Source organism: Syngnathus leptorhynchus, chromosome 7, assembly GCF_054491065.1.
Source record: "Syngnathus leptorhynchus isolate UIUO chromosome 7, UIUO_Slep, whole genome shotgun sequence".
In the NCBI taxonomy this organism is placed as follows: domain Eukaryota; kingdom Metazoa; phylum Chordata; class Actinopteri; order Syngnathiformes; family Syngnathidae; genus Syngnathus; species Syngnathus leptorhynchus.
In genome coordinates, this window is record NC_141201.1 from 1,505,110 (window position 1) to 1,623,151 (window position 118,042).

The 118,042-nt window shown below is 46.1% G+C and overlaps 8 protein-coding genes across 15 annotated transcripts; 5 read left to right on the forward strand and 3 right to left on the reverse strand.

The window, feature by feature from the left end:
- Positions 1-2,704: 2,704 nt before the first annotated feature.
- nars2 (asparaginyl-tRNA synthetase 2, mitochondrial) lies at positions 2,705-6,392 on the forward strand. The gene is made up of 14 exons (XM_085916418.1): positions 2,705-3,014; positions 3,167-3,276; positions 3,409-3,529; positions 3,898-4,038; positions 4,113-4,193; positions 4,501-4,595; positions 4,749-4,881; positions 5,131-5,229; positions 5,327-5,364; positions 5,498-5,564; positions 5,636-5,773; positions 5,835-5,932; positions 6,083-6,109; positions 6,204-6,392. The coding sequence occupies exons 1-14, from the start codon at positions 2,859-2,861 to the stop codon at positions 6,346-6,348; spliced, it is 1,449 nt and encodes a 482-aa protein (XP_085772544.1). The 5' UTR covers positions 2,705-2,858; the 3' UTR covers positions 6,349-6,392.
- A 370-nt stretch (positions 6,393-6,762) lies between these two features.
- Positions 6,763-27,399, forward strand: gab2 (GRB2-associated binding protein 2). 2 transcript variants are annotated; one of them, XM_085917062.1, is made up of 10 exons: positions 6,763-7,162; positions 16,304-16,607; positions 22,141-22,369; positions 23,529-24,103; positions 24,230-24,327; positions 24,409-24,688; positions 24,828-24,918; positions 24,997-25,099; positions 25,247-25,369; positions 25,444-27,399. In XM_085917062.1, the coding sequence occupies exons 1-10, from the start codon at positions 7,091-7,093 to the stop codon at positions 25,585-25,587; spliced, it is 2,019 nt and encodes a 672-aa protein (XP_085773188.1). In that variant the 5' UTR covers positions 6,763-7,090; the 3' UTR covers positions 25,588-27,399. The 2 variants fall into 2 exon arrangements, with proteins under 2 accessions (XP_085773188.1, XP_085773189.1); XM_085917063.1 differs by having other exon boundaries at positions 22,144-22,369.
- Positions 27,400-27,797: 398 nt separating this feature from the next.
- On the forward strand, positions 27,798-45,265 carry maml2 (mastermind like transcriptional coactivator 2). The gene is made up of 5 exons (XM_085916717.1): positions 27,798-28,650; positions 39,414-40,505; positions 43,450-43,587; positions 43,702-43,795; positions 44,046-45,265. The coding sequence occupies exons 1-5, from the start codon at positions 28,231-28,233 to the stop codon at positions 44,726-44,728; spliced, it is 2,427 nt and encodes an 808-aa protein (XP_085772843.1). The 5' UTR covers positions 27,798-28,230; the 3' UTR covers positions 44,729-45,265.
- Positions 45,266-49,392: 4,127 nt separating this feature from the next.
- Positions 49,393-68,141, reverse strand: yap1 (Yes1 associated transcriptional regulator). The gene is made up of 8 exons (XM_085915981.1): positions 67,371-68,141; positions 66,091-66,326; positions 58,816-58,940; positions 57,603-57,716; positions 53,480-53,640; positions 52,422-52,561; positions 51,811-51,923; positions 49,393-51,700 (listed from the first exon to the last, which is right to left on the reverse strand). The coding sequence occupies exons 1-8, from the start codon at positions 67,569-67,571 to the stop codon at positions 51,465-51,467; spliced, it is 1,326 nt and encodes a 441-aa protein (XP_085772107.1). The 5' UTR covers positions 67,572-68,141; the 3' UTR covers positions 49,393-51,464.
- Positions 68,142-70,476: 2,335 nt separating this feature from the next.
- On the reverse strand, positions 70,477-78,996 carry cep126 (centrosomal protein 126). Of its 3 annotated transcripts, none has more exons than XM_085916843.1 (9): positions 78,924-78,996; positions 78,749-78,852; positions 73,652-74,367; positions 73,296-73,532; positions 72,900-73,068; positions 71,325-72,459; positions 71,097-71,215; positions 70,951-71,023; positions 70,477-70,886 (listed from the first exon to the last, which is right to left on the reverse strand). In XM_085916843.1, the coding sequence occupies exons 3-9, from the start codon at positions 73,750-73,752 to the stop codon at positions 70,678-70,680; spliced, it is 2,043 nt and encodes a 680-aa protein (XP_085772969.1). In that variant the 5' UTR covers positions 73,753-74,367; positions 78,749-78,852; positions 78,924-78,996; the 3' UTR covers positions 70,477-70,677. The 3 variants fall into 3 exon arrangements, with proteins under 3 accessions (XP_085772969.1, XP_085772970.1, XP_085772971.1); XM_085916844.1 differs by having other exon boundaries at positions 73,652-73,761; positions 74,268-74,367; positions 78,749-78,957; XM_085916845.1 differs by having other exon boundaries at positions 70,951-71,008; positions 78,749-78,958.
- trpc6b (transient receptor potential cation channel, subfamily C, member 6b) lies at positions 75,498-79,958 on the forward strand. 2 transcript variants are annotated; one of them, XM_085916848.1, is made up of 11 exons: positions 75,498-76,229; positions 76,301-76,465; positions 76,556-76,720; positions 76,789-77,005; positions 77,069-77,296; positions 77,412-77,676; positions 77,760-77,955; positions 78,048-78,257; positions 78,333-78,389; positions 78,820-78,895; positions 78,966-79,958. In XM_085916848.1, exons 1-11 carry the CDS (start codon positions 75,498-75,500, stop codon positions 79,085-79,087), a joined length of 2,433 nt encoding a protein of 810 aa, XP_085772974.1. In that variant the 3' UTR covers positions 79,088-79,958. The 2 variants fall into 2 exon arrangements, with proteins under 2 accessions (XP_085772974.1, XP_085772973.1); XM_085916847.1 differs by having other exon boundaries at positions 78,820-79,958.
- Positions 79,959-80,182: 224 nt separating this feature from the next.
- Positions 80,183-84,775, forward strand: pgr (progesterone receptor). Its single transcript, XM_085916846.1, has 8 exons — positions 80,183-80,981; positions 81,395-81,504; positions 82,196-82,312; positions 82,391-82,696; positions 82,874-83,018; positions 83,242-83,372; positions 83,442-83,599; positions 83,670-84,775. Exons 1-8 carry the CDS (start codon positions 80,221-80,223, stop codon positions 83,823-83,825), a joined length of 1,884 nt encoding a protein of 627 aa, XP_085772972.1. The 5' UTR covers positions 80,183-80,220; the 3' UTR covers positions 83,826-84,775.
- Positions 84,100-112,838, reverse strand: arhgap42b (Rho GTPase activating protein 42b). Of its 4 annotated transcripts, none has more exons than XM_085916839.1 (25): positions 112,456-112,838; positions 106,799-106,894; positions 105,386-105,447; positions 99,498-99,569; positions 94,315-94,416; positions 94,070-94,180; positions 93,311-93,415; positions 92,735-92,864; positions 92,557-92,657; positions 92,100-92,209; positions 91,570-91,626; positions 90,784-90,862; positions 90,606-90,645; positions 90,308-90,370; positions 90,166-90,240; positions 89,972-90,056; positions 89,847-89,905; positions 89,596-89,701; positions 89,345-89,504; positions 89,127-89,277; positions 88,625-88,975; positions 88,371-88,533; positions 86,884-86,925; positions 86,707-86,786; positions 84,100-85,717 (listed from the first exon to the last, which is right to left on the reverse strand). In XM_085916839.1, exons 1-25 carry the CDS (start codon positions 112,607-112,609, stop codon positions 85,629-85,631), a joined length of 2,643 nt encoding a protein of 880 aa, XP_085772965.1. In that variant the 5' UTR covers positions 112,610-112,838; the 3' UTR covers positions 84,100-85,628. The 4 variants fall into 4 exon arrangements, with proteins under 4 accessions (XP_085772965.1, XP_085772964.1, XP_085772968.1 ...); XM_085916838.1 differs by having other exon boundaries at positions 88,625-88,985; positions 89,125-89,277; positions 112,456-112,837; XM_085916842.1 differs by lacking the exon at positions 91,570-91,626 and having other exon boundaries at positions 112,456-112,837.
- Between the last annotated feature and the right edge of the window lie 5,204 nt (positions 112,839-118,042).

The following is a 118,042-nucleotide window of genomic DNA, read 5'->3' on the forward strand; positions in this document are numbered from 1 at the left end:
TGAACGGCAACAGGTTGGCTATGCAATGTGTCACTTTATTGTGCTTTTCTATAAGATTTGCAGACAAGCCAAACATCTGATGCCCTTGACGCTGACAGTAAAAAAAATGTATTATTGCAGCAGTGTGACCTTTGTCATCACACCCGCCCGCACACGCTTAATGCACGTCGTCCAAATCCAAATGACAGCGTCTGAGCCGCACGTTGCCTCTAACAAGATGGGTTCTTTCTTGCGCTGGTTTTGTCTCGCTATCTGGAGGAGAGCACGTTTTCACTCACTTATCATTAGCGTCATCAGCGGGGGTAAATGAAACGTATCATTTGAGAGGAGGAGAAGCGGAGGGGGGGTTGTGGTAATGACAGCGGAGAAGAGCGGACTCACGGCTCATTTATTCTTGATGATTTGTTTTGTATTTTCTGCCGTGTGTCATGTACAGGCATATATGTATATATGATTCAGTGTGATTATGATTCAATTCTATATGGTGTGTGATTGAATGACTTACTTGTCATTTTCCATACATAAAGATGAACTCATCAGGACTGTCGATGCTTCAAATATATATGGCTCAGATCAAGAAAGATTTCAAGATTTGAATTAGGTTCAAATCAATATGCTTGGCTCTTTTGGAATCAAACCCAATTCTATGATTCCCATTTGTAAAGGAATAAAAAGTGAAATACAACTGAAGGGAACGAATGAAATGAATTTAGGCAGAATAACTGCTTGTAAGGGTTCCGGCCAACATTGTCGAGTCAGAGTCGAGGGGCCGCGCCATCCCCGGTGACTTTGAGGGAAGATGGCGGCGGTTAGTTCCGCTCGACTCGCGTCTGCTGGCCTGTCACATGAGCCGTTCCCTGAAATCATACCGCTATAACGGCCTAATCAGCACTTAACGAGCCGTGCCGCATAAAATCAATGGCCGGCCTCTGTTTGGGAATGCGCAATATTTGGAGGAGGAGGAGGAGGCCAGCTCCCGTCCTCCAAGATAAGTGCTTGGATGACAAACCTCCAGCTTTGGGATGTTTGATGGGCTTCACGTGTGTCGCTTATATGTGGGAGAAGAATCACGTGACGTTGCCCTGAAAATGAACTGGTGTGCCTACGGTAAACGAGAAAGCTCAATTCAAATAGAAATCTCGCCTGGTTCCTTGTTCAGACTTGTCACCGACACAGCAGATATTGAGTTTCATACTTGAATATTTTTCACGCTTTTGCCCACATTTACAAATGCAATGGCCTGTTATTAAGTGTGGACCTAATGAGTGTCCGTGTGACGTCACAGATGAAGCAGCCAATCAGAAAGTGGGGGTGAGGGCGGGTGTGGCACTTTTCACTTTCATTTAAGCGTCAACCATGATTTTTCCCGAATCAAGTGGCCTGTTATTAGGTACACCTCATGGACACTTCAATAGGTACACTACACGAGGTAAAAAAAAAAAGAAGAAATAAATAAGAAAGTGTCGTCATAAGGTCCAGGAGGGACGGCCGGTCTCAGTTGAACACAAAAAATAAATCTTAAATCTTAATCATAAATTTACAAGCGCAAGCAGAAGAAACTTTAATTTATCACGTTTTTTTGTCATTTGGAGCTACAGCGTCATCTTGTGGTACAGTCACAGTAGTAGTTCAACTGCACACATGAATTCTATTCTTTTATTTATCAAAAAAACATTTTGTTTTATTACAGTATTTTTTTTATTACGTTCAGTATTTCATCAATTCGATGTTTCTATTTACTGCAAATTAATTTGCTTGTAGTTTTGATTTTGTATACCCCAACAAACGTGCAGGATTGTTTTTATTTCTTTTTTTTAATTTTTCTTTTCAAGCTTCTATTCTGGTGCTAGAAAATAATGACATTTCTGACAAATGCCCTCAGTTAGCGTTCCACTCTCTTGTCAGTGAATCACCAAGGAGAATTAAATTGTTCCGCTTTCCCCATTAAGATGAGCGCGTGTGCATAATTGCTCCCATCTCCAAGATGAAGATTATTAATATCAGCCATGCATCACGGTAAGCTTTTAATGATGATGTGTCAGGTGGCAGACCGAGGTTGCACGCAGCCGGCCTGTCGCATCTCTCTCAGACCACCAGGCTCCGTCAGGCTGATGGCCAGGTGAATGAATAATTGTCCCTGGCATCTTATTCCAAAGCTGGCATCCTGATGTACGGCACCCATGGGCGGTCGGTCGGGCGGGCGGGCGGGAGCCCGGTGTCACGGCGGGCGGTGAATGAGCGGGCTTTTAGCGCAAATGGACCTGACGCTGACGATTCATTCATCACGCCAGATTAATTTCAAGAGCACTTTCCTGCAGATGGGAGACGGTTTCAATACTCTGCAGAATGGGGGGGGGGATGCAGTTCGTGTCCGACCTGAGTAGACTTGGATGTGGATGATTGTTTTCTCACCAACACGTTACAACAACTTGTAACGCATGTTACAATCGCAAAAAAAAAAAAAAAAACTTAAGCAAATAAAAATGTGTTTATTCTCATATGTTTAAGTGGATGATGAACATAAAAAGAAAGAAACGTGTTCTAGTCTTATTACATTTCACGAATGAACAAAAAGGTGCATTTTGAGAATTGAAAAGAAAACTACAACTCCCATGAGCACGTTAATAACCCGCTGTGACAGTCTTTAATCTGATTGGATACTTATTGTCATACGTCATTTCATAGGACCAATGGCAGAAGACACAACCAGGAAGCAAAACAGCGTAACTAAAGTGAATGTCATGTGAAAGCCAAGCAAGCCGGTTGATACTTCAATCACCGTCAAATTAATGGTTTTATGTCTTAAAAAATTAGCACCACGTATGCTTTAATGGTTTAGAAGTCGTGATGTTAGTAAGATGTTTCGGACTGCCGCACAAACGTGTTATGTTGCTTCTGTCTCTCGTAGAGTTTTGCTAAAAACTCTGAGACATTTCTGCAAAAAGGCGCCGAGGAAGCTTCGAGTCGCTGAAGCAATTTCAGGCACTGACTTGGAAGCAAACGTCCAAGTACAGGTAACGTTCAATATCGTCCTGTGTGCTTGTCTTTCTACATTTCTGGGAATGGGTGCATGATCACATCTTGTCCGGGTAGTTCACTTGAATGTTGCATTGAGTTGTGGATGTACAAATAACACCAAGCTTTTTTTTGTTGTTGTTGTTGTCAGGGTTGGGTTCGCTCCGTCAGATCGCAGAAGGCAAATTTATTCCTGGATGTCAACGACGGTAGCTGTCTGCAGTCGCTGCAGATCGTCGGCAGCCCTGAGCTGATCCATCCGTAAGGATTTCTGTGTTTGTTTGTTTTTCCAGTCTATTTTTCATAGTCTTTTGTTTCGACAAAATATATGGGTCTTACCTTAAAACTTTCCCGATCACGTGCTAATCTCTTTTTTTTTTTTTTCAATTTAAGGCTCCTCACATTCGGGAGCGCCGTTGAGGTCCGAGGGATTCTGAAGAGAAGTCTGCACCCCAAACAGCCCGTGGAGCTGCAAGCGGAGCACATCGACTTGGTTGGACAATGTAACCCTTTGGTGAGCACCCAAAAAGGAAAAGAAAAATATGAGAAACCAGTTGTGTGTTTTCCAAATGAGAAATTAGATATCTTTTGGATATTAAAACTTTTCAAGAATAGGTTCTTGCTTTTGCAAACTTCAATTGCTTTTCATCAAGATTGAAGTTGTGTTTTTAAGAGATTAAAAGTCCTTTTTTTCCATATCTTCAAGAATGAAATGACCTGGAATCTTTCAAACGCAAGACTTTCTATCACCAAAAAAATATCTGATGGTATTCTGACCTCAATCTGTGATTCTTTCTTGTTCTTGTGGCTCCAGTATTTCTTTGTTCCTTTTTTTTGTGTTGTCATGCTTCACAACTCGTCAACCCTTGTTCTTGTTCACAGGATTTCCCGTTTAAAATCAAAGAGCGCCACAAGCTGGAGTACATCCGCCAGTTCCCTCACCTCCGCGCCAGAACAAACGCCTTCGGCTCCCTGCTGAGGATACGCGGCGAGGCCACTTCGGCCGTTCACTCCTATTTCAAGGTGAGGTCAAGTCAGCGGAGAGTTTTGCCAAGTCAGACCCCGACCGACGCTTGCTTGGCTTTCCTGTTTTCCAGGAAAATGGCTTTGTGCACATTCACACGCCGATCATCACCTCCAACGACTGCGAGGGGGCCGGCGAGCTCTTTGGCGTTGAGGTGAGAGTGCGTTACGAGGCTTTCGCCGCATACTCTTGACATTTCATATTTGTTTCCCCACAATTGTTCAGATCTCTATTTTTTATGTCCTCCAATTTGGAACAAATGATGGACACGTTCATGAACTATAATTTACAGAGGACCACCACGAGGTGGCGCCATAACTTAATGGTGCGGTCATCCATGTATGGAGAAAATCCACAACATTGCGAGAACGTTGCACTATGGTTGTCTCCAAAGATTTTGTGTTGGATGTCAACAGAGCGCTGTACCTAATAAAGTGGCCGGCCAATGTGTTTCTCTGCAGCATTCCTGGCCGCAGAACAGCAAGGATGAGAATTTCTTCTCGGTTCCGGCCTACTTGACCGTGTCCGGGCAGCTCCATTTGGAGGTCATGGCAGGGTGAGATGTCATTTTATTCAGGTTTTTTTTTTTTTTTTAGAATCTTCGCCCGTGGAATTGCTTTGAAGTTTGTGCCTTGAGGCAAAAGATGAGCTTCTGCACACACACACAGTGCGCATCGTCAAGTGTATCTCTCCGTGGTTATGCCTGCAGGTCATTTTCCAGAGTCTACACATTCGGGCCGACATTTCGCGCCGAGAACTCCCAGAGCCGACGTCATCTGGCGGAGTTTTACATGGTGGAGGCGGAGTTGGCCTTTACGCGCTCCCTCGAGGACCTCATGGAGGTGCGCCCGTCCTCGTACGATGTTGAAAGATAATCATAATATTGTAAGAAAAATAAATTATAAATAAATAAATGTCATTTTCTTAAAATTTATTTAATGGGCACTCTGATTGGCCGCCAGCGGTCCAGTCTCAATATTGTGCAATAATTTGTAACTAAGCAAGGTGGGAGAAGAAAAAAAATGACGCTCCGCCACTGAAAGTTGGCCCATTTGACATGGTCTGACTTTTTATGCACCCCTCCTCCTCAGGTCATGGAGGACATGTTCAAACGGACCACCGAGCACGTGTTGGAGCGCTGCGCTCAAGACGTGGACTTGTTCCATAAGCATGTGACACCAGGACACAGGGTGAGTGAGCCGCTTCGCTTCTCCAACTCCTGTCCTGCCCGGTAACCGGTTGGCCAATCGTCTCACTCGGCTTTCTGTATCTCCGACGTGCGGAAAGGATGCGTTGGAGGCCATGCTGAAGGAGAAATTCCACGTGTAAGTCGTTTTTAAAGGCTCGATAAATACAGTTGAGTTCATTTGATGGGATTTTGCGCTCTTTGGCTCGGGTCTTTTTTTTTATTTTTTTTTTTATAAGCGCTAAATAAAAGTCCATCTACTGTACTTCCAGGATGACCTACAGTGAGGCAATAGAAATCCTTAAGCAAAGCTCGCAGACGTTCGCCTTCCCCACAAACGTGCGTATGATCTCCTAAATATCTCAGCCGCCCGAGCAGTAACCTTGACCTGCGCTGGTTTGGCTTCTCAGTGGGGCTCCGACCTTCACACGGAGCACGAGAAGTATCTGGTGAAACACTGCGGCACGCGTCCGCTCTTTGTCATTGATTATCCATACCGGCTCAAGCCGTTCTACACCAGAGACAACCTGGATCGTCCCCAGCACACGGTGGGTTCAAACCGGCCCAGGTTGAGCCAGCCGATTTGTAACGTGGCGCTGTGGTGCGCAGGCGGCCGCCGTGGACCTTCTGGTGCCTGGCGTCGGGGAGCTGTGCGGGGGCTCGCTGAGAGAGGAGAGGCTGGACCTACTGAGGGCTCGTCTGGAAGAGTAAGCTCACCTTCGCACCCCTTTCATTTGGGTGGTAGATCAGTTTTTCCCCTCAAGCTTTTTTTGAGCCAAGGAACACATCTCTAAATAATAATATATCTTAAAGTAAGTTCTCCATGAAGGGTTAAATTATTATTTTTTTCTTCTCAGGGTCGGATTAGAAGACACCTACGACTGGTAAAAAAATATATATATATTTATTGCTTCCGTTCATAAAGGACATTTTGATGTAAATGACCACATGATCCAATGGGAATAAATTGATTTTCAGGTATTTGGATTTGAGGCGATTTGGCTCCGTCCCTCACGGTGGCTTCGGAATGGGGTTCGAGCGATATCTGCAATGCATTCTGGGAGTAGACAACATCAAAGATGTCATTCCTTTCCCCAGATTTTCACATTCTTGTCTGCTGTAGTCTCATTTGAATGAATATTATTAAATGGATACATTTCTCCTCATTTATTCAACCTATGATGAGTTTTTACTGACTTTTACATGGAACTGTACTGTACTAATCGATGGAAGAGAAATCATTTTTCAGCGAAATGTGATGATTCCTACACCTTTTCCAGACTGCTGCAACTGTGGTAAGTCCATCCATCCATTTCTTCCGAGTTAAAGTTCTAATGCATGTAATTACTTCAAAACGCCTCAGGGTGGTGCTGTTTCTTCGTCCAATCCAACGGTGGGACGTTTGACTACGAGACTATTGAATGCGTGTTACTTATTTGTCAACTTCCGCCAAGTATTTTATCTTCGGGGTTTTGTTTTAAAACATGTAAAGAATTTATACTAGTTTTTAAAATAATATTGTAGCTTCCCGATGGCTGGCCATCCCTCTGCGAGCCGGCCGTGGGCGTGGTTGTCGAGTTACAAAACAAGCGTCCGCAACTGCCCCGTGACGCTGGTCCGCATCAGTCGAGTTTCTCCGCGGAGGAGCAGACCAGGTTCGTCCGATAACATCTACCCCACCAGGACCGCCAGACGCCCCCTCTCTGACTTTCTTCCCCCCCGGCTCTGGTTCTAATTATCCCGCCTTGGCTTGGATGGGGAAGAGTTGCACGCCGACCGGGGGCGTCCTGCGTGTGTAGCCAGCCGCCTGTTGGGAACGGACGGACGGACGACCGGACGGACGAACGGGGCTTGTTGTCGGCAAGATGAGCGGCGGGGAAGTCATCCTCCAAGGCTGGCTGAGGAAGTCGCCACCAGAGAGGAAACTGCGGAGATACGTGAGTGCTTCTTCCGAATAGTAGCCGGTACTCTATTAAAACGTGTCTTATACTATTTCATAAATTGACACCCTCGGGGAAACATTAAAAGGTGGTTGGAGGAGAGCAAATAGCACCGTAATCTGCTGGATTTATGTATATAGTACAAATAATGCTTAGCCTATGCTGCTGCATCGTTGGTTCTTAACCACCACTATGCCATGGCAGGTGTGTCACAGGAAATGATCAAATTTCACGTAATTGGTCCCCGAAAGATTGAACTATTGCAAATATTTAATCTTCATCTATCTACGCAAGCAACGTGACGGACAAAATGAGATGCTACTACTACTACTACTACTAGTAGTAGTAGTGGTGGTGTTTAGTAAGTCACAATCAATGTGTCACAGGAAATTACCCAGAAATGACCCAATATTGTATTTCTGCTAATATGGCTGTCACTGATGCATAGTGACAGACACAACAATGCAATGTTTTTCAGTTTTCTTTTAGATACAAGCCCTAATGAAGTACATCATTGACCCATTTATCCCCTTTTGTGATATTTTGATTTAGTGGTGTGTCATGAACATTTTCCAATCACAAAAGCTCGATCTTGTTTGGAAATGGTTGATATCATTCGATGTGATGCAGTCATTTAGTGTTTTGACCCCTCTGAGTGTATTTCGAGTGGTAGCAGGTGCATCCCCCAAAACATCTGGTCCACTTTACACGTCCCCGCAGGAATACCGAGACGCGCAATCAGTAGCTTTTTTTTGTTTTAGTGCTATAAACATGCAAATTTCACACAGACGGCCACCCAGATTGGAGTGGCGGGGGGAGGGAGCGCTCGGTCATATGACGTGTACGCGCCTGCAGCTGTCTACGTTCCCCACGAAATGCCTCTCGCACTCATCCAATCACCATGAGGTCACGTCTGATGCCAGTCGTTTCCATCTTGTCCGTGTCATCGCAACGGTCGGGGCTCTCTCCTTGAGTGGCCCGATAAAGCTCCCGTAAGCCCGGCCGGGAGTCGGGGCGGGGTCACCCGTGGAGCACGAGGCAGCCGCCACTCACATAATAGGATTTATCAAAGCATGAGCCAATCTATAAATACAGCTGTCGTTTGTTTACGCGAGGTGTTCGCTTCGGCTTTACTGTGATGTCATCCCCGCCGCGTGTATCATCATCTGGGAAAAGCATCGGAGAATGTCTTCTTCCACCATTGTCTTTGGCGTGTTTACACAGAGACCACCGCGGAGCAGCTGCTGCCGCGATTGTACTTAGGAAGAAGCTCTTCTGTCCAAACAAGAGCGAGGCGAGTGAGAATACAATCACATCTCCACTCCCATCCACATCTAATAAGACAGCGGTTCTCAACACGTGGCTCGGGCCCAAAAGTGGCTCGTGGAGCATTGCGGGTGGGTCTCAGGTCGTTAAGGTGTCCTCAGTTTAGGACAATGGTGACGTATCGAGGTTACCGATAGGACACGGGTAAATACTTTGGGTTTTGTGTACAAATACTCCATTACTGCCATATTTAATTTGTTCTATATTTCTGGCCTAGTATTTTCGCCACCTCGGCAGGGCGGGCGCACGGCATCCGTGTCATGAGATGTCCACAACAAGCAAACACGTGGACACAATCATCCAAGCGTTTGGAATTCCTTCCTCTTAAAGTCAAGAGCGGGGGAACAATCGGGACTATTTTACGCGCCGCGATTGCTGTCAGCTGACCGAGGTGACATTTGGGTCGTGGCGCACGGCCCCGTCGTTCTCTCCGCTAATCAATAAGCTATTTGGTCTGTCTGGAAATGTTTGCGCTCACTGGAAAGAATGCACCAAGTAAGTCCTTGTGATCTTTTATACGATAGGTTAGTGTACCAAAAACATTTTTGGTGGGTAACAATGAAGAGGAAAAAAACAGGGAGGTTTTCGAAAAAACACCCCGTCAAAAATCAAGCGGTCATTCATGAAATTGCGAGAGCTATCAGTAAACAATTGTCAGTTATGTCAGCGCTAACGGCAGTTTTTGTTCGATATGGACGCAGGATATCAAACAAATCATCTACCCTGATCTGAGTGGGACTTGTGGAATATTTTTCTCGTTTGTTTATGGAAAAAAACTAATTTGATATCACACATCATGAAAAGAGTTGACAAGCAATTGATTTGTTGCCGAAGCCTCGGCTTAAGCCAGTCTTTTTGCGCCACGCTGTCTCGGATAGCGCCGGAGGCCTTTCGTAGCATCGGAACGAGTGTTGTCTCATTTTCCCAACAATGGACAGGGTGTCCCAAGTTTAACCCCCCCCCCCCCCATCCAGCCGTCCATCCCACCCAACCGTGAAATCCTCCCTAATCCGGACACCGCCACAGTGTGTTAATCAGTTGCTTCTTGTTGAAATGTTGACTTTTGGGTTTTGTTTGGCGCCAGGGTTCCAAACTGAAGAGACAATATTTTCCTCAAGGACTAAGATCCTGAACACGTAAACCCTTGTAAACACGTGCGCTACACTTTTTAAGCACTGTCCTTATCTTGACATACAGTACAGAACGCAAAACGTTTAGCCTGACCTGCTAACTTAACGCGTAACAGCTAGCTAATGAAGCATAAACAAACAAGAGTCTGTTGTACACAGCAAATACTATTCCTCATTGTTGACTTGTTTGTGTTGTACCTGTCAGATTACAATGTGTGTGTGTAACTTCCCGGATCCTCAATTGGAGACCCGTTGGTTTTGAGGCTTTGTCTCGTGACAGGTGACGGAAGAGGTAAAAACAGGTCAGGCATGCAAATGGTATGCAAAGTCAACCGTTGCTTTGGGGGGGGGGCGGGGCCGAGGGAGGTCGACGTGTTTACGCGGGAGCGAGGCTCTCCGGGATGTTTCCTAATTGTTTACCAATGGGATTAACGCTCGGCGGCGGTGACTCACTCGTTCCACGGCGCACAAACGCTCCATGAGTCAGCAAACTATGCTGCCTCCCCCTTGCTTGAAATATCGTTGTCATCGGAGCAACTCAGGTTTGCTCATCAAGGTGCATAAATGTCATGTTGGGGAAACAAAAGTATATACACACCCCTGCAATCATTCAATTTGATATATTTTTTTGGGTCTGCGAATGTCTCACTACTTTTGTCCGAGCAGTTTCAACCGCATACCGAGAAAACGATAAGAACAGGCACAGCAAGCTTCTTCTATGTGGTGACCTCATGTTTTCGTCATCACGCGTTGCTAGGCAGAGCTCAGAGCATTCGTGTGCGAATGTATTTTTTTTTTTTGTGTGATGACCAACGTAAAAATTGCCATGCCTTAGGCATTCTATTTTCCTCTCTTTCATTTACCTGACGTAGTTAGTCAGTTAGTCAGCCGGGAGCTGCTGTGTACACTGTAAATATGAATCACGTCAGTCTGCGAATACCACATGAATCATTCGAGTGACATCGCGTAAACACTCCAAATCCTGTTCCCACGTCAAGATGAAAAAGAAAGGGGGGAAAAAAAAAAAAAAAAAAAACGCCTTCCCACCTGTCCGTTGCTCAAACGTGTCTGTTCACATACGCTGAAGAATTGCTACATTCCAGACTGATGCTATCGGGATAGCTCTCCTGCCCTCGTGCAAGGGAAGAAGGCGCAGAGCTGTTTGCCGCTCATGCCAGCGAGGATGCTGTTTTGCACGTGGGGGGGGGGCTGCTCTGGGAAGTCCTTGCCCTCAGAGGTCAGGCGGGAGCGCTTCGTCGTTTCCTGCTTTGACATTTGCCTTCTTCCATTTTTATTGGCAGGCAGTTGGATTCTGATGAGGGCTTTATATTTGGATTTTGAAATGTGTCTTACTTGGGATGTTAGTATTTATTTATTTATTTGATTAATTGTATTTCCTAAAACAAATCCAATAATCACTCCGTGTTGTGGCGGCTGTTTGCTAGCGCTAGCTTGTTTTGGGTGCATACAAAACAACGGCAGATGTTCCCTCAGACTGTGAAGGGATATTTTGCCATTTCTTTCTTCTCTCTGCCCTCTGGCGAAGAACACTCACAGGAGTCAATGTTTATCCAGGCAGCATCTCAACATGCGTTTCAATTCATAACAAGAAAAAAAAAAAAAATCACTATTTGAAATTCTTGTAAAGACCAGCCAGTTTAACTACGTCAGCGGGTCAATGGAATGACAGTCATATGATAACGGAAGCCAGTAGCACGACAGAACCGCTAGATGACGTCTATGTGGACTGGCTCAGACCAACAGAAGGCACGTTTGTACGCAAAAACTCAAGACCCACTTTTGTCTGCAGAGCCGCAGGCCGCGCTTGACTCGTTCAAAAGTGCAATTTCACTGCTAATAAGCAGCACACTTGAGCCTTTAAAAGTTGTTTTTAAGAGCTGCCGTGAAGATACCGTCCACACTTAGAGGAGCAAAACCACAGAGGAATTCTTGAAGGTAGCATCAAAGGAAGATGATGTTTTGGAAGGCTAGCAGAGCCAAAATGGCTAGTTTAGCTCATCCTAGCTAGGTTAGCTAAATGGATTGCGGTATTGATTTTGACGAATGAAGCCACTATAGATGAATGGCTGACGTGACTGTGATGGACATCCGACGTCCGTCCGCTCTTTGTTTTGTTTGAGATACCTGCTCGGACGGTACTGGAGAAGAACCAGAGACGCGAGGCATCCGTTGGCGCCGTCTGCTTAACGTCTCTCACGACACCAGCTTGTGTAAACTGTGCGACTTCCCCGCTCGTGTTTGGTTTGAGCTCGCTGGCTGTTGTGTAAACTGATGAGTAGGTTCAAGCAAAGGGAGCTCCATTAGGGACCAGCGGGACGGCACGGTCTATTTTACATTCTGCTACATATTTGAGCACACATCATGAAAGTTGACACATCATTTGATTTTATGTGCCACATAAAATGATGTGTGATTTATTTATTGATTTTTTTTCCCCGCCCTATGATGCCACAGATCATGTTGAAGTGTCATCTCGACTAAAACGTTAAGGAAGCTCTAAGTTTAGCTCGGGTCGTTAGTGGAAGATATCAAGGATCTTTGTTGGATGCGTACATTTTTGTCCTACTGAGTGGTTATTAAAAAGTCCAAGCTAATAAATGTTGGCTATTCTATTACTGCTTGACGTTGCTATTTTGACATCAAATCACATGACAGCCATTCAGTTTTTTAGATGTATTTGATATTTTTTGGGGGTCATAGTTGGTTTGAAACTTTTTTTTTTAATAGGTTTGTAAACATTGTAGTGCAAGGTGTTCCCTATTTGCAATAGTCCCCACTTCACATCAGCCAGGCCCACTGATGACATCAGAGGCGCTTGTGTCCGAAACAATTATGGCGGGGTGTGTCTGTTGTAGTAGCGTGCGTGCATGCGTGTGCAAATGTGTGCGTGTGTGTGTGTGCCACTAGTGTGGCAAACTGTTTCAACAAATGAGCTGATACGCGTCACTCATCGTGTTTTCAAACGTGCATGAGCAAACATCCAAACCAAACACGTTGTACAATAGGAGGACACGGGGGTTGGGGTTGGGGGGGGGACTCATAACCTGCAGCGAGCGCACACACACACTCACGCAACACACACACACACAGCTGCACAAACACCAGAACCCGTCGGTGCACTCCATCTCGTTTATTTCCAGCCCCGATGTATTACCACGTCAGGTTTTGGATTTGGGCCGAACGCTGGCTCGCAACCCCCCCCCCCCCGAGTCTTGTTTGACCGGAGTGCTAAAACTCCAAGATATTGCTAGCAGACTACAGCAATCTGGCAGCGTGCGTGGGCTGCATCATCACAGCTTCGCTCCTCTACAAGAACAACGCGTGTGACTTTTTGTTTCTCCGGCCTTCTGCTCTGTGCAAACCAACAAGCGCGTCGGCGCATTATTGTTTTTAAAAAAAAAAAATGACATAAAGGCTGCCTTGTTTGTTGGGCCGGGACGACGCAGATAGCAACAATCGCCGTCGTCATCAGCGGCGGTCACACGCAACGCAGCCCGCATTCCAAGGGCACAGAGAAGATTCTCTTAACTCTTGCCGGGTTCTTGTCTCCCTTAAGGAGGACCGAGGCAGTGACTGGCGCTACTTGAAGAGAACTTGCCATGCGTCACATCAATTATTGTGTGTTGAAACGGGGTCACGGCCCTCGTAAATCTTCTCAATCAGGCGCTGAAGCGCAGTCGGGCGCAGAAAAACGTCTTCGATATTAATCGTTCGATTGATTCGGACTCAAATGTCAGAACGTAATCATGCCGAGTCGTTCTCGGGCAAGGCTTTGCGCTGTGTCATTTTGTTTATGAAATGTTCTTGAAAAGTTAAAGAATGAGTTCAGCTGAAAACAAATTGTTTTGTTACATTTTTTTTAAGCAGATATAATCTACTGGATGCTGATGATTCTTTTTCCACTTGATGGGAGAAAAAAAAAATGGAGGAAGTGCAGCACAGCATTGAGTGCAGCTAGTTAGCCATTTAGCATCTGGGATTCATTTCTTCATGCCAGGGTAGAAATTCTATCGATTTCTGAGGGAATCTGAGCTCAGTGTGGAGTTAGTTGAAGTCAAAGTTGAAGTCGGATAAGGTCCAATTTCAATCTGCTCTCATTTTCATAGGTATCATTTCCAAGTTAAAAAAAAACCAACTCAACCCAACTCTGTTGTTTTTCACTTGGAAGCAATTATCTGTCAGTCCTTTGCATTACTTCTCGGTAAGAGGAGGAACGCTTGACTTTAAAAAACATCTGTGGCCTTTGCTGAGACACGTATTACTGTTTCCAATTTCAAGATTACTAATTCAAGACTTCCTCTTTAAGTATTTTTGCCACCTCTGGACGGATATGAGCTAAGGTGGCTATGAGAACTGAAGCTTAAGATGGAAAAAAAACTACCACCAAGCTAATACTCATAATAATCCAAATAATGTGCGCAATAATGATGATCAGGATGTGAAAGATTGATTTTCTTTTTTTTTCTTGGCAAGCCGCCGTCGTGTGTCTCCCGGAAACTTGCATGGTGCGTGTATTATTTCAGCAAAGTATTTGCGGCCATTGTTTATCTTCCCACAATACACGTCTGCTAAAAATAGACAAACACGCCCGCTTATCGACAAACGGACTTTGTTGCTATTTCGGACAGCCAGAGATGGGTGTTTTCGTTTATCAGCCTCACCGAGATGCAGCCCAGTTGGTAACCAGGCCAGCGTGTCTTCGCCGAGCCGTGTCGTCGCCTGAAGGCGGTGGGGAGGATCAGACGGGTTCCGGGCTGGGGGGGGGGGCTCGCGTGTGGGAGAGACGGGGGAGGTTAGCCTAGTTGTGAAGCTGCGGGCCTCACTTCCCACAGTTCCACTGATCAATGGGCTCAGACGGGCCCGGCCGGGTCGCTGGGTTGGCTTGGCTGAGCTCACTCTATTGTGTGTGCGGCATTCTTTCATGAGTGACTTTTTATTGGGGAATTGTTTTCCGACGGGAGAGCGCATGAGAAAGTAGGACAAATAATCCGGGATACGATGGAGCCCTGCACTTTGTCAGTGGTTTCTGTTTTGAACCGGTTTCCCGTGGTGATCTCACGATATTGACTTTGATAAGGCCGGAGATGTCTCCAAGTTAATACGCCGGAGGAACGGAGCCAGGGCGTGCCGACCTCTTTCTCGCAAGAAGGACACTGCTCCAGAACTTAATTCAAAGACGGAACATTTGAAAGGAGATCTAGCCCGAGCTGCAGTCATTTTGCTTCTACTGTACTTGTCAAAGTGAAAGACTGAAACGAATTTGTGGGCCTCTCAAAAAATTGGCAAGTTCACATTTCTTAGGAAATAAGTTTTTATCGGTAACCCACGTCCGCTTCTTTTTTGAGTTCTCATGAACATCTCCCCGTGTGGAGAAGCGCCGGAACGCGCGTCACGGTCACGCTGACGCTTATCTTTGTTCGTTCTTCTGCTTCCCGGTCCGAGCGACGGGTGCATTCAAGCGTGCGGCAACGATATTAAGGTTACCCCCTCGAGGTTTCAAAGTTGAGCGGGAAGTGAACTCAAACTAGCCAAAAAAGCCTCACTGGACATTATATTAGGTACACTTTACTTTTTGAGTGACGTGATGGAAGGGGGGGGGGGGGGGGGGGCTGGAGTCAGCAGGAAAGCCCTCATGAACTGTGGTCAACAGGAAGCTCAACATCTCCATGACAGTCAAGTGTCTTTATTTGGCCTGAAAGCAGGATAGTCTTTATTTCTCCCGAGGAACATCTGTGACAAGACTTGTCACTGGGTTCTGCATTGTGTCAGTTTGGGGGGTGGGGCTAAAAGTGGGGGCCCCTTGCAGGATCCTGTGTGTCAGCAGACACGGCCTGGTGGAAGTGCATTGCTGGCGGATGTCCAAAATCCTCCACAAGCCCCCCCCATCACTTTGCTCTTCCTGGTTTATCTTCTTCCTCTTGCAAGACGCTATTCTTTGTCACCAAGGGCATTATGTAGAATGAGTTCCTTGACTCTTCCAAGCATTAGACCAACATTTGTTTTATTATTTTATAGTTTATTTTATTTTCAATTTTTTTTTAACCCAATCGGCTGATAAATAAATGATCAATTAGCTTATCCTTCCAATTGACATCGGCCTAAAAAAGTTATTACTCCATATTCTTAAAAATGAGATACAATAATGTAGAGTGCTATTATTTGAATTCAAATAAAATGACAATTTTTTTTTACGAGTTGCTTGTAACAAATTGATAGCGTTTCCATTTATTTCACTGGTGAAAGATGATTCAAGATAGGAATATTTCGAGTCTCATTCTTTGGATTGCGGTGCCGTCACGGCATTCAAAGCAACACTTGACTGTAAATAAACGTGCGGCGTGTGTGTCGTGTGTCTGCTGTGGTCGCCGGGGAAGTGGGGGGGGGGCACAACTGTCACGGCGGTGGAGCCCTGCCTGCTGTTTTTGAGCTGTGGAAGGGATATCAGCACAGGAAATACGTTGGCCTTGTGGGCGTAAACACCTGCCACACACAAAAAACACCCTTTTTTTTTTTTTTTTTTGAATGGTGTTGACAGCAAAAGTGTTTGACAGCACAAACAAAGTCCAGCTGCTGACTGTCTTGTGCTCAATGTGTGGCCATTTTTGTCAATTCCACTAGTGGTGGTAGTGCTGCGTCACCAAATGTTATCTCCCCCCGCCAGGCATGGAAGAAGCGCTGGTTCATTCTGCGCAGCGGGCGCATGAGCGGTGACCCCGACGTGCTGGAGTACTACAAGAACGACCACTCCAAGAAGCCCATCCGGGTCATCGACCTGCACTGCTGCGAGCAGGTGGACGCCGGCCTGACTTTCAAGAGGAAGGAGTTCCAGGACAGCTTCGTCTTCGACATCAAGACCTCGGACCGCACCTTCTACCTGGTGGCCGAGACCGAGGAGGAGATGAACAAGTGGGTGCGCGCCATTTGCCAGCTGTGCGGCTTCAACCAGTCCGACGACAACAACCACGGTAACGGGCCTTTTGCTTCCGCTGCCTTTTAGCGCCTTTATTGATTGATTGATTCATTCCTTTATCTATTTATTTGGACATATATTATACATATATTTATTTATCCATTTATTTATTTATACATGTATTTCTTTCTTTATACATTTACATGACATTGAAATACTTGTGTCTGGTACTTTGCATTTTAACGCCCGACTGATCAGTCAAGCGCCACTCGCAACCGTTTGTCGCCTGGCTCGACGGTTGATTGTGGTTTTCTGAAAAGGGCGTCAAATCAACTCGCTTGCTTTTAACTTACTTTAGTTGTGCAAGGAAAATTCAATGTCCAAACAAGTAAACATAGCAATTTTGAAGCGAAAAATTGGCTGGTTATCAGAAAGAGCTTGGTGGATTTTAATTTTAGTTTACACTCCAGCGCTAATCAGAAATGTACCCCCTTAAGCAAAAAAAAAATCGGAACATTGCGTGTTTTTTTGTTGCTCTTGACGTCTTCTGAATGTTAATGATGTATTTTTGCTATTCATATTAATTAGGCAGTTTCTCTTTGACCAGTGGAAAAGCACGCAAAGCAAGCGAAATGTCATGGCAGGTTGCGTTGTTGTGTCATTTGGGAGAAACTGTTTTCTGTCATTGCACATGCTTCAGTGAGTTCACTTGCGGTGGGAGGGGGGGGGGGCTTTTATTAGTGTACAATTTGACTCTCAAAGGTTTAAAACACCAAAAGTCATTTAAGGTGGAATTTGATCATGCTAGTAATTGCTTTAATCATGTTTATTAACTCGTTTGCTTCCTAAACAGGACGAGCAAACAGATAGTTTTGGCAGATTTTTTTTTTTTCTTTTTTCCGCAGCTGCAGCCAAAACACCAAACAGACAGGGGAAGTCCCTCTGTGAGCAAAAACAAACTGTGGCACAGGACCACAAAAAAAAATAAGTCAAGTCAGTTCATTCAAGACGAGCAGATGTTGCTTCACTGCTGCTGCTGCTGCTGCTGCTGCTGCTGTTGTTGTTGTTGTTGTTGTTGTTGTTGTCGTCGTGCACGACGCAGGATGTATGTCACCGTGAGACGGCGGCCGACGTGATGTCACGTTGGCCGATGATGAAGGAGGAGGTCGGCCACGCTCGCCGGTCGGTGCTCTCTGTGTGGGATGGCGAGGAAGAGTTGACTCAGTGGGGGGGAGGCATGACAACAAGTCATTGTTACGTAACTGGCTTTGTTCCTTAAATGCTGGCACACACAGCAAGAATCATGATGAGCTTTCATTTCTTTTTTTCGACACGTGTATTTGGTTTGGAAGCACTTTTGAGGAAATGTTTGTTTTGACTGTCATTTGTTTTCCGTGAAATATGACGCCGCTTTCAAGAAGCGCTGCGGTTTGTGGTGGAATAAGCACCCACTTTTAATAAGAATAATAACAAGCAAGTTCCGTGGAAGCTGCGTAGTCGGATTCAGATCAGGAATGTCAGTCAAATGGATTTGGGATCGGGGTTCCTCGAGGAAATGCTTACTTTTGTGACACAAAAGCATGATTTTGTACAGCAACAGATGAAGCAAAAATGATCTCAGATGTGGTGTTGCTCAGGGAAATGTTCTAGGTCCACTCTAGTTTTCTCCTCTGGGAATTCTCCTCACACTTTGGTCCATATAAGTAGAAGCAGCTCACTGTTTATCAACGGATCCTCCCCCAAGTAGCAAATGTTGCCATTGATTATTTTTTTTTTGAGCCGCTGGGAGGTCTGATGTGGCCATTGAGTATAAATGAACATTGCTGCCACCCACCCACCGCTGCGCTGCGCTTTGAAATGAGGCTGCAGATGCCGCCGAGTGGCCGAGCATCACCCAATTCGACGAGGGGAACGTGTTGCCCCCGTGTTATCAGACAGCGAAGCGGCTGGCTGCAAAGTGTTTCTCGGGGGGAAAGCACCTCCAGCACGTCCCCACTCACTCATCTAATGAAAGGCGCATCGTCTCGTCAATTCCCGTCTTTGTTCTGAGCGCCCTTACTCGTCTGAACATTTGACCAATTTTTTATTTATTTATTTATTTTTTTTACAGAACAGGCCGTTCCTTTGTTTTACATCAACTCCTCTTGATTTCATCCTATCCGTGTACAAAAATAGACTTTTCGACTTCAGCTGTTTTACGATTTTTAGACGATGATAAATGGCTGGAAAGGAAGTTGAATTTAAAGGACCGTTCACCAAAGCGGCTATTATTTCCTTGACCCGTGCTTCACCCAAATATAAAGTATCATGGGAATGGCTAAAGTTGTTTTTGTGCAATCCCGCTCATAAACAAATGCCAGTGAGAACGTAACCTAATTTGGTATTAACTTGGCGGCCGCAGCCAGGAGGTCAAAAATAGCCGCAATTTATCAGTTCCGACTTGTGTCAAACGTGACACAAGGAGGATTGCGCAACACGCTTGGACATTTGGCCTTGCAGAGGAAGCTGCTGCTGCTGCTGCTGCTGTTGCACCTGTTGAAAAGGTTTTTTTTATTCTCCTTTAGTTAAAATGTGACTGCCGTTTGATTACATATGAACCTCCAAATAATTTAGTGTGCCCGTGTGTCGTCGTGTCAAGTCATGTGATAAAGTCGCCACGGCTGCTAAGCTTGGTCACGCGGTAGCAAAAACGCAACAAGGTCAAGGAATCACATCCAAGTTGCAAGCTTGACATGGCTCACATCAGCGCCCCCCCATGACCTCACACATTCCTCCTCCATGCCACTTGCGTGTGTGTAGGCGTGTGCTAACCTTGACGTCCCTCCTACAATTGGCTGCCACTCATTTGCCAAAGTGACAGCGGCCTTTTTTTCTTCCCTCCCTTCCGAGTGCAACCGGTTGTGAAAGCATAAAGGAAATTGCTCACCCACTCCTTTTTCTTTGAATTGCATACTGATCCTTATCTAGTAACCTTTTGTATAACATGCAATTATTATATATTTTGTTTTATGTATCAAGATGTCTTCCAGACTATTTCATGTTGGGGCATTTATTTTTGATGAATAATTGGTGCTAAAAATAAATCTGTCAGCGCATCTTTCTAGAAAGTTGGATGAATGAACTGATTACCAAGGTGTACTTGGATCATTATCTGCCTTTGACTGCCATCTCAAGCGTGATTGCAATTTGTGCAACATTGAGAAAATTCAAAGCCTCCCCAAATGCTTTCATTCACATCGCTGGAGTTAGCTTCTTTTTTTTTTTTTTTTCTCCTCCCTTCCTCTTCTATTTATACATCTCCTTTCAAATGAGATTATTTCACATCTTCCTCCAGTTCTGGAAGGAAATGAGCATCTCTGCGACAAAGACCTCGGTTGTCCTCGATGAACCAGCTGGCTTCTAATCGTGGCCTCCCGAGATCCAGCAACGACGCTCCATTAGATTACGTCCAAAGAGCAGATGAGCCAGTTAGCTGGTATACTGTATTACGGCGCATAATTGGGGAAAAATAGCTTGTGAACTTGGGCACTCGCTGACCCACCCATGTGTTGTTTCCCCCCACCCAGCTTTCAAAAGAAAAATCTCATGGCAATATAGGTACAGCATTAAATTTTTCATTTTATTTTTTTTTCATTACTCTTTACCCTTATGTACAACTCTACCAATTTGTAAAAATAGATGCTTATATTTTGTTGTAAAAGGTAAACGGTGTAAAATCTTGCCGCATGCATTGAATGGGGGAAAATAGCGCTACCTAGTGGTCAAACGTGAATATTTTCATCCTAAATCCCTGCGGGATCGTTTTCAGTTGTTTTTCATGTTTTGTTCAGCTGATTTGTGACACAAAGCCATCTAAGCAAAACGTTGAAGATTTTTGCATTTGATTTGGGTCTTCTACTTGTTGAGCTTTTTTTTTCTCAAAGGTAGTCGATGGAATGGCTTCCCAGCCTCGGCATCCATCACCAAACCCATTAGCCTCAAGCATGAAGCAAAAAAAACAGGAATTAGACCAGAGATGAATTTCATCTCTCTCTCACTCTCCTCCATGCACTGAATCAGGCAGCCAGGCAGGGCAGGGCGCCCATGAGCGAGGGAGGGAGGGAGGGAGGGAAGTAGGGGTGGGGACTCTGATCAATATATCTCCCCATGTTAGTGCGCCTCCGACTCACGACGTTGCATGAAAGCTTTTTACAAAAGCTTTTTGCGGGGAGAGGAGGAGAGTAGAATCACTCACAACAATGGCGTAATTGAGGATCACTGCGCTGGGAGGCGGGGGGGGGGGGTTCCCTGCATGCATGATGGCTGCTGTCCACTGGCCTCCTCCACATCCGCCCTCAGAGTATCACCTTTTGGTCTGACTGGAATAAACACACACACACAGCATGTACAGCATGTGCGTGTGTGTCATCGTGACTCATGTGGAAGGTTGTAAAGGAGTAGCTTGACCTCTGAGACAGACGTCTTTGGGAAGGGAGGCTACTGTACAAGAAAAGCAAAGCAGAGTAGCGCCTCTTTGATATGTCTGACTCATCCAGCATCTTTGTGCGTGCACTATGTGTTATTTTTGGAGATGACAAAGAAATACCGGGCCTGCTTTTTTCCAACCCAAGCAGAAATGAAGAAGTCAAACCTCGGGTGGATGGATCAGCTTGCCACCCGCCCCGCTTTCTCCTGCTCTTTGTCGTTCTCCGCTTGCTTGGCCAAAGAGTCTATTCGCAGCGCTCTGATGTAGCCATCTCGCTTGTCGCACGGCAGGGGAGAAACCAGCGACCTTGTTGCCTACGCAGGATCGAAGCGGGCCTCAGATCATGACCCCCCCCGCCCCCGCCCCACCCACCGCCACCCAAACAAAAAAAGAAAAAAAAAATCAGGATGTTGTTGTGTTGTTGCCTCCCTTGGGGCGCATCCCTCGTGGTTATTGATCAGACCAAGGGCACGCAAAGCCTCAAAAGCAGAGCCTCCAATAAAACATAACACACTCTAACATGACACATAAATGTCACGCATCAGGCCGTGCCTCTTGCTAGCTGCTTCTTCTTTCACTCCAGAATGATGGATGGATGGATGGATGGATGGATGGAAAGGCTAATTGTGCGACTGCTAGCATGTGCACTAGCGTAACTGATAACTTCACGCCCTTCTCTTTTCATTCTTCTTCTTGATTCCTTGTCTTATTCTTACGACTGTTGTACTGACTCCGTTTTGTACAGTATAAATGAATATATTGTAATGAGCAGTACAAAAAAATGAAATGAGTGTACTGGTAAATAAATCATCACGTTCATCTACCAGAAATCAAAACAAAAATAGATTTTTCAGTTGTTTCAGGGCTGTCACAAACAAATCGACTATCCTGTCGATTATTACTCAACGAATCAACTGTTTGTAACAACGGGTGCGGCCATTGCAAATATGGTTTTACAATGATCAATTATAGTTTGGAGGCAAAACAAAATTCCGCCGACCAATATTTGTGATATGTCCTAAACCATCCCATCGTTAAGCCAATAGGATGGATTGAAAATCCAAAGATTTTGCCCAGGCCACCTCCAATGTCCCAATCAATAACGTGTCCCGTGTCCTCTCAGCAGATGTCCGGCTGCAGCATATGCCGCGTTCCGTCGGGGCAGATGTCTCGGCGGCCCCCCTGAGCGCCGTCGCTGGCAAGTTGTCGGCGCCCGTCCACTCCAGCCAGCCCGTCCTGTTCACCTTTGACGTGCCCGTGCGCCACTCGCACCTCAGCTCCCTGTCCAACAGCGCGCCGCAGGACTACCTCCTCCTGCACCAGTGCATGAGCAGGAAGACGGAGAGCGCGCGGTAAGGGTCGCACTTCCTGTTTTCCGGGTCAACGTACAGGCTCGCCGCCCTTCCTCCTCTCTGCTGCTGGAAACATCCGAGGATACAGCTTGTTTACAACTCATTTTCATCAATTCGCTCAAATGATCAAGCGGGCCAGCATCAGCGCTAATGTTGCTTGTTTATTGATTTCATTTAATGCGAATTAAATTAACAGTAAATGTTTGTTTAAGTCCTATTTGTTTGTGCACAGTGGCAAACCGGCCTGGACACAACCGTGTTAGCATCATTGCTAATATTGTTCATTTCAAGTTGATTTATTAAAGACATGGCCATTAACATTTGACAAAAAAAAAAACCAACACCACCAAACCAGTTAAAGCAACTGTTCTTTACTCTGCTTTAACTAGACGCAAATGCACATTTTCCCCTCGTCTTTCCCATCAGCGTGCGCCTGCCTCAGCTTCCAGAAGTTGAAAGTGTTTGTTAATAGCAACAAGAACAACAACAAGCCGCTGAGCAGCGGATGATCAATGAGGGCTAGGCTGCAATCCATCACTTTGCTATACGTTTGCCTCCCTCCCTCCCTCCCTCCAACCACCACCAACGCCAAAGGCACAGCAACCCTCTCCTCGGCGTAAATCTGCTGAGTCGCTGGAAATATAAAAGCCTGGCCATCCATTTGATCAGCTTTGCGCACAAAAGAAACCTTTTCTCAGTGAGTCATATGTCCCCATCACTGGCTGGCTGGCTGTATGATTTCATCGGTATCAAATCCTCCTCCCCCTCCCCCTGCCTTCATCACGTCAGACTGCAAAGCGTTTCGTCGATGTTAATCGTCTTTCAATGACGGATGACCTACGTGAAAATCGTTAACGTCGTGATTGAAGGTGACCCCGAGTCGGAATTAGCCGCTGCTCAAGGGCAAACAGAGGTGGATGTGTATAGTGTATTTATTTATTCATTCATTTATTTTTTATTTTATTTATTTGTAAAGCATCTCAGCAAGAAGCTTGTAAAACAGCCATAAATAAGTCATCACATTTCTACTTCAGCTTTTTGTTTTTTATGGTGGCTTTGTGGCACACTCTGCTGGACGCCAGTGCCACTACAAGATTTGAAAGTGTTGACTTGACCTCATTTGCACGTCGTCATCGATGTTTCTGTTTTGCTGTCGCAGGAGCGCCAGCTTCTCGCAGGCCACCAGAGGCAACGTGTTCCTGGGCAGCGACTCGGCCGTCCAAAAACTGTCGCACGGCTTCTCGCACTGCCTGAACGGGATGGGCGCTCAGCTGCACGGCTTCTACAGCCTCCCCAAGCCCGGCAAGCAGCAGCAGCTGCCGGCCGCGCCCGACGACTCCCCTCAGGAGGCCTGCTACGTGCTTCCCCGGAGCTACGAGGCCCACGGCGGCCCGTCCGAGCTGGACCTGGAGAACGAGGAGGTGTACTCCTTCCAGACTCCCTGCAACACCTTGGCCACCGAACGGCCCACCGACAACTACGACCTCCCGACGCCGCCCGGATCCTTCTACCAAATACCGCGGACGTTTGATAAGAACCACAACTCGCTGACGCCCTCCAGCTCCGAGTCGTCGTGCGCCGCGCCCCCGCCCAGGCCGCCCAAGCCCGGCTCGGACGGGCAATGGGGGAGTCCGCACTCGCTCGGGAGCCAGAACGGCGACGCTTCGGCCGTCGTGTCGGTCATCCCCAGAAGGAATACGCTGCCCGCTGTGGAGAACATCAGATTGCACAGAGGTAGCTTCACCTTTCAACCTTACCATTCAGCCTGTGCTTTAGCACCATCTTGTGGCATCTTAGTGTATTTAAAAAGAAAAGAACCAATAGGGGGAGAGTCACTGCACTTTGTTGTTCTGTTCTCAGGCTCTTCGTTTGAAACGAGCAGCCATCAGCGTCCCATCCATTTCAACAACTCGGGCCAGTCGGTGGAGTCGGTTAACGACGGCTTTAGCTCCTACCTGGTAAAATTCTTCAAAAAAAAAAAAAGAAAAATCAGAGTATTTCCTGCAGCAGTCTCATATTCAACCTGTAACCGACTCCAGAGGACCAGAACCCCCCTGACCCGCTCAGACAGCGGCACCTCGGACGACAACTACGTGCCCATGAATCCCGGCTCGTCGCCGCTGAGCGCCGCCCGGGCCGACAGTCCCAAGAACGTGTACATCCCCATGAGCCCCGGGCCGCACCACTTTGACTTCCCGGGCTTCTCGGCCACGCTGCCCGCCCGCAAGGGCAGCGCCGCTTCGCTGTGCCAGCGGCCCGGCCGCCTCAGTGACGTCACGCCGCCGCCCATCAATCGCAACCTCAAGCCCAACAGGAAGTGTGAGTGGCCTCGACCAAGAGCTTTCGGTCTTGTCTGAATCGAGCAAATGATTTTCGAAAGCAATTTCCCAGCGACAATTTGAAATGGTTGAAATGGTGCGGGGCCAGCTGGAAATTGCGCGCCTTTTGTTTTCCGCAGCCAAGCCGACACCTCTGGACCTGAAGAACAACAGCTTCATTGACGAGCTGCCGTTTAAGAGCCCGGTCACCATGTCCTGGACACGGCCCATGTGAGTCGCATTTAAGTGTCGCAAACACACGCCAATGCGACACAAGCAAATATTGACACGGAATGGCTTTGACCACAGGCCCGCCATGAACTCCATGTCCTCGCAGCGTTGTCGCCCCATCTCCACGCAAAGCATCACCAGCACAGACTCTGCGGACAGCGAAGAGAACTACGTGGCTATGGTGAGTGCCCCCCCCAGGGGGCGGGATTAAACCAGGAAGTCGCATGACAGAACGATGACGTCGAATTTGCACATTGACAATTTTCAAACTTGTGACAAAAAATATATCATGTATGTTATGATGTAATGATTTCCCCCCCCCCAACAGCAAAACCCAGCATCTACCTCGCCGGCTGTGAGCTGCACCAGCAGTCCGGCCCTTCGCAAGAGCGGCAATGTGGACTATCTGGCGCTCGACTTCCAGCCCGGCTCGCCCTGCGCACACAGAAAGGTAAAGTCATCGTTGCCTTTGCTTGTGCTTCTGTGTGTATGTTTTATATGCCGTTATTTATTGTCGCTCGGCAGCCATCGACGTCGTCGGTGACGTCTGACGAGAAGGTGGACTACGTGCTGGTGGACAAGGAGAAGACTCAGGCGCTGCAGAACACTATGCAGGAGTGGACCGACGTGCGCCAGTCTGCTGAGCCCGCCAAGGGGGTCAAGTCTTGACACTGAGTACATGTGACCAGTAGAGAGCGCTCTTTGACTGTTAGGACCACAATGAAGCCATAATTTAGGGTATCCTATGACTGTCCTCTCACTACTTCAATGGACCAATGATCAGCCCACTCAGCGATTTTTTTCAGAGCTGCCCCTGCTAGAATCAACAGGTAATACGGATCATAGATAATAGGCAAGTTTACACTTTTCACACTCTTTATGAAATGAGCCCGTTTTGAGGGGGTTCTCCTGTCTCACGCTCATCCCGCCCGCCGTCCAAAAGTGGAGGATCTTGGCCACGGCCCCAGCCGCCAAGCCACGAGCAGAGAAACTTTGTGTTGTCACAAATGGGCAAAATTGACCAACTTGGTTGTTGGATTTCACACTTCATGTGTGGGAAGTTGTAGAGACGCCACTAGTTATGTACGCAAAATTCTAAAAAAAAAAAAAAAAACACTTTCCCATTATATGGCTCATTTAATTCCGACTTCCACGAGGAGGAATGATTCTTGAAGACTTTGAAAAGAAAATCCAACATCTCGGATTGTGACTTGGAGCCCGAACAGTGTCGCGTGACTGATTAAAAGACTCTAGTTCTGAGATCTTCAGGGTTCCTCTGTGAACGATTTTGTGGGTGACCTCAGTTTGCATTTGAAGCTCGGAGCGAATGGCATCTCAGTTGCTGCACGTAAACTGACCTTACCAAGATGGCCGCTGCCCCGCCATACAATTTAGCCATACTGACAAAGGAAGAAAATGGTCGGCCACTCTACGAGTCATGGCGTCCGTCTGTTGGTTTGACTTGCCTTATTCGTATAGTATTTGATTTGCCTTTGATTGGTCTTTTTGCCGCCTTCAGGGACAAGTCCAAGTGTTTGATTCTCACTGGAGGCCACTTTGCGAGCGCTTCACTTGCCTTTTCATGATTTTTCTACCATTTTTACTATTTTTTACATTTTTTTAATATGTTGTGTTTCTTTTGAAATCTCCCAAGCAAGCATATTGTATGAAGTAGTTTTAATGACACGATGTGATTGAAGTCATCATTTTATGAAAATTAGGTGATATTTTTATTTCCAAGAGAATTAATTTTTCCCATTCCATTTGATTGTTTCTTGTTTTTAACGATGAAAAAGCAGGCAAGAGAGCAATTTGCATGAGCAGAGCGAGCATAAGTGAAAAAAAACAACAGACTGAAGGAAAACGAAATGGCCGCTAATGATATTTTAGAATCCAGCAGAGAAGGCGTGCGTGCGTGCGTGTGTCGTGTTAGACTGTGATCGTGCTAGTGTGTGACATTATGATGATGGCGGGGTGGACCACGTACGTACTGTATTTGTAGACATGATGTTGAACCACTGGTATTGCTACTACTGTAAAAGCATTTGCTAGCCGTACGCGCGCGCGCGCGCGTGTGTGTATGTGCGTTTATGTGTGTGTTAATTTATTAATTTATTGTATGCCTACCCAAAGTCGAAAGGCATCTCCTTCTGCAACTGCCGGTCGCATTATTAGGTACACCTCTCCCATCGAAAAATACTTCTGATGCAAAACGTGGCGGTCAATTTATTGCAGTTCCACCGGCAAATAATAATAATAATAAAAAATAAAAAAAGAATTGCTAGGTGATTAAAACTGAGATGATGGATCTTTTAGAGTCTCACTCCTAACCGGTGCAGGTGTGCCTAATGAAGTGTCCAGCGAGTGCGCATGTCCCGATGGTGTGAAGCAATACGAGAGAAGAAGCCAGTGTGGTGCAGCTCATGGAAACTTTTCTTATTCCTGATGTATTATGGTCAACTGTGGATGTAGAATAAATTGACGAGTCAACAATTTGGTGCAAGATTTTTCTTTTCAACGTTCACCCACAGATGCACAAAGCACAACTCACTGTATTGACGTGTCCGTTAAAGTTACAGATGAGAACATTCCTAAAATTAATCATGCTCGTTTAGTCATCATAATTATCGCACACTGCTCACATATGATTGATAATATTCAAATTTGTGATCAATTCTTTGAATGAGCATAAAATGCACTTAAGCCTCGACACATGAACTTATTTGAACCTTGAATGCGCATGTGCAGTTATTTTTGCATTACTTGCAGTTCTCGAATATTGAAAATGGACACGTTCCCTTATGTGTGCGGCAGGTGGCGCCAGAGCGCTTTCGTACTACTTCCGAGTGCATGCGCACAATGAAACTCTGTTGCCTCATGCGCGCGCACGCACGAACGAACGCACGCGCATCCACGGCTGCTGTCAATGGACTGTTTGAGAAGACGCTCAATCTCCGGACACGCCGAGCGAGCGAGGAAAGAACAAGAACTTCCAGTGGATTTGGTGTCCTTTTCGACGTTTTCTTCCACTCCCCTACCCCAAAGCAATTTTTTTTTATGGGTGACCCCGTGGGGAACAAACATGTGACGGTGCGTGGAAAAGCTGTCAATGACGAATTAATTGAATCCCGAGAGTGGATTAAATGCTTTTAAGGAGACTTTTTCATCTCGCGGCACGCCGTATCATCGTGTGACTGTTTAAGCGTGTCTTTATCGCACTTTGGAGTCAACTTGAGTCCTTATTTGCTGCATTTTGTTCACATGGGAAGTTAGCGGAGTGCTTTCCTTCCAAGCTAACCCCCCGCGCCCCGGATGGGAGAGGCGACACCGGCTCAGTCCGCCACCGGCACCTTCGCCCCCATGCTGTCGGTGGGTATGGGCTCCATGGCCGCCGCCGCGCACGGTGCCCCTTCGGCGGGCGTCCGAGGTACGGCGGTACCGCAGCTGCACAGCGCCATCGTGGAACGGCTCCGTGCCCGGATTGAGTTATGCAGGCGGCACCATTCCACTTGCGAGGACCGCTACCGCCGCGGCCAAACCGAGAGTTCGGACCGGGAGCACGAGAGCACGCTGCAGCTGCTCAACGTCGTACAGCAGGGACCCGGCACGCGCAAGAGCAAGGGTGGCCGCGGGGCTGCCGGCCAGCCGCCGCCGCCGGACTACGGCGCCAGGGGAGCCAACGGCGAGCTGAGGGGCGCCGAAGGGGACCACAAGATGTCCACGCGCATCGCGGTGAGTCCAGCATGTTTAAACTCTATTTCGAATGTCGGAGAGAAGAGAAACACAGTTTAGTAATTGTGTGGCCCATTGTGTGATGTCATTTTCAACGTACAATAGCGGGGCTTACGTTCCAGACCCCCAATTAAGAATCCGTGATGTGGAAATAATACCACGTTGAACGTTTTCTTGCACTTATGTAGGAGCGTAAAGCAGGATTGAATCAAGTTATTTTTGATTTTTCCACAAACTTGCTGGGGTTAAAACTAGCTCCTGTTTTGAAATGCACAAACTTAATTGTGTACTGCCATCTAATGGTCAATATAGGAATTACAGCAAAAAGTCGAGGAAAAATCGATCAAATTGTGAGAGCTGCAATGTGGAAAGCATTTGCTTTACAGTCTTTGACAACCGATGCTGTCATTGATCCGACTCCTAACCTTGACTTATGAGTTTAATGTGTTAGGCAATCACACTGGATCGTAATTCAAATTGCCTTTTTCATAAGCGTGTCTGTCGACAGCATTATTTTTGTTCCAGTGCCCTAAAAACATCAACTGCCCAAAAATTGTTTTCAATGGAAAAAAAGCACTGCATACAATGGAGTGAAAAGGTTTTTTTCTAGGCCGCTTTATTGCTGTCATCATGTTATAAAAGAATTGACTTCATCCACTTGGGGATGTTAGATTTATAGGAGGAGAAATTGCACTCTCATGAGAACTTTTCAACTCATTTATTTTTGTGCTATTGTCCCCATATTCCTAATTATTTTTTGAACCCCCAAGCTCTGACTGGCAGGTGGAATAATTATATTAATAGTAAAAAAAAAAAAAAGAAAAACCATCTGAAAGCAGACAGCAATTCCCCACTCGGTCATTTACGGCCACTTTCCACCCCACACGCGTGTTGTTGTGATTGGAGAAACATGACGGGAGGCATCTCAGCATCCCACCATGTTTTGTCTAAACGAGGTCAGGCAACATCATTATCATGTCCTGTGTGTGCCAGGAAAGTGCTGAGTGCAGCAAAAGACGTGCGAGCAGGCAGGAAATGAGCCGCTGGCGTGCGTGCCGTGCGTGCGTGTTGTGGACATTAATATGTTTTCAACAACATGTGCTGATGGACAATGTTGTTCAGCAATATGCGGGCTTCATAAAAAAAAAAAATAATAATAATAATATTGAACCTCATTAAATTCCTCTTGTGAAAATAAAGGCCTTAAACTGTTTTACAAAGTATTGATTGAGATGCCCAGAAGCGTGAATTCAATTCAAAGGCCCATGCCGGTTAGCTGTTCGCCGTTAGCTCCTCGCTAGGTCGTTAAAGCTCCTCGAGGGTCCGCGTGGGCATACCAAGACCTCGTTGAGACCCAAGAGCTGTTTTTGCCCCGGCTTGTTACTTTGGAGTGGCTCCGAGTTACTTACTCTTCAAACTTGAGGCAAATTTTATTGAGCAACTCCTGAAGAAAGCTGCTCGCTCGGTGTTATTTTTGGCTCGTTTGCAGGAAAGCTTCGTCACTCAAGACAACGTGCATCGGTATAAAAGTTAAGGAGACAAGTTGTTGTTGTTTTGTTGTTTTTGGACCTGTGCCATCCTTCTCCTGCCACATTTCTTCACCAGTTCAAACCATTCCAACTTGAAACCGTTTGGCTCTCTTGGGAACGATTTTTCCCTCACTCACACATTGTTCCATGGCTTTATGGAGACATTTTGTACCTCCATCATTTCACTTTGTTTTTCTCTGTCTCACGTTTTAGACCTTTTGAATGACTTTCAAAGCAGTTCAGGTCAGCGTCGCTTTTCAGACTTCACGCTAGTTCGTTGTTTATTATTGAAGAAAGAAGAAAAAAAAAGCAAAAGTAGCTTGTAGTCTTTTTTTGGGCATGCAGGTATCGACTGTTCACATCGGGCGCAAAGGATTATGGGAGCGGCGGCACTGGACAACGGCGCCGGTTGAGAGCAGATTAACAAAGGATCTTCTTTGGAAGGGAATTTGAGAAGCCCGGGGAAGGAGCCATGAAGGGATTTCCCATCATGCTTTTGCATCTTTGTGTTTTTAGCTCCGCCAGCGTTAGGATGTTATTTGCAGGATTACAAAAAAATGTAGACAATGAGAATCTTTCTCACCTGCATAAGAGGAGATATTCACCACCACCGGGGGGCGATAGTGAGATACATCATGATATAAAGAAGAGGAAGAAGAAGATTTATGCGGAAAAAGCTATCACAAGTGGCAATAATGTGTCTCAAAGTCACTTTTGGAAGTTTTTGCAAGTATGATGATCCTGTTGATATTTTTTTTTTTTTTTAGGAGTACGGTACGACCAGTTTGCCGCTAAAGTTTGATGAGACTAAGACAATCTTCTGCGATTAAAAGACATGGAAATAGGGCCCGCGTACGCTGCTCCGTTAATCTCCCGGCTCAATTTGGGATTAGCGCTCCTTCCAAAATGTGTTGGAGACACGCGCTCGCTCAGGCCAAAACGCCTTCAATTGATTACTTCGAGAAAAGACTGTCCGCACTTGCGAACGATCAATGCTCACATGTTGGATGTGAGGTCAAGCCTGAAGAAAAAGTCGCTTTTGTGAGTCAACCTGAGCATCTTTTGTGTCGGTGCGTGAATGTGGGCCATCTCTCAAAGCGTGGACATTTGCATTTTCATCGCCTCCTTCTTCTATTCTTCTGTGGACTCATTAAGATTTTGACTTCAAAAGATGCGTTACACCCCCCCCCCCCCCCCTCCCCCTTCTAAAGAACACACACGTGCACATGAAAACGATTCAATGTGAAGCAGACGTGACTCACGGAAGTTTCCAGACTGGCTGTAGACCAGCCCGGGATTTGCTCTTGACTCAAAAGCATTTTGGCTTTTATTGTACCCGATCTCCTACTTTTCCATCCATTTTACACACAAACCACCCCGCGGTGCACACGCTCATGTTTTATTCAGCAGCCTATGGGACGTCTGCGCTCGTCTTTGAAGAAGGGGGAAAAAAATAGCTGCCGATTTTCTGTCTTCAAGGAACGCCGTGGTGTTATCTGGGACAGGTGCATAACAGCAACCACGGCCGGTGGGCTACATTTAAAAAGCTGTTTATTTCTATTGTGCATACTGGCGGGAATGCTGCATGTGGAGCCTATTATACATTTTCATGAATTCATTCACTGCCAAGGACGTAACGAAATCAACCCAATGAGGGCTTGTCTCTTCAAGAACTCCCCAAGGCTCCAGTGCACGTGAGAAATCAATAAACCTCCTTTTGATTTTGAAAGACAACTTCAGTATTTTCTATTGTATTGGAGACCAAGGTCGATATGCCTGATGGGAGATTTATTGCGCTTTTGGTCTGGTTTTTCCTGCCTGGCTTCAGTCAAGGCGAGGTTTTCTGCCGGCACACGGCTCCGTGTGCTTTCCTGAAACTGGAACCCTGTGGGAAGCGAGCGGCGCGTTCAGGTGTGACACACATAGCACGCACTTGGGTGTTTGTCAACTTTTCGCAACGTCAGCGGCCACTTTTGCTGGTGCAAAGTGAAAGGTGGCCAGCTTATCTTCAAATGTTCTCACAGTGTCAGAGTAAACAGGTTTGATTAGCTGGCTTTGGCTGGGCGGGGCCAAACGATGCCCCCCCATACTCACCGCCTCTGTTTTTTTAAAGATTTTTATCAACACCCAATTTTTTAATTTGACACGTACATGAATACTACTGGAAATAGATTGTCAATAGAGTTAGTACAAACAATCTCAATGAATTCAAATAATACACAATATTGGCAGAGATGTTTAATATAAATACAAAATATGGAAATATATGAACAATTTATTTAAAATAAAATCGAACATAACAAAAATGTCATATTTTAACAGTGGTTATAATGGTGGTTTATTAAAAAAAATGATTTGCTTAAAAAATTCAGTTTTTTGAAACTAATTATTTTATTTTTGAATATCGAACAAAATAAACTATTTAAAACAATGCAAAGAAAATAAAAAAGTATTCATGTAAAATACAAAAGTCACTTAATGTCAAATATTTAGAAAATAATAAAAATATGTTTTTCAATTAAAATAATGAAAAAGTAAAATCATTACCCATTATTATCTGTTTCAAGGCTTAATTTGTGATCCAATCTCGTGTTGGAAGTCATGCCACTGTACCTAATATTGTCATTTTTGTTGTTGTTGTCTTCCTCGCAATGTCCGTTTGAACTGGACGTGAATGCCTCCGTTTTCACCTCCCTCAAATTCCTTCACAACAAAACGCCTTCATCCAGTTTAAAATGCAAACGGGCAGCTATGTCGGAACAATCGGGTTTAGGACTTAAAAGAAAAAAAAAAAGTCCCCTCTCTTCCCCACGGGCTCGTTAAAAACGAGAGAGTGGGCTTGTGATGTCACTGGCGAGCCCCTCCGCAGGGCCCGGAATGGCGGCTTGGACTGGGAAAATAAGGGGGGGGCAGTTCTGTTAGATCAGAGTTCAGACATGTTTACATTTCAAGCTCAGGATATTTCTCAGAGCTGCACAATTTCCCAGGCTCCCGAGCGGAGGGAGGCACAAGCGAGCTTGCACTTTTTCAGCCTCCTCCCACCCGCCAGTGCGGAAAACCAAAAGTTCTGTCGGGGTTGTGTTCGCCGGCCGTCCCTCGGCTTGCACACGTGACCTTGCGTGAGCGCTGCGAAATTTGATGACGCCGCTACTGACCTTAAAAGATAGCGGAAAATGTTATTTGATCATAATTGCGTGAACGCTGTCGGTATGCAAAACTTGTCGAGTTGTCTCGGTCGCGCCTGTCAATCACACGTCTACTTTGAGCCATTGTACAGGCCTGGGGAGTTTTTCCCGGGACTGCTATCAAAGATGGCGGGCGATCTGTTAGATCACACTGTTGTTATTGTTGGGCTTGTGTTATTTTCAACTTTGGGGGAAAATCAAGATGTCTTGTGCAATTTCCTCAAAATGCTTGCAGTTACATGTTCACCTCAAAGTGGCACAGTTCCTTTATTTACTTATTTATTTATTGTTCCTTCAAGCAATATTTTGACAGACTGGCATTGAAAGGAATGCAATTTTTTTTGGGATCCTGCTTTTTACGCCGACAGAAACACTGTAGCAATATTTTGGTTTTGTCAATTGCTCTCGAATCATCTGTGTTCAATCTTAATTGAATCTGGGGCTACTCTGTCATTTTGTTCAAGACAATTTCTTGTGTTGAGTGTCCCTGGGCGACTTGGCACTAAATGGCACTAAATGGCCCATGAAGTGGCGGTCGGGGGACCGCAGGTCGAGACAGTTGAGGCGAGTCTGGAGTCCTGTTTGAGACGAGTGCAACACAGAATCTCTTGTTGTTTGCCGCTGCGCTGCCAATGGGCCGGAGGAGCGGCGGCCGCCATGTTTGCGCCGCTGCCGGGCTGCGGCCGCTTGTCGCCGATGCGGCGCTTGACTCTGGCGCCGGTCGGGATGTGGAACCAGTGAAGGAGGGAGGGTCCAATGTGAGCAGGATGAAGTCTTTTTTTGTCTTGGCAGGCATGTCCAGGAAATCGGCAGGTGCCACCAAGTGACGTTCAGCAGGGATCATGTTTAAGCCCCTTGCACTTTTCCACCAGGATACAAGCGTGCAAAAGCGTCATGTCCATTTGTCTATTCATTAGTGTAAAATCAATTGTAATTGGGGCTAATTGTGATAGTGGATTTGTTTCATACAGCGCAAGCCGGCTTTTTTTTTTTGTGATATGGTGTGAGAGAGAGAGAGAGAGAGAACATTCCTTTCTCACTCCCACTCTCCACCATCAGTGAGGCACGCTGCCACGCACCCCACCCTACCCTACCCCCGGTTTCCTTCCTGGGCTTTTTTTAGAGTCCATTGGATGTGTTTTTTTTTTTTTTTTCCCTCATCCGGCAACAAAGCCGGCCCTTTTTCATTCCACGGACCCACAACGATCGTTTTCGGAGGTGGACTGGCAGCTTCTTTGCCTCACAAGAAAACACAGACAAACATACTGGAAGCCCTTAGCTGTTGTTCTAATACTTTTGCAATTTTTTGTTGACTGCAGGCCCTGAAAATTATTTTCAAATGATTTGCCTAACTCTGGAGCCTAATTATAATCTTTTTAGTTCAATTCATTCATAAAGCATAATTAAAAGCCATTCAAAAATTGAAACCGTGTAATTGTAATTTATAATATAATATGAATTCATATCCAAAATATGAATATAAATGAATGTCAAGTACACTCCCTATCTGAGCATGTAGGCGGGCGGACACTTCTTCTTGCCATGAATGAATTCCCTTGTTATTTGGGAACTTTAACCGTTGCCAAGCGGGCTCATGTGTTTTGCTCCAAGTCGTCGACACAGCGAGCGAGCGAGCGAGCGTGCGTGCGCGTGGGCGAAGAGGTGAAAACAGCTGGAATCGGCGAAGCAACACACTCGCCAGCTGAGCTGTGAAATCCGCACAAGCAAGCAAAGTAATCCCCCGTCAGCTCGGATGGGATGGAGGCGCGAGGCCTTTTAGGAACACTAAAGCCAGCTGCGGCTTTTCTTCTGCTCCAAATTCATTAGTTTGAAGCTTCTCAAGCTAATTGAATGGGCTATCGTGCAAAAGGTGGCTTTGTCTACTTCCGAGCGACGGCTGGTGTTTACTGAATACACACGGGCGGGCGCTGTTGCTTAGGAGCGAGCGTGTTATGGTGTACGTCTCAATTGGAAAGCGCGCGCCGCCGTGTTTGCTTTGACTTGAGGCAAAAAGTTGTTGTTTTTCCCACCACCACCACCACATTTGTTCACCTGAGAGTGTTAGTTATGTCATTGATAGGAACACTTAGACAAGTTGGTTAACCTTTGCGTGCGGCCCACATGAAGCGACTTGTTAGCTCGGCAACACCGAGCCTTCGCATACCAGAAGGTAGAGCGCGCAACTCCAATCGGGATGAACTTATCCTATCAATAACAATAGGTTAACGCTAGCCAACATGATGACTTATGTTTATATCAATGACAGAATGAACTAACTGGACATCATTGACATCAATTACGTTCTTAGGTAACGGAATCACAAGCCGAGTGGCTAACTTCTGTGCCAATTTTTGAGCTCACTGGTGGCTAGAAAAGAAAACACTGAGAGCTTTGGGAAGTTTTTGTTTCGTCCACGCTATAACTTGTGACTCTCCAAATAAGGTCCGAGCGGAACGGCGCTGGTGGAGACAGTCTCGGGACGCACCCTTTGGCAAGGGAACGTGTTCTTCTTTTTTTTCTCTCTCTCTCTGCGTGGTCGTGGCGCTGAGGAGAGGCAACAACTGCGGGGGATGCGGGAAATATTTGACCTGTAAACATTTATCATGTGTCTGACATTTCCCAGTGGCCAAAAGACAACATCATATGATGCACTCATCATGTACAACATGACACGTACGGTGGCGGGGGAAAAGCAACAACACACACATTTTGCTTCCATAGTTGTTCGCACACTGTCACTGATCTCAAAGACAGCCTGTTAGCTTGCCAGTTAGCTAGCTAGCTAGTTAGTCAGTCTCCTTTGCCTCGTATTTTGTCGAGACCGCGTAAGAAAAACAAAGTCATCTGGTGTGATGATTCTCTAGTCTAAAAGCCAGAGCCAAGTGAATTAGCATTAGCATGACATTAAGCACTTAGCCCCCCCCGACTTTCCCGCGGGACGTCAAATGGATGGCAAAGAGCACTGCGCCGCATTCACACAAACTATCCATATCCTGCTTTGGAGCGTCCTTGCTCGGCTGCCATTAAAGATTTTCTCTAAGCAGATACTGGAGTGCTGGTGAGGCAATGAAGCTAGCTCCTGGTGGAAGTCCACGGGGGCATGTTGCGCAAACCGGCCACGGTATTGCCGGCCCGGATGGCCACGATAAGCCAAACGCGCGGAGACGATGCCTCGACGAGCAGGAAACTGCCTCTGCGTTCTTTCGGACTAGTCTTTGAAAACAGGAAGGGGATTTTTTTGTTGTTGTTTTTTGTTCTCCTGCTTCACCGGCCTTTTCCTGTGGCGGGGTCGGGGGCGGCGACTTTCTAGCTGTTGTGCTAGTGAATTGCAGCTGCTGGTGCAGCGGCGTCCTTCAACCAAAACCTCGTGGTGAGCTTTAGCGAGCTTTCCAGATGAGAGGCGACAGCGGCGTCAAGAAAACTCGGCGAACCTCGCTTGATGCCCCGTGACGCCTTGTCGCCGCCGGCGAGTTCTCACTAGGTTGAAGTCGACATCAAATCAGGAATACTATTGATTACGAGGTGCTGTAGCTAGCTTGCTAGATAGCTAGGTCATTGATTAAACATGCATTTAAGTTGTATCATTGGTTGCCAATCAGTTCATTCCGAGTCAGTTAGTCAATTACTTCTTCGATATAAAAGTGTTTTTTTTTTTTTCACGAGTTACATCCTTGTTGCTAACATTAACTGCCATGTTTTCTTTCCAAACAAATTTTGCAGCTCTCACTTCTCAGAGGTCAGAGCAGGAAACTCCGAGACATGTTAAATGAAATGCTAATTGTAAAACGTGATTTTTTATTTTTTTTTTATACTCTGGAGACTTTTTTTTATTTTATTTTTATTGCTCAGTGTAAGAACAAGAGTCGTATTGATTCTGACTGCTCCCCGACGCGCCCCTCGAGGGAGACGACTTCAATTCATGTGTTTGACTCTGAAGCAAAGAGTCTTGGACTAATTGGAATGTCGCCTTCTAATCTTGCGCGTTGGGATAATGGAGAACTAATATTTGAATGTGTCGAGCTGAATATTTAATGTGGCCCCAAAAGATGGGCCTTGGGTAAATATAATGCACAATTTCTCTTCAAAGCCGCTCTTATCGTGTCTTCTCATTTCCCCGAGGTTGACTCTCTCCCGCCCTTTTTTTTCCCTCCCAATATACTGTATATATATATAATTTTTTTTTCTCCCCCCCTCCACTGCTGCTCATCCTTGTGTCTGTCCCGAGGGCGGCTTCCATGCGAGACAAGTGTGTCAGGAAGTGTGTGGGGAGGCAAAGTGCTGATGAGGCCAGAAGTAGCCCACCGCTGCAGTGCCCTGATTAGCACAAAAAGGCAGCGCGAACCTGCGTGAACTCTCTCCACACGTCTCTTTTGTTCTACTCCACATCATTTGTTTTTGGGGAGATCACTTAAAATGAGGCTTCAAAAACATGCCAAATCTTCATATTCTTTTACATGCACGGACGGGAGAGCGTTTGGTGAGAGGAAGGACAAAAAGCAGAGTTTGGGCGTCCTCGCCGTGACCCCGTTTGACTGAATGTGCCTGGGAGCGGCTTGGCTTGGCTTCCTTTCAATAATTCAAACGTAGCTCACGTTATCAAGGAGCTTCCATTCAACCTCAGGAATTAAATTGTGGCCACATTTCATTATTCATAATAATCATTGTTATTGATTATTTATTCATATTTGTGTGTTGACCAGACACAAAAAAAATTTGCCCCTAATGTACACCAATGATTGTCCTATACGTTCTTCATTCTTTCTCTCACCTTGAAAGAAACGCCCGGACGGACGCCACCCGGAGGCTCGGGTGGTGTCACGGGCGGCCCGGCCCGGCCCGGAGCCCCTTCCCGTCCGCTCAGCGTCAATCCGGACCGCTCGACTTGACACGTCAGCTTTGAGGCAGCTCGGAAGCTGCGCAGGCAAACGAGGGTTAAACATTTCCACGTCGTATTTTCCCGTCAAATTGCGTCCGTGACCATTTGGTGGCAGGACTTGGACTTGACGGTGAGCTGCTGGACTTTTAGAGAGAGCGTGAAGGCAGCTGGAGTGATTTTGAGCTTCTCGAGCTCATTAAATGTTCATCAAAAAATCTATTTTCAGATGACTTGCGGATGGATCTATCATGAGGATTTGAGGCCAGCGCTCGCTCGCGAGCCCTATTATCTGCCGGGGTTAGCGGGGGAATTAGAAGGAATCTTTTCATATTCAACTCAGGAAAATATGACCACTGTCAAATGATCACTTTACTTTATGAGGTATCAATAGAGTGAGCTGTATTCTAAAAATTACAGACAAATTCCAGAATGTAAATATTGCAATTTCGTCTTTCACAAAATGGTCATAGTAGCTCCAAATGTCTTCTTTCTTTTTTTTTTTTTCCTTTCCTAGAGGAGGGTGTTTTCAAGCGAGCCACGAAGCTCCCGTTTCATGCGAGTCAGTTATTTTTGACGGCTACAGGGGGGGGGGGGGAGACGATAGATCGCGTCGGCGCACGGCGGGAGCCACAACGGGGGCTTCTGTCTGCCTCGCTCATTTGCATACATTAAAAGCTTCCTCCTCCTCCGTGCGTCGTTCCATCCTTCTTCCTCCGCTCGTTTACAGCCGTGGCGCTAATCGCACCCAAAAGTGGAAGCTTCATATTTCCTGCCATGATCTACCGTCTTTGTTGCCATAGCAACACAGTAACAGCAGCGCTCCCGGGACTCAGCGGGCCAAATTGCAATGTGAAAGTGTTTACCCAGTGGCGCTATCATGGAGATAAATGTTTTCTGATCAAGTAAAAGGCCCTCCTCATTACACTGCTCATGTGTTGGGGAGACCTTCCCGCCAACTGGCACAGGTTACGCGGAGATGAGTCAGGGCCCCCGGGGGGCTTCTGGAGCCGGCGCTCTTGTTTGCCTTCTTAACAGCTACATCGGCACAATTTAATCAAGGTGAAGATGTCGCCGCCGCGTGACGCACGCGCCTCTTCTACTGATGCCGCATGTGAAACGGGGCTAGGATTCAATCAGTTGAGGTGAAAGTGTTTTCCTTTTTGTCTTTTGCAGCTTCAAGGGTCTTTACGGCGGAAGCTGGAGGGACACGCCCCGAAGCACAACTCTTGCGGTTTCTCCTCCGGGTCCGACTTCAAGCGAGTCCGGCTGGAGGCCGGCCGCGGTCCGGGGCAACCGTGCAACCGCGACGTAAGCCACGCCCACTCCATGCAAGCCCTTTCAGCCCACGGGAAAAATTACGTGATGCCAGAGGTCTTCAATGCCACCCTGAAGGAGATGAAGAAGGAGCCGGTCGAGTCTCAGTTGTCGTGCGGCCGCTCTCGAGCCGACGCCGTCTTCGATTTCAAAGACGAGGGCGGAGGTCAGATTGACCCGGAGCTGCAGGACCTTTTCGACGAGCTGACCAAATCGGTGCCGCCCCTCAACGACCTGGACTTGGAGAAGATGCTGAAGCAGGACGACGCCTTCAGTCTGGACATGGGCCGCCCCGGCTCGGCGGGCTTGTGCTCCCCCGCCGAGAGGCCCATCAAGATGGAGCGCTCGCCCGATTACGCTCCGGTTCACGCCGGCTCGCCGCAGCTGCGGCCGTCCTCGGCGGGGCCCTCGTTGGCGCCGACCCCTCCCTCGGCCTCCCAGGCGGGTCCGCCGAGGTCCCTGCCCTGCTGGCCGGAGATCTCCCACGCCGAGCAGCTGAAGCAGATGGCGGCCAACCAGCACCAGCCCGGCTCGCTTCTCCACCACCACTACCAGCAGCATCACCAGGCGCCGCCTGCAGGTCTAGCGGCTTGGGGCCCCGCCTTCCAGGACAAAGCGGCGCCACGGCCGAGACTCCCCCAGCAGAGCAAGGGTGTCAACAACTGCCTCTTCAAGCCCAACGGCGTCCACCACGTGGACATGAAGCCGCACTCTGGCAAGCCCACGCTGCACTTCAGCCCCAAGGTGGCAGCGGCGCCGCCGCCCTCTTCGGGCCACCTGATGCCAATGATGGCGAGCAACAAGACGGCCAAGCATCCACAGCAGCTTTCATCTCCAGATAGCCAGAACCACACCAATCCACCTCTTCATTTCCAGAATCAGCAGATGTCGTCGTCGCCGTCCCTCCTGCTCGGTGGGGCTCTGCCCTTCAAACTGGGCCAACATCCCCAGGTGAGGGCGCCGTTTATAAATTGAGCAAGTGGTCATTGCTGCCAATTCCGACACAGTCCAATACAGTCATGAATTGGTCCTGTTTGTTCAAATATAGTTCCATGAAATTAAAATGGAGCCTGCCTCATATGAAATTGCAATCCTGGAGGTGGTGGTGGTGGTGGGAGAAGTTTCTTTTCAGCCACACATCCACTGTCCCGTTGTATTATTCATGGCTCACGTGTCAGGAGGAGTCGTCCTCTCCAGGAAAAAGCCCGCTGGAACCGGAGGGCGGGCTTGTCATTACTCGCATGCTGTGAAGGACGAGAGTCCGCCAGGATGTGTAAATCAAGACCGTGGCGTTGTCAAAACAAGCCCGTAGACCGGAGATAGAGAGCCAAATAGATGAGGTTCAAATCAACACTGGGGCTTTCACATTCAATCAAATGGGACATGACTTTTATAAATATCGTCAACATTTATTGATTTATTTGAGTTGATTTGTTTTGATTCATTTATTTCTATTTTTATTTATTTCTATTTTTATTGTTTATATATATATATATATTTCTCTCCAGATTGTCTACTAGCGACCCGTGCTCAACTTGTCTCTTGATCTCCATCTAGGTCTATTTTGACAAAAGAGCTACTGTAGCGGTTTGTTCTGAGACCTGCCTGGCACGTTTGCCTCCGTCCGTCCCAGTGCTTTTTGACGCTGACGCACTTTGCCAGCGCACGGTACATTAACATGCAAGACTTCTCATTTGTGGGCGCCGACTGGCTGTCAGGCCGGCCGCTGATATGCGCAGCAGGATTTGCTAATTGGAGCTTGTTGGCTGCGAGGGACAAGTGGTGGAAAATGACAGTAATCAGCTTAGCCTGCTGCCCGAGGTTCAATCGCTAATTTATGATGATGTCTGTGTGGCACACACACACACACACACACACACACACATGCCCGCTTAACAATATCTGTTGCTGCGCAATACAAACACTGCGCTTACAAAGAAAACAAACGATACGACTGAGTCGAAAATGACCGTTTGTCTATTTGTGCCGGCGACCAGTCCACAGTGACTCAGTCGGCTGTGATCTATCTGACCTTTGACCTTAGTGAGAACAAACGAGTCCAAAAAGATTTGAAGGGGCACTCGTATTGGACGTCGTGACGTGTACCTAATGAAGTGTCCCGTGAGGCAGCGAGAAGAGAAGCCATACAATGTTTTCTTTCGCAATTTAGCTCTCCAAAGGAATAATCGGGCCAGCGATTGTCTTGAGTAGACAGCATGTGCAGGGTTAAAAAGTCCGGCTAATGAGGAGAAAGAGACATTGCTTCCCACACTATAGTGAATTAGTAATGCGACAGACACCAAAGTCCTGAAAGAGATCCCCTCCCTCCCTTTTCTCCAACAGCACAGATGATTCTTCCCGCCGAGCCAGTCGTGAAACCCCCGCTGCTGTATTCCCCCCACCCCCCACACATTTCATAGTGAACTGCGTGAAAATGCTGTTTGAGAAAGTGGAGCAGGGCACAGCAGCGCAACAAAGGCAAGCAGAAGGAGATGATGAGTAACGCTTTGGGAATGTCAGAGCCAACGTACTGTACTGTACAGTCACGTTAGATGCACAACATACTCGCTTGAACTCTTCCCACACTTGTTGCAACACACCACCATTTGTTTCGTCTCAGTCATTTAAAAAGTACGACATTGCATAGGTTTCGTGATTGAAATAACGATTAGCATCAACGTCTTGGCTTTAGAAGCCTTTCGGGAACAGACAATACCTCGTGATGAATAGAATATATTCTTTATCCTCTGCAAAAAATGACTGTTATAGTCACTGAAGGGGCTTTTCAGTAGATTATACTGCCCCCTGCTGGCAAAGGTGGGGACACCTAAATGAGCAGCACAATGAAGCATGAAATGATTCTCACTTCAAAGTTTGTGTCAGCGTGACACGATATTTGATCTTACGTATCGTGACCCTGTGAATAAACAAGCGGCTTGTTAGCAGCCCATTCTAGGGGCCCCCGTTTGGGGGCGAGTGCGTGAAGGCAGCGCTTGTTTCCTGGGAAAGCGAGCTGCGGCCAAGCGCAGATGCCGAGGCGCTCCCCGGGGACGGTGACTGAGCAAGTGCAGTGTGAGAGCGGGCAAGGCGCCCCCCCCCTCAGTCCGCCATCGCCGTGGGCCGGCCAGCCGCCTATCCGCCGGGCTCTCGCTCATGCCGCATCTGGTTTGCATTTGTGATGAGAAAGAGAGGGAAAAAAAAAAAACCAGAAAGGAGGTGTGTGTTTTGGGGGGGGAGCTTCATGACACATTGGGATTACACGCTTGTACAAACCAAAGTGGGCTCAGCCAAGGTGGAACAAGCTCGCTCGTGGGTCACATCAATGTGGAAAAACTATAGTTGAGCTTCTACCCTTCCCTGAGTTTGAGCGTTGGGTTTTGAATCTTCTGCTCGGATTGGCATCCCGTGTGCTTTTCATCAGTGTGATGGTGTCACTTGTTCCTGTCCATGCCAGACAGCTGCAGTAGCAATAAAAGCTCAATAAAAAGCATTCTGGCGCTGGCACATTTTTCCTGCTGTCTCAGGGTTTTTAGCCCTTTTTTCGTTGATGAAAAGAGAAGCAAGCCTCTGTATTTTATCTGCATAGGGGAGTTGGCTCAATTACAATGTGCGAGGCATTTGTTGTACGTTGTCTCCCTCTAGTGGCCACAACTTGAAGGTGCATGTGATGATTTTTTTTTTCTAGGTGAAAAACTCTTCCAACATTGGCCTTGTGTTCTAAAGGAAAAATACAATAATACAACTCTTGTCCTTCCAAACACTTTTTAGTGATTGTATGGCAGGTTTTTGTTTATTTTTTCATTGTTCTTAAAAAAAAAAAAAAAATCAGAACAGCTATATTTTACAGTCTCATCTGTCTGTATTAACGATATGTTGTGTGTGTTTGTGACGTCAGGGCGTCCCGTCTGGACCGAGGTTGGCCACTAACGGAAACGTGGGCCAGCCGCGCCCCCCGCTTCCCCCACACCCGCTGAGAGGTCCCACCAAATCTCCGGCCATGCACAGACAACTTTCTCAACAACCTCATAAAGCCGTAAGCATCTGACTTTTTTTCAAATGAGTTGATTTGTTTATTTGATGAAGTCGACTTAACTTGAGTAGCAAGTCATTCAATTGAAAATCAAAAGAAAAAAAAATGTCTTTCCAGGAGAAAGACAACTCACAAGATCAGTTCAGCCGTCACCTCACCAGGCCGCCTCCGGATTACAAAAGAAGCGTGGTGAGCGGGAATATCTTTCAAGGTGAGTTTCATTTCTCATGTCACACAAGAAAGAATGACTACAGCAAGGGAATGATCATCTCTTCTAAGGACCTTAGGGCCATCTTCTGGCACCTACATGGAATTACAAGCCCTTGTTTCATTTCCATCAAGAAGTACAAAAATGCAACTTTCTTTCTCCCCTTCCTCGATTTGGTTGATTGAAAAATATTTTTGTCACGGTAATATATTAATGAGCATCAATGATGTGTGTATTTCTCTTTTTTGCTCAGGTGCAAATCCATCCCAGTCTTCCAGCATTGTCCCAGAGAAGGACCTTCATTCCATGTCGTGCTCGTCAGACCACCGCTTCGACTGTCAGCCGCCGTCGTGCATCGGACAATTCCCTGCTAGCGGCCGAATGGCTGTGAACCAAAATACTGTGCGATTCCTGAGCCCCAACACGCAAGGGAACTCCTTCGGGATGAGTAACGGAGTAGGCGGGCCACACCCGAGGCCCACTCTCAACTCGCATTCCTCAAGGGCCCCGGGAGGAGTGATGACAAACATGAGCTGGTGTTCGACCGGCAAGCCCGCCGGACTCGGACGGCAAAGCGACACACTGGACTCGCATCACTACCAGCACAGACCCGGCGGACCTCACAACCAGGTGGCGCCGGACCTCCAAATGCTGATCAGAGACGCTGGGTCCAGACCCCCCCAGCCCAACCTGAACCAGCCCTCTCCGGAGCAGCGGGTTCCCGCAGCGGGGAACTTTGCCGAGACCACTCTGGGCGGCTACCAGAGCGGTCGCGCCAACCGCGTCACCTTCGACTTCCTGCCCGAGGGAGACAACACGGTCCCGGGTATTAACACGGACTCGGACTTCATAGACTCCCTTCTCAAGTCGGGCTCAGGGAACGATGACTGGATGAAAGACATCAACCTGGATGAGATTCTGGGTAGTCACGCATAAGCAGAAATTATGATTCATTTGAAAAATGTATACATTCCAAAACGTTTTTGTTTTTTTTCAATGTTTTGATTTTTACTCTGAAAGCCTTCTTTTACTGCTCACATTCTGTGTTGTAGACTGAAAGTGATGATGAAAAATTGCTACCTTTTTGTAGTTTGGTTAGCTTGCTGGCTATGTCGGTGCTGGCTTCTCATTTCAGCATTAAAAATAAAAACGCACTTCGCCGTTAATCCACAGACAAATACAAGAGACCCAAAATGTCAGCCACTCATCGTAATGAAAGGTGAAGCCAGTGGCAGCCATCTTGGATTGCCACTTGATAGGTGCGCCTATCTCTAATACACTGATTTCTCCATGGTGTTTTTATAATTTCCGTCTCTATGGCAAAAATGTCAGCATATGTTGTAGCTATAGATCTGGGAAGAGCACTACAGGCACATTTGTTCAGTTTGAATGCAATTATAATGTAGCCCTACTGTCTGTATTGTCAGAATTTATGATACTGTGATTATATACATTAAATGGTCGGTGCAGCCAGTGAAGTTCATTCTTTGCAAGGCCCTCGTTACTCCAAATGGGGAGCGTGGCATCAAACGCGGACTAATCAATAAAGTCTGTCTGTCTATCTACTTACCTACCAGTGACGTGCGGTGAGGTTCATGACGGGAGGCAATTAAAGCACCCCCCCGGTGTACCTAATAAAGTGTCCGAGTGACGTCACAGATCAAACAGCCAATCAAAAAGTGGGGGTGAGGGCGGGTGTGACACTTTTCACTTTCAACTTCGGCCATGATTTTTCCCTAATGAAGTGGCCTGTGATTAGGTACACCTGAAAATGGCGGTGTACCTAATAGAGTGTCCGGATGACGTCACAGCTCAACCAGCCAATCAGAAAGTGGGGGGTTGTTTGGGTGTGGCACTTTTCACTTTCATTTAAACTTCGGCCATGATTTTTCCCTAATGAAGTGGCCTGTGATTAGGTACACCTGAAAATGGCGGTGTACCTAATAGAGTGTCCGAGTGACGTCACAGATCAAACAGCCAATCAGAAAGTGGGGGTGAGGGCGGGTGTGGCACTTTTCACTTTCACGTAAACTTTTTCCCTAATGAAGTGATTAGGTACACCTGTGTCAGTGTGACGTCACAGCTCAACCAGCCAATCAGAAAGTGGGGGGTTGTTTGGGTGTGGCACTTTTCACTTTCATTTAAACTTCGGCCATGATTTTTCCCTAATGAAGTGGCCTGTGATTAGGTACACCTGAAAATGGCGGTGTACCTAATAAAGTGTCCGAGTGACGTCACAGATCAAACAGCCAATCAGAAAGTGGGGGTGAGGGCGGGTGTGGCACTTTTCACTTTCACGTAAACTTTTTCCCTAATGAAGTGATTAGGTACACCTGTGTCAGTGTGACGTCACAGATCAACCAGCCAATCAGAAAGTGGGGGGTTGTTTGGGTGTGGCACTTTTCACTTTCATTTAAACTTCGGCCATGATTTTTCCCTAATGAAGTGGCCTGTGATTAGGTACACCTGAAAATGGCGGTGTACCTAATGGAGTGTCCTTGTGACGTCACAGATCAAACAGCCAATCAGAAAGTGGGGGGTTGTTTGGGTGTGGCACTTTTCACTTTCATTTAAATTTTGACCATGATTTTTCCCTAATGAAGTGGCCTGTGATTAGGTACACCTGAAAATGGCGGTGTCCCTAATAAAGTGTCCGAGTGACGTCACAGATCAAACAGCCAATCAGAAAGTGGGGGGTTGTTTGGGTGTGGCACTTTTCACTTTCATTTAAATTTTGACCATGATTTTTCCCTAATGAAGTGGCCTGTGATTAGGTACACCTGAAAATGGCGGTGTACCTAATAGTGTCCGGATGACGTCACAGATCAAACAGCCAATCAGAAAGTGGGGGTGAGGGCGGGTGTGGCACTTTACACTTTCACGTAAACTTTTTCCCTAATGAAGTGATTAGGTACACCTGTGTCAGTGTGACGTCACAGCTCAACCAGCCAATCAGAAAGTGGGGGGTTGTTTGGGTGTGGCACTTTTCACTTTCATTTAAACTTCGGCCATGATTTTTCCCTAATGAAGTGGCCTGTGATTAGGTACACCTGAAAATGGCGGTGTACCTAATGGAGTGTCCTTGTGACGTCACAGATCAAACAGCCAATCAGAAAGTGGGGGGTTGTTTGGGTGTGGCACTTTTCACTTTCATTTAAATTTTGACCATGATTTTTCCCTAATGAAGTGGCCTGTGATTAGGTACACCTGAAAATGGCGGTGTACCTAATGGAGTGTCCTTGTGACGTCACAGATCAAACAGCCAATCAGAAAGTGGGGGGTTGTTTGGGTGTGGCACTTTTCACTTTCATTTAAATTTTGACCATGATTTTTCCCTAATGAAGTGGCCTGTGATTAGGTACACCTGAAAATGGCGGTGTACCTAATAGTGTCCGGATGACGTCACAGATCAAACAGCCAATCAGAAAGTGGGGGTGAGGGCGGGTGTGGCACTTTTCACTTTCACGTAAACTTTTTCCCTAATGAAGTGATTAGGTACACCTGTGTCAGTGTGACGTCACAGCTCAACCAGCCAATCAGAAAGTGGGGGGTTGTTTGGGTGTGGCACTTTTCACTTTCATTTAAACTTCGGCCATGATTTTTCCCTAATGAAGTGGCCTGTGATTAGGTACACCTGAAAATGGCGGTGTACCTAATAGAGTGTCCGGATGACGTCACAGATCAAACAGCCAATCAGAAAGTGGGGGTGAGGGCGGGTGTGGCACTTTTCACTTTCACGTTAACTTTTTCCCTAATGAAGTGATTAGGTACACCTGTGTCAGTGTGACGTCACAGCTCAACCAGCCAATCAGAAAGTGGGGGGTTGTTTGGGTGTGGCACTTTTCACTTTCATTTAAACTTCGGCCATGATTTTTCCCTAATGAAGTGGCCTGTGATTAGGTACACCTGAAAATGGCGGTGTACCTAATAGAGTGTCCGGATGACGTCACAGATCAAACAGCCAATCAGAAAGTGGGGGTGAGGGCGGGTGTGGCACTTTTCACTTTCACGTAAACTTTTTCCCTAATGAAGTGATTAGGTACACCTGTGTCAGTGTGACGTCACAGCTCAACCAGCCAATCAGAAAGTGGGGGGTTGTTTGGGTGTGGCACTTTTCACTTTCATTTAAACTTCGGCCATGATTTTTCCCTAATGAAGTGGCCTGTGATTAGGTACACCTGAAAATGGCGGTGTACCTAATAAAGTGTCCGAGTGACGTCACAGATCAAACAGCCAATCAGAAAGTGGGGGTGAGGGCGGGTGTGGCACTTTTCACTTTCACGTAAACTTTTTCCCTAATGAAGTGATTAGGTACACCTGTGTCAGTGTGACGTCACAGCTCAACCAGCCAATCAGAAAGTGGGGGGTTGTTTGGGTGTGGCACTTTTCACTTTCATTTAAACTTCGGCCATGATTTTTCCCTAATGAAGTGGCCTGTGATTAGGTACACCTGAAAATGGCGGTGTACCTAATGGAGTGTCCTTGTGACGTCACAGATCAAACAGCCAATCAGAAAGTGGGGGGTTGTTTGGGTGTGGCACTTTTCACTTTCATTTAAATTTTGACCATGATTTTTCCCTAATGAAGTGGCCTGTGATTAGGTACACCTGAAAATGGCGGTGTACCTAATAGTGTCCGGATGACGTCACAGATCAAACAGCCAATCAGAAAGTGGGGGTGAGGGCGGGTGTGGCACTTTTCACTTTCACGTAAACTTTTTCCCTAATGAAGTGATTAGGTACACCTGTGTCAGTGTGACGTCACAGATCAACCAGCCAATCAGAAAGTGGGGGTGAGGGCGGGTGTGGCACTTTTCACTTTCATTTAAACTTTGGCCATGATTTTTCCCTAATGAAGTGGCCTGTGATTAGGTACACCTCAAAATGGCGGTGTACCTAATAAAGTGTCAGTGTGACGTCACAGATCAAACAGCCAATCAGAAAGTGGGGGTGAGGGCGGGTGTGGCACTTTTCACTTTCACTATAGCTTTTTCCCTAATGAAGTGGCCGGTGATTAGGTACACCTTATTTACACTTCAATAGGTAGACTACACGAGGTAAATAATAATAAAGATTAAATAAATAAGAAAGTGTAGCGAACGATTCGGTGAACGATTCTTTTGAACAAATCTTTTGAGTGAACCGATTTTCACTTTAAACTGGAATGCACATCACTAGTGTATGAGATGGCAGATTGGGGACAGGTTCAAATAGCCGGCTGGTTAGTGATACAGGCACCTACCCGATGAGCCCTTAGTTCGATCCCAGTCCTCGGCATGCCCTTTATTGTATGCAAATATTTATGCGTAAATACATGTAGCCCCGCCCCCAAGTTGGCGGAGCAAAACAATGGATCACGCCCACTTGTTAGGGTTTCAAAATAGAGTACGTGAAGTTTTAGGATCTTTCTTCTCTCTCCTCTCTCTCTTCTTCTCTCTCTCTCTACTTCTCTCTCTCTTCTTCTCTCTACTTCTCTGTCTCTACTCTCTCTCTTTCTTCTCTATCTCTCTCGCTTTCTCTCTCTCTCTTTCTTCCTTCCTTTCTTTCTTTCTCTCGCTCTCATCCCTACTATGTTGGAACAAATAAAGGGCCACACCCGCAAAGTTTTACGACAAAGTATATATTTATTTCAAGCCAAATTTCAATGTTTGTAAATGAAGGGATATATATTTATATATAATGTAACAGATTTTATGGTTCTAAAACATGCACGTATCTATCAAAACAAACAGATCATCGCTGCATATAAATTCATTTCATGTGCATTTAGAAAACTCTAAACACAAAAATGTTTTTTTTTTTTGTTTTTTTTTAAACTGGTGTGATTAGTTCAACCGCTACTGCGAGCTAAAGTTGCCGTTGACGGCCACGTGCTAAAGTAAGCATAAAATCAACGCCGAGTCGCAACCAAAGTGAAAAGCGTCGCCGTGCAATACAAGCACTTGTAGTGTACCACTCGTTTTTGTGTGTGTTTGTTTGTTTGTTTGTTTGTTTGTTTGTTTGTTTGTTTGTTTCTTCTCACCAACACAATATTTGTCCGTCTTGGAATACATCGATTAAACCCATCAGTAAAATCATTCATACACGAGGCGAAAATACAAAACGGTTTCTTGCTCGAAAAATTGTTCCATCAAGTTCCAAAGTTAACGCTACCGAAGGATACTGAAGGTTAGCCATCAAACTGTGGTGTAAACATCGGAAATCACAAAAATCCTTTCAAATCTCAAGGGTTAGTCGATCGCAACGACCGGCGCGGCCGCAGAAACTACAAAGAAATAAACGACAAAGTAAACCGACTACGATTTGTTTCTCTTCTCGCTAGCTTATGATACATTTTGTTCATACACAGGCTGACAAATCACTGCGAAAACTGACAACAAAAAATTAGCAACGACAAACAAAACATCTTTGGAATCGGCCGCAAGTCCTGACTGAGATCAGAACGGATTGTTTCTCAATTAGTCCTGCCAAAAGAAAGAAAGAAAGAAAGAAAGAAAACTCTCCAAAGCGTTCTTTCACCTCAACGTCGACATGACTCTTCAACCTGCTCCGACACATTTCAAATCGACAAATCTGCTTTTGCTCTTTTTTTTTGTTGTATTTTTGGTTAATGTTCAAAAAGATTGGTCGCTAAAAGACACAAGCTTGTAATATTTGTGTTGAGACAATGGGCCGCACAGTGGCACGCGAATCGTGTTGTTTCTAGAGGCTACTCGCCGATACTGACTACCGATACCTCTAGTACTTTTGATACATCAAATTTAACGTAACAGTCCCAAAAATATGGTGAATAGACCTTTTTTTTTTCCTGGCACACATGATGTCAAACTGCTGGAGTATAACGCCAACTACTGCCCAACTACTTCTTTGCCTTATGTATCGGTGGTTGGTATCGGGCAGCCTCCGGAAGACCTCGATACCTTGAAATAAGGCTGGGCTATCGGTACTCGCCCGTCCCTAGTTTCTTCATGTGGTGAAGTTAAAGACAACAAAAGAGTAAAAACCAAAAAAACTAATCTATGATACACGCCCTGTTATCTAAAAAAAACCCTCGAATGCTAAACATTAAAAAGATAAAAGCCAGTAAGACTGCGGTATAAAGATGCTAAAAAAAAATCCCTACATCCCATTAGAATGCGTTTAAAAATCAATTTGAAAATACGAGAAAATGAAGAAAGTTGTTCGTGTCGCTCGCCGTCTTAAAACAAAAGCTGAAGGCACTTGATCTAAAAAAAAAAAAAAAAAAATTTAACTTAGACACGCTGGCACAGCCAAGCAGCGATGTGGTCGCCCCCCCCCCCCCCTTTTTCGCCAAAAACCTTCACCTGTCCTAATTATGAGGCCTTTTTGATACCTTGGCTCCAAATCCGTATCAGTTGTCCAATACATCATGTTAGGTTCCTCAGGCAGAAAAAAGAACAACAAACACAGAAGGCGACGAAAGACAAACGAGGGTCAGAGGCCCGAGATGGATCTTCGGGGAGCCTTTGCGTTATTGTCTGCTCATGGGCCAGCCTTGAAGACACAGACAAAATAAAAAGGAGAGAGACGAGAAGAATACTGCCGCCGCAGAGTAAGTCCAAACGGGCTCGCTGAAATGTCTCATCGAAAGCACGTTGGTGGAGGTGCAGGAGGATGAAGGGGGGGAACCCCCCCCCCCCCCCGCTTCCCCTCTATAACCACGTAAGGAAGCTCTCCTTGTCGATCTTGGTGGCGGCCAGAACCGACTCCATGTCGTTGAGGATGTCGGAGCTGAGCGCCTCCTGCAGGCTGGGCATCAGCTCTTCGCCCTCCACCGCCATGCTCTCGCTCTCCAGGGTGCCCAGGTCCACGTCCGTCCCCGGGATGGCGTCCAGGTAGTCGGGGAAGCGGCTGGGTTGCGTGCCCATGGAGGTCGGAAGCGGGTCTCCTGCGAGGCGCAAAGCGGGCTTCAGCGCTAGGCTACATGGCACTTTCAAAACCCGACCTCCAAAGATCGACCACGCTTTGAAATTTGCTTGAAGCTAACTAGTAGCTCACCTGTGTCCATCTCGTCCACGCTGTTGAGGAAGTCATCGGGAGTGCGAGGGACGCTGTAGCTGCTCATGCTCAAGCCGCTGTCTGTGCTCTCGTCCCTGGAGTGGTACGTTCCGCTGAGGGACAAACAGGAAACCGACACGCCGTCGTTAAAAGTTGAACGCCGGTGGGTGGGTGGGGGGTGGGGGGGGGACAAAGAATGGACGACATTTGACAAGCTGCACTTATTAGCCGAGGAAAAATATGTAGGCAGAGTTCAGCCGAGACGCCATGAATGAAGCCATTGTGAGCGTTGGGGGTTGGGGAGTGGTGCCGGTGGGCGGGTGGGGGGGAGATTAGGTCGGCCCGTCTACTCATTGGACCTCGTGCTTCATAATCAACTTTTGCTCATGTTGACCAGTGGGGGGCGCTACACATGGCAAATGCAAACCAATGAGGCAGTTTCACAGTGTTAAAAAGATATTGAAAAGATTTGACCAGTTAAAGACATTAAATAAAAAAGAAGCGTACTAGAAGAACTAAAAACAAGATTTAGGAAAACTAGTTATGAATAATCCTTGACCTAATCTAAAACCATTTGGCGATTTATAAAATGCTAGCCTTTCGGAACCGACCTGTTGAGGAATGGGTCCGAGCTGTTGGCGGTCATGGTCCGGGCGTCCTGGGCCATCGGGGAGGACACTGGGTTGGTGGTGCCGCCGCCGCCGCCGTCTTGCTCCATGCTGGTGGGCAGCTGGTTCCTCAGAGCGAGCTCCTGCGGACCCCCAAAAGAGCAACGTTGGTTTTCTGTCATGTTATGTCAGCTGCCTAGCCTGCTACGTTAGCATCACATCAAGAAGGTGGTCCGGCAACCTCGAAAGTTTCGTAAAATCTATCATTTGTTTTCAATTTGAGTCAAATTGGGTCACAGCCGACACTTTTGAACTTGTTTATCAAGTCGCTGGCCGCTCCCATTCCTCATAAAAGTGTCAGGATGCTGCCTTGAGTAAACTCCTGAACTCGGAGGGCCGCACACCCTGCGTGGAGGCGGCGATGTGTCACTAGGAAGTGGTAAAATTACCAGCGATGAGTCACGGGACTCGATGGCCCAACAATGGAGGCCCATCAAAGCGGGCTTTGAGAGTTTGAACCTCTAAGTGAGATGAGTCATCATTCAAAGGTTATTCCAGATGGAGCGCTCTAAAACGAAAGCCCTTTGCGCATGAGTCGAACAGACGCAAAGAAAAACATCTGCACGCTTTTGCGGATGTTTACACGACACGCTTTTTAACTCAGAACAGATTTGGCTTGTTAATAGCAAAAAAACATCGCTGCTTTTCGCTGCGTCTTGGAAATTGAGCAACAGTCACATTATCATCGCAGTTTATGAGAAATGATGTCGTATTATTTTTCCATTATTCCTCCCTATCGTTAGATTTGGTATCATTAAAAATGCTGATATGATTGACATCCCCGCGTGAATAAAATTATTTAAATTTAGAACAAAAGGCCTGTCCATTGAACAAAGGCTGTTTTATTTTTGTAAAAAGCGGAATATAGTGGAATGTATTTCTGAAATTTACTTAAAATTGGAATTTCTTCTGTAGTTTATGATGGTGACATCATTATTTCCTTCTCCCCCAGCCACAGTGGACAGACTCAAATGAGTTTTTTAAAAATCCCCAGTCCTGACCTGAGGTCTTTGCCGAAGCAGCTCCTGCTTGAGCCTGAGCCTCTCCTTCTCAATCTTCTGCAGCCTGAGCTGGTTGACGCCGCTGAGGGTGGCGGAGGGCAGCTGGCCGCCGCCGCCTTGCTTCACCGGTGCGCTCTGGGAGATCCTCTGCTGGTTCAGGGCTGGGAAAGGGAACACGGCCATGTTGAAAGCTCGTCACGGTTGCTTTATTTACGCGTACAAATCTTGACAAGGCCTTTTTTAGCATTTTTTTTAACCCATTTGGTTTGAAAACTTAAAAGCGGCTGATTATTATGCAAGCTTCCGTTTTTGCGCACGTGCGTCCGTATCTGTTGTAAAAATAGCCCAAAGATAATCAATGTCATGTAAACGAAGCCAAATGTCTTTCATTTCCTACTACGGGATTCGTAAAGTACATCTCTTGTGAGCGGGCGGAAACTGTGTGCGTGCGTAATGACTTCAGTGTTTGGTGACGTCTCCAGAAAGAAAAAAAAAAACAGCACAACAGGACTTACAAGTTCACCTTTAGGCTGGAGGCGAGCCAGTGCAGCAGGTTATGTGGGCTACAGGAAGTCCCGACGCAACTTTTATAGCACGCGCAGTCCCGATTCCTGTAAGACCTGATCCCCGCCCACTGGCTGACTAAGACGGGGCATTGTTGCTGGGCCACGTTGCATCAGTCGTGACTTATCCTCTTCATTGTGCAGCCTGCAGGCTCCTGTCTCTTTATCTCACTTTCAGGCTCTTCCAATGAACCCGCCGCAGAACATTTGGTTGCGCAATTGCAGTGATTCACCAATGGATCGAGTTTGCCGAATGTATCGATGACAATAGGACTCATGGCAAGGTCTCAGAAATTGAGCTTGAAGTCAGCCATTTTGCTTTTCCACATCTTTGTTATTTTCTGGGGTGTTTTTTTTGGGGGGGGCTAATAAACATGAGCATGCAAAGTGGCTCACAGTTGTATTTGCATGGGCCTGACCACAAGGGGCAGAAGAGTAAATGCCAGGACGTGTTTGCTTATGCGTCCAACCACAACAAAAGCCACAATTTTCATGCAGTGGGGACGATGGGGGGGCTCGTCTCGCTGGCCCCCACCCGCGCTGTCCCGCCCGCCACCCCGGCCGGCACCTTCAATCAATGTCTGTTTACACTACCCCGCAGCTGAATGGATGGCGGCCCGGGGCGCTCCCTGGGAAGCTCCGCGGCCCCAACACCCCCGCCCGACTCCCGAACGCATCCATCTATCAGCCTCCCTCCCTCCCACTCCCTCCCTCCCTCCCTCACCACCCACACAGTGACTGAGCTGCCGCCTCCTCTTCTTCTTCTTCTGCCCTCCCACACACACACACACACATGGAGTCATGGGAGAGAGTGTTACTTCTCGTCACTTCTTCTCGCCGCCACACACAGTGAAAGCCTCGCGTGTATCCCTCCGCCGACTCGGGCACTAGTTAACCCTCCCCCTGAGATGATACAGTTACATATTTTCCCCAGCCACAGTCCAGAATTTATACCCTTGTCATGTGGTCACCAAAGGCGAGGCGACGGCACTTTGGAGAAGAAATTAGAGGGCGTTCAACTGTTTTCGGCGACAGCAGTCAAACGGATTCAAATACTTTGGCATCATCGTTAAAATTTGCGACAGTGGTTTTTTTTTTTTTTTTTTTTTTTATAGAAACGTCAACTAGGTTTCGATTCATGGAGACTACCAACTTTTCTTTTGGGCTTTCCAAAAAAACACTACAATTATATCAAATCTAAAATGACAATAAAAATAGTTTTAATCCGGAGAGAAATTGCAGGAAATATTTTGTATTGAAATAAAACATTTAAACGAGTATATTATGGTTTTTTTGTTGTTGTTGTTGTCACTGATTGGATTTGATTTTACTCCCTCGCAACGGGCCTGAAAATGCCTTTACTTGAGCTACCATCGAGACATTCTTTTCCCCTGCGCGGACATTAATTATTAATTTCGTTCACGTCGATCTAAATTCAGCTCGTTTGGCCTCGACGGAGGTCAAGCTTCCCATACACTTGAACTAAACAGTCCTCAAACATGTCCTTGGAAGCTCGCATTTAGCGCCCAAATGACGTCATCAAAGAAAATAAAGGGCCGCCTCGCAGACCAAACAGTCAAGCAAAACAAGCGCGGCGAATATGCGACAACAATGAGAAAAATTGCCGAGCGTGAGAGGACCAGATAGGAGCGAAGGACGGGTTCATTTCAGGGCCAGGCTGATAGCACACACACAAGGAGGCCGCCGACTTCAGCTGTGTGTGTGTGTGTGTGTGTGTGTGTGATTCAGGGGGTTTGTGTAGCAACACATGAGGGCGGCCTAAGCTGCCGGGCCAAGGGAGATAAGAGAGCAAGTTAATGCCGTCTGCCTTTTGTCTTCTTCACGCCCGCCCGCAACACAACGAGCCGGCAACACCGGCGCTTATCAGGCCATCGCGCCGGGAGCCAAGTTACGCTACACACACACACACACACACACAACTGAGGTTGGGCTTCAAATACTAACAAACTACAATTCAAAATGTTGTTTCGTCATGTGCAACCAACAAATGCTGCCCATGAGCGTAAACAAGGCAAAACGTTCACAGGAGGTCAAATGATCGGAAAAAGTAATAATGAAGAGAAATCAATAAAATAGCCGGGCACTGAAATTTAAAATATGGTCCCTCGTAAATGAAAAACACGGATGTACTTTACCACATGCTGAAGTAGGAGTACGTGACAAAGTGTTGATTGTCGTTTGCCGGCTCGACACAATTAGCATTTTTGCGCGGCTCTCTCGTCGCTACTACTTTGACGGCAATTAGAGCTCTTTAGCCCCGAATCTCATGAAAAGTCACATTCCTGATGACATCATTGCAACTTTCAGAAGAGGCGGAAGAGAGTCATGACACGTAGGCCGCCTTTGACAAAGCGGCCTTAGATCCAAGAGGCTAGCAAACCAGCTAGTTTGCTCGCTGCTTTATAGAACTCCTCTCCAGGAAGGATGCATGCTTATCTTGTCTGAATGTTCTGTGTTCTTTTCCTTTTTTTCTTTCTTTCTTTCTTTCCACCCCTTAAAACCTGAACCCACTCCTGCCCCCTTTTTCCTCCCCCAAACACACACATATTGGACTTCTTTGACTGAAAAGGTCTGGAACAGATTAAGAGTTGGAGCGCAGAATAAAAAGGATTGGCAGAGATTCAAGTCTGTCTGGAGCGACAGCACAAGGAGGCCGTGCCTGCACTGGGCCTCACGAAAAGAATTGGGAGGGGGGTTAGATGTGTGTGTGTGAGGCAGCCAGCAAGAGGCCTCCGTTAAAGGTGCTGTGCTGCTTTTCTCCTCCGAGCTCAAATTAGCCTGGATTATCAAAGCGGCTGGCCGACGACGGGACACCTGCGTTCCAACAAAGCGACATTTTACGGCTTTCCAACGCAAGCCACTCTCTCGCAAGAAACTTGAAGACTTATGCAAAAGCCACGCCCACCTCAAGGTCCGACTGGGCGTGTTTGGGACTGCGGCGGCGGCACGGCAACAGTTAACACGGTGAAAGTCACTATCAGGCGCCCGCCAGCCCGCCCGCCCGCCCGCCATGTGTGCATGCGTGTGTTCATGACTTCTAAGGCGCCGTCCGTCTCCCCTTCCCAGCTGCTCAGCTCCCTTTACAACTCTGTTTTGGACTCTGCACACATTGGCTGAGCAGACACGCAGGCTTCATCTGCTCCATGATGATGTGATGGTCCTTTTTATTTAAGTCTTATCACACATACCTGCTCCTGTCGCTTATTTCCTAACCAGGCAGAAAACTTCCTGTCAAACTTTAGCTTGGGTCGGGACAAGGGGGAGGGAGGGAGGGCGGCTGGTGTGTGTGTGTGTGTGTGTTGCTAGGATTAACGAGCAACTCAGCTGTTGTTCCAACACTAAAATGGTTGACAAAAGGTTAGGTGCTGCTTCAGAGCAAAGAGGGGGCAAAGGGGAGGTGCAATATCCAAAATAAAATCAAAGTGAAGCGCCGTTGGGGCCGCTACAGCTGCGAGGAACTTCACCATTGCGTTTCTATGAGCGCAACTTTGACTCCCCGTTTACGATAAACGTGGGGGCGACTTTGCGACGGGACTCACCGAAGCGGGGGTCGAGCCGCGGGTCCAGCCAGGAAGTGGTTTTGTTCTTGTGGTTGATGTAGTAAATTTCACCTTCTGATGTAATGGCTTGTTCCCAGCCTTCGGGGAGTGGACCTGGGGGAGGGAGGGAGGGAGGGCGGACAACACGGATGACGTAAACACACACGATGATTTTGAAAATGGCCTGATCACAAACCGAGGTGTGAAATTAAACACCCAAGTAAATATTGGACAAAGATATGCTTCTGGTTGCCAAATTTAAAAAGAAAAAAAAGTGGGGGACCACGCCTTTGATTGACAGCGGTTACGCCGACGATAGCATCTCGGCGTAATGAGTCGCAATTAGATGATGATTACAAGTTATAAAGTGTCTTTTTTTTTTTTGCACGTCATTCTTAATACAGGCTAAGCTTTCAAATACTTGCTTTAAACTTACTAAAAAAGACACTTTTTAAGCATTCCAATCCGCTAACCCAAAGTCGACATTTTCACCACAGACTTGTACAAGTTTGACTTTTAATTAACTTGCGGCAACTCTGACGCACATTGTGACATAACCATTGAATGGTTGTCGCACTAAACCGGAAACACTACTGTAGCGTTGGAACAAAATGTCACCTCTGATTGACTTCTAAATCTTTTTTTTTTTTTTTTTTTTTAGCTGTCAACATGAGAAGGCATCGATATGATAGCTGAGGCTTCCTGCGTAATCTGGGAGTCGCGGCGCACGGAAAAACATGTCAGACAGGACCTGTCACGTTCTACCCGGGTCTCACCTCACCCCAGGCGAATTCCAGCAACGCCGACTTCGGCGAGCTACGAGTAGCGACTAGCGTGTAGCGCAGAAATGCCTCGACAGAAGTAGCGATAGTCGAGTGCGAGGAAATGTGTGCAAAATCTCAAGCGCAATGGAAAAATGAAATGAAATGAGGGCTTGATTATTTAATTTCACAGAAATTACAGCACATGTTAAATCTGGGTGTAGCTTTTGCTGATGTGATTGATTTTTTTTTTAAATATTTTTTCTTTTGTTTTTAACTATGACCTACAAAATCTTGCGCAATACGGATTTTTTCACAATTTAGAGTTTCACCTTTCAGAAAAAAATGGACCTTGAAAAATAAGATTTTGTTGACCCGTTAAAAAAAACCCGATTATTTTTCAACATCAAAATAAAGTAAAAAGAAAGTGTCGGGAGGTGGGGGGAACACACCGCTGGCCGGGTTCATCAGGTTCTGCTGCTGCTGCTGGACCGGCAGGGAGCTGGGCGGGGGAGGCTGGCTCATCTGGAGAAGGGCCTTGCGGGGGTCCTGCCAAGTGGTGGTCTGATCAATGTGGCTGCCGGGAGACAAAGAAAGATAAAGACAATCAGTTTGGGGAAAGTTCAACGCGGAGGTCGGCCTACTGCGCAGGAACTGATGAGTCAGTGGCAGAGCTTTCAAGTGAACAATGGGAGCGTTACAGCTAGCTTCCAAAATCAGCTTACGCACGCCTGGAAAACACGCTGGCCTTTAATTCTCTGGAAATGGTCAGCGTGAAAACACTTACAGTCTGGTGAGAGACACTTTCTGCACTCTCACCGGGGCAACAGATACAATACAATACAAGTTTATTTATTGAGAAAGCGCTTTCACATGGCAACCGGTGATGTTTTGCGACGTGGTAGTGCTTGCTAGCAGCTAGTTACCGCTAAAGGTGTGTTTCAAAGCTAAAAGCTGCTTTCGGTCTCATATTTTAGGGCTTGTTCTGTTTTTTTTCTTTATATATTTGGTTATTTTGACAAATAGTTACCAAATATCAGAATTCTAATTGTGCGTATTTTTAGTCTAATATTTGAGTAATTTTTTGCTACAGTTTTTTTTTTTTGCATTTTTGTAACAAGCGCATTTTTAAAGAATTTTCAGTCAAACTTTTGTCATTTGATACGAAAAAAAAATTGCACTTGATTGTTGAATAGTTTGGTATTTTGGAAAGATTCGATTCCTCTTTTTCCAACTAATGACTGAGCTCATGAAGTGACGTGACCAGAGCAAATCACAACAAAACGCCTTGGCGGAGGGAGGCAAGCCTCAGGTGAGGCGCCGGTGCCGAAGCTTTGAAAACAACAAGTGAAGGGCGGAACAATGTTTCTGCATCTATTTCACGGCTCCTCTTTGCCTGGCAGCGAGGGGGGGCGGGGGGCTTTAGGGAGGATTGCGGTGGGTGTCGGGGTTGGGGTATTGTGTCGCATTCTGTGAAGGCATTGATAATTAGTGCTTTGTTGGTACTTGTTGCTTGATTAAGATGGAAAGCTAATACAGGAAGCCCTCCTCTCCTGAGCGGGATCCTCTCTATTGAGGGAGGGTCAGTCCCAGGGCTCAACGCAGGGGGTCCTTCTTTTTTTTTTTCTTTCCTGGAAGCCCCCTTAAACACTGTGGAGTGTCAGGGGCTTTAACAATCTGGCGCCACATTTACAAAGCTTTCACCTGCTTGACAAAAGCGCAGACTGAGCTACGACCTAAAACCCCGCAGCATTCACATGTTCTCTTTTTTTTTTTTTTTTTTTTTGACGTCCCTCGGCTTAAACAAAACAGGCGGCGGATTCCAGCAGTTTGTTTACGTGGGGGGCCGCAACTCGTGGGTTTACAATGAGCGGGTTAGTTTCATCATTTCGAAGTGCAGTCATCTTAATGAACGCAAGCAAAAAGCAAACGTACAAATAATTCGCCGAAAACAAACGTCACTATGAAAATAGTTTTAGGTCGGACAAAATAGTTTGGGATTTGACAAATTCAATCTAATGGCAACGCTATCAGACGTCTCCAAGCAAAAATGTCCGATAAAGTTTGACTCTTAGGTTTCTCTTTAGCCTGGGCCATAATCCCAACCTGCCGGTCAGGCCCTTCGTTTTTTTTTTGTTTTTTTTGGGGGGGGGGGGGGGGGGCTGACTCAGCACTCCTCCTGGAGCCCCACAGCCCAACCCCAACCACCCTCCACTGCACAATGCAACCCATTTTGAAGCCCCCCTCTTGTTTATGCTTTACTGATCAAAGGAGCTGCCAAATCCCCGACCCCGGACCCCCTGCCCCCCTCGTGGTCCTCACACACACACACACACACACACACACACACACACACACACACACACACACACACCCATAGCAAAGCAAGCAAAGTAGCTGGAACTGCTCAGACCGAAGGGGCCCCCTTGAGAAAGAGGGGTCACAGGGAGCGGCCAGATACAACTGTCCAATAGAGAAAAGGACTGAAAGAGAGGAAAAAACATCCACGGAAGCTATTTTCCCCCCCTTCGGAAAGCGAATGGCCGCCCGAGTTGCTGTGGTCCCCTCGCCTTGACCTCTGCTTCCCATTATGGAAACTATGACATTTATTATAATGGGAGAGAAGCAGTTGGATAAGGAAGGGAGGTTTCGATGCCATCCAAGTACAGCAGCACGCGGAACTACAAATATTTTGCTTTTTCCACTCTTTGCCTCCCTGTAAAGCTGTGGTATCTAAAGTCCGGTCCGCGGGCCGAACATGGGCCCATTGCATGTTTTTTGTTGGCCCACATCAAAAGTCAAGATTTTAAAGAAATAGAAATGTCACACATTTTTTAAAAGTGTTACATGTGATCACTATTGCTATTTTGTTTTTAATCACCCTAATGACTATTTGCTTTGTCAACTTTCACACTATATTTCTCCAGATAGGCTCAATTGCTTAGCATAAGTTTACAGACAACACGCTGAATTAGTTTTATTGTGTTTCATAAACACAAGGAAAAGTTAGGACATGGCTATTTGAAGTGCTTTTCTATCAAGATAGTTGTTGGACAAAAAAAACAGTTGATGATCAAAAGAAGTGAGAAAATCAAATCACTTCCGCCTCACCACGACTCCGTCTTTGAAACATTTACTAACTCGGAGAGCGGGTCAATGAGTTACAAGGAGTCTGTGATTAATCACCGAGCTGTAAAACTAAAAGATAATCCATTCAGCCAACCCGATATGGGCCGGGACAGACACCACACCGCTTCCTGCGGGCGAAACATGAAACAAAAAAATGCAGCGACAACTGTTGGGGTGGGGCGGCCCACCAGTTGCTGCGAGGAATTGCTGGTGATGCGCTTGTCTTTTAGCACCTAGCTTTAATTTGACAAGTTAAGCTAGCTACGACCTGACTTTATCAAACCAAGCTACGTTTGCTTTGGTTTTAACTGTTACTAATTTGATACGTTCCGTCAGAATTTGGTCTGGCACCATTTTTGCCAGTCATACAAACAGATGAAAAACGTAAATGAAACGAGCGTGTCTTTGAAACCCAAAGCTCTGTGGCTAGCTTGAGGTATTCTGCTGTGGAAATACTACAAACGCAACACTAATCATGTGTAAGCGGACTTTACTTAAGCGGCGGCGGATGAGATGGCGGCCTTGTGCTATTTGCGTCCACTCAAAGGCCCGTTTGTTGTTGAGAATGAAGTGAAGTCACGATTCTGAACCCATGGGCACCTCTGTTCTATTCATTTGTCTTTACACTACATTCACAACCACTTCCGGTATATGAAAACCGATTGGTCGTTAAGATACTCATTTGAACCGTCATTGCGGTCTCGTGTGGCTCAGCTGACGACTCTGGATTCGCCCGGACCGTCGACGTGTCCTTGACGGACGGGTCGCTAATCAATGTGGCGTTTATTGTGCGGGTGTTATTTATAATGTCCTGCTGTGAAAGAGAGAGAGAGAGAGAGAGGGGGGCGTTGTTCAGAGCTTCAGAATCATCGGCGTACAAAACAATAGCTAGGTCACTGAGTTGTTTCCATGTTTTTATGGAAAATAACCATAAAACCTCGCATCCGCCCGAGAATGATCACATCTGAAAAGTGCTAACACTCCATCGTTACAAAGTTAGACCAGAACCGAGAGTTGAATGCGTTCCACTTGGTGAGTGTCTAATGAAAAAGAGAGGACTTGTCGGATTTTAGAAATGGTGGTTCCGAGGTGCCCCCGGACCGGGAGTACACGCTCAGAAGGTGGTTGAAGCCAGGGACTAAAGAGCGCACCGAGGGGGGGGCCGGTGTAATCAGGCCCCTAAAATAAGGATGACCACCTCGGCTCTGGTCAGGCCGGGGGATGCCTGGTTGCCTCTCTATCAGCAGGACATCATCAAGAGAGATTATTGGGGCAACCTCCGTGACCCCATTGTGGCTTTAAGTTTCCCTTTGAAGAGGCGTTTGTTTCGACAAGATGCAGCTAAAGACTGCGAGCGTGTGGCTTTAGCGCCATTGCTGTTTTTGTTCACCCCCCAAAACAGAAATGTGTATTTGTCAGCTTTAATAGGTTGTTCCTTGAAGGTGTTAGTTGATCGCACGTCATCCACACAGAATTTGGTTACAAACGGCCGCCGTTCAAGAACCTCAAAGATTCAATAGCCACGTTAGCTTCAGTTTTAGCCGTTGGCTTCAATTCAAGTACAATTTAATCAATCAAAGTTTCATTTTGAGCTTTAAGTTTGGATTTGTCCTGGTAAGCTCTATTTTGAAATGTACTTTAGTTCAAATTTTAGCCATAAATTCAGATTTGTAAGGCAAAGGACAACTTAAATAGCAACTTTCACTTTTAGCTATGAGGCTAATTTTGTCAAGCCAAGAACTTATTGGCTTTATCGCAGTTGTTTCTGTGTTGGAGGTCATTTGAATAGCAACAATCTTTTGTGGGGATTTGAACAACCCAATCTTTGGGTAAGTTTAACCCCCGACGCCACCTGAGGAGATCCACTTCCCAAGTCCGAGATGCCCTCAGTTGACAGTGGAAGCATTGATGTCTGGGACAGAGGTGTTACATCAAGACTTTGGTAAACACGGGGCTCGACTTTCTCACAGTCCCATTTGTGTACCGAGCTGACAGCCCCCGCCGTGGAACAGGAAGGGTCTTGTCTGTGTGTGTGGTCAATAAAGCAAAAGTTTGTCAAACACAAAGTTAGTCCGAATGAGCTCTTCACACAGGCCCACCATGCCGCCTTCACCAACGTCATTTGCGAAGAACAGCCTGGAGTGAAATCAAATTACAAGCTCAAAAATACACGTACGAGCCTCAGTATTATTCCGCAATTGACAGAATGAGATGGCGATGGAGATATTGGCTGCCATATTTAGAAGCAAAAATAATCGCCTCAACCTTATTTCAGGGTCTGTAACTTGAAAAATTCAATTGTTTCGTCATGCTTATAAAAAGAGAAGAAAAAAAAAACCAAGCGGACGTGGGAAAGGTCGCCTTTTCTAAAGTGTTTAAAATCCAATTGGGAAGAGACAATCGGCCTTCAGCGAATGGCTCTACCTGCCCCTGAGGCCAGATAATAACAACCAACACTCTCGCCCCCCCACCCCCGTCCTGCAAAGAAGCTCACCCCAGCTTAGGGCTGACTTCCCACGGACTAAAAGCTGCATTTAATAAGCGTCCGGAAACAGTGATTACCCCTCCGAGTTGGCCGGTGCGTCTAAATTAGAAACCTTCATTAGTTTATGACCCCCCCCACCCCAACTCGCCCCCCCCAGTCAGCCAGCACCAAGCAAGGTGACCCAACCTCCCCGCTGTCATAAATCAAAAGCCACAGCTAAGTGCTGGAAGAAAGAGGAGGAAAGGTCAACAGACTCTGTTGACGTTGGAGCTCTCTTTAAATTGGACGTGTTTTTTTTTCTCATGGAACAATTGTGCAACTCATAATTGCTCCTGGAGCCCTCACTACTAATTATTGCTTTTGTATTTTTTGGGGGCAAACTTGATAAAAGATGTTGCTTTTAATTATAAACTAGGAAGCAAAGTTAAGGAAAAAAAAAAAAAAAGCCCCTCCCTGCAATTTTCTGCTCATCTCCACGCGGCTATGTAACTTGGCTAAAAGAGGGCCGGTGGCGCTCTATTGACTTCGGAGGCCCATCACCCGCCGTCCGACAGATTGCTCGTAAACAACTGCCTAGGGAATTCCCGGTCCAGCCCGGATTGACAAGGCCGGTGAAGACAACTGAGGGAAATGTGAGCCGACGCGCCGCTTGTCCGTCGGCCCCCCGGCCCCTCGTTCGCTGGCTCTCTGGGCTTCGCCACTCGGCCTCAACACTTGGGTGTCAAGAGCCGGCCTGTTTATAAATAGGGGAGTGTCTTTTGGGCAGCGGCGGCAGCCGAAGGCCGTCTGTGCTCCAGATCGAATGTCGGTGCTCTGATGCGCCATTTTCTTTCACATTTTAGCGGGTTGCAAGCCAATACAAAGTTTTGCTTCCTGCTTTGAACTTTGTTTTAGTGTAGCAAAACTCTTTCAGGAGGTGCGTGTTTTTTTTTGTTTTTTTTTGTAGGGGTCCCAACGATTGAATCAATCCAGAATCGATTATTCCATCGAATGAGAGTGCTGTGGTTTTCCATCCTTTTACTATTGTTTGACTCTTGCTAGCGCAATTTTTAATGACGTTTTTCGGGCTTTCTTCCGCAGCCAGCCAACATACGATTCCACATGAAAAGACTTTGAATCCAAGAATCGGAGACAAAATAGCTTCAAGTACACACAACTGGCTTTGGCTCAACTTAATTTATCCCGTCAAAGTGAATAATTATCAGGTTTTTAACAACGGCAGCCATCCTGGGAGAGTTTGCAAAACACCAACCCCCCTGATCCTAAACACACATATTTCTTTGAAATGCTACAGATGTGGTCCAGATGTGTGAACCCTTTCAACATCTGGCATCGAGATCTATTTTTTGATCCAGACTGAATGGGAATGGATCAGATTTGTGCGGTTGCTGTTTTTGTTGTTGTTGTTAAATTTGTTGCAGCAGAGACAGGAGAAGGGCCTCGAGTCAAAATGAGCTGCTCCGGAGTGATTACGCAATCACGGCTAAGGGCTAGCTCACAAAAATGACACCCTTTAATGGGCCTTGAAAAGTTACAAAGGAGTAACTAAGCTCAGCCTAAAAAGGAAACAAAAGAAGGTATATATAAATCATATACATTTAATTCTAAGATTGACATTATTGGCCAAGGGGAGTGGCGTCCAGATTGACAGGTTAGCAGATGACGCCGTGACTGCCGAGGCCACCACACTGGCCCTTTTGTTTCCCCGCCGAGCCCTGAGGAACTCCGCACACGGCCGGCAAAAGACTCGTCTTGTTCGCTAGCTAAATGTAATAACCTGCAATTGAGTGCGTTTGGGAGGACTGGCCGCCATTGTGGGCCGTGGCGAGGCTGCTATCGGCGTAACGTACAGCGGCTCTGATTTCGTACCCGACTTTTCAAAGACTTTGGTTGTGTCAATACAACCGTATCACTTGGCACATTCCGAGGTGGGACACCTTAAGCGCTGGCCGATGACAACGCGTTTTGAAATCAGATATGCTTGCTCGTGGGCAAAAAAATGTTTGGGAAACCCAATGAAAGGTTGTTGTTTTTTTTTGCTTTTTAGGCCAAATTAAAAACCTACAAAACAGAACTAAAAACAAGACTAGGTAGATTGAGTTGACGCTCTTACTTGAGGAAGTATCTCTGGCCCGAAGCGGTCTTGGCCATTTCCCATCCCGGGGGGAGGGGGACGTCGTCCGGGATCTCGTACGACGACTGTCGCAGGTGCTGGGGGGAAGCACCTGCCGGCGGCATGCCGGACAGGGAGCCCCCGGAAACGGCGCCCATTTGTAGGGAGGCGGGCGAGGAGTGGGCGCGCACGTGGTGCGGAGTGAGCGTGCCGCCGGTGCCCGCGTCCGTGCTTGCCTGTGAGGGGGCGACAAAAACCAGAGGCCCGATTTTTTATACGATGATTCTGAAAAATGTAGTACGGATGTGTACCACCGGTGGTATGCACGCGCTCTCTAGCGGCACGTAAAAGAATTACTGCTTAAGTGGAGGTCAGCTGTATTTAAATTCCTTTCGGTTTGCTGTGACTGGACAAACTAGTTTCACGTAAAAATGTAGCTGTCCAAGATACTTTCCAGGACTTTTATGTTTTGTGGGCCTGGGTTCTTTTTATTGTATGTGTACATCAACATGACAGCATGACGCGACTTTCGAAGCAGAAACCAAATTTTGATTTAGCATCAAAAAATGGTTGCAGATTGTACATGGATGGGACATAAATGACCCCCTAGCAGCATATCTCTATTTTTAAAATGCGACAAAACAGCAGCGGTAACTTTTTTTCCTTTTTTCCACAAGCATTCTTTATGTTGTAATTACAACTTTATACTGTATCTATGTTAGGAAGCTTTGCGTGTGGAGGCAAGCTTGTAGTAGGCCCTTGAAGGAAGGGAAAGGAAGGGAAAAGGGGGGCAGGGGGGCGGTGCAGGCAGAAAGGGATGCAGGAGGAAGGCAGGGGAGGAAGGGGGTTGGGAATTGCTCACGCACGCGCACTGGCCAACAAACTTCCAAAGAGGAGCAGCAACAGTTGTGGCTGGCTATGAGATGAGGGGAGGGTGGGAGAGTGGGGGAGGAAGGAAAAGAGGCACAAATAGGGCAAAATGGAATTGGGGGCTGCAAATTGGGCTCAAGAAAACATCCATTTTGTGTCGATTCCAAAAAAAAACATTTCCACTAGCAAAACTCAGTCTGCCAAGTCATGAAACACAATTGAGCTGCAGTGATTGTCATTTTCAACAAACACGACACGTTATGTTGACAGGTTGAAGTCGATTTGGCAAGGGATAAAATGGGCCGAGAGGAAGTGGCCTGCTGTCTGGGTCGGAACCGATATCGAGCTGGGCCTCGGAGGCCCCCTGGGGGGGTGGGGGGCAGGCAGGCAGGCAGGCAGGGGCGACTTACTTGTCTGGAGTGGGACTTGGGCTCGGGCGGCTTGAAGAAGGAGTCGGGCAGCTTCCTCATCCTCATAGGCACCGAGGGGGGGACGATGGTGATTTTGGGATTCATGACGGCGTTGAAGAGAGCCTCCAAATCGGTCTCCGAATCGCCCCGGACGTGGACGATCTGGTGTCCGGCCGGAGGGTTGTGCTGGCTCGGATCCATTGTCCAGAAAAAATCTGCCGAGCCAAAGTTGAGGAAAAAACAACCCCCCCCCCTGAGGAAATAAAACAAATCCCCAACTTGTTTTCCTTGGATTTTTCACGCAGCAGGAAATGTGCAAAAGAAAAAAAAAACTGTCGACGCTGCTCAGAAAAAGTTGTCCCGGTTCATCCTAAACTTTCCCCCCACCCCCCCAACCGAAAAGTTGTTAGCTGTCGAACTGTGCACACAAAGTCGACGATTTGTGGTTGTTACTTGCGGGCATTCTCCAGGAGACAACAAAGCGCATATCTGGAAGTTTTTTTGCTGTCGTCCCGATCCAAAAACTTTTCCACTCCAAACAAAATGTCGACGCACACACAAATCCCCCCCTCCCCACCCTCCACCACGTCCGAAATGTTGTAGTTTGGGCCCGAAATGAGCCCGTTCGTTGCTGGCAGGATCAATCTCCGCTGCTCACTTTGGAGGAGGGAGAGAGAGAGAGAAAAAAAAGTTTCGCCCCAGTCAAATCTCAACTTTGGGCAGGACATGAAACTTTATGGGACGGCTTCTCCAGAAGCGGGCGGGGCTAGCCTCCAACCGGGACAGGAGCCGTTCTTTAAAGGTACAAGCTCGGTTCGGTTCGGTTCGGGGAGGTCCAATGAAGGAAAGCCCTTCAATAGTAGATTGACACTTAGGTTCATCAACAAGTGAGGATGAATATTTACATTTTGAGATAGTCTTGCTTCTTTAGGAAGTGGTAGAGGAAGAGGTTTCACATAAATAATTTATTCAAGTTTATTTATATTAAATGGATGCATAATCGGCTTTAACATTGCTTAGTTTCCAAAATGAATGCGCATGCTTGTAGCTCACAAAATTAGTATCTTATGCAAAATGAATTGCCATTTTTTTTAATCATAACTAATAAATATTATTTTACATTTATGCGGTTCTAAATTTGATGTTGAATGGGGAAACCAAACCACAATGAGAGTCATGCAGACTTATTAGATGATTTCATCCGCCAATATGGCAACTGTGGTCAAATTTTGAGGCCACACAGACATCATTCTTTTGAAAACAGTTGTTATGTCAGGTGCCCAAAAGGAGCCACCCGGGAAGACCTCCCGTGGGCCAAACAACAGTGACATGCGGCCCATTTGCAAAGTGTTCAAATGCTTTTGTGTGTTTGTCCATTTTGTCTCCAGGTCAACATGAATTGTCCTGTTGCGTACTTGCGTAATTCAATTCAAATGAGAGAATTTTATGATGCAAAGTCACATGCTAACCGCCAACTTGTTTACTTGCATCTCTATTGGAAAAAATAGCAGTAATATTTTCTTTGTAAAGCCATGATTGACTGTTTGTGACATAACCTAGAAAATATGACATCCGAGCATAACCCGTCTTTTTCCAACAACCAGCCAAAAAATCCCACCTTTCTTTCAAGCGTGACACATAATGGCAGTAGTTTTCTCTCCCTTTCCCTCTTTTTTTACAGTCTTTCATGAAAAGTGATGCATGGAGTTCCCACAATTGTCATGCTAATGAGACCCCTCTTCCATTGAGAAATCATTTTGTCAAGATCCAGTGTGTGTGGACGCGCAGGCTCTGTTTCCCATACATCTCGTTGAATGAATGATTAGGATGGAGCCCTATTAAAAGGCCTTGAAACAATGTAAAGCAGATTAAGGGCTTTGGAGCCACCAATCACATGCTCATTTTTGTGTTCTAAAAGGCTGTATTCATTGTTACATGTTCTCAATTGGATCTTTGTATGTAAAAGTAGGAGTGCATTTTTTTTTTTTTTTTAATATTATGAACGTACTAAAAGTAGCCAGCAGTTGTGGTCGTCACTGTAACGCAGTGGGACACATTAAAGGGACAGTCGGCAGCCATGCGAGTGGACCACCCACTTGGAGGTGGTCTCATGTTTGGTCAACATCTTTTCAGGCATCTGTCAGACTCCTCCATTAAAATGTGTGTGCTGTCTTCCAATATCCTCTTATGTCTTCAAACTGTATTACTGGCAATCAATCTATGGGTCACTTGTGTTACACTCGCCTGTTGTGATTGTATTATGGGATGGATCGTGTTACAGCACAAAAGAGAGATCGGGTGCCCCCTAGAGTTTGACATGTGTAACTGCAAGCTGTTTCATGAGGTTCAAAAAAAGGTAAATGAATGTTGTCCCCACTGGCTTTTTTTTTTTTTTTTCCAGTATAAAAGTGCCTGACAATCTGATTTTTGTGTTGGCTCTGCTAAGGAGAAACAAGTTGCGCAATGCCGCTATGAAGTCTATTTAATAGCAGCCTTAAGTTGAACTTAAATCTCCAAGTTAGCCAGGAAGCTTTACCTTCTCAACAAGTATTTTCAAATGGACTGTGACAAAACGCTGGAGATTAGGGCCCTGCCGCCGCCGCCGCGCAAGCTGCAACTTGCAACCCAGTGGAAACGTCTTCCCTTATTTTCCGTCTATCTTTCTTGGGTGTTGTCCCGGCCGAGGGCTTAAATGTCATGAAAGCACACCACCTCCTGTCAGCCATCAAAAAAAAGGGGCAACAAATGAGCCATTACGGGCTACTGAATCACCAGCCATGTGGTTTTTGGATGGGATTTTAGGGCATGCACACGCATGTGCTGAGCACTTTTTATTTTTAGAGTCATACGGAGAAGAGCCGTTGACACGTTGAGGTGGGCTTCCTCCACGTTGACTTTTTTTGGAGCAAGTATGAGCAGGCTGACAAAAGGGCAAAATCAGACATGTTGGGAGGAGGAGCGAGGTAACCCCAAGTCAAGCCGGAACCCCCACCCCCACCCACCTCTCATTTTAGGATCATTTCAAACACTTCAAGAGTTGCATCAGAAATACTTTTGTTCATGTTATTTAGCTAGAGGGAGCTTTTTTTTTTTTTATTTATTGAGTCAACAGTAAGTTTGAGCTTGTTACAAATATTACTTTTGATTGTACTATGTACATTAAAGATAAAAATAATTTTCCATTGTTCCACAAAAAAAAAAAACGCTGACTATGCAGACTTGAAATTGAAATCAGGCTCTCGAGCCTGTTTTTGTCCTTTGATAAGGCACGTTTGGTTAGATGTTAAATGCTACGGCTGGACTGGGGTCATTGCAAGCCACCTTTGCGGTACAGCTGGCAGTTGAGTCGGTTCAGGGATTGAAAGATTCTCTGCTCTTCCATGGAGATGGACGTCGGCGCCGGGTGTCGGCGCTGGTACTGCTGCTGGTGCGGCTGCGAGGCGATTTTGTGTGCTTTGTTGTGGTTGTCGTAGGTGTACAGGTCGCTGAGGCGGCGTTGACTGCCGCTTTTGACGCCTGCGACAAAAAACGGCGTCAGTGATTTGCCGCTTTGGACCGTGACTATTTGCTGACGACCCACCTTTGTTTGGTTGATCCGTGTAGTGGCCTTTGGGAGAAAATCCGACTGGATTTGTAGCCTGGAGATTTGTAATCTGGATTGTTTACATCTTGGTCAATTAAAGATTCTATTCTAAAATGAAGTTGAAAAAAAAAAAAAAAACTTACCTTAAAGAATTCAGGTTTCTTATTGGTTGACCCAGAAGGTCGTCGATTCTGATCCGCAGCGGATTTGTTTGTGGCCCTGCCACCCGTGAAAGCCTGACATCGGGGGGTCGCGGCTTTGTCTTGAGAAAAAAAAGAAACAAAAATTCTATGTATAAATGTTTTGACCAAACTAAATAGTATTTTTTTTTTTAAATCAACTTTGGAAGAGGTTTAGGATTGCAGGTGTACCTAATGATGTGTCCGGTTGTTGTCCCGCAGTGCTGACAAAGGCGTTGCGGACATCCTGGCACAGCTGATAGATCTCATCATCGGTGGGGGTGCGGTCCAATACTTTTCCCCCCGATAACACCCTCCGCCCTCGACCCGACGTGGGCGGCTGACTGAAAGCGGGCGAGCCTTTCCAGTTGCTGTCAGGCGTAGGGCGGGCAATTGCGGGCGGCGGGCGAGCGTTGATGGCGGAACTGTCGCCCGTCATAAGTCGCTGCGTGTCTTTGTGCGGAGCCTCCTCAGGAGACGGAAGAAGGAGCTGATGGCCGGCGCGGGTTTGCTCGCTGCTGTACGAGCCCCTGACGGGGCCCCCGTGCTTCGTGGTGGTCTGCAACTCCCCCCTGATCCTAGCCACCGGGACCGGGGATTGGGCGACGAAGCCCGAGGGAAGCAGAGCCGTCCCGACTCTCGCCGAATAGTCCCCGCGAGGGACGTGCGAGCCCATGGCGTCGGCGTTGACTTGAACCCCGACGTCTGCCCACTTCTGCGAGTGGCCGTCTCTGGGCCGCGTCCCATCGGGTTCGCCCGCCTCTTCGTCCAGCCAGCGCAGCTTCTTGGAGGAGTTCTTGGAGTCGGCGGCCTTGGACCTGGCTTTGGCCACTTCGATGCTGTCGCACACCAAAAACTGGACAGGTTTGACGGCGTTGATGTGAGCCCGCGGAGATTCTGCCGGCGTTTCTCCGGGAGCAGTTTTAAGGATGCCTTTGGTGAACTGGACTCTGCAGGCCGGGGGCGAGGACGCCACGGACCCGCTGGATTCGTGACTCAGTTGGCACTTTGGGCTTCCCGTATTGATGTGCTTCCACATGGCGAAGTCGGCTGAGAACTTGTTGAGGTTATTGACAGAGGCGCAGGTTTCCTTCTGGGTGGGCAGGTTGTAGTTGAGGTCGGCGGGGAGCCTGTGGATGTGCGGCTTCACGGCCACCAAAGTGGGCCCGGGCACCGACAGCAGATGACGCATGTCGTTGGCGCACTTGAGGTCTTGGACGGGCTTTTCAGAGTAGTGCAGGACGACGCTCTTGCTGGGTTCCTCATTCTCCAAGCTGTCCTGACTGCACACGCTGTCAGTTTTGGAGCAGCAGGACATGTTGTCGTCCTGAAATGGGAAGGGGGGGGGGGGGCGCTGATGTGATAATTAACACTTTGAGCGCTGTTGACGTGAAATGCCGTCAACGGCATCAATGAAAATTGTCATCAGCTACGGTTTATATGGAATGGGAAAATCATTGGTCGGCTCTGGTTTGATTAAGAAGCTGGATGGATGGATGGATGGATGGATGGATGGATGGATGGATGGATGGATGGATGGATGGATGGATGGATGGATGGATGGATGGATGGATGGATGGAATGTACTTGCACTAACCTAAAAGAGGCTACATTACTTCCAGCTGCCAACAGATGGCGACATTTATTCACTCTACTGAAGAAACTTTTTGAAAAGAAATAAAACAAAACAAAAAAAGTCTAAAATCTGATTGGTCAATTTGAGGAGGCCATTTTCAGGTTGGAGATGCCAATAAGCGTGCAATGTACCTGTCCGCTATGGTCCAGTTGCTTCTTTGGAAGTTCCTGCCACTTGCGGGCATAAGTGCTGGGCTCCTGACGTCCCACGTACGCCTGCACGGTGGCGGGAGTTTGGTGATGGGGCGATTCTGACAAGGCAGCAGCAGGGGGTCTGGAAGTTGGGGCGTTGCTTGTTTGACTTAAGACAAATACAAACATTTCAAAACATTTCATATTAAACCAAAAATAATACTACTACCAAAAACGTTTTCTACAATTTTCTGTTTTCTTTTGTTTTTTTTGCCAAACACGTGTTTAAAATTTTTTTATCTCCTCAAAGAAATATTGTTTTCCTAATGTTTTGAATATAATTTGACCGGCAAAATAACAAGGAGGTTACCAATTTTTCTGTATTCTGTACGATACCTTTGGATGGCGGATGCCTGCTTGGGGCCTCGGATTTGACTGAGGGCATCTTCCAAATTTGGACAGTCCTTTCCCAAGCCGAGTCGTTCGCATTGGGCCGGCCTCTGAGAGGGAGGCACGTAAGACCTCTGGAAGTGCTCAGTGACGGCATGAATCTTCTGGCGGCGTTGCTGCAGGACTTCTTCACGCCGCTGTTGCTCCTGCAGCACCCACAGCCGTTGTTTCTCCCTCAGATCCCTGACGCGGAAAAACGCAGACTTTTAATTTGATACTGTTGCAGAGGAAATGTATATTTTTTTTGTTGATTATGGTTGATGTGGTTGGGCAAGTGTTGAATTTTCCTTGCGTGATCATACCTGCGTCTGCGGTTGGTCTCCTGCACACATCTGCGAGCTCGCTCTCTGTTGAACTTCTGCTCCTCAACCAGAGCTGCTCTCTCCTGCTGGAGGCTCGACATCACTCATCTCTGTGTGGGGACAACAAGCCTTTTTTTTTTTTTTTTTTTTTTTCTCGGTCATTTGGGAGCAAAAATAATGTTGATGCTGCTGCTGCTCCTGAATCACATCAATGTTAGCTTTGCCATGTTAGCTTTGTAATAGTTGACGTGACGTCATATAATTGCTTTAAAAAACCCGTTCCAGTTGTGCTTTTTTTTTTCTTCCATGTATACCTGCATCCTTGCTGCAGAGCCATGACGTTTATGATGTCACAGTGATGTCAAATGTGTGTTTGCACTGTTGAATGTCGATGACAAAATAAGTGAGGTAAACATTAGATAAAATGGTGGCGGGCTAACACGTCAAGTTTAGCTCAGTTTGCTAACAATTCGCAAATGATACTACTTGTTTAAAAAAACGCCCACTAAAAAGTTGTGTCACACTGATCAATATGGCGTCAGTGTTGTGGATTACTGTCTCTGGTGACTTGTGTTTAACTTCTTCAAGTACTTTAGTGAAGAAATGGAGCACTTACCTGGATGTTTATGAACGGTGCAGCCATCATGAAACGACTCAAGACGCACTTCCTTGGCAACGGTTGCTGTGCGTGTACCGACATTGTCCAGCAGAGGCCGCTAAATACGCAGGAAATTCATATCTTCAATATACGTACTATAAACTTGCATAATGCACGAGAAGAAAAAAATACATAGGGCAAACGTTCATAATACCATGTCCCCATAGCTTTTTAAAAAATATATATTAATACAAAATATGAATGCTTTTAAATCCAGTTTAAAATATGTGCCCCCTGCGGTGCCCTCCCAATGGTGACCTCACACAAAACAGTGCGATGACCACAACCTTTTTGGTCACTTAAGCAGGCGGCGGCCCAACAACAGGCTGACAGGATAGAGACAAGCTTCATTACGTTATCGTATATTACATTACCGTGATGAGACTGGTGGATGGAAAGTGACAGACGGATCAGACTTTCTTTGAGGTGAGTGAAAAAAGGATGAGTATTATGTCATTTTTTTTATATGTTCACCAAGATGGGTTGAAGGCTTTTGATTTGATTAACTGCTCGTAGAAAATGAAATTAAAACTAGTGTATGTCCTAAAAAAAAAAAACATGATTTGGCTTCATGTTAACCTTGCTTCGTTTTTACAACCACCATAATACACAAATGTGTAAATCAATTGCTTTCCGTGACTATCTTTGTTTGCGGCTTTACCTAATTATGTGACCTGTGACTGCACATCCGCTCGTGTCAATTGTGCGCAAGCTAATCCTTTCCAACAATGCGTACAATTGGATGAAAGGGAAAGTCTTGCTCAGTCATTGTAAGTAGCAATTAGCGGGTGCTGCACTCAATGAAATGACTGAAAAGACAAACAGATTTTCTTAGTTTGGTGGCTGATTTATTGTTAAAGCCCATATGCCGATCTGGAGGGACTCTCACATGTAAACACGTCAGGTGTAGTCTATAAAAAGCTTGGCGACATGCTGCTGGTGTCCTTCCCCGGCTTCGGCCTCCTTCCAGGTCCAGCTTGAGGGTGTCAAGGAGGGCAGATGACGAGTCTGTGGGTGGTATCCTTCGTGGGGGGGGGGGAGTAATAACTCAGCTCTGCAGAGTTGTCACTTCCTTGAAGCTCTCTGCGGGACTTGGTCAAAATAAATTAACCTTCACATGACTACAGAGAAAATTGGTGCAATATAAAATGTCCGCCACACCCCAAGCAATGGCTCCCCTGTGTTCAGATGACGGCGCAACTCTCAGGGTCGGCCACGTGGAAGGCCGCCCCCCTCTTCCGCGACCATCCCGGCTCCGGCCTCTCCCTGACCGAGGAAGCCTTCTTAGAGGCTGTCGTGCACGGCAACGTTTCCGAAGTCAGGCGCTTGGTGGACGAGCTGCCGGACATCAACGTCAGCGGCGTCCATTTCACGGGCCAGAACGCTTTGCAGCTGGCCGTGGCCAATGAGCATTTGGAGATCACCAAGTTACTCCTGGAGAGGAAAGAGCTGACCGGGACTGGCGACGCGTTGCTTTCAGCCATCCGTAAAGGTTACGTACGTATCGTGGAGGCCATCTTGAGCCGGCGAGACTTTGCCGACGTTCAGAGGTTGTCCTCTAGCTCCAGTCAGGCGGACGTAGGTGAAGACCTCTTTGCCGACGATGAGAACTGCGGTCTTTTCTCCAGCGACATCACGGCCATCGTTCTGGCCTCGCAGTGCCACGACTACGAGATCGTGCACTTGCTTCTCGCCAGGGGGGCTCGCATCCAGCGCCCCCACGACTACTTCTGCTGTTGCGGCGCCTGCAGCCGGCAGCGGGCCGCCGACTCCTTCAGACACTCGCAGTCCCGCATCGACGCCTACAAAGGTCTCGCCAGTCCGGCCTATCTGTCTCTCTCCAACGAAGACCCCGTGATGGCGGCGCTGGAGCTGAGCCACGAGTTGGCGGTCTTAGCCAGCACCGAGATGGAGTTCAAGGTGAAGATACCATTTTTACGATGATTGATTCATGATGATTAAGACCCGCATCTTTCATCCTGTTGCGTCAGAACGACTACAAGAAACTGTCCGTGCAGTGCAAAGACTTCACGGTGGGCTTCTTGGACTTGTGCCAGAACACTGAGGAAGTGGCGGCCATCTTGCACGGTGACTCGCTGGAGACTGGGCAAAAGCTGGCCAGGTTAAAACTTGCAATCAAGTATGACGTTAAGAAAGTGAGTGAGTGAGTGAGTGACAAAATAAAAGCAGTCTTGATATATTCTTTATCCTCTGTAGTGAGTCTTAACTCTGAGCCTGTTTGTCAGTTTGTGGCCCATCCCAACTGCCAGCAACAGCTGCTCTCCATCTGGTATCAGAACGTTTCTGGACTCCGTCGACAGACTATGGCAGTTAAAGTTCTCCTGGTCTTCGGGATCACAGTTAGCTTGCCCCTTCTAGCTCTCGTGTCCTGGATTGCGCCATCTAGCAAGGTCGGCCATCAGAGGATACGTCATGTCTCCTATGATCTAAAATGATCTTGTTTCCCTCACTCCATCAGCTCGGGAAGCTGATGTGTGGTCCGTTTCTGAAGTTTGTGGCCCACGCCGCCTCCTTTGTCATCTTCTTGTGCCTCCTGGTTCTGAACGCGGCCGACCGTTTCAACGGTCCGACGCTTCTGGCCAACATGACGACCCACCGTCCACCCTCGCAGCTCTTCCGCATGAAGACCACGCCTTTCACCTGGATTGAGATTCTCATCGTGTCCTGGGTGCTAGGTTCGATCTTCGAACGCTTAGGAGCGGCGTCTCCTAGTTGACGTTTTTATTCTCCGTCCACAGGAAAAATTTGGAAAGAATGCAATGACATTTGGTCGCAGGACATCAGGGAATATATCGCGGAACCGTGGAACTTTCTGGACTTCAACATTTTGGCCATCTTCAATGGCTCGTTCATCGCGCGGCTGATGGCGTGCTGGCACGTGTATGCCGCTCAACACTATGTGGACACGAACAACGCTAATCTGTCCAACGTCTCTCTGCCCTCGGACATTCAGTATTTTCAGCTCGGTAAGTCACAGAGCAGAGTTTCAGACTTTTGTGGACTTTTTATGGTCCTTTGAGGAGCAAATGAATTCCTTTGAGATTGCTAGCATGACTGCGCTGTCGCGTTCCTCACTTCCAGCCCGAGTCAAGTGGCTTCCGTCAGATCCGCAGCTCATTTCCGAGGGCCTGTACGCCGTGGCGGTCGTGCTGAGCTTCTGCCGCATCGCCTACGTGCTGCCGGCCAACGAGAGCTTCGGCCCGTTGCAGATCTCGCTGGGCAGGACGGTGAAGGACATCTTCAAGTTCCTGGTGATTTTCATCACCGTCTTTGTGGCCTTCATGATGGGGATGTTCAACTTGTACTCGTACTACCTCGGGGCCAAACACAACGAAGCGTTCACCACGTGCGTTGCGGTTCTCTTCTGATTCTTTTTCGTCATAAACTAGCAAAGTATCGATACGTTCTTTCTGCCGTTCCTCATCATAGGCTGGAGGAAAGCTTCAAAACGCTCTTCTGGGCCATCTTCGGCCTGTCGGAAGTGAAGTCGGTCGTGATCGACATCGACCACAAGTTCATCGAGAACATCGGCTACATCCTGTACGGCGTCTACAACGTCATCATGGTGATCGTCTTGCTCAACATGCTCATCGCCATGTTCAATAGTTCCTTTCAGGAGATTGAGGTGCGCTTTTCTACTTTCACTGGCTTCCTTTCGCATTCCAAAAAGTTTGATGATGACTCCAGATTGAAATCATAATTTTGTGTCTTGTTCAGGGTGACTCTGACGTTGAGTGGAAGTTCGCCCGAGCCAAATTGTGGTTTTCGTACTTTGAGCCAGGCGGTTCGCTGCCCGTCCCCTTCAACCTGCTCCCGAGTCTCGGCCCGGTTGCTTCGCTTTTGCGAAAACTCAAAGGATGTCTTTTGGATGTAGCTCCAGAGAAAGTCAGAGATAATATGCAGCGTGACGAAATGGAACAAAACAAAGTAGGGAACAGCGTCAATCATTTTGCAAAGTTGGCTGCGTCTGCCTCATGTTTCTACTTATGTTTTGGCTCTTAGTTAAGTCAACAAGAAGACTCCAGAGTGGACGCGTCTGCTTGTCCAACACGTTATCAAGTAAACAATATCTTACTTTCCTGCCTGTCTACTTCGACCACCAACTGCGCTCCACCACTTGTGAAATAAAAATAAAATGCAATATAGCTCGCTAGCTAGCTATCTTGCTAGCTACCCATCTATCTAGTTTTGTAGTTTTTGAAGTTTTTTAAGGTCAACATTACCAATCTCAAATAACTATTTCCAATAAAACATTGTAAAATTAAATATACCAAGATGTGTGTTTACAACAATATTTTTTTTCTCCCAACACTCCTACTATACTAATACTCCTAATCTTGTGTATTAAACAGTCTTACAAGAGGATTACTGTACATTAGGGTCCTGTTCAATTCTTCATTTGATTGAAGTGATTTTACCTCGAGCACGGTGACATACTGGATCTGAATCAGCCTGTCATTATACAATGACCTCTATTTCCATTTTCCAGAAGATCATGAGCCGCCTCGTCAAGAGACACATCCTGAAAGCGCAGCGGGACAAAGAAAATGACGAAGTGAATGAAGGTGATTGGAGCACAACGCACACTCACACCGTGTTCTCAGCATCTCGTTTGTCAAACATCTTGTCCCGTAGGCGAACTGAAAGCCATCAAGCGGGACATCTCCAGCCTTCGCTTCGAGTTGCTGGCCATGGGCAAGCGGGAAGTGAAGACCCTGGCTCAGCTCGTCAGGCAGCTGAATGAAGTGACACAATGAGTCGCAAGCATCCTTTTACTCAATCATTCAAAGTGAAACAATCAAAAGTCAAGCCTGAATTGAGCCCCAAAAAAATCGCAACGTTGTGTCAATGCCAGAGTTAACCGCAAGGTGGCACTGCCGGGCTCTCAAACTTTCGCCCAATGACCTCTGGTGTGGTTTTCCCAATCATACAGGAGGTTCAAATCAAGGATAGTGACGATTGCTAACTTGACATTGGGGAAAATCTGGGCCGCCGCATATGAGCGACACGTCACGCTGATACAAACGTGACAGTGTTATCCTATAGTCATAATGTAGGCCACATAAAGACAAGTAACACACAAGCATACATATACAACTGATAGCGACGTGATTATGACGCAAGAGATAGGGCCAAGGCCTACGTGAGTAAAAAAAAAAAAAAAAAAAGCATCACTGTACTCGGCAAACCAACATGAGGAAAAATCTGGTTTTCATATTTAGCAAAGTCTCATTATCATTGTTTTTGATGGACTAGTTCAGGGAGCCAGATTATTTTCAACAGTATCATACAAAATGGGGTGATACCATATTTCGTATACATCAATTTAGCCGTGAAGTCATCCAAATGGAATTTTCTCATGAGATACGTTTAACTCTCCTGTTGTTTTTAAAGTTTGGATTTTTCCAAATATATTTCTTGTGGAGCAACTAAGTGATTCTGAATTCAGTGAATTCAATGTTCAAACTGTGCATAAAGTTATTTTTTGTGTGTGATGTGAACCTTTTATCTATCCAGTGTATTTCATTTAAGTACAGTTCAGTTGTGTTCAACTTTTGAAGACTATACATTTGTTTTCAGAATTATTTTAATTGATGTGGAATGCATTTAAAGTGAATTATTAAACTATTCAAGTGCCGTTTCTATGTTTCTGTTTTTTAATATTTAAGCGCAGTGTATCTAACAGTGGCTTACAATATGTATTTATATATATATTTTTTTATACATGTTCTTCTGCGATTTTTTTTTTTTTTTTGTAGGGCCTACTTGGCCCTCCTTTTCGTCACCCTCGTCGTGGATTTTGGAAGAGGAGGGGCTGTGATCGCAGGAACTCCGCACTCTGCGTTCTGCTTGGAGGCGCGCGCGAGTGTCTCCTTTTACGCACTCCAAAATGGAGAAAGTCCACGGGAGGATACTTGGTGACATCATCGACTTCAACGACATGAAGCTTCCCCCCGACGGTTACGCGGCCGCCGCCGTTCCGCCGAGCCAGGGCGACGCTTCGGTGTTCAGAGACTGCGCTAACCTGTTGGACGCTCCGCCAGATGAGCAGGAGCAACCACCGCCGCCGCCGCCGCAGCAGCAGCAGGGGGAGACTCCGTACGAGCGTGGAAATGACTTTTTAAAGTGGGAGCACTTCGTCCAGGTTGGCTCCAACGTGTCGTCTAAGTTCATCAAGGACGAGCAAGAAGCGTCCGTCATCATGGAGACGCCGTGTCCAGCCTTTCACGCGCTGGACGGATGCGCCCAAGACGGCCGCAAGCAGCCCCACTTTGGCTTCGAAGAGCCGGAGTGCACGCGTTTTGCCCCGGAGGGTCCCCGGCCGGCGCAAGAAGCTTCGCCCAACTTCCTGGTGCACATGAACCCGGCGGAGCAGATGGGCCAGCAGGGCCAGACGAAGTCCGACCCGCGCGGAGGCTTCGCCCGGAAGGGCGCAGCGCTCCACTTGGATGGCAGCGCGCCCTCGCCGGCTCACCTGGCCGTGTACAAGAGCGAGGTGGGCCGCTGGCAGGTGCCCGCCGTGGGGCCCGGGGAGCCGCAGTTCTGGTGCCAATCGGCCGGGGTGACGGAGGACCCAATGTTCGGCTACAATGGGATGCACAGCCAGGCCCTGGCCCAGCGGAACCATACGCCTTTTAATGCCTTTGCCAGGTACATTTGAACCGCCACACTCCAGGCCACAGGTTTAAAAATGTTTGAGGGATTGACCAGGAAAAATGATTATTATGAACTGACTTTTTGATTTGACTTGGAGACAAAAAAAATTGAGCTAAACTAACCATAATGGACTGCACTTAAATATTTCGACACCCAAAATAGAATTGCAGTTGCTATGCCTTGGCAACATTGCTTAGTTTAATAATGCCAGCAGTCGATGTGAAATGCTTTACACAGGCCAACAAATTAGCATCAGTGTTATCAATAATTCCTATTTGAACACAAATGGTGCAGTAGCACATGTTGAAAGGCAATATATAAGAATACTCAGACATGTATTCTTTATCCTCTGTGGGGAACTAATAAGTAGTTGTTACTGTCTAAGGAGTGTTTTCTTTTTTCCACAGCATGCCCCCTCAGAGGTCTTGCGTGATCTGTGGCGACGAGGCCTCCGGGTGCCATTACGGAGTTCTAACCTGCGGCAGCTGCAAGGTCTTTTTTAAAAGAGCAGTGGAAGGTGAGGATCAAGTAAAATCTCCACCTAAACCAACTACTTTAGATAAGAAATTTGTTTCTGCTTCATTTATGTCAATCAATTCAACACAATTACTTAATCATGGCCCTTTTGTACTTTTTGAATGAATTGTTTAAGATTTGCTCCAAGTCTCAGCCTGATGCGTTGAAGAAAAAAAAAAAAAAAAAACACAGGAAAGGATTGGGCATTTGAAAATAAATGAGTGAACGAGTGAATCAATCATTGATCAGAATTTTATACTGCCAAATATTAAAATTGTCATGTTGGTCCAGTTAGTCTTTAACTTAAGGGCTTGGAACGCAGACAGGCAGACAAGTTTGAAAAAAACAAAACTATGGCCGTGGCCCACCGCCCTCCCCTCAAATAAAAAAAAGCATCCTCTAACCTTCTTTGGTAATTGCCCGAGATGGTTGGCGACGCTATCTGGATTTGTTTTGCTTGTTATCGCACAACGGCGGATACACGAGAGCCACCGTGTCTCACCCTGGCCGTGTCACTTCGTCCTGACAGCCTTGCCACTATCTCATGTTCTCCTTCAGAGCTTTTCACGGAACACTAAGGAGCCCTTGAACACGTATTTTTTTTTTCTTCCCCCTACACTCCCTTCCTTGCATTTTAGATGATTTTAAATGATGTTTTTTTTTGTTGTTGTTGGTGACCTCTGGTTTTAAAGGTCATCACAGCTATCTGTGCGCCGGGCGCAATGACTGCATTGTGGACAAGATTCGGAGAAAAAATTGCCCGGCCTGTCGCCTGCGGAAGTGCTATCAAGCGGGAATGATGCTTGGAGGTAATTGCCGTATCATCAATGAGACCCAAAACAATTGAAGTTGAAAATGCAAACCTTTTGCTCCGCCCCCCCCCTCAGGTAGGAAGTTGAAGCGTTTCGGAGCCCTCAAGGCGCTGGGCTTGTCGCACTCGGTTATGTTCCCGCCGCATCTGTCCGTGTCGGGCGACAGCCAGTCCCTGAGCGCCATGGCGGGCGTGCCGGGTATCCAGGAGATTCAGTTCTCCCAGCACATCATGGCCATCTTGGAGAACATCGAACCCGAGGTGGTGTTTTCGGGCTACGAAGGCGCGCAAGCCGACGTCTCGCACGCGCTGCTCAATAGCCTGAACAATCTGTGCGAGAAGCAGCTGCTGTGGATCGTTAAGTGGTCCAAGTCTTTGCCAGGTAACCTTTCTGCAGACGCCAAATCACAGATTTGCTCCGAGTCTTAGCCTGACGCACTGAGGAAAAAAAAAAAGAAAAATGATGAAAAGCAGGATTAAATGATGAATTCAATTTTGGCCATGACAAAAATATAATCAAAGAAAAATGATGCTACCATGTGTGATTTTCTTTGCTAAGGTTTTCGTAATCTTCACATCAGCGACCAGATGACGCTCATCCAGTACTCGTGGATGAACCTGATGGTGTTTTCGCTCGGCTGGCGCTCCTTTCAAAACGTCACCAGGGAATATATATACTTTGCGCCTGACCTCGTTTTAAGTCTGTGAGTACGAGATGAATGAAGAGATGAATTTTGTTTTGTTCTAAGATTGTGCTTTCAAAAGTTTGACTGACATATTTCCTTTCTCCAAAATGTCATCGTCCGCTTGCCATTAGGTAGGTCAATTCGTACCTGCGAGAAAAGCAAATCATTTGAAGTAATGGCCATTCAAAAAGCGCCTATATTTGTTTTGTTTTTTTACTGCACGCCCCATCCTCCTCCTCAGGGAACAAATGAGAAGATCTCCCATTTACGACTTGTGCCTGGCCATCCAGTTCATCCCGCAGGAGTTTGCCAACCTCCAAGTGACTCGCGAGGAGTTCCTCTGCATGAAGGCCATCATCTTGCTCAACACGGGTAAAAAATAAAAAAAAATAAAAACTGCAAATCTTCATGAATGAGTGCCAAGTGTCCTTGTTCTCTCAGTGCCTCTGGAGGGTCTAAAAAGTCAGGGGGCCTTCGAGGAGATGCGTCAGAATTACATCCGCGAGCTGACCAAGGCCATCCACGGGAAGGAGAAGGGCGTGGTGGCCAGCTCGCAGCGTTTCTACCACCTCACCAAGCTCATGGACGCCATGCACGAAGTACGCCGGCCAAAAACCGCCGCCGTGGCGCCACGAAAAAAAAAAATCTAACCTTCTGCCCCCTCGACAGATAGTGAAGAAGGTCAACCTGTTCTGCCTGAGCACTTTCATCCAGGCCGACGCCATGAAGGTGGAGTTTCCCGAGATGATGACCGAGGTGATCGCCTCGCAGCTGCCCAAGGTCCTGGCGGGCATGGTGAGGCCGCTGCTCTTCCACCCCAAGTGACCACGTGTTGACTGGACTCCTTCTCGCTTCTTCTTTTTTTTTTTTTTGCCAAAGCTGCCTTGAGCGCCCCCTTCTGCCTTTTTACGCTTTACTGTGCGGGATTAATCAAAACAACCAATCAATAAATCGACACTCAAAAAGATCAACCGACCGAATTTGAACTAATGGTGTCAAACACGAGGGCTGGGGGCCAGATCTGTTCCGCTGCGTCGTTGTAAGTGGCCCATGAAATATAACACAATAGCCAAAATTAACCCTTGTAGCTCAGCCTTCATAAATCATTGTGTTTATTTATAAAAGGTGTAAATGCAGCGTGCAGACAGCAGTTGCTTGCAGAGGAAACAACCTCCCCACGTGTGGAAATGTTACACAATGCGGGACATGGTTCAAATTTCCGTAACGCTTTTCACTTTTAGGGAGTTTTCTCCTCATTCTTCCCACGTCACTCAAAAGCAGCCAAGGCCACCTGACATTCCTGAAATATAGTTTCGGTCCCTCCCCTCCTTCCCGGTACAGTACAGTCACGTTTCAGTTGGATAACCGAAGGGAATTCTTTTTTTTTTTAAAGCCCTTGAAATGTGTGCACACGTTTAGATTACAACAATAATATTAAAAGTAAAAAATGCTGGTACACCCGTGTACCACAAACACATTGTATGCTGAAGTCATCCCGCCCAGCAATCATGTTCTTTGATAACACAAACAAAAAAAAAATGACAGGTTCTCAAACTGGGGTCCTTGAGTCGGAGGATAAGGATGATGTGGTATCATGAATATATAGTTTGCTTACGTAGAGCTGTGGGTATCAAAGTGCAAGCGCCCTCTAGTGGTACGCAAAGGAATGACTGAATTAAATGGCCAGGCTACATAATGTTTCTGTCACCTAAGTATATGGGTGGTTCTCAGAAAGTGTGGTCCAGGAGTGTGACATCAGAGCCCAAAAATAAACCTCTTCAAAAAAAGGTCAAATTTTCCTTCAATATGTCCTGAATATGTTTGACCGGAACACATTCTAAGAATCACCCAGAAATATTGAGTCTTTTAAGCTTGTTTGTTTATTGGCTAGCATTTATTTACTTATGTGTATTTCAATTGAATCATGATGTAAAGTTTTCATTTGACTATATTTAAGTGCAGTGTTCAGTTGTGATATGTGTGCTATGTTTATTATTTTTTTGGGCGTTTCCTCTGGACCCCAAAAGTTTGAGAACACATGCTTTACAGGATATGATCATTTCTATGATTTACAAACACAGTGAAGTGACAACAAAAAAGTCTACGGCCAGTGTAATGACCGCAGTCATTTAAGGTGCAAAAGGTGGTGGAAGAATTTGATGCCCCGACATGAAATTAGCCAAGCAGAGCTCTACAAATGAGCCTCAGGAATTCAACATGGGAACTGACCTACAGATATTTTCCCATGGTTATCACATTTGAATTATGTACACGAGACAGATGGGCGACGTGAAATTTCGTAACGGCCCGCGAGTGGATCGTGACGGGAACACTTCGCCGACTTGCGAGAGCCCGCTTCTTTTGCCGATGTTTGTTTTTACATAAAAAATAATTACAAATTACTGAAGGTAATATTTCAGGCCAATAAAATGAGTCAAGTGGTTCTCGTGTGTCATTGGAGGTCGTGAAAACATGTTGCGAAAAGAGGTCTTATGAAAAACACATTTGAAGAAGATTGTTTTCCAAATCCAAAAGAAAAAGAGGTATATTTGTCATGTGGGAGCGACGTTTAACAGTAGTGAGCTTTTCCATGGATACCATGGGGGAGACAAAAAATAAAATAAAAAATTAAAGATAGACGACGTAGTTTTCTGGTATCAAACCCGTTTTTCCCTGGTAGCTTGCTTGCAGCCATCCCGGTTCGACGGACGGGTACACTGTCGCAGATGAAAAAAACACAAATGACAATGTGGGTCAGCGTGCTCTTTTACAAAAGCAGGATCGACTTACATAACACACACACAAAGCAAAGCAAATCCATGGTGATTTACAAAAACAAACAAGAATTGAAAGCAGGATCATGATAATGAAAGATCATTATTTGTTACACACATCGAGGACAGAATGTTGGAAAATATATCGCTAACTATGCTAGCGGTTAGCGCTCTACTTTTGTGACGAGCACAAATGTTTCGGGTCATTTGAAATATTTCCCCCAAAAAATCTGCAATTTAATTTCCCATGGAAAATTGACTGGAGCTTTTCCACCGCAGTTTTGAGCTCTCTGAAAATGATGAACCGCTGCGAACGCCTTCTGCTAAATGGCAAGCTGGCTTTTTTTTCGTGTCTCTGGATGCAGGCTCTGCAGAACCAGAGAAGTGCAGCGGTGGGGGGGTTAACAGGCCCGGGTGCCTTCCATCACTAGGTTACTGTGACCTGCCTCCCCGCTGCTCGCGAGCCAAGCGGCCTCGTCACGGAAAGGCAATAAAAGCAGAAAAAAAAAAAAAAAGGCGCTGTTTGTATTTTAGCGGCGCTCACACTGAAAGCTGGGATGAAGCCAAATGGCTTCAAATGAGCTGGCGCAAAGTAGATAAGCAATCATTATTTCCTGTACTTTTTTCAGGTAGCTGTACTTGAGTACTTATTTTTCTTGTGACTTTGACTCCCTACTTTGGAAATTGGATATCTGTACTTAGAACTCCCCCAGCTCATTCCTTTTTCAATCTCCATGGCAACACAAAAATTCTCTCATCGAAAGAAAAAAACAAACAAACAAACAAACGTTTTTTGTTTTTAAAGTGGCTACAATTAGCTTAGTTAGCATCGTTTGGTAGTCCAAGCATAACGTATACTGAGATGCCCCAATCGATAATTCATTCCACAACCTTATTTGTTTTGCTATTGATTTTAAATTGGTAGCGCTCACCATTGGAGAAGTGCGCCCCCTGGGGGAAGCTGAGCTCATGACTGTGTTCGGCTTCGCAGGAGTAGACGGCTTGGGCATCCCTGTCGGAAGCACACAAATTATGGAAAGCATTTATTCCATATTCAGGCTCTTGGCTTTGGTGATTTGGACGTTGACGTGTTTGAGAATGTCGCTTACCTCCCGAGCTGCTGTTCAAAAAGCTGCGCTCTGGCAGCCACCCTGTGAAAGAAACAAGAAGAGCAATAGCTGCTTCAACTCTTTCCAAACCCGACAAACAAAAGTACAGAACTGATAGCAAATACTAAAAAGTAACTATTCTTTCCCCCATAACACAAATATTCCACAACATAACAACTTTATTTCTATTACCGTATTTTCCAGACTATAAGGCGCACCTAAAAACCTAAAATTTTCTCAAAAACCGACAGTGCGCCTTATCGTCCGGTGCGCCTTATATATGGACCAAATTCCTAAATTTAAACTGGCCCGAAGCATTGTGTCATGAAATCAATCACAAGTGGCCCACTGAAGACTATGAATCATCAATCAAAGAGACTATGGATCATTATTTTGTGATTAATAAGTAATTTGTTGTGTCTGAAGTTGAAATAAAAAAGATAAAATGGAGAATGATTTGATTTGGATTAAAAATCTGACATGATGCATTAATGGTGTGCCTTATAGTCCTTATATAAGGAGAACATTTTAAAATAGCCCATTCATTAGAGGTGCGCCTTATAGTCCGGTGCGCCTTATAGTCCGGAAAATACGGTATTTCTTAACGTATCACTTTAAATTAAAACACACACGCTGGCTTTTCACCAGCAGCATTCTTGATTGTTTTGGACCCTTAGTGAAAGTCAGAACGACACAATACGGGACGTTTCCTTCTTTCCTTCCCTTCTGGGATTTTTTTTTTTTTTTAAGTGAGGAGATTACGAGGGCGCACTTGACTCCCGTGAGCCATCGTGACCTGGGAGTCAAGGTAACGTGGAGCTGTGAGAGTGACAAGATGAGTCAAGAGGCCATTTAAGTGCTTTCACGCACATACAGTAGATGCGTACACAAAAAAAAACACACAAATGATTGTAATGCTAGTTCATTTCTGACTGTCAGATATTTTTTGCTTATTCCTGATTGTAACCAGTTTTTGTGCAGACAAATGAGGAGGAGGCGGGCATTCTGCTGCTGGGTCACATTAACCCTGAGAATTAAGAGCAGCTCTCCCACCACAGAGGAGATGACATAAATCATCTCAGCGCTCGCACACGGGCCAAGAAGGTGACCAGGCGGCAAAAAGGCGTCTGACCCCATTGCCCTTATTAATTTGCGAAACACGCTAAATCAGTCATAAAATGTGAGCGAGAACGGAGAGAAACACACAGACACTTACCGGACGTATTTATGAGGGCAGTCATTAAGCCCCGCCAAATATGTTTACCATCAGGCCAAATATCCTTAAATGTCCTTCTTGCATTGTTTTGACGAGCATAAAATTCCAATCGCCTGAAGTCGATTGTGCTCCGCTGTAAAACTTGACAGTAGGTTGTACTTGCCAAATAGTGAGCCAAGACTTTATTTCAAAGAGTTATAAGTCATCCGACAAGGTTTGTTATGAACGACGATTGAAATACGGCGGGAATTAATGCGGCGGGAGTACTTACGCCGAGCCTGGTCTTTGGTATCCGTTGCTGGCCGAGGCTGCGGCGCCTCGGCGCCGGATCACGAGTTTGGGCGGGAGGTCCGGAGGGTCCGCCGATGGCTTCAAGTGATCGATGAGATCCAGCGTGGAGAGATTTTGGGCGGATTTGGAGTAGCTCCTTTGACCTTGAGGGAGAACAAAGCAAGTTTTTGCCACAATTGCCTGCAACATAGGTGAGAATATCCACAGAATAATGGACGGGCGGTTCTGGATCACCTTCAGACACACGTAGTGACTTGAGAGAGGTTGCAGCTGTGAGATCGGGCGGTCCGGGTCCAGGGTGTCGTCGGTGGGGGGCCTTTCTGGGGGCCACGCCGGTGACGGACGGCGCGCTGAGGGCGTCCTCCGACTCCACGTCCGTCGGGCCGGCCTCCTCCCTGGAACTGGACTCGGTGCTCCGGGGCCCGCTGGAGCGCAAGGACGCGGCGTCAGGGAGGATCGCGCTCGAGGTTTTGACGCAGGACAAGGTCTCGGTCTTGGGGGGGCCGTTGTGCTCCGACGAGTGCGAGGACAGAGACTCGGTGCTGCCCGTGGGGGTGCTGCCCGGACTGCTGCTGCAGGCGTCGCCTATGCAGGGACCAGAGGGGAGGCACAACAGGCCCACATTAAAATCGAGCCTTGATTTATAGTCTAAAAGTGAGCATACAATTGGAACAGAAGCGGTCGAAGAACAGATCCCTGTGGGACGCCACAAAGCACAAACAGTCTTGGTACTCACTTTCTGCGTCAGCCAGGCACAGGGTGGGAGTGTAGAGGCTGCGAGGCTTCCGGGGGCCACTCGACATACAAATAGCTCTGCTTCGGCGGGAACCGGGCCGGCACTGAGGCTCCGGAAGTGGCACGTTGGGATCCGGAGGCTGAAGGAAGATCTAGAAATTGCAGAATCATTATTTGACTGGATCTTTTTGTTCTTGAGGAAATTTGACTGTGTCACACCTTGTTAAAATTCTCAATCAGAATTTCCATCACAATATTTTGGAACTTGATGTTCATCATGGCGGCCACGGTCTCCTCTTGCGAGCGCATTAGCGTGGGCCCGAAGATCACGCCCAGGTTGGATACGGTCATCATGTTGGACTGGCTTTGCGTGGACACACTGAGGGGAAGAGGGAACATAACATGTATGACGATGGCACACCTGATAATCAATTGACTATATTTACTATGAGACGAGAGCGGAATCATACGTGACGAGATGTTTGATGAGCATCTCCAGCATTTCCTTGTTTCTCTCAGGGAGCTTATGGACCAAAGAATGGATAGCGCACACTCTGTAGTTCTGGTCGTCCGATTCTGAGATGGAAAAGTTGCAAATTATAAATGGCTCATATAGCAAACAGCAAGAGCAGCAGGTTTACTGGAGTAGATTTTTTTTTAATCCTTCAATGAACTGCAAATTGGGCTCATTTTGGCCCAACGTTTATTTTCATGAACTTACTGGCAGCCATGATGAATTCTTTATGCAGCTTGAAGGTCATTAGCGGCTCCGACAGACACCTGGAGACAATAAAGAAATAAATACAGAAATAAATTCAAATAAAATATCAATAAATAAATGCTGACCTGAGGTAATTCTTCAAGCCGCTGGTGATGGTCTTGTTGTCCCACGTCTCGGGATCCAGGTCCATGTCTGCGGGCGCCTTGGATGCTTGGAGTTGACATGAATGATTTTTGGAAACTTTTCGACATTGAGGCAGATGTGCAAACCGCCGCCAAAATACTGCGTGAGGACAAAACGGCCTCCCATCCTTACTTACAAAAAACGGTGGCCATCAGCCTCTGCACTTTGGAGTTGACGCCTCCGATCCTGTACAGCCCCATGGTGTTGATGCCTGCGTGAAGAGCCACAGCGTCAAGTTATCTTCTGGATGATTTGTCGTGGCTATGAACACTCCTCACCTCTGCTCTCCACCAGCTCGATGCATTTCCTCACAAAGTTAAAGCCGGCCTCGTTAAGGAACGCTGGATGACGACATTAAGAGCGGTGAGGGGGACGTTCATTTGCATCAATCCATATCTCAGAAAGTAACTTGTGGCCATTTCATTAGGTACATTCTCGTCATTAAAAAAACCTATATCAATGATTCCAAGACAATAATGCCTCAAGTGTGCCTCATCTTGGTTACCTTATTATTATAATTAATATTATAGACTATTGGCAGAAAAATATGTGATCATCTCACTAACGCAAACTTACTCTCCTCCTTCTTGCTCAGGATGGCAGGCAGGTTGTAAATCTAGACAATGAAGAAGAAAAAAAAATCAAGGCAAAACATTTGAGCTGGTTTCAGCAGGTTGTAATTTCTAGATGAAGCCACACGAGGGCGCCATTCGCACAAGCTCAGAGCCGTATTTGGTGCAGCAGGACTCCTTACCGGCTCCTTGCCGTCCATGGCTTCCAACCAAAGCCTCCTGTTGGACTCGGACAGCGCCTGCAGTGTCATAACACCGTGCCTGGAAAAGAAAATGCTGGCTTCAGAATAATGTCACGGCCTTTGTTTGAAGTTGCTGTTGTCGATTCACACTCCACGCTTGATTGATGAAAAGCTGCACAGTGCCAGCCAGATTCACCACAACGCACCCAGCATGCATCTGCTTCTTATCACCTCACCTTTTTATCACACAAAAAGCGTCGCTCAATTAAAAAAAAAATTATTACAATGAAGCCCAGCTGCATTTTTTTTAAGAAGTCTATTTGAGAGAATCTGGATTTATTTTCTATATAGTTTTCTCATAAATACAACCATATTCTTCCAAGATGACAAGCCTTTTTCTTATTAAAAAAAAAAAATACAACCTTATTCTCCTACCATTACGACTTTTACCTCTCGAGAAAAATACAGCTTTCTCCGATACCATTAAAAAAAAAAAAAAAATTATATAGGCTGACCTTTTTCCTCTCTCTGCAGACTTCCCTTCAAAAATGTTTCCCCCTTCAACTGGTTTCCTGCAGTAGTTTTAATTTTCAGTGTGACCCGATCATTCAAAGTAGAAATTGGAAGGTTTGATTCTCATGAGGAGAACAATCAGCAGGCAGCAGAGGCACAATTTGACCCAGCAAAAAAAAAAAAGTAGCATAAAAGAAGGCGTGAATCACATGGAAGCGGCGCACACACACACACGCGCCCATGTGCACAAGCGACGAGGGTCCCTTCACGTACCGGACTTTATAGAACAACCGAAGCGGCCTGAAAAGAGTTCCGCGGCAGACGCCGTTTCTACGTGGACATGGAGACAGAAGAAGTAGAAATAAAAAGGACTGGGAATGAGGTTACAGTAATTCCCCTTGCAGATTTACAAATTTGTTGAAAAACTCAACTATTCGCAGTTTTTACCTGCTTAAATGGCAGTAAGGAAGACATTTTATTTTCATTTATACGTATTGTAAAATGACGGCTGTAAACTGTTTTGGATGAAACTGGATGATAAATTTCCAGCTCAAGAATAGTGGGGGGGGGGGGGGGGGGGGGGTACTGCTTATGCAACAAAGTGGAGTTCATGCCAGACTCAAAAGGAGATGAAAACATGGAAGCCTTCCAGGATGTTAATGGAAGCCGAACACCGTCGGTGGGTTGGCGTGGAGGCCCGCTGCCGGGATACGTTTGGGGTTAATGGACTTTGATGGAACGCAAAACATCTCACATGCACTTTGATCAAGCTTTTCTTCATAAAATGGTTGTCAGTTACCTACCGTTCCATCACCTCAATGTCGAAGCAGAAGCGCTTGTCGATGGAGTTGGTTTTCCTCCGGATGCACGATTTGAGCTTGAACATCTCGGACTGGTTGAGCACCAGACCGTTCTAAAAGATAAATGCTAGAAAACTCACCCAAACAATTCCATTTTAAAAGGTACAATGCTAGTCAACAAAGACCAAACCAAAACACTACATTAAGCTAAACTCTTAAACTAAGATCAAACTAAGTGGATTAACAAATTTGTCTAAAACGAAAACTAAGACAACTAAGTAGGACAAGTAAGCCAACTAAGATGAAAATAATCAGTGGAAATAAGACTCTAAGGAGAACAAAACTATAACTGAAATGTAAAACCAAGCTAGCAATCTTAGAATTTGCAAGCTAGCTAAGCTAAGCAAAGACCAAACAAACAAGATGATGCTAGCTAAAATGGTGAGGGTAAACGAGCTACCTGTTTATTGGCCAATTTAGTGTCGCTATTGCTAATGTTGAAAGTTTTGCTGCCCTTCTCATACGTGCAGTAGTGCCTCGTCCAAGCGCTACCCAGAGGACCTATGACAAAATCACAAATACGAGGTGATCATTGCAAATTGCTGACATTGTACGTTTCCGCAATGACCTTTACTTACGTTTCTCTTGCACATACAAGAAGCCCTCCATGCTCCAGCGGCCCGGAGCTTTGTAGTCTTGCTCGGCGGACCTGATTCTCTTCATCAGCTTCTCCACTTCCTGCTTGGTACTCACAAAGTTGTTGCGCGTCTGCGTGGGGAGAGAGGAACACGTTTGCCGCTAGCTTGCGCTCCCTCAGTAGCCGACAAAAATGTATTCGTCCGATTTCCGGCTGCCCCGCGGCTGCTGTCAGACGTAGCTTGCTCGTCTTTGACTCTTAACCTTTCTTTATTTTTTTTTAATTAAGGGCAGGATTAAAGTGGACATTATGGAAAAATGACTTTTTTTTTTTAATTGCTTGCTCAGGGCAGATTACGACAGTTAAAATAAAAAAAAAGTCAGAATGCAGTGAAAATAAATCTTGGCTTTTTTTTTTTTTTTTTTTTTTAAATTGGTCTCTATAAATATATCAAAAATATGAGCTATAAAATCCAGCGCATGTCTCCTTTGGAAGAAGCAAGAACAACAGCAGCAGCAGCAGCAGAGAAGCCTGCCGAGCACACGGGGCGGGGGGTGAGATCCGGGTCAGCACTTACGTTCTGGAGGTTGAACTGGAGCTGCTGCTTGTACGGCTCAAATTCGTGCGCCAGCTCGTATCCCTCGTGGTAGAACGTAAACAAGCCCTGCAGGAAGGCCAGCAGCTGTGGACGAGCCAGCGGCGCACACACACACACACACACGGAAAGTGCATTCACACACACAAACAAGTTGAAGTGCACGGAAAAGTTGCAGATGAAGTTCACCATGGTGCTCGCAACTTCTCCATGCTTGAGGAACGTTATGTTATGTCAATGGTGTTCAAAATCACATAATCAATTTGTAACACTGATTCATCCATTGATTTTGTTTGTTAAAAAAAATATATATGGGATGATGACCTTGAAAAAAAATAAAATCATCAAATCCCCGCCACACCGACACGGATTTGATTTTCGGTCTGAGCTTGGCTCTATCAAAGAGTCATCTGCGGAGAGAGTCATCATGGGGCCGCAAGGTTGCGAGTCCCGTCGCGGTGACCCCCGGGGCCAAAAGATTTACATTTCAGGTAGGGGAGGGACATCTTGCTTTGCAGTGGAAAGAAATACTTGACTTTCAAGTCACGTCTCCCATGCGTACGAGGGCGAGAGATTCATATTAGCTGTCAGCTTCTCCGATGGAGATGTTGGGAACGACCGCACAGGTTGTTCTGGGACGTCACAAAATTAGGAACACCTATCTCATAAGATCTGAGCTGGATTCCCCCCCCCCCCCAAAAAAAAAAGCTCACGCATGCTCTAAAAATAAATTCAACTTACTGGCTCCACAAACTCAAACTTCTTCTTTTCTTGCACTTCCTGTATTTTGAAGATGTACTCGAGGGATGCGTCGTTGAACAGTTGCCTCTCTTTGTCAATCTGCGTGTCGGCCTGCCAACCAGAGAAAAAATAAAAACAACCGGGTCGGCGTCCAGTCAGAGAAAGGTGAGCCTGAGATTTAGTCCTCTCCAGATGACGGACAAAGCTGTATGATTTAAAAAGGAAAAAAAATGTTTGGGTTTTACCTCTTGAAGATAAGCTTCTTTCTTTTTGGATGACAGGCTGAGGTGTCTTTCAAGTGTGCCGTAATATTTCTCCGTCTCCTTATCAAATTTCTTCTTCCCGTCCTCAAATAAAAAGGAATAGATAAATCAAAGGAGAGCTTAGAAACGGAACGTTTGAGGTCCTGGGAAATTGTTTGATGCCGCTGCCACTAGGTGGAAGTCAAACCACATTCGGACTTCACGTGTTGGCTCGATTGAATTCTGAGACAGATTTTTTTTTTTTTTTGGAAAGATTGATGGAATAAGCAGTAGTCTTGTTTTACAAACAAACACGCACAAACACACACACACGCCTACACACACATGCACACACACACACATGCACACACACACAAATGTTGACTTTTTAGTGAACTCTGTGGTCCACTATAAAAAAAAAAAAAAAGTGAATGATTCTGTTATTTTACAGTAAACCCTCAGCAGCAGCATAAATTTAGCAGCAGCTCTGCTTGGGGGTAAAAATATATATTTTTTTCCCTCTACATAGACAGAGAGAGAGAGAGAGCGACTGGACGGATGACGTTTGTATATTTTCCAAGATGGTCCCCGAGGTCTGAGAAAAGGTTCCCGGGAGAGGAACAGGAAATGGGCTTTTCATGCCAGACGGCCATCTCGCAAGCATGTAGGAACACAAAGCTCAACTTTTAACACCCTAGCCAAATATCATCCAAATCAGAGGCTTCTCCTCTACCAAGGCATTTTTTGTGTACTGACCTCTTGGGCCGAACCACTTGAACAAAAATGGGAGGGGGAGTCAGGGGGGGGGGGGCTTGAAACCAGAGCCTGCTTGTTTGTTTTCATTCCCATGGCCCTGATGTTCAGCAAGCCGACTGGACCCTCAAGAACGTTCCGCCTGAGCGGGTTGAAACTCACCGCGAGACTCCACGACAAAACAATCCCACACGGGAGCGAGAGAGAGAAATCAATAGATAATTTGACGAGGCTTCTTATTTCCATCTAGGCGGTGGGGTCTGGCGCGCCATTGATTTTTCTCGGCAGAGGATGAAGGGGGTGCTGTTGTCGAGAGAGACAGGCAACACAAACAGGTGTCGGGATAAATAAACACGATTAAAAGTATGATATGACGCTGACAGCAAAATATATTTCCCCCAAGAACCCGGGATGTACTTTTTCTTTGAGGAAAAAAAAAAAGAAGAAAAGTGCCGTTGACGTGACATTATTTTGGAAGCACGCATATGAGTGAATTGCTCCCACCTTCCCTCGGGAAAGAGGAAAACGCACACGCGCACAGGACGGTAATCAGAATAAATTAAGAAGTGGCGTTTTTTTTCTTTCCAGGCTCCCCCGCGGCCGAAGCGGGAGTCCGAGCAGCACACGCACGCCACTAGCGGCTGCTCGCCACCTCCCGACAAGCAATTTGGCGCTGCGGGGGACTCGAGAGCGAAGGCGGAGCGGCGTGAAAATATGACCAGGCGCAAGTCGCATTCCGTCACGCTGTTTTGTTTGTTTGCTTGCCAGCCAGTGGTGGCAAGTAATTACCGTATTGGCCCGAGTATAAGACGGTGTTTTTTTTGCATTGAAATAAGACTGAATAAGTAAGGGGCATCTCACATTCGGGGTTTAGACATTATACCCATTCACAGCGCTAGATGGCGCTAGATATCTTGAAAGCGAATGCTGAACTCCAGGCCAAAGCGAACCCCTGTCACGAAGAAGAAAAATAAAAATAGCAGTAGCACGAAGAAGAAAAATAAAAAATAGCAATAAGACAAGAGATAACAGAAAATGGAAAAACCAGAAGCCATTCATTTTCAAATGTGATTGCACTTTAGTTTACATATTTAAATATTCAGATATTAAGACGTGATAAACAGTTTTTGCATGATTTGAATGAGGCAAAATAACATGCTCTCGAGTATATTGTTATAATCATTTGTTTCAGATGTACTGTAATTATTTTCTGTATGAAAATTAAATTTGGTGTTCAAAAAGTCTTTTTTCAAACTTGAGTCTTGAAAAAGAGGGGGTGGTCTCATAATCAGGGTCGTCTTATATTCGGGCCAATACGGTAAGTCAAAGGAATTTAGTTTGTTGACCGGAGTTGAAGCAGTTCACAAAGAGCTTTTACAGTAAGATTATTTTTCTTGCTTTTAACTGTGCATCTTTTATGGACCTTGAGTTTGAAAATTTAATTAGAGTCGCGAATGAGCTGGAGTCCATCCCAGTCGAGATTGGGAGAAATAGTTGGCAAGGCGTAAATTGAAACATGGCCAAATATTATGCGGGATTTTTTGCCACCACTTGAAGCAAAAGTGAATTTGTAGCCAGGTTAGTGTAAAAATTGCCGCTCTTCACACTCGCGCAATGTTTCAGTTCACCTTTTGGACACTTTGGTCTTGTTAATAACAAAGACGGTGCGCCGCCCGCCATGTTAAGCAAGCATTAGATATGCCTTTATGCCCCAGCAGCGCACCGCAGAAGGAATCTTTGACCCAACTCGATCCCGAGCGCCCGAGAGTAATCAGCGGGCTGGGAAAACAACGCAAACACACACACACTGCGCGGCACCTTCGAGATTTCCCCATCTGATGGCTTTGTACTCTCTCGTGAATAAATCGCGCGGTGGAAGAGAATATTTCGGAATGCCTGTTGTGCGTTTGGATGCCAGCTGAAGAGCTTTCGAATCAAACGCACTCACCGGCAGTATTTTACGATTTGAACGCGATCCAATACAAAAGCTGTATGGACGAAATTCCGTAGTAGCAAAAATCAGTATTTCAAGTCACAAGATGTGAATGTTTGGAAAACAGCGCCAGCATCGTGGCCATTTTCAAAATGTAGCGATGGAGAGAAGAAAGAAATAATTATTTGGAAACAAATAAATGAATAAAAAATAAATAAATGAACATAAATAAATGCTTATGGTTGCCTGGTCGAAAGTGCATTTGGGCACAGTGCAGGTGTTCCTAATGTCGTGGCCAGTCAGCGATAATAAGAAAGCTCACACCTCGCTAACATTCTTGACAGAGGCCCTAATGAGCCACGGGGCCATTGTCGCCTCACTTTGCTTCTCATCACCGTGGCAACAGATGGAGGGCCAACGTTCTGCAAAAGTGTGCAGTAACTAAAGGAAAAGATGCAAAATATTTGACAGTAAAGCAAACATCTGCGTCACTCGCGCTCGTTTGAAATGATAATATCAAAGCGGCTTCAGCTCAGGCAGCTCATTACAGGGAGCTAATTTGCGGCAAAGGTGCCATGCGACAGTATTTGTATCCTCCTTTACACAAGTTTGCTTATTTCAGATGTAATTCCACTTTTGACCACAAGATGGTAAAAAGGCCATCTTCGTCACGCCTACAACAGATTCATTTAATCACGGACATCGTTATCGGCGTGTAATTGTGTAGATTTACGATACGTGTAGGCATTAAACGTAATATATTCCATGTACAGCATACTGTAATTTTTCCCCATTGTCAAACCTAACGTGAAAAAAAAAAACCCCCGAAATGTCACGTTACGCTTCAGAGACCCGAATTGGTTCAGCTGTGAGAGCTGACATGTTTTAATTAGCAGTAGTCACGTATTCACATTCAGCCAGAGATGGTCACCCTCGTAATTTTGAGTCCTCTTTTCCAAAAAGATGTTCCTTTTAGCACCAACGCGCTCTGCGCGCTTGTCATTGTTATGCCGACAGTGTGTGTTCGCAAGCTGTCACGAGATGTATGCGCTTTTCCCTGCGCCGCAGCAGCGTCACGCGTCAGCGCCCGGCGGGGCGAAGCATCCATACGTGACTTCGAGGGATTACTCGCCGTGCAGCCAAATAAGGAGCTAACTGGAAGGAGGGGATTGGAGGGGGGGGGGGGGGGGGGCATGCGGGGGCGAGGTCAGAAAGGCAGATTCTCGGAAGAGTGGAAAAGTCGCCACTGGTGATGGCCGCCTTTTATCTCCCTCCAGTTTGAGCTAATGTTTGGCCGTAACCATTAGGAGGAAGTGGACGGAGGAAGAGTGACGTGGGCAGGCAGGCAGGCAGGCAGGCAGGCTTTTAAGGAGCCGCTCGACAAACGTGGGCAATAATCACACCGACAAGTGCAGCGGGGAAACTCAAATGGAATGCCCATATTTTGGTTTTTTAAATCTTGGAAAAAAAATTGAGCATTTTAATGTTTTTGCACATTCACTGCCATTGACGGAGATAGACGTCAACTATCCAGTTTGACTGGGCCGGCAGTGAATGAGTTAATAAAAACAGAGAAAAGGCAAATGGAAAGTATAAAACTAAAACGGTCTGATTTTTGTTTTCTAATACTGCAAAAAAACTAGCATTTGATGTTTTTGAACTCATTCACTGCCATTGACGGATATAAACGTCAAATGTCAATTTTAACTTGGCTTGGCAGTCAATGAGTTCATAAAGAAATAAGAGAAAAGGCAAGTGGAATGTAAAGAAGCAAAACATGCTGCATATTCAATGGTTCGAGGTTTAAGATTTCAAATCGGGCTTTAAACCTGACTTGGCTTTAATGAGGGTTTCAAGCATGTGGTAGACTTCGAATTTTTTTTTTTTTTAGTGTTACTCAGGGCTTTGGGTTTGGATTCCATTTTGGACAGTTTCAAACCATGCTTAGGGTTTCAAATGAAGGCTTCAAGGCAGCCTCTGGGTTCTCTGGTGGAGGTAACGAAGTACATATCCAAGTGTGGATTTCTGACGCTTAAGACCACATCGTAACGACGCCGACGGGCTGAAATGAGCTCAGAGACTCGGCGGGACGCCATGGGAACCGGCGCAAACAAGCCGCCGCGCTTTCATTCGCCGGCTTCGCCGAGCAACAAAGCAACTCTGCTCTTTACAAGTCGTCCACGGGGGCCCCGTGCATGCCCTGCAGCGAGCGGAACTTTGGCTTCGATCAATCCCGTACGGCCCGCTCGGGTGTGGAGCGCGTAACCGGATTAGAGTAATCTGATTAGAAAAAAAAAATGGCTAATACTCAAAATGAGATAGTGATGGCTTGGCACAATACGATAGCAAAGCTTGTTAAAGAAAATGCTGTTCTGCAGGATTGTGAAGAAGCGAGATCATAAAAGTATTTCTACGGAAATTCAGTTTCGGGCCTCATTTCCATCCCGCACAGCGCGATGCCGTCGACGAGCTAATCGTACACGACGGAGCGCTTGCTTACCTTGGCGGCGCCGATCTGCTCCTTGCGAAACTTTTCCAAGGGAGTGATCAAGACGTCATCTGCGTTCTGAATCTAGGCAGGGGGGGCAAAACATAAGCAGACAAATGTCAGGCTGTGTTCTTCAAATTGAGTATTCATGGGGGGAAAAAAAAAATCAAATTAAAAAGCTTGATGTAGTTGTCATTGCGCCGCATTGTTGCGCCGAAGCTCGGCGACGTGACTGACACGCGGCGTAAAAATGAGCCGCTCAATTAAAAATGAGTTTGGCTTTTAAATCTGGATTTGGGTTTCAAGTTAAGATTTGATTCGATCCGTATGCCTCGCACATATTTGACTTTCTCCCACCTCCGGCTGGAAGAAATACAGCCCAGTAAGCACGTTTTTACATTTTGGAGTCATTTTTGTTTGCCTGCACGGCGGCGGCGGCGGCGACCTCTCCCCCGCTCAATCGAGATTCGCCATCCGGGGCGTCTCGCCACCGCTTGGGCCCAGGAGCAGATAAGCCGGAGATGTATTGCCTCAATTACGGCTCACGTTCAATCCTCGGGTGACTGCGTTCGTTGAAGGTGCCGTTACGGCCTGGAAAAATTCCCGCGGAATAGGCTTTCGCCCGTGGTGAGTCGATGACATCAGAGGAACGAGGGGGGCGTGGGGGGGGGCAAACGACACGGCTGTTAGCTTGATGGAAGGTGTTATTTTGTGCGGAGAGAAAAGTGAAATAATTCATCAAGGCAGGAGCAGGATGGTTTTTCGAAACGCAGTTTCGAGCTTCGGTTACAGTCCCAAATATGTCGTAAAATAAAGTGGGGGGGCTTCAAACAAAGGTAGGGTTTTAAGACAGGGTTAGGGTTTCAACGTATGGCTTCAAACCAGGATTTGGGTTCAAATGATCATTTCAAAATATTCTTTTTATAATTTTCAAAATATGGTTTGAGCTCTACGACACAGTCACGGTTTTAGGTTTGCTCCACTTTTTAAGGAAAAATAGCCCAAGAATGTAAATGACATTTTAAAATCTAGTGGCCTGGTGATGGGGGGACTCCCGAGTTTTTGTTTCACATCATTAATCACCGTGTAATTTTAGCATACTAAACATCTGCCGGGGCCTACACTGACACTCCGAGAGGAGCTTTGCCCCATTTTTGACTTGAATCGCCAGTTTGAAACGGTGGCGGCGACACAAACCACCAATGTCCTTTTCCAGCATGTATCATCATTTTATCATCCGCATGCATCTGCCGGTTAACCCCGGGACGTCTGTCAGATAGGTCATTCATATACATGCAAAACAGCAGCGGGCCCGAGACGGACCCCTGGGGAATCCCTTCAGGACCGTCCTCGGAAAGAATTGTGCTCGCCCCCGGAGGTGCGAGTCAAATCAATACAGAAAAAAAAATGCCATTTGGAATCCAACACACTGTCCTGAATGTTATGAGCAGACATTTTTAGGAAGCCTGATCCCACAGGAAATCTCGAATCCGGCACAAATTAAGTACGTAAAGGGAAGCATAGAAACAAACTCGCTTTGACCGGGCTACTAATAATGAACACAAAAGCTGATTTGCACGCTAGCTAGGTATGCATCCAATCACAATTCCTAAAAAGTACAAAGAACAGAAGATCATTTTGACATTCAAACTGCTTCATTTGCTTTTTAGTGATTAACATTTGAGACGATACAGTATCTCTATAGATATATATATTATTTTCACTGGAGCACTCATTAAAACGTGGCCGTGTTCCGGTGACAAATAGTCTGATGCGACAGAGTCTTTTTCGGAATATCGGCTGGCCTGGTGCTCATTAGCGTAGCGTGTGATGCATGCGCTCAATTGGAGATAAGGTCAGCCCTTTCCTCACTTGTTTTCCTCGCCGGGGGGTTGACACTTTCATTTCGGTATGTGTATAAGAAAAAAAAGAAAAGCCATTCCAAAGCGAGAAATAGAGAGGGGGGGGGGTCTTAAATCACCAAATGGAGGCGCAACCACGAAAGAGAGCACTTGTGCGCCAGCCACTCCATCTGAAAGCACGTGAGGACGTTTGGCGGTCGTCAAACGGCGGCCGGCTGTAATCCCCCCTCTGAGTGGCGGCGTTATCTACGTGCAGCGGGAGTAATCTGCCCGTGCGGTAATGTCATTTCCTCCGCTTTATCTCCTCGCCGCTCGCTGCTCTAATTGAGCCTGCGGTGTGCGTCGTTGCGCTTTCCAATGGAGACGTCTAATAGCGCTCACTTGTCCCAATTGCACTCCAACAGACAGGACGCTTAAATAGGTAGCTTGATAAGCAGCACGCCCCAAAATGGGGAAAAAAAAATATGGACTTCTGCTTCGCTAATGATGTGCTCGGAACATTTAGAGCGTCGATTGAAACGCGTGGTTGGCCACGCCCAACAAGGGAACACCATATACACGTTGTGCCAAATATGTGATTAAAAAATCTTCATGGTTTTTTTATACAAGATAATAACTCTGATTCCGTTGCACACTCCACGCGGCCTTTTCCAAATCCATTATTAGCCCGTTGGCCGGGGCATATTTATGAGTCATTATCTGTAACGAGGAGCAAGCTCTCAGTCTGATATTGATTTGACTTTTTTTATTTTTTATTTTTAGGGTCGTAGTGGTTGCTGCGAGCGGTCGGGTCTGCTGAGCCAATAAATTGCTGCCAAGTCAAGAGGTGACCAAACAACAGCATCTTGCGGGAACAAATAAACTCAATAGCATGTGTGAAGCGAAATATGCCGTTGGCGCCCTTCCATTCCGAGAGGTCGGAGGGAAGGAAGGAAGACAAAAGTAGGTAGAAGTGAAGGAAGGAAGGAAGGAAGGCAAAAATCTAAATCAAACCAAAATGAAATGATCATTCTGAACAATTTTCTGGTCTAGGCGTCAGTTCCGTGCGGGTTTGCATTTGTGAATCTCGACACGCCCGTGTCAATGTGTTGAGCTGCGTGTTAATGTCGGTGGTGGTGGCGGCCAAATAGCAAAAGCGTTTCCCCATCTCTTGGTCTTGAGCCACATTCCCGCTAATGATCGCCGGCAGCGGGCATAAAAAAAAAAATATCGGCAGCGCTCGCACCTATAATCACAATGACAGCCGCCGCCACCGCCGCCCCGAAGAAAATGGCCTTGCTCGTTAAAGTAATCTTAAACGTGCGCGTTGGACAAATGAACATCTAATAAACATTCCAACCTCGTCATTATGATCAAATAAAATCCTCCATTTCATGCCGAGGGTGTGAAATGACCTTTATTAAAAAAAAAGCAGCGTGGTGATTGGTTTTGGCGGGAAGGAGGGAGGGAAACGAGGGAGGCGGAACAATCTGATTGTACGGCAAAATATTTATCTGGAAACGGAAGCAAGGCCGCCAAAGCTAACCGGGAGCAATTCGGTCACAAACGTGCAAGGACGCCGTCGATCGAGCTTCAGTTTGTGTACTTCCAATTAAAAGAATATATCAATAAAATAAAAAACAAGCACGCCGTGTGAGCATTCAAGCAAAAAGGAGAACTGGCTTTAGCTGTCCATTTTGTAAGGACAAGTCTATTTGGCTGGGTTTAATTTGATGCAATTATTTTTCCTACATTTCCGCTCGCTATCAGAGTCAGAAAGGTCAAGCTGTGCTGCTGGTTCTCTTCATATGTGAGTCGCTACCTCGCCACTATGAATACTTCATGAGCGGCTCGAGAAGAAGTGTCCAAAAAAATAATCATAATACGCCGTTGCTGCGCTACAACACGAAGCGTCGACGTGACACGCTTGCCTCATTGTTGCAACAAGCGCACCTGATACGAGGCTACTTGGCAAATATCGGAGAATTTTCTTTGCGTGATTGAGGATAAGGCTGATATTCTCATCTGGCTCATTGTACTGCTGCCAGTTTTTATCATCAGTTCCAAATAGTTTCCCAACACTCATCAAACACACTCGCTCTGCCGAGAACAACGGCTGCCTTTATTTGGCACTCTCGTTTCAGGGTCATTGGAAACATTCTTTCGTTCACGGGCCGCCACGCGAGGTGCCCGCGGCAGTGCCTGAGTCATTGCACACAAAAAGACAAATACAATTAAAAAAAGAAAAATATTTGGACTGTGTCTCTGTCCGAGGCGTAAAATAGTTTTTAAAATGTGTTTAAAGGCTGTTGAAGGAAATGTAAACCTAAAGAAAAGTGGCAACGTGGGAAATAAATAGAAGGCTGCACAGCCAAACAGCACTTAAGGGATCGGGAGGCTTTTGTTGTTCATTTTAAAAAGCAGCGGGAGAAGACAACATGAATTACAATGTGAATTAAAAGCCGCACTCCGAGTAAAATGCGCTTGAACAATGGAAGCGCCGATAAAGGAAAAAAAAAGAACAGATACTTTTCATTGCGTACAAACATATCGATTTCCCAATGTTTACACAGGAAGAAAAAAAAAATAAAAAAAGTCTTTCTTTTGTAGTCTTTTACTTTATATTTTATCAGTGGCCTGACACGGCCAGTTGCCAGTAAAAAGTTATTTTCTTAGGTGCTTTGACATAAAATGGATCGGCGAGCCTAAATTAGACCATCGGTGTCAAACCCGAGGGCCTGGGGCCAGATATGGCCGGCCACAATTGCGCATCATGTGTCAATACTAAATATATATAAATATATAATAACTCAAATAAAATATAATAGGAATATTACTAACAATTTTTTATCGCCATTCATCTTTTTCAGACAATAAAAGGCGTCATGAACAAGTCCATTCCAAAAACCTGGAGGAAAAAAAAAAAAAAAAAACGAGGTTTCTTCCCCATCTGCTGTCAGATGTTTGGCTTTCAGCAGGAGCCTTATCAGTCTTTCAAGTCTTTCTTGTTATTTTTAGGCCACTTATTGAGTCCAGATGCGAAAGGGGAGTAAATGGGGCGGGGCCAACCTGAATTTGATTTCAGATGCTTCCTCTGACAAAGCCAAAACAGAAAAGGAAGAAGCTTCCACCCACCCCTACGTTGCCCTCCAAATGATTCACAACAAGAGTCAAATGAAAAGAAACCGAACGAACGGTGTAAGTGATGGGCGGCCAGTTGCTCTCAGTCTGCATTCATCGGTTGTTTTCTTCAAATTTGCCAAGGAACCAACGGTGCAAATTACATCTGAGTGAGGCAGCACTTTATTGGCAGCGAGTGGCTAATCTAACGGTAAATTCCATAAAAGCGCATTCGTCTAGTTTGAATTTACAACTGCTTCATAAGAGTCTCCGACCTCTCGCCTAATGGACGTTTAAATCACTCGGGCCGGAATAGGATCAGTTAATGGTGCGCATTTTCAATGCCAACTCTATATTTATGTGGTCCAGACACACACATTGCCCCCCTAAGAATAAATAAATAAAATAAAAAAGCATCTTAAATTATTAACGACAGCTCGATTTTCGCCAAGGTGGCCGGGTGATGGGCAGTAAACTCAGCGGCGGCGGGTTTGGGGATTTGAGACCGTCCGTCCATCCGTCTGTCCATTTTCGATTTTGCTGAGCCCGCTTAGCGTTGCGGTAGAGCTGCAGCCTATTCCAGACGATTCCGCCCAGGACTGGTCGCCGGCCAATCAGGGCCAAAATAAATCGAATAAAAAAACTAAAGAATAACATAAATAAATAATAAATAAAATATAATCAATTTGTAAAAAAATGAATTTTCCTGTGTCAGAGCTCCTCACGAGCCCACCTTTTGTTCCAAAAACCCATTTTGCCGCTAAATACTTTTATCGTCGAGAGAATTCCGTGTACCCTGCCAAGATTCAGGACAACTCGCGCCGGATGTAGCAAAGCATCCCCAGAACAGTAAGCAGAGTGTTCTTTTTTTAAATGTCAAGCAATTTCATGTCATTTTGCCATTTAGATCAGTCAAAAGTTTCCAAACGGCTTTCTTACCAAGCGGCGTCTCTCTTCTTCCACCGTGTTGAGCAGCTTGGAGAACTCCTTGAAGGACTGGGCTGAAACGGAATCAAGAAGAAACTTTCAGATGCCACGGCGTTCGTTAAACAAGAGGCGCAATGCGTGGTAGATATTTCATATTGACCATTGACTACATTGCTTTTTTATTCGATCGGAAGCCGACGCCGTTACGATTCTCCGGCGCCACCCGTGGCTTCCCTGGCGGCCGGCCCCACCCCGACGCCTTTACCGACCGTCCGTGCATCATCGTTGGCCCGTTTACGCGACAAAGCCTTAAAGTGAAGGAAGCCATGATTTTTGCCATTAAACGCGGCGGCTCCTTTATCAAGCGCACAAAAGCTTTCAGGGGAGCCGCTGATGGTGCTCCAAAGAGGAGTCAAGGGTGCTTACGACTCGCCCGTCACTCGGTGGCCGATCGAGAAAAGATAAGCGCAGACAACCTTGAAAAAGAAACGTGATAGCCTGCTTAAAGGAGACAAATGATACCGTGTTGTCACAATTTCAAACTGATTCCCAGGTGACTTGATACATTTTTCCGCAAGAGGTTAGCTGCTTGATAGCCATTTCGAGCTCGGATCGGGAATCGACTTTTCAGGAGAAGGGCATCAAACTTCGAGGAAAAAAAAAAAAGTCATCGCATCAGTCCTTTGGTGGCATCGATTTGCTGGAGAATGTGAATGTCATGGAGCGCAATCGATAGGAAGGTCAGGTGTGGCGGCGTGGCGACACATTCCAGCGTGACGCGTCGGAAGACGGGAGCATCAAAGGCGGGTGGGTCAGCGCCGCTGTCGCTCGCGCCACTTGCATGCTCGGCCGCAGATTGATTTTGCTTTCAAAAAGGAATCGTGGCCTTTTGTTCCCCATCTGCAGTTTGTGTATTTTGATTATCTTGAGGAAACATCTTGGATGTCATTACGGTGACCGAAAAAGTGGACACGTTGTCTCTTCCCGCACGGGCGAGCGTAATTAGCCTCTCGCAGAAATCTGCCTTGGCGGAGAATATTTGCTCTGCATTCAGTCCAACGGCTTCACGTGGAGGAGGGCGACCCCTCGCAGATGGCCAGTAATTCCGCAAGCGCCGCTCCCAAACGGAGCATAACGAGCGATGCGACAGAGAAATCCAGATTGGATCGTTCGCATTCCTGCTAGAGGCTGAGCAATTCACATCTCCGTTCATCTCCGACAGCGGTCAGACAATTAGACCCCTCCCGTAGAGGAAAAGCGATCAATGGCATCAATTATACATGCGGCAAACACTTAGAGCCCGTCCGAGGGCTGCGATACGGAACCGTTCACTTTGGAGGCTAGCGGAACAATCCATTCATCGACGCAGATTTGAATGGGTACTTCTCCTCTTACACACGCTGGGTCGGTTTTGGGTCAACTCACCGATGTTCACTTCGTCATCGGTCTCGGCGTCGCCGAGGCACTCGAACTGGAACTCCTGCAGTGATTGGGAGAACTTCTGGACGGCCACTGAAAGATCTGTACGACAGGAGAGTAGGAAAGATGAAAACTGAAGCTAAGCTAAGCTACGGAAGAATACCAACTTTGCCAATTTATGATCTGCTCGTTACTTGAGCCATGACAATGTTTACTGATCTTAGATGGTCGACATTTTAATGTCCATCGATGTGGACTAAAGCAGTTTGAAAATAATCAACCATTTCAAAAATGCAAGTTAGCCGCTGATTTACTTTCCATTAAGCCTTCAGCTACTCGCTAGTAGGGTCAAAAGTGCATTTTCTCCCCCTTTTTCTAATATCGTGATTATAGTTATCATGCGTTCATTCTAATCTCCATCCAAAATGTTTGCATTTGAGCTGTGTTTCTCTCGAATGCCATTTGACACTTGTGCAGCCGCGTTTACTCCCTTCAATCTTTTATTCGCAGCCTTCATTAGTGAGTGGCGGCGAAGAAAATAGTTTCAGACTGTGGAACAATTAGCTTTCGCATGCTGGAAAATCTTTGCTAATTAAATGAGTGAAAGTGCTCAAAATGTGACACTTTCCGTCAAGTGGTCTTGAAAAAAAAAAAAAAAGTGACAAGATTATTGTTGTACATTTCTTGTTACATTGTACGGTGGAAGTCGATTCATACGCTGCGTGGACATGGACAATGTTGCTACATGATACAATTGTGCAGAGCTCAGATTGAAAGCATTATAGTGAACCATGGCCACGTGTAAAAGCTGCAGAGGCCGCCCGCCCGCCTGGCCCCGAGTGCCGTTGAGCGCAACGCTTCCAGAAGATGTATTACGCCGCCGACGCGAGGCTGCTGATTTTGGGATCGATACCTCGCCGCCGGTCGAAAGGCGCTGGCGGGCCCAACAATGACGGATGATCTTTGAGCCCTGACATTCAAACAAGTTGGAGGTCTTTTGCTACATGTTGCTTTCTGAAAAGCTACCAAAAAATTGCAGACAAATACAGAGCAGCTCAGGCTCTGGCTAGCAAGTGTGGCAGCAAGCTAGCTTGTCATATTTGTTATTCAAATGAAACAAATCCTCCTAATTTCCAGTTTTTTTTTTTTTTTCTCCATTTACATTTTCCTCCCCGTTTAATAACCCGCGCCACAAAGTAAACACGAGGGAAAGGTCTCGCTGACACATAGCGGCAAACACAAGAGACCCCATTAGCTTCCACTCTACAAGACAGCGGGGAAATAAGGGATAAAAGCCCCAAATAAAGCGGCCACTCATTCTCAAGGCCAAGTAGAGATGTCACGGCTCCCCAGATAGCTCGTCTTCATCTCCGCCGACAGAGGAGGGAATTTGCTGCCTTACACTTTGATTATATGTGGCGGAGAGGAGCTGCGGCCAGCCAGGCGGGTGTGGAGGACTCATAAAAAAGAAAAAAAAGAAATAAAATATAAAGACAGCCGCATGAGCTGGCAGAGGTCTAAAGTGTCTTGCTGAGCACACCGAGTGCGACGTGAGGGAAGCGATATGATGAAAGTGGCGGGCAAAAGAAAACATTTTGCGCTGATTAGAAAAAACGTTCAGGGTCTTAAAATAGCCACCTCTAATTTTATTACACTCGACAAGCATTTGATCGAGCCCAGCGTGTGATTATTTTCTGCTGAAATGATCCTCCGGCACAGCGGGGGGGGCGGTGGCAGAGCAAGAATAATATCAGTCATCTGTTCGGGGGCATCGGCACCATGCTCTGGGCTCTCCTGTGAAACGGCTACGCTAGTTAGCGGCCGACGTGTCAGACGCCTCTTCTCCACGCTCCCTCCCCGGGAGGCCGGCGCAATCTGGTCTCCAGGGCAACGGCATGCCTGTCCAAACACGCCGCATGCTACTTCAGTGTTGGAATTCTCTTTCAAAAGGCAACTATTGATCCAAAACTGGTTCTCCAATGTGCTAAGGTTGCAGGTAGCATTGCGTGAGGTGCCTGACCTATATTTGAAATCTCAACTCTAAGATTTACACTTGTGTCTCTTCAATGACCAACATTAAAATACAGTTGCGCAATAGGTCCAAGTGTTCTCGGACAACGTAACCTAAACACTCCCAAAGATGACCTAAATATTTAAATTCACCTCAAAGTACACAAATAGGGAGTATTAAAGTAGCCCGAATACTTTCAAATCGACCAAAACATACTCATTAAAAGCTACCTCAATACTCCAAAGTTACAGAAATCCTCTTCAATTAAATACTTAGATCATTTCTCAATATTAACGAGAGTATATACATCAAGAAGATGCTAGCTAAAATACTGATTTGAATTGAGGAGGAGCAGAATTTCAAATACTATCCAACAAGCAAAACATGCCCCGAGCAATCCGCTCGCATGAATACATTAAATAATCAGTACCTCTGCGGGAATATATTTTATTTACATTGTTTCACGTTGCGCTCATGTTTTTGGATAGATATTGAAATATATCGTAAAGGCTGTCGAATGGCGAAAAGGAGCGACTTGCAAATACCCCTTCAAAGAAGGCGGTCAAGGTGCTACTCTTCTAAAATTGGAGACAAAACTAAAATGGGTAATTGCGGGGCCGAGACGTTTTCCAAAGGGGAGCACCCTGGCCGGCTTGACGGGGTTAGAAACGACGGGGTGCATTGTGCCACTTTGATCGAAACGTAAGACGGAGGCTTGCTTTCAGGTAAGACCGCTGGCACGCCATGTTGCGCCAGCCTGTCAGTTGCGCAGCAGGGGGGGGGGGGGGGGGGGGGGGGGGCGGAGTCTAAAAGACAAGCCTGAAAGGATCGTAGAGTGTACGCAACTTTTCCCACCGCCATGTGGTTTGGGAATCTCAAAACCTTCTTTTCCTCATTTCATTCTCTAAAGCTCTTGAAATGGGCCAGAATAATCTCTTCGAGACACAAGACAATCAGACCTTTACTGATGTTGTGCTTTACTGTACAGCTAATATGAAATGCAGAACTTCAGCTTTGCGACATGACTTCATCCAATGTGTTACACAGATTACAGTCCTTGCCCCACACACACACACACACACACAAAGGCGGAAGAATACACCCCCCTGCAGCAACCCAGAGATGTCAGGCCAAACGCAATGCAAAGAGTGGGAGGGGGAATGTGTGTGTGTGTGTGTGTGTTTGTTCGGATGGTTACACAAGCGAGCATGTTTACAGGACACTTCCCGTGGCTGTGCCTCACAAGCGTCATCTGGGCTCACATCAACGCCGAGACGACCCAGAGTCCCAAAGCCCAAAGAGGAGATAACGGAACATATTATTATTCTAATAAGTGCGCTCGTATCGCATTGCAGGAGCGAAGAAAATATGCACTGTGTCCAGACAAGTGAAAAGCTTGTTTACAGACACGGCGTATATAATAACGCCAGCCTTTCATTCTTTTTATCTACAATTGCCGAGCAGGCACGCACAGGCAAGCGACGGGCGCAGTCGCACGCAATCGGGACAAAGGGGTCGAGGGCCACGTTCATGGCAGGGGTGTCCAGCAGATGGCGGTGTGGCGAAAACAACAACAACAACAACATTTCAGGAAATTACAAAATTGAGATGAGTCACTAGGAATCAGAATCGAATCAAGCTCAGCGATGCCCAACGCTACTTTCAACACACCTTGGATAATTATTTTAGGATCATCTCATGAAACACAAAATAATCTGGCACGAATTGCCCTTTGTCAGCAAGGAACCAAATTGTGACAAAACAGGCTGAGTGTCTGTGTGCCTCGCTTAGACAAACTCACCTGGCTTTCCGAAGATGCATCATTACTGTCATCGCCGTCACGCTCCTCGGCCCTCCCTCGCCTCGCAAAGACGTAATTAGTGTATTCAATTAGCGCGGCCACCGCCAGGGAATTAATACAAGTCGTCGGCGGTGGTTATAGAGACCGGACCAGGTGTGAATATCAAGTAGCTGGCTGGCTGGCTAGATGGATGCAGATGGATCTCACTTGCAGCTGGAATCAATTATCCGTGGCACAATAAGTTCAGGATGCTTTGGACTGTCATTCATTCAAAGCCGCAACAGAAACCGCCGCCGCTCCAACGAGGACAATCCAGGGCCAAACACCACGGTGTTAGAGATCTGGGCAATTTTTTAAGCCTTCCGCAAGAATTTCAAACAGACTGAAGGTTGGCCCTTAACTCATTCGCCGCCTTTGACGTTTTGAATTTGTCAATCGCGATGCAACAGTGAATATATATAAGTACAACGTGGAAAAAGATAAGGTTCGTAAAGTGCACAAGAAATAGGAGAGTCTCCAAAACATCTGCTAACAACTCCAGCTAAACTTAGCACCTACCTAGCTTAGTCGGTTGAGACGGATCATCGCAACGTACTTCCTTGATACCAACAACTTTCCTATCAGCCTGGACTTTTGGCGCCATCTAGCAGCAGTAAGGAGCAAATTTGCAGGGGGGGGTTAACCATTGTCCTCAAACATCTTGACAGATGTCATCCAAAATCAATAGCGTTCTCTTCTCTTGACACAGAAACTAAACATCAGCTGACAGTTGTGAGTGATGGCGAGAACACGTTTGACCTATGTTACCACCTGCATGTCTTTATTCTCTTGCTGCCTATTTTTCCAAAATTAACCGGGTTCATGCTCAATTGTTGCAGGATGATTAAAAAATGCATTAGGACAAATGATTTTGTGTGTGTGTGCCTTGTTTTAACTTGACATTTCTTTTTCATCCTTTATCTTTATTCGTAAGTGGTTAAGATAATGGCTGGCAAATGGTTAATTCATAAAGTTGTTTTTTTTCAATTTCACAAATGATTATTTATCTCGAAGGGAGAAAATTCCACACAATTTGCCATTTATAAAGCCATAAACAAAATAATCGTTTGTGTAATGACCAGACGTTGAGGACATGACTAGAGGAAAAAACAAAACAAAAAAAACCCTCTCGAACAAACAAAAGTTGAAGACCATCAATGATTGACTTTTCCTTTCAGCACCTCGCCTCTCTCAACAAATCCATTTGTACACAAATCGGGCCTGGTAAGTCTAGTAAGTCTTTTTAAAGGAAAAAAAAAAGTGCCCAAAAAATAGACATGCGCAAATCAAACAAGAAGTGAACTGACCAATTTTGACAAATGAAGCAGCAAGAAAGGAAGGATGTCTCTGTTCACTCACAATTGGGTCAAGCCCAACATCCCAAAAGTTCGACAATTTGATCATAAGGTGCATCAAATTCCACCAGACAGTGACAAATCCTGCATGCCTATTTATTTACCTTCATTCAACTGACTCATTAGAGTTAAAAAGGCCATTACGCTGCTGCATATTTTGAATCTTGCTATTCTCGGAGATGCTACTTGTTATGAAAAAACACCATTTGCACATATTGTGTGCGCAAAAGCAAAGTTTGCAGACTCCCCTTTGGGCCTCTTATAAGTTCACGCGCTCCTCTCCGCGAGGCAAGTCTCATCTTGCAAGCGACGAGAAGCACGAACCAACAATTCCGCGTGTTTTCACATATAATAAATGACATTGAATCATTTGCGCCGCAAAAGTTGACGCGTCCAGCGCTTGCTTTCATTTCCTGTCAAATCGAGCGTGTGCGTTTTTTTTTTTTTTTGTACTTACTCCTGAGCGCACCGATAAGCATATTTCCATCCTTAATGAGCTCTTTGATGAACTTGTTGGTCCTCTCCAGTTCGATCTCATGACACTTGAGACGCTCTCTGAAATCGGGCCCGTCGAGAAAAGAGTCACTAAACTCCAGCGTGGGGAGCCCCATGCTTGTTCTTGCCCGAAGGGTCTCTCTCCTCCGCTCACGTCTTCCTTAACGTGGACGCGACGCACAAACAAAATAAGAGAGTTGCAGGCGACTAACTTTTTTTTCTTCTTCTCCGAGCCTCATTTCCGGGTCCCTTGCAGTTCGAGGTTGGAAGTTCATCACGGTGGTCGTGTGACTCCTGCTGGTGGTTCGTGGCCCCACGCCCATCATTCAAAAAAGGTGTGTGGGAAACAAAATCGAAGTCAAGTCGGGTTAGGTTTCAAAGTAAGAGTTTGAAGACAGGTCGGGTTTCAAGTCAGGTATCAAAGTCGGGTTTTAGAATTTTAGAATCGCTGGCTTGACGCCAGACCATCAACAAGTCGACCCACTTTGCGTCCAGATAAATCATCAGGGACAGATGAAGCTCGTGGACACTGTTGCACCACGTTAAGGTCACCAAACTACCAGGAGAGGGAAAAAGATGAATAATAATAAAATAAATCTTCCCATGGGATTACGATGTCTTGTTTGTTGTGTCATGGCTCTGACGGTCGTGACTGAACGCTGGCAAAAAAATAAAAAATATGTCTTTGATGCTAAAAACGTTCAGGGACATGAAAAAAAAAAAATCTCCGATTCCAATTTGTTGCTGCCAGTAAATGAGTTTCTCCCTTCTCAAGGTTTCTTGACAGCGGCATAATCAGAATGTGCTCAGGTGTTTTGTCCACTTAAAAAGTCTTCCGTCAAATTAACGCATGGATCCTTCCTTCTGAGAGGAGAACACAAGCCGTCGCTGTTTTCCCAGCTAATGATTAATGACCCTAATTTACACTTTTTTTTTTTATATATAAATCCAATCATGCTGTGACATTTCCTATCAAATGAGTCCTTCCTCATTTTTGCGTTGTTTACCTCTTGACAGAGCAATCTCGCCGGCGCCGGACGGAGGGCGTCGCTGGGCTTTATGACTCCGGCGAGCCGATGAGCTGTTCTGCACCATTACAAACGCATCTGCCTGGCCAAAGCAGACTGCAGGGCCGCTGGTTCTCAAACTGAGGTTCGTGGGCCGGCAAGACGTAGCTAAGGGGTCCGTACATGAATTTGCAATGTTGGTCGAAATGCCGTTAATCGGTTTCCAAACTGCGATACTAGTTTTGATGGCATTTTAATATCGTGCGTTAGCACTAAACTAGCAGACAAAGCTAATCTCTGTGGTGTTTGTTTAAATGTGCTTTTTCCTCTTCAACTAAATGAGGCAATCAACATTTTGAAGCGAGCAACCTCGGCCTCTATTGTCAACTATGTGTCCACTTGGACATTTGACCTTGACGCGCTCCCTCCAGGCGTTTCAGTTCGGCCGATGAATAATGGGCGGCTTTGTAAACACTTTGCGGTGACTTTGCCTTTAATAATTAAATTTTGTACACAGTGGGTGCCGGCGGGAGGGAGGGGTTCTCTGCCCCTGTCACGGCCTCGAGGAAATAGCCCTCTTGAAGAATTCATCTTTTTTGGACCTTCAAGCTAAAAGTTGGAAAAAAAATGTTCATAAAATTCAACCCAGATTGTTTTTGTTATTTAAGATGAAATAAACCTTTAAAAGTCTGCGTTTTTGTTTCATGATTGTCTCTGAGTGCAACTTTTGTCGTTTAGGGCAAACGACACCGAGCTAGCATGTTAAACACAACCTTGGCCATTTGCATAAATCTTTGCGACCTGACGCGCGTCAAGCAGCTTGGAGGTTGGGTCGGATGAGCCACTTTTTTTTGTTTTGTGCGCGTTAAATGGCGCGACCTTGGATTATTGAGCTTCTGTCACCAGCTTCGCTTTGGGCGCAAAATGGATGGATGGCCGCTTCTGGCGCCGTCCGCTAGCCGGCCACCTCACATTTGGGCCCGCCGCAGTCCAACAACTTGACATTTGCTGTAATGAGAGGGGAGGAATGTGGCTCTTTGGAAGACCAATGCGGTGTGAAATGTCACATAAAAAAAAATATATGTTTACCAATGTTAGTGGAATACAGTCATCTTATTTAAGATTTGCATTTTTGGTAAATCTAGAGACAAAACGAGTTTAGCCTGGGTTGTTTAGTGAGAGTTTTTGCTCCATGTGTATTGGATTATTTATTTTTTTTTTTTCAAAATCAAATAATCTGTAAGAGAATTTGTTCCTACGAGGATGTTGTAAAATGAGTTTGAAATGATATTAGTGGTTTGGTATCACATTTTGCATTTTCCTATTGATTATCTCGACAGTTTATGAACACAAAAGCTGTCGAAGTCCAAAAACACGGAATAAGAATCACCGTGGCGCTCATTTACATACGATGACATCAAAACCCGCCACGTCTGATGGCGAGCCGACTGCTGGCCTCGCATTTGCCGTTTCCATGGCGATTTCAGACAATTTATTGTCGTTGTTCAGACAGCAGATGCACAGCACTCCACAAAATAAAACCTCCGCTCGGTTCAGCGGCCTTTTGAAAAAGCCGCAATTGAAAAATGCAAGTGGAGAAGGACGCCGTTGCATATTGAAAAGTGCCTGCTGGATCCACTTTGTCCAAATCTTCCAAAAAGCAAGAAAATAAGCAATTACATCCACGAGCTTGCTCAAATTGGTGAGTTTGAGTCCTCAAAATGGTTTTTTTTTCGGGTGAAAAAGAATGTTAGCAAACAAGTTTTGGATGCAACATCACTTTCCAACTCGGGAGTTCTTTTTTCCGCAATAGACGACGATTCGAGAGACACTGAGAAAATGAATGACACTCAAGGGCTTTTCATTTGCAGCCAATATGCAAAAAAAAAAAGGCATTTCAGCCTTTCCCGAGAAAGAGCGACAGTGGCCTACGTAATTCTTTTGGCTTGATGGGAAGCGCTCGGAGTGATTTATCTAATCAAGAGCGTCTCCGCCGCATCGCCAGGTGCGCTGGCGGAATACTAAAAAAGCTCAACTTCCAGTTGTTGTCTAGGAAAAGCATCAAGGTAGCCACACACACAGCCAGAAATGCTACGTTTGTAGCATGTAGCTTGCGAGTGCATTTCAATCAATTTGCTAATTTTTTTTTACAGGTTCATCTTCTCAGCGTTAACTTGTCACCTCCAGATGTTAGCATCTGTGAAAATATGCTTTTTGTGCAGCAAATGGAGATGAGCCTCGGAGGAGCGTCGGGTGGCAGTCGAGACGAGCCACTTTGCATCGATTTTGTGCCAGAGCGCAACACGCTATTGATCTCCTCCCAACGGAAGGAAATCTTTGCAGCATCATGTCACATTTGGCCGTTCGCGATGGAAACGGGGATGTTCCATTGACTTTATCAGGCTCATCGGGGGGGATGTCGATTATACTCTCATCGTCTGAAATGGAGCCACTTCAGCCATTTGGCTCCATGCGTGGGAATAATAAAGAAGGTATTCTAAAATCTGGTGAAACAGTCATGGCATCCTGTGAGGAATGTCATCCGTGAGCACAGCCAACTTGCTGTTGATTATTTATGTTTTGAATTATTCATTGATGTAAAAATGCCATTAAAGGGAATAGAGACAGATTTCAGATTGAACTCTTCCTTCCATATTTCTCCACTTCTTCAATTATTCAAATCATACTGAGTCGTGCCTTTTCCCAATTTCACATTTTGACAAAATGGAGGGGAAAGAGGCTTTTCCAATTTGAAATAAAATTCATATGATTGTTTCTAATTATTATGATTCATTTTTTTGTGTGCGGTTAAATAGTCTTTACAATCATTACAAATGTGGGGGGAAAAAAAAATGAAGAAGAGCTATCGTGTTGAATCTGGATCCCATTCAGATTGCCCCTTTGGTGCCAATGTAAACGCTAACCGGTGTGATTGTTTACTGAGCATTTTCTCCACTTTTTTAGACTTAGTTTTCTTTCCATACACCCAAAAAAATGAAACAAGTGAGCTCTGTCAACGTGCAGCGCAAGCGCGAGTGCGGGCTAAACTCCCAAGAGCCATTTCCTCCTTTGAGCTTAAAGTCGATAAGGTCAAACCCACAACATTAATCACGGCGGCTAACAAAAAAAAAAAAAAGAAAAGTCAGCATCTCGGCACGAGCTCATTACGTGTGAATCTTTACGTGCATTGCACATCTGCATTGGATTGGAGGTGTGCAAAGCTCCTCTGGCCTTCAATTAGAAGAAGGTATCTCGGTCAAGGCTGACGTGCCGCCGTTTGTCATGTCGGGGTTGCCATCTACAATTTGCCTTCCTCTTAGCTGCACTGCCTTCAGTACTTCCTTGGGAGATTCTTTTTTTTGTCCAATCCGATTTTGTCCAACGTTACTTGAGACTTACGTATGTTTCTTAGCTTTGCTCAGGATGGTGTTGATGTGAGGATCATCTCACTGTGGTGATTACGTGAAAGTGAAGATGGGCAGGGTGGGTCAAGGGGAGTGTAGGGTTTTCGATCGGGTCATTGATTGGATAACTATTAGCCGTTAGATGTGGGTGGCCTGCCTGCCTGCCTGCCTGAGGGGGACCTGCTTGATGACTGAGGGAATCCTTGGAAGAGCAGCAGGCTGATGTGCTACATTTTGGAGGGCCGCTTCAACTGAAACTGAAAAATATTTGGTTTGATTCTGAAGGTTATTCAAATCATTTCAATGTCAGTAAAAAGAGGTCCTGTGGTAATTCTATTTTCCACTTCTCTAAAATTCTAAAATCAAAATGTGCACGTCCTCGTGACATTTTGGAAGGTTTTCACAATTATTCGTTTGTTGTCATTTTTGTATTTTAGCCTTAGCATGTTAGCAATACAGAAATCCTTGTTTAAAAACTATCTACAAAATGTTGTGACATTGTTTTAAGACCAAATGGGTAGAAAGCATTCAGGTCATTTTGGGCTGAGGGAATAGTTTGAATATTGAACAAGTTGCTGCCGTCGGTTTAATTGTCAAAGGTTTCCGGGCGGGTTTTAATTTAGCAAAGCGCAACCAAGCGTTACGGCAGAAGCTTTGGAATTTTGTCTCACTTGGCTGTCTTGTTAATGAAACTTTGAACTTTAGTGTCTTGTTAGAGTCTGAGTGTTATTTAAAAATGTCCAATTGAGATTCTGTGAGATGTGTGTATTGACTGGCTCTAATTTGAGAGTAATGAATCCGATTTCCCGCCCTTTCAGATCGATTAATTATCAAATGGCTCTAAAAGAAGATCTTGTCTGGGTTGTGTCAAGAGTGATTTCTCCTCCTCCATTTTTTGTGACAATCAAAATAAATCTAGATCTTCTTGATAGCTTGAGCAGATCGCATCAGCTCCAAAACCAACCTGGACATTTTTTTTATTGTGGCGTGCCGGTTGGCTCTCGTTTGACAAATGGGTTCAGATGTTCTGGCTTTTGTTTGGACTTGTGGGAATAACCACTCTGCCGGCTGGCGCTGTCGGTTGTCATATCTCGTCCCGTGTGCGGCGCGGGGACGGCCGACCGCAGAGCTTTCACAA

What these genes read in the sequence shown, in the direction of transcription:
- nars2 (XM_085916418.1), top strand. Translation starts at nt 2,859, where the DNA reads ATGTTTCGGACTGCCGCACAAACGTGTTATGTTGCTTCTGTCTCTCGT. An exon ending in TTGGACAATGTAACCCTTTG is followed by an intron (nt 3,530 to 3,897) that starts GTGAGCACCCAA and finishes TCTTGTTCACAG; the next exon opens with GATTTCCCGTTTAAAATCAA. An exon ending in CTGAGGGCTCGTCTGGAAGA is followed by an intron (nt 5,933 to 6,082) that starts GTAAGCTCACCT and finishes TTTTCTTCTCAG; the next exon opens with GGTCGGATTAGAAGACACCT.
- gab2 (XM_085917062.1), top strand. Translation starts at nt 7,091, where the DNA reads ATGAGCGGCGGGGAAGTCATCCTCCAAGGCTGGCTGAGGAAGTCGCCA. An exon ending in AGAGGAAACTGCGGAGATAC is followed by an intron (nt 7,163 to 16,303) that starts GTGAGTGCTTCT and finishes TCCCCCCGCCAG; the next exon opens with GCATGGAAGAAGCGCTGGTT. An exon ending in CCTCAAGCCCAACAGGAAGT is followed by an intron (nt 24,689 to 24,827) that starts GTGAGTGGCCTC and finishes TGTTTTCCGCAG; the next exon opens with CCAAGCCGACACCTCTGGAC.
- maml2 (XM_085916717.1), top strand. Translation starts at nt 28,231, where the DNA reads ATGGGAGAGGCGACACCGGCTCAGTCCGCCACCGGCACCTTCGCCCCC. An exon ending in AACTGGGCCAACATCCCCAG is followed by an intron (nt 40,506 to 43,449) that starts GTGAGGGCGCCG and finishes TTGTGACGTCAG; the next exon opens with GGCGTCCCGTCTGGACCGAG. An exon ending in GAGCGGGAATATCTTTCAAG is followed by an intron (nt 43,796 to 44,045) that starts GTGAGTTTCATT and finishes TTTTTTGCTCAG; the next exon opens with GTGCAAATCCATCCCAGTCT.
- yap1 (XM_085915981.1), bottom strand. Translation starts at nt 67,571, where the DNA reads ATGGATCCGAGCCAGCACAACCCTCCGGCCGGACACCAGATCGTCCAC. An exon ending in TGCTTCGGCAAAGACCTCAG is followed by an intron (nt 52,562 to 53,479) that starts GTCAGGACTGGG and finishes GGGGGTCCGCAG; the next exon opens with GAGCTCGCTCTGAGGAACCA. An exon ending in CGTGGACGAGATGGACACAG is followed by an intron (nt 51,701 to 51,810) that starts GTGAGCTACTAG and finishes TGCGCCTCGCAG; the next exon opens with GAGACCCGCTTCCGACCTCC.
- cep126 (XM_085916843.1), bottom strand. Translation starts at nt 73,752, where the DNA reads ATGTCGAGCCTCCAGCAGGAGAGAGCAGCTCTGGTTGAGGAGCAGAAG. An exon ending in CAGGCATCCGCCATCCAAAG is followed by an intron (nt 73,069 to 73,295) that starts GTATCGTACAGA and finishes ATTTGTCTTAAG; the next exon opens with TCAAACAAGCAACGCCCCAA. An exon ending in AACTGGACCATAGCGGACAG is followed by an intron (nt 72,460 to 72,899) that starts GTACATTGCACG and finishes TTCCCATTTCAG; the next exon opens with GACGACAACATGTCCTGCTG.
- trpc6b (XM_085916847.1), top strand. Translation starts at nt 75,498, where the DNA reads ATGACGGCGCAACTCTCAGGGTCGGCCACGTGGAAGGCCGCCCCCCTC. An exon ending in TCAAGTATGACGTTAAGAAA is followed by an intron (nt 76,466 to 76,555) that starts GTGAGTGAGTGA and finishes CCTGTTTGTCAG; the next exon opens with TTTGTGGCCCATCCCAACTG. An exon ending in CTTGTCCAACACGTTATCAA is followed by an intron (nt 78,390 to 78,819) that starts GTAAACAATATC and finishes TCCATTTTCCAG; the next exon opens with AAGATCATGAGCCGCCTCGT.
- pgr (XM_085916846.1), top strand. Translation starts at nt 80,221, where the DNA reads ATGGAGAAAGTCCACGGGAGGATACTTGGTGACATCATCGACTTCAAC. An exon ending in TTTTAAAAGAGCAGTGGAAG is followed by an intron (nt 81,505 to 82,195) that starts GTGAGGATCAAG and finishes CTGGTTTTAAAG; the next exon opens with GTCATCACAGCTATCTGTGC. An exon ending in CCTGACCTCGTTTTAAGTCT is followed by an intron (nt 83,019 to 83,241) that starts GTGAGTACGAGA and finishes CCTCCTCCTCAG; the next exon opens with GGAACAAATGAGAAGATCTC.
- arhgap42b (XM_085916838.1), bottom strand. Translation starts at nt 112,609, where the DNA reads ATGGGGCTCCCCACGCTGGAGTTTAGTGACTCTTTTCTCGACGGGCCC. An exon ending in CTTGTATGTGCAAGAGAAAC is followed by an intron (nt 92,658 to 92,734) that starts GTAAGTAAAGGT and finishes ATTTTGTCATAG; the next exon opens with GTCCTCTGGGTAGCGCTTGG. An exon ending in GGCTTGAAGAATTACCTCAG is followed by an intron (nt 89,906 to 89,971) that starts GTCAGCATTTAT and finishes TATTGTCTCCAG; the next exon opens with GTGTCTGTCGGAGCCGCTAA.